Source organism: Emys orbicularis, chromosome 17 (assembly GCF_028017835.1).
Source record: "Emys orbicularis isolate rEmyOrb1 chromosome 17, rEmyOrb1.hap1, whole genome shotgun sequence".
Lineage (NCBI taxonomy): Eukaryota > Metazoa > Chordata > Testudines > Emydidae > Emys > Emys orbicularis.
Window position 1 is genome coordinate 5,619,910 of NC_088699.1, and position 144,179 is coordinate 5,764,088.

Genomic DNA, 144,179 nt, shown 5'->3' on the forward strand with positions numbered 1-144,179 from the left:
TCTCAAAAATACAAGCAAGCTTCACATTGGATAGCAAGAGAGATTTTAATAGAAATTCAGGCATACGTGGACTTTTTAATATAAATTAAAATGATCATACATTTAAAATTTCACTGACTAGCATCATTTTGCAGTGTAACTGCTACCCATGTTTTTCCTATTTAGGTTGAAAAGTTGAAGGAAACTTTCTAACCACAAGGGAGATTAGCTGGTGGAATAGTTTCTCCCAGGGAATTGCTGGATGCCTTATCCCTTGGGTTAGGAGAGTATGACTATATGGCTAAAATTTAAGTATGGGAACCTCGCTTCCTGGCTCTGCAATACATTTGCTGTGTGACTTACATTCTCAATGCTTCTGTTTCCCCATCTATGTAATGGAGATAATTATGTTTGACCATCTTTGGAAAGTGCTTTGCAGTTTGTGAATGAAAAGTGCCATATAAATGCTAATTGTTGTTGTTGCTGTTGTCGCTTCTCAGCTCTCTATGAGCTGAGGGGTGAAAACATTATCTACTTACTGGTAAAGGGTCTTTTGAGACTCTCTGATAGAAGGTGCAATAGCAATGCAAAGGATGGTTATTAAAACTAGTTTGAATAAAAACCTGTTGCATATGCTTTAGAGAACAGCCTGATGGTGATGCACTGAATCTTCCAGTTTGCAGGGTGGCATAACCCTAGATGAAAGGAGATTGGTCCATACAGCCTTGGCATCAATCTACCACCCACTTGAGAATTAGACCATAGTGCCAACTAGACATGGACGATTACACAGTATGAAGCTTAGTCCTTAGCAGGTTCTTCATGTCATCTCTACCAGCGAGAGGTCCCTCGCTCTGTCCCTTATGTTATGTTGTTCTTCTCATGGGCCTGCCTACCTTAACAATGTCCCCAAGGAACTCTGGTGCTGAGCAGGCTGCTCTTCTAAACCTGCTGGCAGATCCTTTCCGGTCCCTAGTCCTATAGCTTTGGTTGGGAGAAAGAGGGGCAGTGCATTATTTCCTTGTCTCAGAGGTGATTACCTCTGCTGTCCCTTGGGTGCTCTGATGCCCCGTGCAAGCAGCTGCCCCTTGCAAGATGACGATGCTGCTCCTGCAGGCCTGTAGCTTTAAGAGAAAACGCAGCTGTTTGTTATCCTCCCTCCCAGCTCCCATGCTGGCAGGGCCAGCATCTTTCCCATTGGCTGCCTGCTCCCCAGCTGTTGTCTGCTCCCTGCAACCTACTACTCCAGGACAGTGCAGGGGAGGGGAGATGGGCCTGGGCCTGCTGCTTGATTGGTCTCCCCAAAATGGGTTGGGCTTGGCCCCAACCAACCGTCTGGATGTTGCTATGTGCTAGCTGGTGAGTATAGGCACAGCCAGATAGCAGTCAGGGCTAGCAGGCTCGACTGAGCAGCTATAAGGGGGAGGGAGCCTGCGGGAAAGGGGACGGAGCTGCCTGGAGAGGAGGATCCTGGTTCGTTCCAGCCGCCCCGCTCCGTCTGCACTGGGGACGCTCAGAGGGCTGCTGCGCTGGGGCTGGTAAGTGCCTGGGGGCGCAGGAGCGTGCTGCGCCAGAGAAAGGGGGGAGTAGGAAGGCTGGGGGAGGGGACAGAGGCGGCGCAGGGGCACTGAGGCAGCGAGCTGCTGAGGACGCTCTGAAAATCTGTCACCTAACCACAGAAACCTGCGCAACAAAAATATGGGCTCCCCGGACGGTGTGTATGGGGGGGGATGTCGGGACAGGGGGCGCCCTCTGGCCAGGGCTGGATCTGTGCCCAGAGGCCGAGGCAGCCTAGGCGGGGAGAGGGAGGGTCGTGACAAACCCAGCTGCTGCGACTGGAGAATGTAGCATTGGGGTGGATGCATTTAGTTATCTCCCTTCACTTTAATCAGATGCTCTTTGTCCCCTGGAATGAGGGGCTCCAGGTAAAAGCATCTCCGTAGGAGCCTCTTGCACTGATTTTGGGGGTGGTGGGGGAGGAGGGAGATGTCTTGCATCCGTTCAGCATTCACCCCCTCTTTGTAATTTGGAGGAGAGGTAGCCCTCTACGTTCTTCTTTCTCAAGGGATCCCAGATTTGGAAACTGCACCTTCCCCATTCCGAGCCACCCTCTCACAAGTGCTCCTACCAAACACCCTCTGCCTGCTGCATTTCGCTGGGGGGTTGATGTCAGGCAATCCAGGCTCTGCAAAGCAGGGGCCCCTGGAGGGATTGGGGGTGTGAAGACAACAGGTATGAGAGCTTGAAAGGGGCAGAAAGTGCCCAGATTAGCTTGCCTGTTTAAAACATGGTTATGGTGGGAGTGTCTTCGCCTTTACCCTCTTCTAACGATTTACTGTTGGGGAAAATCCACTTGTCTGAATGTGATGCAGTTACAAGCGTTGCGGTTGTGTATCTGCGGAGGTCAGATACTGATGATAGGTTGATATAAGTACTTAGGCGGGGAGGGTGGTTCTGAATTAAGCTGATGGCTGTAGCAATTGAATGCATAGCACAAGGCTGGGGAATCTGAAATCCTGAAACTCATTAGAGCTAAGCCTGAAATGGAGAAATGAGTTTTTTTGCGGGGGAGGTAAGGGACATGATTCCAGGGGCAGACACAGTAGTCCCTCTTGGGAGGGTTCTAGACTGGGGCTACCCACTCTGCATGGCTGCCAGGACAGCCAAGAGGGTGAGCTGCTGACCAGCTCTAAATGCCATGTGACTGGGTCTATTTACTAACACTGCCAGTGGGCCCCTGGAGACTGGGCCTTTCCCAGCTCAGGCTGGAGGCAGCGGTTCTGTCTGCTTTGGAGGAGATGAAATCACTGCCTTGTTTGTGGTGCAAAGGGGAAATCACGAGGCAGGAGGAACAGCATGGGAAGAGGGGACTGTCATGTCCACACATGCAGTTTTGTGCACAGGGGAGGTAGTTCTCTATGGCTTGCCGCACAGCAGCACCTAAAACCAACACCCTCAGGTAACTGGGATCAATGGCGCAGTCCTTGACACAGATATCACCCTGTTGAGGTGTGGAGCAGATTTCCCCCACGCCCCAAAGTGTCTTGATGGGGGTCCTGGGGCATGATGCATCGGAGTAGGGCTCCCCTGCCGTGTGGTGCTCTGCACAAGCTTCATTTTTTGATCCAGCAAGATGAGGGGTTTGAGATGATAGAAGAAGCTGTGGACCAAACTGGGCATCCATAATACAGTATGGGATTGTAACTGTTGCATTTATGTTTGTTTGGAGCCACAAAGGATTTCAAATGTTCTAGATTAAAAGATGGTATTGCAGGACAGAGGTAAGAAAAGCAGATTAGAGCTAAAACCAAAAATCTAGCACTTGTGTTTGTGTGTTTTCCCTTTGCCCTCAAGTACAGAAAGCATATTTAGTGTTCCCATCCGGTGGAGAGTAAGTAAATGGGGAGTGGTGGTGGTAATATCACTAGTCTCCTGCTATTGCACTCTTCAGTCATCTGGCAGTTTCTCCAAATGGTAACTTTCTGCCAGTGCATTTTCATGATTATTGTATTTAACATTTATGTTGCAGTTATGCCTAGAGGCCTCAAACAGGTTGCAGCCTGACTGTGCTAGACACCCTGCAAACAGTAGATACCAAGGAACTAATGATCTGAAAGAGGCTTCCACTTATAAGGAGCATCTTAATTTCCCGTGTACAACAGAAGACCCCTGTTTACTTGGCATAGGGTTTTACTGGGATCAGCAGGGCCAAGATCTCTGACTTCCTTAATATAAGTGCCTAGCAACCAAGATATTTGGAGGTAAGTGCAGAAGAGAGTTAAGGCTCCTTTTCCATTTCCATTGGATTAGCTAAAGCATTCCTGTCCCAACAGACAGACCAATAAAGCAAACCTCTAAGTAGCTGGGAAGACCAGATTAAGCTCTGGGGACACCAGGCAGGAAATAAAGGTGAAGTGTTTCACTTCTCTCCCTCAATGAAGATGTCTTGGACACTAGAGTGTGATTCTGTACTATTTTTGGTTTGTCTGTTAGGGCTCACTTCCAGGGGCTAGACTTCAACTACAGGGTGTCAAAATCTGAGTAGCCGTGGCAGAACTAGATGTGTAGTTGAATTGCCTCTTGGATACTTTGGGTCTACAGGTTTGTGTCATTGAGTTTCTCTTTTGTGGTGTGTGTGTGTGAGAGAGAGAGAGGTGCAGGGTGGGAATAAGAGGGGGATGGAACTCAGATGGTGGGTCTCTTGTTGACAAAGGCAGCATCACTACCTGTAAACCTACATTGTCTCAAAGGTGTTGCATCTCACTGAATAACTGAGTACGTGGTACTAAAAGTATTTCATTAAGTTCATTTGTCACACGGATGAAGACCCTGGCAAGCATTTTGGAAAGTGGAGACCATTCCATAGCCCTCTTCTGGTTCTCAACAAGGGTTGGGGAAGAGGAAAAAGCCATTCCTCCCTTTCTGTTGCACTGGGCACTGCCTTCTATCATACTCATGGACGCTTCTCCAGTCACAAAGGAAGTGGTAGAAAATCCATCTGCAGTGAAGAGTTGGCTGCATTGGACATCAGTCACCATCTAAACCACCCATGTGGCATGGAAGATGAATACCACGCCTTGATTACTTGAGCTTAAGTGAGATCTCCATTAGCTGTCAGCAGTGAGGCCCTATAGGCTTTATCTAGGCCAGTGAAGTTATGGCTAGGGTTGTGGGCTCACCCATTGCTCAAAAGCAGTATCAAGATGTCCTTTAAATTATTTTCTTCCTCATGTTGGAGCCCTGCAGATTTGTCCCTTCAGATTTCCCCTTTTTCCCCCTTACCTTTTTTTCTGAGACATAATCACAAAAGATCCCACAATCCAAAGGCTCGGGGTAAAAGTTACCTCTTCCTTCCAAAATCCTCTCTTCTGCCAAGGCTATTCCTTAGCTCAAGTTGAAGAGACTGGAGCACAAAGATGAGATTCTTCTGGCTGTCTTGCATTCATAAGGCCTTTTCACCTCTTTGGGCCAGAGCCGCAGGTGATGTAGAGCCGCAGGTGATGTAAATCCACATGTCTCCATTGACTTCAGTGGAGCTACGATGACTTTTTTACCAGTTGAGGGTCTGGCGCCCTCTCTGTCTCACTAGTGGAATTAAAACTGCAGTCTGCTCTCCTGTGGTGGGGGGGAATAGAGATTACAGAGCTGTTTCCCTGGTGAACTGCTAGATATGACATCTGGGTCTGAAGACCGCTGATGTCCTGGTCCTAGGTCATGCTTACCATTGCACCTCTCAGCTCCTGCCCTTGTTCATCATGGGATGAGTGAGTCTGGCAACTTTCTTCTCTTCTCTCTGCAGTGTCTTGCTTGCCTTTGTGTTCCACACTTGCTGGAGCATGGCTCATAGCCCACGATATCTGCCTCACAGCATATCTGCCTGCCTAGTCCAGGCTTTTTGCTTTGAGACTGTTCACCCAATGTTGACATCAGTCAGTCTCGTTTGAGAGCTTTTTCAATTGTTGGCGCTATATATAGGCTTCTTCCTGAAACTGGGGGTGACTTCACTTCAGGAAGTTCAAGTGTCACCAGACTGGCCATGCCACTTACAGCTGCAGGAAATACCATAATTAATAATACTTAGCCCTCCCACATCTTTCACACAACAATCCTGAGGCACTTCACAAACATTAATTATGTCTTATTGCACTACTGTGATGTAGGTAAATAATATTATCCCCATTGACTCATGAATAAACTAATGCACAGAGCAATGATTTGTTCAAAGCCATGCAGCAAAAGTCACTGGCATATGTGGGTATGGAACCCAGGAGTCCTGGCTTCCAGTCTCCTTTCGTAACTGCACTACACTCTGTACCAGTGCTGGTCTTTGTATAAAATGTCCAGTTTTGTGATAGCAGCACTTGGAGAGGCAGGTCAGCAAAGCTTCCCAAAAATATGTGCAGTTTTTCGATTCTCTTGTGCTGCAATATTAATTTATTTCTATAGGTCCAGCTATTCCTGTCAAACCAAACAGAGATTATTGAAAATACAGAAGCTAAGGATGTCGTCTGCTTTTGCCCTTCGAAGAAGTCTTGACCAGCTGTATACAGTGGGGATAATAATTCTTACTTACGTCAGAGGAGTGTTTGTGAGACTTAATCTATTAATGCTCTTCAGTTAAAGGATTTCTATAGAAGTGTCAAAGTATGCCTGCTGTTGGATTATTATGCTGGTATCCAAACAGTTCCTTAATGTGAACACTCCCTTTGACTTAATGAAAAGTTTTTTTTCTCTCAGCGATCGCCTGAGAGTACAATTTTCAGCAAACATTTTATCTTATTAAAGGTGCAGCTTACAAAACATTAACAGATATGAGATCAGTTCAGTAATTTTTTACTAAATGTAAGATTGACTAGTTTGTCCTGGTAATCTCCAAACATTCCAATTTAGGAGGCGCAGATGACTTACTAGGTAGGATAATGCGGTTTCTTGAAGTGCTATCGTATGCCAACAAAAATAATTAACATAATCAAGGCTCTATATCAATGTGCAAATTGCTCTGTTAAAATAAATGCACACTTGAGTGAATGGTTTAACGTAGACACTCGTATCAAACAAGGATGCATTCTCACCTCTCCTGTTTGATATTGCCATTAATTCATTATGAGAAAAAAGTGTAGGTGGTTACAAAACAGGCATTGTATGGCTTAACAACAATACTCTGCAAGATGTTGATTTTGTTGATGTAGCTCTTCTAAGCAACAGCTCAACAAACATGCAAGCAAAGACAAAAAGACTGTCCACCATTTGCTTAAAAAATAAAGACCGGGTTAATAATTAGTTATGAAAAAAACTAATCTAATGAGAACTCCAGCAACTCCCAACTCAAGCGTTATGTAAGAAGGCAAAGGCATACAAGAGTTGAGTCAATTCACATACCTTGGCAGCAACATGCAAGCCAATGGGGATATTCAGAAGGAAATAATCTCAAGAATTGGCAAAGTGGCAGCTTAAACAAGGTTTGATCATCAAAAAATCTACAATTTAAAGACCAAACTACCAATCTTCAACTCAGATGTTATTTCTACCATAATCTATGGATGTGAAAGCTGGAAATCCACCAAAGGTACAGATGGACGTATAAATGTCTTTGAAAGCAAATGCCTCAGGAAAATACTAGATAGTCAATGGAATGAATTTATAATAAATGCTAAAATAACAGGAGTACTTGTGGCACCTTAGAGACTAACAAATTTATTAGAGCATAAGCTTTCGTGGGCTACAACCCACATCCGAAGAAGTGGGTTGTAGCCCACGAAAGCTTATGCTCTAATAAATTTGTTAGTCTCTAAGGTGCCACAAGTACTCCTGTTATTTTTGCGGATACAGACTAACACGGCTGCTACTCTGAAACCTGTCATAATAAATGCTGAGATTCATCAGAGTGTTCAACAACTCCTTCTCTCTAAAGTTATCGAGAAAAGAAGATGCAGCTCTCTGGTATGTGTGTTAAGAATGAAGCCACGGTATCCGCCATGGCAGGCAAGCCATTGAGTAGCTGGAGGAACATGCAAAAGGGGATGATCAAAAGAATCCCTCCATCAGACAGTACTTCGAGAGGGAAAATGTATGGGACTGCAAAGAGTGGTCCAGGATAGACAGGGATAGTGGAGCCGCATTTATGCCCTAAACAAAAGTTGATGGCATGGGAAGGATTCACATTCAGATAACAGAGTAATGTAAGGAACACAGAAAAAGCTTAATAGGGTAAGACTATTTGAAAAGTGAGGTTATTTCACTATTGAAAGGGAAAGAAAAATTGAGGCTACAAATAAAAAATGTTTCTATGCCTGCAGTAAATGGTCAGTTGTATTGAATGGGAAGAACTCTTCCTTGGTGTCCTTATTTCAAGTCATAACCTAGATTGTAAGATCATTCAGGCAGGGCCTGAGTATTTGTTCACTGGTTCAAATGCCATTTACACCCTATGATGCTACATAATTTTAAATAATAACTTGAGAATGTTCCCATGTCCTGATACTGTGACTCCTGTTTAATTACAGGTTTGAGATGTAGTTTACCTGGGATAGGGATGAGGAATTGCATCTTATTGCTTACTATCTCACTTTAGTCTACTGAAGTTTTGTCAAGTTTAGCCAATTCAGGCTAGCATCACATTACACAAACTGTTAGGTTGTAAGTAAGTGTGTGTATTAGTTCTTCCTGCAGTTCTTATTTATTTATAGCCCAAGCAGGTTTTGCTGGTAGGAGCAAAAGCAAATGCTGATTTGTTTCAAATCCCTTCTCCCTGCCAGGCGTGCACCTTCTCTACATGTTCAGTTTTCTCCTGCAGTTTGGCAGTCCACACTGTTGTCTGTCTTAACTGGTTATTGAATTCTAGGCTCAGCTGTAATGAAACTGACATGAAAAGCAAAGGTGGGCACCCTGCAGCTATAATGCTTGCTCTCCCTGCCATGCGTTAGCAGTAGCTCTGACTTCTCTGCATTGCAAGGTTGCTGCTGTCTGACAGCTCCTCAAAGACTGAAAAGAAGAGATTTAGCTGTTCATTGGCCTTTTGGTAAAGGGATGGGTCTTGCAATCTTTACTCGCACGAGTAAGGCTGCAGAATCAGGCGCCAGGAAGGCAACTAGGTTCTAGGCCAATCCTGTCAGGTGACATTGAAAACAGAAGTTATGTGTCCTTTGTATTGAGCTCAACTTGCAAAAGGGGAATTAAACATAACCAAAGTAACTTTTTTTTGTTTTGTTTTTTCAATTCAGTGGCCATGTGAAAATCAAACTGGATATTTTTTAAACAGTGCATGAGTTCTAGAATACAGAGAGGCAGGGAAGGATGGGCTTGTGATTAAGGCACTGGACTGGGAGATGGGGGTTCAGCTGCTGCTCTTCTGCAGACTTCCTGTGTGATGGAGGGTAAGTCACTTTATCTCTCTGTGCCTTAGGTTCCCCATATATAAAATGGGGGATAACACTGTCACATAAAAATGTTTTGAAGATAAAATAATGTTTGTGAGGCATTCAAGTGCTACACTGATCAGAGGCCATATAAGCACCTAGTTTTTAAAATTAAGCTGTTACCTCAAAATTTGGTTGCTGATTGATGGAAGAACACTGTTAAGTAGGTCAGGCCTAAAATATAGATCTTGTTAAATATCTGTACAAAGCCATATATATGTAAAATGCACACTGTGAATACACACACACACGCGCGCACACACGCATGCATAGTGTGAATGATAAAGTGTACATCCATAGAGGGATAATTAATAATTTACTAAAACTATTAATCATTTTATCAATTGTTATAAAATCCAAAGGTTTGTTATAACCATCTGTAACATCTGCTCAAGGGGTTTTAAAATTTAGCCAAAAATTACACCATTTTCTCATGTCTGTAACATGCATATAATGTATATTAATTCTTTATAACTACTTATAAATGTTCCTTCGATGTAAATTATGAATTGAATTGAAAGGATTTTTTTTATGTAGAGAATGCCTAAACCCAACCCAAATGTTGTGCTAATGCTTGAGAACCGGAAAGTGAAATGGAGTGGAAATGGTCTATAAACAAAAGGGAAACTGACTAATCTATTTTAATCTTCCAAGCTGCTTGAAATGTAGGAAGTAAAGCAACTACATAAATAGATGGAAAAATAAATTAGATTTGTATCAATTATTTGTTTTAACAATCTAAGGCGTTAATAACTGAAGTAACAACTATAAAAACAAAACAATATTTCTAATATGTCAATATCCCATCTCAGTTTTTAAATACCACTTCTAAACTGTCTTCACAGAAGTCTTCTCCTTAGAGAGGATTTGAATGGTTGGAGCTTGCGCTGAGTCTTGTTTTGATGGGAAGACTTGTAATACATCACAGACTGGCATACTGCTGTGTAAAAGATACTTTTAAAACATGATTAATATAATTGCAATGACTGATTTAGTATTGATGGCTCTTCAGCAGAATAATAAACTCTGCTGCTTTTCTGGATAAGCTGGCTATGGTATGTGGAGTGTGGCAGGTGCAGCACACTTGGCATTTTGCCTTTCCCTGATTCACTAGTCTTTAATTGTTGCTTTCCAAAGCCTTTTATAGTACCATCTAGTGGTTGCTGAGCAAAGCTGGTAATTGCTGTAAATAATCTTGTGCACTTTTGATCAGGGGATCTTGAAGAAGTTTACCAAGGGGGGTGGTAATATTCCCATTATACAGCTGGGAGAACTGAGGCCCAGAGAAGTGAAATGGCTTGGTAAGGTGAATCCAGAGAACTAAAGCGGATGCCGTTTGTCTCAAGCAGGAGAGGGGCTGATGCTTATCTGCTGCATGTTTTGACTTTATCATTTGTGTTGAGGTGGTGCCCTTGGAGCTCAGGAGAGGGAGATGAACAGAAAAAAATGCAAACTACCCCCTTGCTGCCAGTCTGTCATGACTTCCATTGTTAGTGTTTCCCTGTCTCTTTGGGCCAGAAGGCCCAGGAGTGCCATATGGCGCTTACACGCTTCCTCTAAGGAAGTGCATGTCCACCTCACAAAGCAGTGATTACTCTGTTTGATTAAGAAACACTATTGACAGGCTGCATGGAATGTCCCATCATCTAGTGTTTAACTGGAATCTTGGTGGATGCATTTCAGAGCTATGAGGGTGAAAGAATTAAAGGGTTTGTTGTCTCTGCCTCGATCCTCTTTAAACCCCTTTTCTGGATTCCCCTGGTTGTTCGTGTCCGAATTTGAGCTAATTACGCTTGATTTCAGGGCCTCCCACAACTTAGCTCTTATCCTCATCTCTTCAAGCATGAGAGACCATTCTAGTTCTGTCTGACACTACAGAATCTTCTCTCCCCCAGGATTTCTGGTTGCCAGTGCTACATCAATAGGATAGACTATCCTTGGCTGACTGTTTCTAGCAAGTGGTCAGACTGAGAAGGGTCGGGGGAAACAGCAACAGATGGTGATATTCTAAGGTTCCACCCAAAAACTAAGAGATTCCAGAATTAAACACCATTTGCAGCAGATTGTGCAGATCTTCATAGGAGCATCCCTCTCTTTCTTGCACGTTTGGATCAGCAGTGAAATAAAAAGGTTGACATTTAACTGATCATTATTAGAATTCATACTAGGGGCAGTTCACTCCTCTTAGAACTATTGTGTCAGTCATCTGCAGACTCAGGCAGATACTGCTGTGTCCAGTTTAAATCTGGTTCATATTTTGAAGGTTTTCTTTGCATCCATAAGACTTAAACCTTAATTTTTTTAAATAAAGATTGAGATTCTTGAGCAAAAGATGGCAGCCTCCAGATCAAACTACCAGTTCATAGAGATGCTGAGATTCAGTCCCGTTTTGACCCATGATTTGGGCAGAATCTAAGTTTACAACTGTCATAGGAATACCATAAAACGTGAATGTCTGGCATTGTTATAGGTTCGTGTTAAATCAGAAGAGTATAGCTGTGCATGAGGTGGGTGTTGGTGGCTTACACTAACTAATGTGAAAGAGATTTGAAATGGAAAGTGCCAGATAATTAAGTTTTATTACAAGAGTAGACTTAAAACTGACCAATTACCACAGTGCTTTCCCCAAAAGGATACAAATCTAGGTAGGGGCCCATTCTTGACTAAACTGCATGCTTGAAAAAAACAAAACAAAAAAACCCACCTGACTTGATGCTGGAGATAACGAATCTCCTAACTATCCACCCTCAGAATAAAATGAGACCACCGTGCTGCACAGTTGCATGTAATCCTGCTTTGTCAATGACAGAACTGTCACTGTACAATCTCTTCCATCACAGGTGGGCACTGGAGAAATCTGAATTGCACGCCTCTTGCTGGCTTGATTCTCATCGTGCTACATTGCCTTGATGGGTGAAATAAACCCAAATATTAGAATCAAGTGGGAAAAACACTCAAGTTGTATGCACAGTGCAGACAATTTGATGACTGATAGTCATGTATAAGACACCGTCTTTCCAAGAAGCAGTGACTGGCTAGCTGTGGTGTAAACAATCATTTGCTACCAAATGTTCTTTGAAGTTCTCTGTATTACAGTGGGCTTGAGATTGGGACCCCATTGGGTTAGGTGCTGTACATACATATGTGAGACATGATCCGGGCTCCAAAGAGCATCTGACTAGACAAGATATGAAAAAAATAGTATTTTTATCCCTGTTTTCCAGGCCGAGGCAGATCAATGGCCTGATTCTCTGAACCTGGGTACTGAACATCTTTAGTTCCCATCGACTTTTTTTTTGCAGTGCTGGGTGCTAAGTGCCTTTGATAATCTGTATTAAGTGGCTTGTCCAAGGTCACAAAGAAAGACAATGGCACAGCTGGGAATTGAACCTAGGTTTTCTGTGTCCCAGACCAGTACATTCACCAGAAGACGTCCTTCCTCTTTTAAGCAGCAGCAGTGCACAAATCAGCACCCAAAATAGCTTCCATCCTGTGGCTGCCCAACCTAAAGCTCCATGACAAGTGAATGAGTGACCTCAAGGAGTTGATAGAACCATAAGTGAGAGCCTGGTGGCTACAGTCCGTGACCTTGATGAAACAAAGAGCTCTTCGAAGTTGGATGCCCTGCACTGGAATTACACCCTGGGAGCAGGTACATCAGTATCTCCTTGATATATTCATGACGAGATACCCAAGAAGGGAGTCTTTGGTTTCCAAACAGACAGGTTTTTTAAGTACTCTGTATCCAAGCGTTCCCTGTCCTATATGGTATTTAACTGATTAGCATTTCTCATCTTCATTCTCTCAAAGTTTCCATGCTGTGTTTTCTTTCTGAAAATGAAATGAAAAAGGCCTGCCCCCTTAACTGCAATAGATGTGAGTTTTAAGAAAAACTAGACATACTTATATTTTCAGCCATTGTGTATGGACTGCTGCAGGCAGCAGCATTACCTAGCATGCATCTATAAGGATGCCAGTGGTTGGGATGGACTAACTGTTGCTTATTTTCCTGTCCAACCATGACTGTATTTCCTTCATGGGTGAGGAGCCTTGTGAGAAAAGCTGCCATGGAGGACTGGGTGTGTGTGTGGAGGTGTGAGTGAATACTTGCCCAAGAAGCTCTTGGATAAACATCAAAGTCTGCTCAGCAAAACACCTGTAATGTTTTAGTTCCTATAGAGAGATGTCATTAACTGATTGATTGATTATTCCTGGAGTATTAGACAGTATGCCCCTAAAAAAGGGACACGGGCCTGTAAAACACACACACATCATGTTCTAGCAATTGATGGTTAGCTGTGGGAAAGGGGTGCTGCAGGATTACACTCCAGGACCCCCAGCACACACTAGTTTTTTTTTTTTTTTAACATGTTGTTTTTTTCCCCTGATTATTTAAATGCCAGGCTCAAACTCCAGCTCCGCGAACTTCAATGGGCCTATCCTAGTAATGAATTTGGCTCTAAGTATTGACTTGTTGGAAGGATGTAGACTCCTATTGCTGTGGTCTCAGCCTGGTAGAGTGGACACTGAGACAGCTGGTGGTGACCATCGTGTGTGCACCTCTCTGCCTGTATTTGTGCTTTTATTGTTAAAATAATAAAGGCTTTTTCTTACAAAAAGGTGTTAATGCAATGGAGACCAGCCAATAGCAGAGAGAGCAAATGCCACCATCACGGAAGATGAGTAATGCTAGATTGTGTGAATGCTAGGCAGCATGGCCTAGGATCATGACTTTGTTGTTGTCCTGTATCTGACTGAGTGAGATTGCCAAGATGCCTTGTTAACTGTATTTGACTCATTACCGCCCAGCTGTGCTTGTCTACTGCAGAAGAAAAGAATGCTAACCCTTGGTGATGGTGGGAGTGGTATATTGAGACCACAGTCTACTATTCCACACATTTTTCAGGTGACACCCTAAGTCCTGCTAAAATATGTCTACATTGCAAAGTAAAACCTGCAGCACTGAGTCTCCGAGCTCGGCCAATTGACTTGGGCTCGCGGGGTTTGGGCTGTGGGGCTAGATATAGCCATGTAGACAGTTCAACTCAGGTTGGAGCCCAGGCTCCAAGATCCTCCACTCCTGCGCTAGATTTCAGAGCCCAGGCTCCAGCCTGAACAGAACATCTACACTGCTATTTTTGGCCCCATAAGCCAGAATCAACTGAGCTAGGCTCTGAGATGCTGCACCAGGGGTTTTTCTTTGCAGTGTAGATGTACCTTGAGGCTCTTAGAACTTTGTGACAGTGCTCTCCTGGGCTGAAAAGACACACACTCTTTTGACTAGCACTTACCTCCATTTTAATGGTGATAGCACAGGGCCATAAGTTGGTAGCAGTGTTGTATTCTGAACCTTTTTGTGCATGTAAAAATAAATAACATGTATAAAATATACATTTAAAGTGAGCCACACCTTGGGAACCTACCTGTTCCCCGTGGTTCCATTCTCCAAACTGAGCTTTCTCAGCCCTCTTGTAAGGCCCAGGTATCCATTAACTATCACCTGACCTGCTTTAATCCAGCCCCGATCAGGGTAGGAAGCAACTAATTAATTATGGCACAGGTGTGTCTGGGCCAATCTCTCCTTAAAGGTGCCTATGATATCTCCCCATTCTAATTGTGGTTCCTATGTGCCATTGCTCAATGACCCTGGGTAGGAAGAGTAGGCAACTAACAGAGGAGATCATCATGACTGTTTCCTCTAGGTTTTGTCTAGACATCGTTTATGCATCCCTTTTGGTTGAGACACTTCACTGGCTGCTTTTTTTCTGACTAATGGTGCAGTACAGAGCCAGTGCTGCTGTGTTAGGGGTCAGTCAGAAATGAGATCTGAATTGGCTTTAGGGTATGGGAGGGAGAAGGACAAAACAGCCCTCCCCTTAGTATATTCCCCACCGTTCCTGCAGAAAAGAAGTAAGAGATAAAGTTACACTGTCTCTTTTACATACATGATTTTAAAAGCAATCAGGATGAGAAGCCAGACGGCTGCTGTATAAACCTTGGAAATAAGGTAAAGCACTTGCCAGTCTTTACCTCTGTCACTTTCCTCCAGCTGGTCTTTTCACTACTCTGTTCCTTTCTGACAGGGTTTGGTTCTTTGCCTTGGAATCCAACTGCATTTGGCCCAAGTAAGAGCACATTTCGTCTCCTGCTTTCCTGCTCTTGGATAGCAAGGTGCATGGCTCACGCATTCTGGGCTCCAAGATCTGTTAGTTAGGTTTTAGTATCAAATACTGAATCAGGAGTTTGGAATTTTGGGGTGGTTCTGTTGTCTTATGACCATGAATGCTGGCGCTCAGTTAATTCAGGACAGTTGGGAACTTGTTGCACTTGCCTACATCAAAGGAATAGGGAGCAAAGAACCGATTCCTCTATATGTTTACCTGTCTTGCTCCTGTCATCATGTAATCTTAATCCTAAATTCAGGTCTGAGCATATAACCCCCTAAGCACTTTTCACTGTAGAGTGAAACCAGTGCTCTCTAACCCAACACAATCTCAGTCTTGAAAGTCCTTGTGTGCGTGGCTCTCATTCCTCTGAATTGTGACAAAAGACAGGCCCTGTTGACTGCTTTAATTCAGAGCTGTGACTCTGTTTACAGCACTGAGAAAGTAGGCAGTTTGCAGAGCCACCATCACTAGAGCCCTGTGCAGATACAAAATTTGGATCCACATCCATCCGCGATCCGCAGACATGCCCTGCAGATATGATGCGGATATCCGTGGAATTGCAGGGCTCTAACTATCGCCTGATCCCACTCCCAGTGAAGCCAAGGGAAAGACTCCCATTGATTTCAGTGAGAGCTGGATCAGGTCTTATGGGATTTCAAAGCTGCGTCTCTGTGTTAGAACAATTCTCACCAGGTTCCCTTTATTTTTAATGTGAAAGGACTAATCTGATTAGTCTGTTTTTGCTGAGTAGTATGATGATGATAGATCTGCCTCATCAGCAGTTTGCAGAGTGGATAAGAATCCTGTCACGCGCACACAGTCACTCAGGGCAGCTCTGTGTGAGGGGCCCGGCGGGGAAGAGAAAAAATGTTTCAGGGAGCACAAGAGGAGGTGACACTATCCAAAGAGACCACATTTCTGATTAGTTTTTGAACTGATTTCTTATCAATAAATATCTACCTCGGGGCACTCCCCAGTCCTATTAAATCATCATTCCTTGGCCCTGCCATGTGTTGCATTTAGCATACATTGGTGAGCTTCTTAGAACTTTCCTTGTGTAGTTATTAGATGCATGTTGTATTTATTTACTATAAGGGTTGCAAGTAAAATGCTTTGCTTTTAGATGTTGGCAATGGCAGGGAAGATATGGTGGATACATTTTTCAGAAGAGCCTAAATGACTTAGGTACTTAAGGCCTGTTTTCAGCAGTTACTTGGGAGCTTAAGTACTTTGAAAAATAGATGTCTAAATCATGTAGGCACTTTTGCAGATTTTACCCATTGTCCTGAATGTGGGCCCGGGGAGGGCTCTCTAGCAATCAGTGGTTATGGTGATTGGCTTTGTGGGTTGTAAACGTTTCCCCTCTAAGGGAATTGCCCCATTGCACTGACCTGCTTTAACTTATCAGCAGTAAGCAGAACTATAGGGAACATAAGAGACCTCCCAAGCTGGGTGCCCCCCTCTGTTTTATATCATTCCTACTGAAGCCTCTACCTCTGCTTTCTGAATAGCTTCGTGATTTCTCTACATGCTGTTCAGACAATTCAGCCTTTTTGCAAGTGTAAGAGAGAGATGCAGCTGCCTAGAATAGTCCAGATCCAGCGACTCTCTATCCCTCCCACCCCTGCCATGTTTTTGGTCATTGATGTAGTACAGCACATCCATCTGAGCACTAGCAAAACTGGCTTAATGTACCGCAGCACTGAGCCATTTTAAATCAATAAATCCAGCCTAGATCACCAAGCTATGCTTCAGGCGAGTTACTACTGCCAGTGTAGAGACCATCTCTTGTGCAGCTTTGTTTGGTTCACTCGGGAATTTCCATTATAAATCAGCTTATTGTGAGAAATAAATAAATCTTGCTGTATTTGTCTGACCCACAAAGAGCAAATTCAGGAGGAGAACAACAAAATCACATGTTTTATGAAAAGGAAAAATCCTCTTGGGAGGAGCAGTCAGAGTCCTCAATTAATTTCTAGAACACACATGTAATTCTTTTGGGGGAGGGAGGGGTATGGAGAGAGCTGCTCCCTTCATAGGGTATGTTCTTTCCACCATCTAAAGATACAAAGAAACCATTTTTATATACTGTATAACATATTGATGTAGGAGTTGCTGAAAGTTCTTGTGCTCTGAGCTGGTTACATTGAATACATTGGATAGTAAAAAGTGTTTTCACAGTGATTGGTCACATGCCTAACAATTCCCCTTTCACCTAGGCGTAGCCACTACTTGATGTTTATGGGGCAAGGCACTAGAATGGTATCTTGCACTTATATAGTGGCTTCCCTCTTTGGAACTTGCAATATGTACAGGGTGGGCATATTTTGTTAATTCTCCATTTACACATGGGGAAACGGGGGTAGGAAGAGAAGAAGGATGATCTAGTGGGTAGAGCACTTGCCTGGGACTTGGGAAACTTTGATTCCGCACTCTCCCACAGGCTTCTGTGTGTGATCTTAGGCAAGTCAATTATTCTCTTGGTGTCTCAGTGCCCCATCTATAAAACATGTATAATAGCCCTTCCATAGCACCAGAGGGGTGTTATGAGGATAAACACATAAGAACGGCCATACTGGGTCAGACCAAAGGTCCATCTGGCCCAGTATCCTGTCTTCGGACAGTGGTTGATGCAGGTGCCCCAGAGGGAATGAACAGAACAGGTAATCATCAAGTGATCCATCCCCTGTCACTCATTTCCCAGCTTCTGGCAAACAGAGGCTAGGGACACCATCCCTGTCCATCCTGGCTAATAGCCATTGATAGACCTATCCTCCATGAATTTATCTAGTTCTTTTTTGAACCCTGTTATAGTCTTGGCCTTCACAACATCCTCTGGCAAGGAGTTCCACATGGTGACTGTGCATTGTATGATAAAATACTTCCTTTTGTTGGTTTTAAACCTGCTGACTATTAATTTCATTTGGTGACCCCAGTTCGTGTTATGAGAAGGAGTAAATAACACTTCCTTATTTACTTTCTCCACAACAGTCATGATTTAATAGACCTCGATCATCCCTCCTTAGTCGTCTTTTCCAAGCTGAAAAGTCCCAGTCTTATTAATCTCTCCTCATATGGCAGCTGTTCTATACCCCTAATCATTTTTGTTGCCCTTTTCTGAATCTTTTCGAATTTCTATATATACATACACACGTTTTTTTGAGATGGGGCAACCACATCTGCACACAGTATTCAAGATGTGGGTGTACCATGGATTTATATAGAGGCAATATGATCTTTTCTGTCTTCTTATCTATCCCTTTCTTAATGATTCCCAACATTCTGTTCGCTTTTTTGACTGCCACTGCACATTGAGTGGATGTTTTCAGAGAATTATCCACAATGCCTCCAAGACATCTTTCTTGAGTGGTAACAGTTAATTTAGACCCCATCATTTTATATGTATAGTTGGGATTATGTTTTTCAGTGTGCATTACTTTGCATTTATCAACATTGAATTTCATCTGCCGTTTTGTTGCTCAGTCACCCCGTTTCGAGAGATCCTTTAGTAGCTCTTCGCAGTCTGCCTGGGACTTAACTGTCTTGAGTAATTTTGTATCATCGGCAAATTTTGCCACCTCACTATTTACCCCTTTTTCCAGATCATTTATGAATATATTGTATAGGACTGGTCCCAGTACAGACTTCTGGGGGACACCACTATTTACCTCTCTATTCTGAAAACTGACCATTTATTCCTTCCCTTTGTTTCCTATCTTTTAATCAGTTACCAATCCATGATAGGACCTTCCCTTTTATCCCATGACATCTTACTTTGCTTAAGAGCCTTTAGTGAGGGACCTTTTCAAAGGCTTTCTGAAAATCTAAGTACACTATATCCACTGGGTCCCCCTTGTTGACCCCCTCAAAGAATTCTAGTAGATTGGTGAGGCATGATTTCCCTCTACAAAAACCATGTTGACTCTTCCCCAACAAATTATGTTCATCTGTGTGTCTGACAGTTTTGTTCTTTACTACATTAGACTGTGAGCTGCTCAGATACTGTGGTAAAGGGGCCAGATAAGTACCTTAGATAGGAATAAATGCAGAAAGAAGCGAGTTGACCAAGATCTGACAGCAGGTCAGTGGTCAGGAATGGAGCCGGGAATAGAACTGAGTCCCTCTTACTGTAGCCTTCTTCTAACTCCTCCATGGACCTTATGCTCTAACAATAGACCATTATCCAAACTCTACCATTGTTGGAAGTTACCTTCCCAGGTAGTGTCTGCGTGTCAAGTCTGTTTGTCTGGTGTGAATTTGAAGCTATTAGCTATATTATTTATTCTTTTGTTTCTAAACTTAGGTCCATGTGAATCCACCCTTTGCCTCTACCAGAATCTCATCCTCTGAAGCCATCACCAGTGTGTGGAGCCTGCCCCACACCCATCACCTACCAAACCACGGCCTTTACCTGTGTCTTCCGCTGTTTCCCGTGCGACCCTTCTTGTGGGAGCGCCTCCTGGGCTACCCCAGAGTTTACGCAGCATTCAGTGGCTCCAATGGTGAAGATGACGAGGTCCAAGACTTTCCAGGCATATCTGCCTTCATGCCACAGAACCTATAGCTGCATTCACTGCAGGGCTCATCTTGCCAATCACGATGAACTCATTTCCAAGGTACGTGCAAGAACCTCACCCTGCAGATGGTCAGGTTGAATCTCCCCAGGGAGGAGACATCCCTAATGTAATCTGAGACATACTAGGATTGCAGCCTGATTAAACTCCTTTCTCGTTGCTTGTGGAGATGTCTGGATTATTGGCATTGCAATTTGGGCTTTGAAAATGGATCTCCCTGTGATGGCTCTTGCAACTTGATCAGTCTTTTTGTTTTCATTTGATCAATAAACTAGCTTCAGGGCATAGGTTCCCAAACTCTGGCCTGTGGAGCACTTGCTGGTGATCTGTGGAGAGCTCATGTCTTATCACATGATACTGGCTCTCTTCCCCTTTGTTTCTTGCTGCAAAACTGGATTAATAGATGGCTAGAAATATATCAAAACTCTTACTGATACTGCTTTTCCATGTAAGTACTTGCTAAAGTAGCCACAGGTATGTCGTGAATTGACAGGGAGGTATCCACAAGACAGTCTGTTAAAATGTGGTCTACACCATGGAAATGTTTGGGTGGCCCCTGCTTTAAGGGAATTCCACTGTAGTTTGTTTTGAAATATAAGGTAGCATCTCAAAGACTTGCTGAATTTGTGCTCAAATTGCTGTAGCTTTGTAGGCCTGTTAGCAAGACACCAAGGGAACGTGGCCATTAGAAGCAGAAGTGGAAAAGCAGTGGGATGACAGGGTGGCTCTAAGCCACTGCTTCTCATACTCTGGTCTGTGAATCACCCTGGGGAAGGGTCCTGATGGTCAGCTGAATTTAAAAAAAAAAAAAAAAAAAAAAAAAGGTTTGAAGAGCCAAGCAATAGGAGATCCGAGTGATGGGGTGGTGGAAATGGACCCATGAGAGATCGCTTTCTAAAGTGTAGAAACTGCTGTTAGCCTTTTGCAGAGTGGCTATCAGCCCATTGTGCATTGCAGGGGTCAAGCATCAAGTTTCCAGGTCTTGGCTGCCTTGGCAGCCAAGCATTCCATAAAGTTTATTCAGCTCATAAAGTTTGGATTCAGGAAAAGCAGACCGCCACAAGATTTATTAGCTGAGACAGGGGAGGAAATTGCACCATGGGTTCTTGACAGGACCTTAAACCAGTTCTCAGCCACTTGGAACAGTGCACCCTTGAGATGGGCAAACCTAGATCTCATGGTATGTGGGTGCTTTGCATACTGTGTTTAGAGTGCCAGAAAGTGCATGGTGCCATCTTTTTTTACCCATGTCCACAGAAAGGCTTTGGATGCATTACCTTGTACAGAGGGAGTCAGTCCCTGGCTTGTTAAAATGCTTGATAGCCGGGAGGGGGGGGAGGGGTCTGTCTGGGTTCTTGTTGATGCTTAAATAGATCACAGCTGTGAAAAATGCTTCCTTCACCTGAGACTGGCTAGATGAGAGTTCCCCTCCCGCATCCCTGCTGGATGCTCAGTGGGCCATGGTGCGCCATGCCTTTGTGACATGACCTCCCTGCCTGACGACTGTAACGCAAAGGACATATGAGTACTCCAGCTGTGACAAAAAGTCTTCCTAGTCCAGAACACCCAGTCTCACCTGAAGCATCAGCCAGCACATGACCCCTGTGCTCTGCTTACTGTGCAGGCTCCCTGTAGAATACCAGCTCTAATTCAAACTCTGTCCTAATTCTCAAGGCCTTCCCTGGGTAATTTGGAGGGTTTCTCTCACTCCATGACCATGATGACTTTCCTCAGCAGTGATAAAGCTGTCGGCCTCAAGTGCAGGAGACTGGGCTTCACAGCCAGTCCCACTAGCGCACCCCCACAGAGAAAAGCATAAAACTTACTTCATCGCTTTAGCCTTCCCAAAGGCACACCTAAATACAGCGAGTAGGAGGAAAGGGGGGTGAAGGCTAAATGCAAAAGTGAAGGGGTAAAATACAAAGCCCTTGTGGCTGCAGAGGAAATAGTGAGGAAAATGTAGGGCTGGCAGCCTGTTGTGACGTGTTGTTTAATCTTGAGGAGAATATTGGATGCTGCAGCAGTGGGCACCGTTATGAAATAAAAGGATAGATCCTGGGGGAGTCCATGGGGAACCCCTGACAACTCACTTCTGAGGGCCATCTTCAAGGCTTTTGAAATATAAATACATGCAACTTGATCTAATGGTTAGAGCACCGGACTTGGAATCAGGATTTCTAGGTTCAAACTCCGGTTCTATTGCTGTGTGACCTGAGGCAAATCACTTATTTTCTTTGTGCTTCAGTTTTCTGTATCTGTAAGATGGGGGTAGTAACTTCATACCACATATGGCTGCTGTGAGGATAAATTAGTGTGTAAAGCTAATTAGAAATGCTAAGTATTATGAATAAGCTTGCTGCAATAAATGTTACTCTGGATTAGCTTCCTTTTCCATGTAAATTTCCCCCCCCCCCCGCCCTGCCCATCCTGCCCAACACTTTTTTTTTTCTTTCTTTTCTTAAAGTAGTGCAGGTTCTCTGTGCTCCCCATTTTCTCTCTCTCTCTGTGCCCAGCTACTTGAGTTTATCTTCACTTAATAAGGCAGCATTTTAAGGCTGTTTGGGAGGTTTAAAATGCATCTCTCAGGAGCAGAGGGTTGAGACTCGTACTGCATTTGTTCTATTTTTTTTTTTTTTTTAAATCTGCAATAAAAAATTGTTTCCAAATATTGAAGTGGCCCTTGGCTGTCAGAGCTGGTGGATTTGCGAATGGAGATCCTGATCCATCAGTTATATCACAAGAACTGGATTTCAGGGTGGGGCTTGCAAAGTTCTCTGCTGTGAAGGGGGTGAGTGCTTGTGCTAATCTTGTGCCAGGAATCCGGGTTTGGGCTCTCCCTTTCTATTGACACAGCAGGTTCCCAATCTTGGAAAAGTATGGTGCTAGATATACCCAGTGTTTTTCACCTGGGGGGCGGGGCTGCTGTTTATTCTCTCATTGCTCTGTCTTTCCCCATCCTAGTCATCTCCATTGTGCAATTCAGCCAGCCAGCTTTACAGGTGAACAGCTTCCAGCAGAGCTGATGCTGGTGCTACTGTGTGAACAGGTCTCATCTGCCTGGGATCAGTGCCTCAAGCCATGAAGGTGTATAACAGCTGCCCAGGAATGCTGACTGCTAAAGTACAGACACATGGAGAGATGGTAGCTGTAATAAGCCTGCCTATATTTAATCATGTGCAAATATATTCATTAAAATTATTTTCTCTTCCCCAATGTTCCCACCGTGGTCTATGGTATAAATTCATATTTAAGGTAATCTTCTTAATCGGGGGCTGTAATGAAATAGCTGTTGGAGCCTTAAAGGGTCAGATGGCTTAGACCCAAAAGGGTTTTATTTATTTAAAAAAAATCATAAATTTATATTAAATGTTGTAATTGTTGTTTGTATTGCAGTAGCACCTCGGAGGTCTAGTCGTGGACCAGGACCCCATTGTGCTAGGTGCAGTACAAACACAGAGAACTTAGAATTGGAGTAGAAACTTTCCGATGAAAATTAAAACTAAGTTGTGACAGATGTGGTAATTTCCTGCAATATCCTGGACAAACCTTATTAAATTAAGTTTAAGTATCTTAGGCACTCCTGGTATTAAAATGTGAATGTTTATGTATTATTGTGGGATTGTATGTATGTTCTCTAAGGGGAAGGTGTGACTGATGTAAATCTGGAAAGTGTTGTTGTTATAAGCATCAAAGGACTCTTTTAAACAATAGTCCAGACCAGAAGGAATTTTTAGTTGAGTGGGTTTCCTAGGAAATACTTGGGTGGAGGGCAATGCAAATGCCCATCTCTGGACTCATCCTTTTGAAGCAAAGAGAGGAACCCCATTGTATATGAATTACCTATTCCCAGGATCAAAGACCCAAGGCGCTCACTCATTCGTGAGGGTGCTTGTTCTGAGCTAACAGCTGTTATGGACTTGTGACCACAGGAAAAAAAACCCTTGATAGGGTTTGAAGGACTGCTCACCTGACACAGTCCTTGTGGGAGCTGGAGTGAACTCTGGTAAGCTTATTGGCAAGTCTGTTTAAGGGTTTTTCATTATATTTAATGTTTTCTGTGTAATGCTTTTACCTTAAGAATAAATGTGCTTGCTTAGAAAGAGCTGTGTGGTAACTTAAATGTAGGTAATCATACTGTTTATAGCCTCTGAGGAAGGAAAGCAAACCAGGCCTGCTGAGGCAATCTCCATTGCTGGGGATATCACGGTGTAGGCAGGGAACTGTGCAGCCTGGAAAAAACTCAGGAGGGGGAGAGACGCATGTCTCCACCCATTAGAGGTGATGGCTGGGGAACTGGAAGCCTGAGAATTGGTGCCCTTACTGAATCACAGAGGGGGAATACATGTGTAGTTGCCCTGAATAGTGACATAAATCACCTTTTTTTTTGTTTGGATTTAAACATACTCCTTTGCAGCCCTGCCATCATTGCATGTGAGAAGCTGATTGTGAAAGTGACCTGCTTGTCTTCCTCATGCAAACCCAGTACAGTGTAAGAAAGAAAGAAAAGCAGCAAAATGAAAAATAAATGTCACTTACATACCCTTTCAGTTCTAAATAATCTGAAATGTTAGGGTCATGGAAGATATGGGTGATTTTGAACCTGGTAGTATCACTTTAACCAAAATGATCCAAATGCACCATCACTGAAAACCTTCCTTACAAAATGGGCTTTTATGTAATGGCTGGGTGCCATTTTTTTTTTGGCTCAGTGGAATTGATTCTTCTGTTCCTCTTTCCCCAAATTACACAGAGATCACATGAGAGCTGTGCTGCTTTGAATGCCACAGGCTTTCAGCTCTTTTGGATATATATAACATTGCAGCATTGGCTGATGCTTTTTGACTGAAGCTCAAACTGGAATTGAATCTCAGTATTTTGTTTCAATCCCTAGTCTCCCCTCTTGCTCCTGCATCACCAGTGTTGACTTAATCTGGTTTTACGGGGGTTTGCCAAAACTGGGGATTGCAAGCACTTTGACAAGTAGGTTTTGGCATGGCGATTATAAAAAGGGAAACCTTGTAAGCTTCAGGTGGGTTGACAGCTTCTTAATCACGATTGCTATTTAAAGAAAAGGAATCAATGCTGATGCTTTAACAAACTCCAAAGCTGTTCCATGAACTAAGTTACCAAAATGTTGCCTGCTTACTTGGCCTTTTCTTCCATAGTCAGATGGAGAAAGTGGTTTAATAAAATGTCTGTTTTATATTAAGATCCAAAAAGTGGATTTGAATGTCTGGCCAAGAAAGTTCTTAGTGACTAAGGAAATATAAGGTAATCAGATGGGTTTGGGTGGAGGGAGTAATTAGTTTCCTTTGCATGTTCTTTGGGTGCCTCAGTTAACATGGAGGTTCTGCATGTCTAATTTTTCTCATTTCCTCATGGCAATTCTTCATTGAAAAATGTCACATTTAGCACATGCTTTAGTTTCATTGCTCTTTCCAATGCTAAGTGTGGTTAAGGCAATGGACTGGGACTCAGGAGAGCTGGGCCCAACGCCTGGCTCTGCAACAAATTCCATGTGTGACTGTGGGGAAGTCCATTGATCTCTGTACATGGCTTCCCCACCTGTAAAGGGAGATCATAATACTTCCGTTGTCTGTCTGGCTTGTCTGCTTAGATTCCAAGCTTTCTCAGGGCAGGGATTTGTACAGTGGGGCCCCAATCTCAGCTGAGGCCTCTGAGTGCTACTGTAATACAAATAATTGTGGCATAGAACTGCAGTTTAGCAACTGCCAGACATTCAACTAGACTTTCTAACGAGTGAGAAAAATGTATATGGTATTATCCAGAGGTTTCTTCATTTTTTTTTCCTCCTCCCCAGACACACAATTATAAAGTTTTCAGATTTTTTTTTTAATGGAAAATATGATCTGTAATTGACAACCAGACATTAGGGAAATCTCTCTAGTCTCCTTGATTGAGGGGGAAATTCATTGCAGAGGGTGGCTTCTGCTTCATACTCGAGTGAGCTGTGGTTTACAAGCTCAGGAATGGACTTTAACAGTGTAAATAATGTAACTTTCCTGCATCTCCAGCTTGCAGCAGTGGTGCTGCTTTCTATTTTGTTTCCAGCACCATCAGTGACATGGGTGGAATCCCAGTGTCGCTTGTGAGCCTTTTCTATTGGAATTAATTTGTACCTGTTGTCTAGTGTAGTGCCAATCAAAACCAAGAGCCAAAAAATCTCAGCCAAGCATAGCAATTCTTGTGTCTGCGACACTACCTTTTGTTGTTGTTGTTGTAGAGACATAATCCACCAGAAATGTGCTTGATTATGGAAGTATTTAGGGAATGTCTTATGGGCTTCCTACAGCTTCTTTTTCATGGAGTTTTGTGATCCAAGTGCTAAATAATATACAGTGAAATATTCTTTGAAATTGGCTTAAGGATTACTTAAGAAGTTTAGTTTCCTCCTTGATATTTACACTGGACTCCTCATGAAGGATTCCTTTTAGGTATAGGCAGCTGCATCCGGAGCAGTGAATTATCCCGAATAAAAGGAAAAAGTAGAGAGGTGCAATATGTGCTGCTTGTTTTTCACATGTGTGATTGGGCTGCAGAAGGGAGCCTTGGTAACAGAATGTACTTGGGACTCTGTATCTTCTTCATCTGTGCACATGCCTGACTGCTGTCATCACTGTAAGAAAGAAGTTTTGGCCTAGACCACTGATGGCTGCAGTCCTGAGATTGCTGATTGAATGGCCCCTTTAATGACCCCTCTCACATGCTATAGATGTCAGAGTTTGTTCCATGTTGCACCTGAAGGATCACAGACATATTTGAAACTTGGTGCCTGTTTCCAGACAAGACTTGGATGAATTCACACATCTCAGACATGCCAGATTTGTGTATGAATAAAATACAAATGATATTCAGCCAGTCCCTGTCTTCACAGGACTGTCCACTCCCAAGTAGGATTGAGGGAAGCCTAAATACACAAGTCTGAAGTACAAGTAGCATTCTGTGTACCAGTGGTTGGAATGTACTGCTTCAGGGATAGGACCTCTGCTATTCACTAGTGGGCCCCATGTTCCGACACATTTCCTGACATGGGTACAGGCAGGAGAGCTGGGCAGGAAACAGTTTCCCCAGCTTGTTTTCTAGATTCCCCCCCGCACCCCCATCCTAAATCAGGATGAAATAATCAAAATGTTGGTGGAGGGCAGTGGAATTCAGATCCGATCAATCAGAACATTTTCTTTCAATTTTGACCATTTACATTTTAAACTTTTATTAGTATCAATTAACTGAAATTTTGAATCAGAAAACAAAACTTTTTTGTTTTCAAAAATGTCAAAACGAGATGTTTCAACAATTTCAGAACTTTTTTCAAATACCTGCAAACACTTCCAGTTTTGACAAATCTGCATTTTTCCGATTGAAGAAATATTTCCTTAGAAAATTCCTGACCAGCTCTAAATTGCCATCTTCTTGCTGGATCCCCTTTTTGCTCAACCATCCAGGATATTTTTCTCATTCCTACAGGAAAATCAAGATGTGGGGTGGGGATACCTGACCAGGCAACATGATTTCTCTTCCAAATCTGTCGTGCAGTATTTTTAACGATGAAAGTGGAGCTCTCAGTGGACCAGAAACCTGGATTTAAGATTACTCACCTCATTCTCTTGTTTTGGGGTGGGGATGGGGAGACCAGTTTCAAAACATCACATAGAAATCCACAAGTATCCTCTACAGAGTTCAGACACATAAAGAAAGGCAGATACTGTTAATGCCGAGTGCACTGTACTAACGCTGCTTAGTGCTACATATGAAATAATAAAGTTGGTGTGTACTCTCGAAAGCTTGAGAGGGAAGTGGGTGTATAAGAGCACGAGGGAAGGTTATGAACATGCTGTGTTGTTCAATGTGTATTGCAGCCTGCAAGATGGAGGATGGAGTTAGCAGCCTCTTGTGCACTGGAAGAGGTTCATAACATTGTGCGTAAGTGCTGGAGTGCGAGAGTTCTGGTCCCAAGCGCAGCGATTTGCACGAGAAGCTCTGTTACTGATTTTATTTTATTTTTCCTTTGGTGAGTTTTTATGCTCTGTATCTCTGGAGTTCTATCCTTCCTTTCTAAATATTCAGGACCATGTGTTGGAGAGTGCTCTGCATCTCAGCAGTAGCATAAGTGCTATATGTGGCAGGCGTTATGTTAAATGAGAATGTATTTATTTTGTCATTGCATACCTGAGTAAGCATGCATGTAACATTCCAACTACTTTGCCTGCCTGGAAATTAGCAGCAGCTGCCGAACGTGTGTGTGTGTGTGTGTGTGTGTGTGTGTGTGTGTGTGTGTGAGAGAGAGAGAGAGAGAGAGAAATATTGTAGTGTGGGATTGACAGTTCTGGTGAATCAAGTCCTCCATTTACCCCCAGAATAGGTGCCTCACAAGCTGCACTAAGGCATGCTTCCTCACCCTGCAAACATCCCTAGAGGTGACATGCTCCAGATCAAGCAAGTTCAGCCTTCAAGATCCAGTCAGTCCTTGGTATCTCTAAGATTACCATGGATGCAATTAATGCCATCTGTGGCTTTTGTGATACAATGACACCAGTGAGCTGGCATCTGCTTTGAGATCAAGGGCTACCCAAATGGCCATCAACTTTCTTCTGGTCAACTCCTGACACTGGCTGGGTGAGAGCTGGTGTCCTCGAGCCATCCAGTCTGACAGCACAGAGAACTGATTTTACCAAAACTGCAGAGCTTACCTAGAGGAGAGCATTACACAGGAATTGCCACACTGGATCAGACACAGGGTGTATCTAGTCTAATACCCTGTTTCTGACAGTGGCCGGCACCAGATGATTCAGAGGGAGGTGCAAGCAAGTCCAGTGTTTATTTCATGGATAAAGTAACCAATGTTGCACCTTTATTATAATGGGGCCTGTTCCAAAGGCCATTGAAGTGAGTGGGAGTCTTTCTATTGGCTTCAGTGGGCTTTGGTTCAAGCCCATAATGTCTGTGCCATCTTCGTTTAAAACAACAATCAATCCTAAAAAGGTTAAGGAATTAAAACCGCATGTTTGATAGTAATGAAAGGTTTAATCTGAAGCACTTGGGGCCCTTGCTGCACTTCTGATCTCGCTGTACTTGGACTTTTCCCTTCACGATGCAGCCCCCTGCGTCAAAACAGTTTGATCCGGGTAGCAGAGGGCATCTAGGAAGTGCCTATGGGTTGCCATGGTATGAAGAAACTGAAAAAATATATTCCTCCTTTTTACCAGGGAAATTCAGATTGTTCAATTGTCATTCTTTTCTTTTTTTTTTATTTGAATTTTAAAGAAAGAAGAAACCTAGTTATTTCTTCCTGGACTCCAGCTTTTATAGGTACCTGGTGCAATGTTAGTATCTGAACTGCTGTATTCGTGTAAGGATGTCAATGCACGTTGCAGGTGCTTAGCACTTGGAAGATCAGACCACCTAATTTAGGTGCCTAATGAATTTAAGTATCTTGTTTTAGAGTCATATATTTTAAGGGGCCATCAGATCATCTAGTTTGACCACCTGTAGGGCCAGAGAATTTCATCATGACTAAAATATGTCTTCCAGAAAGGCATCCGGTCTTGATTTGAAGACTTCTGGAGATGGAGAATTCTCCATTTCCCTTGGTAGTTTGTTGCAATGGATAACTACCTGCACTGTTTACAAATGTATGCATTTGTATCGTATACTTTGAATTTGTCTGGCTTTAATACCAGTCATTGGTATTTGTTATGCCTCTTCTGCCAGATTTAAAGAGCCCTTTAATACCTTGTATTTTTTCTCCAAAACAGTATTCAGACAGTAATCAAGTCACCTCTTGATCTTTTTTGATAAGTTAAACAGTTCGAGCTTTCGGAGTCTCTTACTGTGAGGAATTTATTTTCCATACTACAAATCATATTTTTAGCTCTTCTCTGTTCCCTCTCCAGTTGTTCAACATCCTTTTCAAAATGTGCATGCAGAACTGCACACAGAATTCCAGGATCTGTCTCACCACCCGTAAAATTACCTTCCTCACTGTTCCCCTCTTTATCCATCCAAAGATTGCATTTGCCACAGCATCACCCTGGGAATTCATGTTCGCTTATTTTTCTACTTTGACCTCATTAGGCACCCAGGTGTGACAATTTTGGTAACCGTTTTCAGTTGCCCTCCAGCTAATGCTGTCTCCTTAATTTCATTCAGTTCCTAGCCGTTATTTTCAACAAATGTCTAGTGCTTTGCACTTTATTTGGTAGTCTTACAAGAGCCCAGACTATATAAGCAACGAACAAGGAAACGGTTCTCTAGAAAATAATCCTTTTGGGAGCCTACGTTTGCAGTGACATTAACTAAAAGCTTGTACATTTAAATATACAGTATGTAGTATTTCTTTTCTTTATTTTATATGAAATGAGATTGGTGGATCTCACTTGAATTCATAGCAGAACAGATGTTCACATCACAGCTGCCATTAATTTGGACCCCCTTTATGCACTATCTTGACAGAGAGCCCCAGAGATGGATTTTACCCTCTTAACTCCTCCCCAGGGCATCCCTCTAGGGCAGAGTAGAGTTGTGTTGGTGTGTGCTGCCTATGCTGTTGTAGTTCTGCACCTGAGCAGAGGACATCAGTCTCCGGGGCTATCATTCTGGCATCTCTTGCCCGCACAAAGAATTATTTATTTAAAAAATAAAAAGTGAAGAAAACAAAATGCCTATTCCTGGAAGAGGCAGAATGTGAAATCTGCGCTGTGTAATAAATGTGCGTAATAAGTGTTACGCTGCACAGCCCCCTAAATTAGATGTTCAGGTCCCATAGTGCACTGTGCTGTAATTGCTTCTTTGGGGACTGATCCTGCATGCTGCTGAGCTCCTTCAACTTTCAAGGACCTTGCTGGCTGTTGATGGTGCGCAGGCCTATTATTTACTCAGTTCTTGGATGTTTAATAGGAAGAGCCCAGCGTCGTTTGTATCTCCCTGTGTGATTCTGTTTATATAGCAATGAAATGCTTGGTGATTTAAAACATTTTGTGCTATTCTAAAATAATAATAAATAAAAATCAACATAGTTTAAAATTCTCTGGATGGGGGCAGGGGGGTGAGCATGGACTTTCTGACTGGTCGCTTTCTTTACAGAAATAACTCTCCCGTGATCTGCAGCTTCCTTCACCTTAGTATTGATGATCTGGGCATAAATAAAATATCATTCCCATTTATTATCCACGGAGCCACCAGGGCTGCAGGGTGGTGAATCATCTCTATGGGGTTTTTTTGCTGCAAACTCCTGAAGACTGAAGTTCCTCCGCTCTGAGCCTCTCTGCTGTTTTTTGCTGCTTCTAATACCAAGAGGAGGAATTGCTGACTGGTTTGAGAGTGTGCTAGCAGGGAGAACTGTCCTCCAAATTGATCATGCAGCATTTTTAAAAATCACATAGCTTTTAGACCTCAGCTAGAGCATGGGGACTCTTCTCCTGGCCTCATAAGGAGGCATCGATCGTAGATTGTTATTGTGTTAAGGAAATGCAATGGAGGGCCAGTCCTCCCTCTACCATAAATGTGCCCTCAAGTGGAGATGATCCTGACCCACCAGGAGGCGACTTTTCCACTGCATTCTCCCTTTTGGTAACAGGAAATGCTATAAGGAGAGGGAATTGCATCTGCTCAGGACTGCTCGTTACTTCTGGCCTGCAGTGTGCAAATCTGCTCAGCAGCCTGGCTTCTATTGTTCTGCATATTGTCAATTGGGCATGGGAATAAGTCCATCTGCTGCAGGCTAGGTGAGGACCATCAACTGCTACAGCTCTGAACTAGAATATCATGTCAAACCCCTTAGCCCATGGAGTTGAAACAGACCGAATTGAAACACAACCACAGAGGGGGAAACCCATCCTGTGTCCCCTCTCTTAAAATGAACTGTGGCTTTGCTGCTAAAGCCCAACGGGTAGGCTAGAATACGCAGTTACAAAGGGAGGCTGAGACAGAGCCCATCTTTCCCTGAAAACTGGAATTTCAGATCATCAATGATCTCTCCACGTAACTAACTGGCATGAACGAAGCCATGAAAAACAAATTTGGATAAACCAGTTAGCAGGGATCTGAAGTGAGGACTCCTGGGTTCCAGTCCCAGTTACAGAGTACTGTCTAGAGGTTAGAGTGTGAGGGCTCCTCTACACACACAAGTTATTCCAGAATAAGGTAGGGTGTAAATTTGTAAGTAGAAAAACTGTTCTGTAATAACTCCATGGGCGGAGACACTCCTTTTGGAAGAGCAATTCTGCTCTAAATTCTCACTCTACTTTATTCTGGAATAATTTTCATGTGTTGACAAACGCAGAGTCAAGACTCCTCCATTTTAATCCTAGCTCCACTGTTGTCACGCTGTGGCACCTTGGGGAAACCTGGTGACTTCAGGATCTCAGTTTACCTATCTACAGGATGGGGATATTGCTTCCCTTCTTTATAGGGCTGCTGAGTTTCATTTAATTTGTGCAGCATGCTCTTTGAGCCTCATGCAAGGGCATAATAGTGATATTAAAATGAGGTCGAATACCCTACCCCTGCTTTTAAAATGGGAGGAGCACACAAATCTAGGCATCATGACAGACTGAGTAGGGGGAAATAAATTTTGTTTCCCCCCCCCCCCTGCATTAGGATAAGGCTTCTAATGCCTTAGTTTACTGTCATGATTCTTGTCAGAGGGTCAATCCCCCACTTTACTCCATCCATTGAACAGCTCATTTTTTTGCAGAAAAGACTCTGCCTGCACTTTATATACTAGATACTGCCATACAGTTGCTGTTATGAACCTCCTGGCTGCCTTAACAGAATACAATGTTCCACTAATACCATATGGAGAGTTATTATTAAGGCAATAATTATATAACTGTGTTGCATTTGTAGTTTCCATCTATCATTCCAGCTCAGTTCTGTGTTTATCTTTAAAATCTATAAAGACGCAATAATTAAAATGGAGAGGGGAAAAAGGGCCCTGCCTTCACTAGCAGTCCCTTTACAAGAGACTCAGTTGTTGAACACGCTAAGCTAGCACTAACCTACAGGAAAACAGCAGCATTCAAAATGGGGTGGGGGGGGGGGGAGAAATCAGCAGCTGCTGCAGCAATTGCAGACTTGCCAGAATAAAAGGCATTTTTCATTACTCTTTGTGTCCAGCTAGAAACAGCTGGGCCTTCTGTTGTGTTTTATTTTCCCAGATCCTTCACAATAAATAGTAAAGTGGAAGTGGATCTTTTCAAAGTGCCCTTCTCAGGTCCTGAGGCTTCTGTCATTGCATTTTAGTTCTGACATTGATGACTTGATTATCAGAGGTCCCAAGCAGCTGCTGCGCTCATCAACTGCATGGGGAGCTTAGGATGCTCAGCACCTGTAGAACCTCAAGTCATGGAGGGGGAGGATTAAATGGCAGAATTCTGCAATCTGGCTTAATGGAGGAGGCATTAGGAGATACGGGTTCTGTTCCCAGCTGTCACCTTGTGGGGAGGTCACTTCATCCCTCTGTGTCTTTTTCCCCTCCCACTCTTTGTTTGACTTGTCTGTTCAGACTGTAAGCTCTTTGGGGCAGGGACTGTCTCTCACTGTACTTATACAGCACCCACCACATCCAGGCCTAATAATAATGCCTCTCAACTGTTCGTAATGAGGCAGAGGGTTAACATAGACCTTGTACTCTAACTTTAAGTAGTGAAGCTAGGCAGTAATAAAACCCCTTTTCAATACAGCACTTCCTATGTGAGTATCTCAGTGTGCTTTACAAACATGAAGGGACTGTCTCATAACAGTTCCCATTTCATTGATGGATAAATTGAAGCACAGGACGGTCAACTCATTTGGCCAAGGTGACCCATCAGAGTTGGGTAAAGAGCTGAGTACTAGGTTACACTCCTTTCCATTACCTGTGCTTTGAAACTGATTAACCTTCAGCCTTCCCAGCACAGCCTTGCAACCGGGTCTGAACCATACAGGTTGCAAGGCTACAAATGGCTGGGATGGGTCAGTCTGAAAACAACCTGATCCTCTATGGCTCTGGTCCGGTTGTCTCTGGCCACCACCCACTGCCCTGCCGACTGCTGCCACTTTGCTGCGTTCTCTGTGCTGCGGAGGGAGCATGCCCATAAGTTGCAGCGCCTTTCACGCTGGAGCGCGCAAGTGGGGCATGCAGTTGCTGCCACACTGAGCCCGTGGGCAGTGGGTGATCAGAGCACAGACATGAGACATGGGGAGGAAGAATCCCCTGCCAGGCTAAGCCCAAGAACAAGGCAGGGGCATTGACACAGTTTGGGAGGAAGTTTTGGGTCAGGTTAGAAAACGACTTGATGCTCTTGTGCTCAGGTAGGGTTTGGGTTGACTGTGGTCTAGTTGAGTTTAGGTCGGGCTCTAAAATTAGGCTTAAGCAGGCCTCTACTTCCTAGTGTACAAGGGTATATGCTGCCCGCACTAAACACAGAGCTGTTGGTGTGGCATCGCTTGGCTAATATAACTTAGAACATAGGTATGGAAAGTGAAGCAAGGATTCTAAGCCACATGTCAACTGCCCTACTCTCACATGATCATAAATAGCCTTTGTGCTGCTCTCTTTTATTTGTTGTTTAACTGATTTGTGCCTATACATGAATACTGCCCAGAAGATTGATGGAGCTTGTTAGAAAAACCTGGATTTCCTTTGACTCTCCAAAAAGGATAATTACCATTGAGACAGGAAGAAGTTTTATCTAGGCTAGTCAGCTGTGCAGCAGTAACCATACAGCACGTTGTTCTCCCCCAGCAGGAGAGGTGAATCTGTGAGCATAATAAGAACATACTCAACAGGAATAGAATTGAATCCATTCATAGGACTAAGGTGACTTAGTCCTAAATTCCCATCCCACCTACAGAGCCTGAATATGTATAGCAAGCACAGCTAACATCTTCAAAGGTAGCTCTCTCCTCTGTTTGTGTGTGTGTCATGTGTGAATTGTTATCTCAGAGCGGCTCTGGTGTCATGCCTCTACACAACTTGGCTGCATCATTTTTAAAAATTGCATCTGCTTAATTTCCTTGAGTATTTTCATCCCTTTGGCAGCTAAAACCAGGTTTTGATTACAGTAGTGCCAGCTCGAAGCATTCAAACTTCATGAGTCAGGCTGAGAAAAATCAGGAAAGTTTTACAAAATAATAAATCTGGGGTGTTTTTTTTTTTTAATCTGCTTGATGTTTTTGAGCCTATATAATTTGTGTTTTGAAGCTTTTCTCTGCAAGTGAGGGCTAGAAACTTACTTTTCTGTTTAAAAAAAAAATACTGAGTTTTGAACACATCACATGACTCCAGGGTTTGAGCTTTAATAACAACATGAGATATAAAATCATAAAAACATAAAATCATGAGTGTTAGCAACACTGCATTTGAGTTACATTTAAGGCTTCTGGGAGGGTGGGGAGGTTGGGAATAGGTTGATTTGTATCTACTTTTGTGTTTTGAAACACTGCAGTGAGCCTTCCCCAGCCTTCAGTTCTGCAGAGTAAATGGCTATTAGGAATGTGTATGCATGAAAAACTGCCCGACCTTTAGTATTTCCCCAATTACTGACATTCACTAATCCCATGGACTCTGAAGTGCTCTTCCCCTTACCTCTCTAAAAATTGCTTGGACACTATTTAAAAAAAAAAAAATTGAAAAAGTCCTATCCCTCGTGACAATGGGTGATCAGACTGACATATGAACTGATTTGGTAATGGTGAAATTGTTTCTGGACACTGACTAACTTAAATCCATTGTACAGCCTGGCTGCCTGAAAGCAAAGCAGCCCCAGTATGGCATGGGTGTCGCCTCCTTGTTATGCTGACATGCCTTTCGGGCGCTGCCATCCCAATAAACAGCTTAGGGCAGCCTTTCATGGCTCCTTTCGGATCTGATCAGTACCAGCATGAACCCATTTATTTTCCATCTTTCTTGGAAACAACTGTATACCTCTGGTATGGAAGTTGCACTGTGTACAGTGACCTAAGGGTATTTCCTCTTAGTTAAGGCTACATTTCCCTGGGTGCTCCTGAATATGTATTTCCAACCATTGTTGCCCGCTCCCATTATTTAATCGTGAGTCTTGTGATATTTGGTGGTTGGTTTTTTTGTTTGTTTTTGTTTTGTTTTTTGAAAGACCCAGCTCCTTGAATCAGGGGAATATGAAAAAAAAATCTCAATTTATTTTTTTTAAAGTATGTTTCTAGCCTTCATAATGGCCAGTTTAAGGTGGAAAACGTTAACTCTGAAAGCTCAGATACCAGGAGGCAAGATGATAATAAAAATCCACATTTAAATTTTTTTATGTCATGATTTTTAAAGCCAGTCTGATGTTTTTTGGGGCCAGACCCCGGATTCTTGAATGCTTGGGTTTGGCAATAGTGCAAAGCCTGAAGACAAAGGCTGGCTGAGTCCTAGTAGGCCCTTAGACTGTGATTTACAAAGGGGCCTAAAATGGTTAGGAGCCTGACTTTGACTGCCTTTCAGGGTGAACTGAGGAATTAATGCCCTTAGACCCCTTTGGGAATCCCACTCTTAAGCTTTTAGGTTTCTTCCATTCTGTGACGGAATGAGACGAGGAATAGAGAGCCAGCTGGTGCAAAATTATTCCTCCAGTGAAAGAGAGGCTGTGGATGTGAAGTTACCACTACGTTGTTAATGAAGTGGCTACTGTATGTGTGTACACTGCTGCCCCCTATTGCACAGAATCAGATGCAGCACAGTGACAACCACACAGTTCTTAGGGGGCCATCGATTTGTTATGATGTGCTGGGTAGTGTGCTGTAGCAGTCTCCATTTTAGCATACCTGTCTGAGAGACCTGTCTAAATACTCCACTTGCTGGTAGTGAGCTTTTTCTCAGTCAAAAGTGACATCCCATAAGACTTTGGCTGACGTAGGAGAATTTAGCGCTCTCGGGATGGTGGTAGTGGCACTAATATAGCAGGTGGTAGTTTAGTGTGTGTGTGTGTGTGTGTGTGGATAGACCTTTAGTACCGTCGTTGCCCTCAGTCTCTCCCCACCTATCCTGTGCAGGGAAAGGGCTGAGATGCTTCCTGTTTGGACAAAAGGTGTTTATCAGCAGCATGACTCTAGCCAACTGAGCTTCCAGAGCAAGCCCAGTGCCATTTGGGTGTGGGTGGAAGTGAGGAGTTTAACGGGCACTTGCAGCTGCTGGTTAATGGAATAATAACCAAATAATGTCTCAATTTCTCTACTACCTATTGCCTTTCATTACAAAGAATAACAGAGCAGCACATTGCAAACAGATACCAGCACCACATAAGGCTCACTTACTCCATACCTGAAATGCAGCTCGTTCTGAGGTGAAAGCTGTTTAATGTTGCACAGTAGCAATAAGAGAGGAAACTGAAGAGAATATTGCATTCAATTGAAACTGACGGGAATAATTTACATAGGCCAAACTGAAGTAATTTAATTAACCCAGAGATGAGTTTGGCCAACTCGCTGTAATTCCACTTCTACTTTGGGGCTCAAATAGCATTAAGGGCCAATGCTGAAACTCAGGAACACAGTTAAAATGGAGTTAGGTCACATCTACGCTACAAGGTGGAATAGTGTTGTAACCAGTTCCCCTGATCTGGTTCTATATGTAACGTAGACAAAGCAGAATTGGCTCAAAGTTTCATTTAACCATTCATGGTCCAATGTGCTGGAGGACAAGTGGAATTAATGGAACCTGGAGAGGATTCTGCAGTCAGTCATGATTTAGGGACTAGCTCATTAAACTTGTACTTACTCTGGAAAGACTTGAGAGCAACTAGCACAGATTGGAGAAAGGCAAGCCATTTAATTTCACAGCACAGAATTCCAGAGCTCACAGCACATTTTAGAATTACATTTTCCCATCTTTCTTTCCATTAAAGTTCAAGTTGTTAACTCACAAATAAACTCCTAAATCATCACAAACCTAGCACTATGGCCAAGCATACTGGTTGCTATAAATATACGGAAAGATTGTTTCTTGCCCTCAGATCATTTTTGCCTATTCAGTCAATGGGCCTGAAACATGCTCTTCAAGCTGAGCTTTCTGGTGATGTTGCTTAGTAAGTGGGTTACCAGCAGATAAGAGTTGGGGCTGGAAGAAGAAAAGGGAGGGGGGTAAGGAAAGTAAACAAATCCTTCTGACAGATAGGACTGCATTGCTGATGGAGCATCCCTTTGCTGCATACACTAGTGTTGTAATGACACAAACAAGCCAGAGCTCTGTCCTGCTGCTGATCAACTAGTTGGCTCTGTTTGTTTCTGCAGTACAGGAATCCAATTTGGAACAGGCACAATTTTGCACATAAAATCTGCTTCAGGATAGAAACAGGGAGATGGAAATACTAATGTTTAGAAACAAGGAGCTACTGGGGTGTGGGGGTGGGTGGGAATAGGGAATACCAGCAGGACTGGAGTCAGTCTGTATTCTCTTATATTCTAATCCGGCAAACTAGGCTTGGTCACAGGTTAAACTGCATGAAGATTTTACTCAGTAACTCTTTATCAACTCCAGTACTAGATCTGAGTCAAATCCAGGAATGAGCATTATTGTTTGCTCTCTGAAAATAAGGTGGCCAAAGGTGTTTTTAAAGCCCACATTTGCAAACAATCTGTGCAGAAGTTGCCTAATATAAAGATGAAAGGTCCTTTGCACATGCCTCTTCGATCCCGGTCTTTATTTAACCAGGATACTGCCACAGATTCTTGTTTAGACTGGTGACTTGGCCAAGGTTGTTACCAAACTGCAGCCCAGATTGGTAAAAATAAACCTTTAGTTGCCTCTATACATATATTGTTAGAAAGGCCCTGGTGGCCTTGTGTTCAGGGCACAGAACTGAGACACAGGAGCTCTCCTTGCTCAGCTAAAGACTTCCCATGGGACTTTGGCAAGTCACTTAGGGCCAAATTGTTATAGGTGTTTAGGCACTTAACTCCCACTGAAATCAGTGAGAGTTTGGCATCTAAATACCTTTAAAAATTGGTCCTTAGGCTGAACTGAAATAATTAGAAAGACTTCCATTGAATTCAAGGTGATCAGGCCTCTCTTATCCATCTGCAAAATGGGGATGTTAATACTTCCTTTCTCCTTGTCGTACTACGTGTCCATACAGCACTCAGCACAATGGGGGCCCTGATCTTAGTTATGGCTTCTAGGTGTTACCATTAAGAGTGTTGCCAATTCTTGCAATTTTTTTATAGCGAGTCTCATGGTGCTTGGTGTTTTTCCTTAATGCCCTAAACTGCTAGAATCAAAAGACTGAAGGAGAATCCTAGCTTAAAAGTAAATAAAATAGTAAGTGATGGTTAGAGAGAAAAGCTCCAACACGTGAAGTGAGTGCAGCACCCTGAAAGCAAAGACACTGGAAGGCAAATATAAAGTAGCCCAAATTTTGTTGTTTTAAAAACATCTCATGGTTTTTAAGCCAATCTTATTGTTTGATGTGTTGTCGTCCCCTTTTGGTGTGACTCATGATTTTTGAACACTTTGGCTTGACAGTAGTGTAAATAATAAATATTAGAGCTCATTAAAGCCTACCAGTGGACCAAATTTGGCTCTGATAGACCACCCCTGGCAACCCATTGGCCATGGTGAGTGAGATTGAATATAGTCCACGCTTGCATGTAACTCAGTATGATAAAAATTATCAGACGGATATAAGAGAACTGAACTGAGCTGTAGAGCATTTACAAAACAGGTTGTGTAAAGAAAACTGATGTGATCAGCAGTATTGGAAAAGCAATCTCTGAATGCCTATTGGGAGTCAGAATTGGGGGTTCTGACTAAAAATAGATCTGAATTATTCTCTGTGCCCTGACGGGATCAAATCCTTCAGCTGAGCTGACCTTTCCTATCTGAAAAAATAACAGGAGTACTTGTGGCACCTTAGAGACTAACAAATAGAGACTGAAACCTTTCCTATCTGAATTCAGCTAAATGTTTCTATGGTAATTGAGTTCCTCTCCTAATCAAAGACTTTGTCAGCTGCAAACACCCATTGCTGCCAGGGTTAACAGGGTAATGTGGAAAGCACTGGGGATGAATTTACATTGGAACTCACATTTAGACCCATCTTCTGTGGAGCTAATAACTGGAAACACTCAGGCTCTTCTAACAGCTTCAGTCAGGTTTGCTGCAAAGAGAACTGGCTGGAGTTCTCCATTAAGGAGCCTTCAGCTGGGATAGATATTAACGGCATGTGGATGTGGAAAATAAAATGTCTCTGCAATGCTGTGTATATACGTGTGTGTGTGTGTGTGTGTGTGTGTGTGTGTGGCAAACAGATTCTGCTCCCCATTTATATAACAGAGTCCCCAAAATAAAATATTATCATCAGAGACCAAAGCACGCTGTTTGCTATTGGATTTGTTCACCCTTTGTGATGGGAATAGTTTTACTTTGTTTTTTATCAAGTCCACATCTTCACCAAAGAAACCCCCAAATACAGTGTTTCAAAGGTCTGTCACTCACAAAAATACCACACTGGCGGGCATGGTATAAGAGCCTCAGTGCAGTGTTCATCAGTTCAAAAGGAAATTTTATGACTCAGATGGCTTAACGTGTAACAACGCCCCCTCATCTGCAAGGACTTGCATGCGACCCAGTTGGCTCCCCTTTAAGCCTCGATCACACTCGTGCCCCCTTGAGGGACATTACCATGAAAACAGACTCTCTGCTTAAGAGTTTAAATGCAGAGTCAGGAGCAGAGACTGTCTTCATGCAAATGTCCTTAGTAATTTAAAAAATAAAAGGAGTGTGCATAGGGCAGGGGGAGAGAGATAACAAAGCTCTCTCTGAATAGAATAATTGGATGATTTTTTTCACCTATGAATATAAGGGACCCTTTAAAGCCAGGAGTTCCCAATATGCCTGTCCCTCTCTGTTATTTTCATCAGTCTGTCTTGACAGGAAAATAACAGGGCACAATAAAACTGTTCTCCATATAAGTATCTGATCAGCTGGCGCCTCCCTTCACTGTCCCCTCCCATTACACTCAGACAATGTAGACTTCCCTAGAGCTCCAGCACAAACATTGGTCCTTCTGCTCCTGAACTTGTTCTTGCAATGAGACTTAATTGTAGCTTTCACAGAGCTAACCAACAAGGTGAGGCTGCAGATTCCTCTCTCCTCTTGGATTTCAGTGGGATCAGTTACCTTTTCATCTTTGTTTCACTGGGTTGTGTAGAGGCTGCCTGCTTGGTGTAGGTAGATGTGTTCTTTTCCTGATCTGGTCTGCTGGGATCATGGTGCTGTGTCTGGCAGCTGCTGCTTGGTCTTCCAGCTGGCGCTAATCACATTTTGCGCTATTGTCTAACTCCATCACAAAGACTTTGGGAAATTAATCCTGTCATCTGTTCAATGCATGGGACTGCTGAGTGAGTGCAAGGGAAATCCTTACTACTAGGAAAGGTAGAAGGGGTGTGTGTGTGTTTGGTTCATATTCAGATTTCATAGGTTTCTGCTGCAGTGCTGACTATAAATGAAAGATTCCTTCCATGCATCCAGTGTTCACTGACAGTAAAGGATTGGGTAGGTATAAGCAGGTGATTGAGGTGGTAAGCAAATGGAGCTTTGGACAAGATGGTAGGAAAAGGAAATGAACAGCCTTGTCCCTATTTTAATCTATACTTGTCCCATGCACTATTGCTCCGCTCAAGAAAGTCCTGGAAGAGCAGCACCTGTTTTTCAGAGGGTGGAATATAAATTTAATCAGAATGGCAGAAATTCGGACATTTTAAATCCAGATCAGAATTTAGCAAATGGACCAAAACAAAACCACAGATTGAAATACTTCCAAGCTTGTGGCTGTTTGAAATCTGGATTCAGCTGTTGACTCCATTTCTTCTGGCAAGAAGGTAAGGAATTGAGCACTTAGTGAGAGAAGGGCTGCAGGATAGGGTATTTTGGCATGATCGGAACTTTGCTCTTGATAGTGCCTGAATGCCTATCTCATCGACTCATGATTCTCCATTGGATATTCAAATCCCCTGTTTAGGGCATTACCTGGATACCCATTTTAGATGTCTACATGCTGAATGGAACTCCCAGATGCAGAAGGGGATTTGAATACTGATAGTCAAGATGAAGATTATGTATATTTTCTCATCTATCCCTCCTTACCAAAAAGTCTAGACATTGATGGGGGGTGGGGGAAGAAGGAAGGAAGGGAGGGAAAATTCTGTTGCAAGCGTGGCGAGCTGTGTTTCTAGCCAAACTTCCGAAATTAGCAAAGGAGAGAAAAAAATGGCTTGGCCTTTCAATGGGAAACAAAAAATCCTTTCCATTTCTTTGAGTTGGATTGGAAAGTATGTTCCGGGAACTGTTATTTTAGAGGGGAAGAAGTCTGGATTTTGTGTGTGTATATATATCTATATATATCTATATAGATATAGATATATAATATAAATGTTTTTAATTTTAATTCACATCACAAAATCTGCTTTGAAAAAATGCATGACGTGGAAACTATCCACATTACTGGCTGTCACTACTTGATGCAAAGCAAATGTGTTTGCAGAACAGTTTGGGGGGGACTGTGCAGGGAACGTCTGCTTAGGTTAGGATATGATAGTTTTCCTGTGACTTCAACATGATCACTGCAGCACATCAGTCCTTCTAGAGATGGAACAGAAAGAGGAGGTTCTGGCCCCTCCACTGGGTTTTATTGGATTGTAAAGGGAATGTGTTGAGGATACAAGCCCAAAATATGACATACCTGTTCCCTTTCTATCACTTCCCCTCTATCTGCATTTGCAAAGTCCCCCTGAGGTGGGGGGATGTTTCTTGAAAGACAGCATCAGCAGCACCAAATGCTGAGCGCTGGGATGTGGGAAAGCTCCAGCCTGGCATCCCTGAAGGTGACAGGATTGTGCAGTGGCCACAGACTGATGGTAAAGAGAGTGCGCTTCAGTGACAGCAACGTCCTTAGGCAACAGCTGCTGACTAATATTAGTGTATTTGGGTGGGCAATAAAGGCAGCACACTCAGGTGAGAGTTGCAAGCTTGTGGCTGGAAGTGAAGTAGGAAAACCACGGCTGATAGTTGGTGAAGTTGATCATCCTTTGGTGACCTCTTCAAGCTGGTGGATGCCCTTTGCCATAGGTGCACTATGCATAGTGACTATGTGGAGCATTATTGGCTATACTTCAAACCAGGGGATGAGTGCTTCATTTGGGGCACTATAAGGTAGAGATGCTATTGACAGAAAATAGTGGTTCTCCAGAACAAAAGGCCCAGAGATCTTCAGGATCCTTGAGATCATGTCCTGACCTAAAGTGGAAGGAGGGGGCCCACCAGGAGGACACCACAATCCTCTAGTAATTGGCTGGAGTAATGTTCAGGGAGCCTCTGACGCAAAGCTTAAGGGCTTGGTTTTGTTCTTTATTAAAGACTGACTGATAGCCAGCAATAATGGAAACTGCTATTTCTGTTCCAGTAAAACACTGCTCCCATAGCTGTTGTTATTGGCAAACTCAGTCACTTTGGTGTTTATGGAAAACTATTTACTGGGAGGGAGTGGAAGGTTAGTGAGTTTTAGCTGCTCTCATCCTGCTTTGATTAGTGGCAAGGGCCTCTGTCCCTGAGGATCCCTCCTGCTTGATCTATATCACCCACCCAGGATCCATCCATCCAAATTCATAGAACCTCTATGCAGCCCTTGCAGCCTGGAGAATAAATGCCTTTTGCACGTGTCATTGTAGAGCACAACACAGAGCCAGTCCCAGTTTATTCCTTCCAAAGGGGAGAGACAGCCTTGGCATGAAGGCCATTAGCTTACAGAATCCCATCTTTATTTACCCAACATTGGCATAGTGTTCAGTACACCAAGTATTCTGTAGCACTGTCAGCTCAGATACAGTTAGATTGTGCAGTGTCATACAGATGAGAATAACAATACAGGACTTCAGTGCTGAGGAGAGATTTAAAGAAGCTGCTCTAATAAATACAATTTCACAAACATGCTTGAGCCATGCGTCCTAGTTAATTTGCTTCCTGGGAAATGAGGCATTTCTCACTGCACAGGATCCAGGGCTTATGCCAAGAGAGCGCAGAGGTGCCTCAGGCATCTTCTCCGAGCCCACAAACTTCTTTTCCCCAACATTGGCAGCTAATCTTGGGCTTCTGTCTGAATCATCTTGGCAGGCAGCTCCTCCGTAGCTGGCAGCGCCATCGCTGCCATCTGAGCCCCTCAGGCAGCTCTAGTGCTGGATATGGCGTTTTGTCAGCTTGCCCCACAGCGCTGGTTTCCCCACATGCTCTCCTTCAGTCAGTGACTGGAAGGCTCTTGCTGCATGCTTGCAGGCATAGATCTTTCCGCAGGCCCCATGGTGCTGTGACTGAAAAGTAGCTTAGTGCCAAGAAATACACTGAGCTGCAGCCAGAGGGGGCGGAACGTGTTCTCTTGTCGAGGGGGGTTTAAACCCAGACTTGAATGAATTTAATCTCATACACGGTTCAGTAAATTTCTCCTGCATGTATTTGAAATGAATAGGATGTGTGATGCAGGGGTTCTCTCTGGATAAGATCATTAAAGAGCTGTGTGCCACCAACACTTACAGCTACGCTTTTGCAGAGAAGAAATACCTCTTGGATTAATCTGACATTTCCAATCACTCTGTATTTTCAAACATTAGACCATGTGCTACATTCTCTATGGGAAGATGGAGCCTTCCCTAAACTGAATATAGTGACCTTCGTTGTTGGGGGTCATCTGTAGGTATTGAATTTGGCAACCCTGGATCTGAAAACATCTGCTGCTAGTGCCTAAGCTAAAGGACTGGGACTGTTAGCTTGGATGCATCAACATCGTAAACCTTTATATGTGGCTTATCCACTAGAAGGAGAGAGAGAGATGCATTGTGTTAGCGTAAATTACATGGCATGAAGAGTACAGTGTGGCACAAGGCACTGCGGCTGGGTTGTGGCCTTGCTGTCTGGGGGACCATGGGCACTTTGGCATTTGCCGTGCCCTGTCGTGAATCTTGCTGAGTGAATTCCTGGGAGCAGCTTCACGGAAGAACAGGACCTTGTGTAGGGAAGTCTCTCCATAGAGACTTTCCAAGTGATCCCTTCTGTGTCAGTTGGAGCCAGCCCCTCTGCTGCCAGCTGTTCACATCCCCGTGAATGAAACAAATTGCTAAGGGGATAAAATTCATTTAAATCTTGAAAGCTGTCCTCCTGGCAAAGTAGCCTTTACCCATTCTGACCCAATAGCTCTCCCTTTGTATTGGCTCCACTGACCTGAGCCTGCCTTTTCTCTTTAACCTGCAAATAGAGCAGTCATAAACAAAACAAAACAAAAAAATACTAATGCCTCTACAGGGCACGGTTATGGATGCCACACCTTTATCACTGGGTGTGCATATCATATCATCTATAAACAGAGTAATGTTACCTTGTCATTACCTAGTCCACACCACCTCCCTCACGTTAACGGGTGTGAGGAGGGAGAACTATGGGGAAGTTCAAAATGTTTAATTCAATGGGCACTTGTCAAAGCACATTAAAAACACAGGTTGTATTACTGCTCCACTATTAGCTGCTCCTGTCAGCGAGGCATTGTTGCAGGTAATATTACAGGCCAGACACAAATGGAGCTTGTAGGTGCTTGGAAGCAGTGTTATTGAAGTGTCCCAGTCAGAGGTGGCCGTTGCTTCCAACCTTTCATTGCAAAATACTGTTTTATCATTGTGAATGTTATATGGCCAGGCACTGGGAATGCCACAATTGCTGCTAATGCTACCAAATGTGACAGTTTAACTGCTCCCTTATCCTTCCCTTTCCTTGTTTGTTTCTCTCTACTCAGCTGTCTCTTGTCATATGTTTAGGCCCTGATCCTGAAAAGACTCAGGGCAGGTTTACACTTTAAAAGCTGCAGCGGCACAGCTGCACTACTGTAACGCTTTAGTGAAGATGCTACTACACCAACGGGAGAGCTTCTCCCATCAGTATAGTTAATCCACCTCTGCAAGAGGTGGTTGCTAAATCAACGGGAGAATCTCGGGGGTTAGACTGGTATAACTGAGTTGCTTAGGGCTGTGGATTTTTCACACCCCTGAGCAATGTAATTTTACTGATATAAATTTGTAGTGTAGACCTGGCCTTAGAAAGGCGCTTAACTATGCATTGTAAGTAATCCCATTGGCATCTATGGGGCTGCTTAGAGTGCATACATTTAAGTATCTGCATAAAGCTTTGCAAGACTGGGGTCTTAGCTTGTCAGCTCATTGGACCAGAGATTGTCTTTTTCAATATATACGTGTACAGCACATAGCACAATGCTGCCCTGGTCCCTGATGGGGATACAAATAAATAATAGTAAAATGTATTTCTGCGCCTCCTTCATGGATGGAGGCACTTCAAACTGTCAGAGCCGTGTTCGAAATATTGAAGCGATGCTGTCAGGTAGCTTAGGTCCAAATTTTAGGTTTTGTTTTTAGAAACGGAATTTAAAGTAATAATTTGGGGTAAGGTTTGTTTGAGATTGGAAACCCATAAGCAATGGCATTGAACTGGTGCGAGAGAACCAGGAAGTGAAACTGACCAACTTTTAGTTTTTACCGGAATGCAGAAAACAAACAAACATAGAGTTTAATTTGTGAAAAGTACATTGGATTTTCACAGTGCTGCGAGGGCTGATAATCTCAAGTAATAATTAAGCAGGTAAGGTTCCAAGTAGGCTGCCAGTGTCCCTTTTAAAATGTGCATGCATTAGAATTTGAGACAGGCTGGTTCACTTTTCATTTCCATTTCCAGGACAGACCTTCATTAATCAGCTCTCCTCTTCCACGGATGTTTCATTCTCTGCCTTCTCCATCTTGCATACTGTAATAATGTGCATTTCTCAGAACTCCACTATCAGTGGCTCCAACTTCCCTTTGAAGTCAATAACGTTGCTATCTGGGTACTGTTCATGCACAGGATGGCTTCCTATCAACCGACTGATTTCTGTTTTCTTGCCTTTTAGTCCTTTCAAGGAAGCCAAGGGCGAGCATACCTCTTCAATTCAGTGTGAGTGTTACTTCATAAATGTCATTGCTCCATCTTTTGGGATACAAATATATATCACCCTGAGGTTAAAATAAGGAGAAAGAGTTGCCTTTTTTGTGACTGAAAGGCACTGACTTTTGAGCTTGCATCATTGCTTTAGAGTGACTGAAAGGAAACAGCACTAATTCACACTTGACTTTGCCTTTAGGTTTCAGATAAGGGGCTGGAATAAGAGGTTTTTTTGTCATGGGATTGAGAAATAATCACTTCTCAGGGGATGTAGTGAGGACCAATCAATCAAAGCTTTGTAAATATAAAGAAGTATATAAGTGCTAAATACTAGTGCCTTTTTTTAGAGCTGGCAAATCATTTTTATTGAAAAGAATCTCCTTTAGACAATATGGTTTTCAGGAAATCAGCATTTGCCTTGGGAATACGTGGATTTCAACAAAAATGTCCTGTTTTCCATTCGCGAAAATCAAAATGAAAAATTTCATTTCAAATTCAAAATGAAAATTTCACTCTGAAATGTTGAATTATTTCATTTCAGTAGAAAACATTGAAATTCTCCAGCTCAGTGTTTTTAGGAATTTTTCTTTGAGTGAAAATATTCAATATTTCATCTCTTCATTCTGATATGAACAGAACATAATTTTGAAGTATCAAAATTTCTTGTGAAAGGAAACTTCTATTTTTAGAATAGCTGTAGAATTTATTATTAGAGATTCCAGTTTATATTTTCCAGTACGGTAACAAAATTGCTGCAAAGGTTCTTGCAGTGTGCAAAAAGGAAGCAATACTTTGATAGGAACCATATCTTTCTCTTCCCTTCCCTCTCAGAGTTAATGTGGGTTGCGGCCCCGCAGAGGAGCGGGTGTTACTAACAGGATTACACGCAGTTGCAGACATTTATTGTGAAAACTGCAAAACCACACTGGGCTGGAAATATGTGAGTATCGTTTATTGTTCGTGCGGATGCATTTGTCCCTATCCCTTTTTGAAGGTGTGTGTATAATGAGGCAGACCGCTGAAGTGGGAGTCGGAAACCTGGATTCTATTCCTGGCTCTTCAGCTGATCTACTGAGTCCCCTCTCTGTGCCTCTGTTTTTCCGGACACCTTTTGTCTGTCTTGGATATTTAGACGGTAAGCTCTTTGTGCCAGAGGCCATAAGTTACTATACATAGTCACTGCTCGTGTCCCAGTGTCCACACTGCTGTTTTTAGCACACTAGCTGAAGTGGAGCTAGTACATGTCTGTCTATTTGGGCTGGGAGACACACTCCCAACTGCAGTGACGCTATACTCTAGTTGAACTGAATAGTTCCCAAACTGTGATCCGTGGAGCACTTGCTGGTGGCCTGCAGAGAGGTGGCTGGTCACATGATCCTGATTTCTTCACTGTGTTTCCACTGGTAACTCACATGAAAGACAGCTAAAAATGAATTAGATGCATTCCTAATGTTACTTTTTCATATAAGCAATTATTTGAGCTGCTGTAGGGATGTTACGCATTTGGGACGAGAGGTGTCCACAAGGTAATCTCTTTATAAAGATGTAGTATAGACTATGGAAATAGTTTGAGAACCCTGGTCTAACAGGAGGCAGCGAGAGATTAAGGGACTTACCGAAGTCCAGATACCTGTGAGCCAGTAGTGTGAGTGGGACTAGAGTCTAGGATTCCTGAAAACAAAAAGTTTCCTGAAAGTTAACAGGGTCCCATAATCCTGCGCTCTGTGCCCCAGAGCTGAGAGTGGAATGCATGACTCCTGACTCCCAGACCCCTGCTCTAATCACTAGACTGCACTTTCTTTTCCATACGTCTCAAGTCTCCTGCTAACTCCACCTTCTCTGTGTGTGTTTTTTTTTGTTTTTTGTTTTTTTAGGAACATGCTTTTGAGAGCAGCCAGAAGTATAAAGAAGGCAAATACATCATTGAACTAGCTCACATGATCAAGGATAATGGCTGGGATTGAATGGGAAGAGCCCAGCCAAACCAGCGTGTAAGAGAATGCCATCCAACAGAACATTATATCCAAGAGTGAGAGAGTGACCGAACGCTTGGTTCCATGCATTTAGAGGCTCTGCCATTTGGGAGCATCTTCACACCCTTCTCCATCTTTATTGGTGACTGGCCTCTAAATTTCTGTCTCTCCGTCTCTTTGCTTTTTATCTGTTTGTGAATTGACCCTGGCTGCTTCTCTCTATGTTCTGGCGTTGGCTAAGAGAATGCACCAAATGCCTGACAGCATTCCATGTTTATGAATGTCAAAGTACAAACTGAAGTTGGCTCTTCGTTGGCATTTTATCAGAGGGTCTCAGTGTGGGAGGGAGACCAGAGTTTTGGGCAGGAGGAGAGAAGAAGGGGACGGGGGCAGGAGGGGAAGTAAGCAGGAACGAAACTGCTTTTCCTTTAAGTCCTGGTAACCAAGGCTTGAAACTATGGACAGAAATATACCTCATGACTGCGTTCTCTCTGAATCTCGAACCTGCTGTTCCAGAAGCAGAGCTCCAGATTAAGCTGGCTGAGCACAAGTCGTAACCAAAAGCCCCTTGCTAGCTAATTCCTGAAACTGATGTGCAATTCCATCTTTTGATAGGTTGTTTCATACTATTCACACAGTCGCCTTTTGTGAACTTCTTGTTGTAGAGCTTGATGGCTATAGAGATTCCCCAAGCTCTCTCCTTCTGCTTCTCCCTCCTCCTGTTTCATAGCGGATGGGCAAACCGTCCCATCAGAGCATGGCTACGACCTCAGCACTGCTGGGGAAACAAAATTCTGATCCTGGGCAACTGAGAGAGGAGGAGTCAAATCATGTAATGTAGTGGGGCTGGTGCTGCAGTTTAGAAGATATGACAGACATGCAAGAACACGGGCATGTGCTAGGAAAATATGTAGGGGGAGAGGGCTGTAGGCAAACTCAGAAACATGATGCCATCTTAATTTTCCAATCCTTACTGTGTGCCGTTAGGGCGAATCTGTTTACCATTGGCAATGTTATAGCTTGGGATCCAGTCATCCTAATATGTAATGGGAAAATGGCTTTAATAGGATCTCTAAAACTTCAGACTCCAGCCATCATCTCCACTCTTTGAATCCATCAGAGATGTGATGGAATAGTTAGTGGCTCTGGTGGTTGTTAATATCATGTTTCACAGGTGGCTATTTCAAGCCCTGATGTATCCCTCCCAACCTCGACTCCTGGTGTTTTAAAAAACCTGTTTCATACTCTGGAAGACTGAAACTTAGCATCCCCCAAATGGGGTAGCCTCGGAGTTGTAGGGGGAGAAGAGATTTCGACATCTAACTGCAGCGGACAAGTCCTACTTTAATTTTTGTAAATTAATTTTTATGGACCATCTTTATGTTGTTGGTGTGGGAGAGGGGGAGAATGTGTATAAAAGAAGATAGTGTACACATAAATGACAGTGCAAAGCTTCCTCTACAACAGTTCAGTCAGTATCTGGTGCAGAACACAAGACTGTTTAACTGAATTAGTATTATCCATCGAGTGAATTCTTTTTGTTTGTGGAATTCTTTCGAAGTAGGTTAATTCTCTGGGGGAAATCCCTCTCAATCCAGGGAGTGAAAAATAATGTGCAGGGATTCATAGCTCCTTATGAAATTGAACCTTCTGATGATTAGAACCTAATGCCGCCTTTTTTTCCAATATTCAGGTTAGCAGAGTTGAGAGGATTTCAAAATCACATTTGCTGGTAAGTGGGGAGGTGGGGGGGAGGGAGGAATGCAGAGAGAGAGGCTAGTTAGAAGTGCGATTAGACGTCTATGTTCAGTACCAGTGCTTAAAACCTGAATAGCTTATGTGAAAAGTGGGTGTTTTCTCTCCTGCTCACTAGATGAGTGTGGTGTCCATGGCATCACTGGTAACATTTGGTTATTACCCAGAAGTAGGTGACAAGATGGAGACTGAGTTTTACTTCTGGAAGGGATGTACCGAATGCCCTCTTTGGCCATTGTGTTAGGAGATGGCTTCTGCCTTCACCCTATCTGAGGTGAATAACAAGACCACTTCATCTTTGACTTCTGCTAGACTCTACTTCCATCATCCTCATTCCCCTCCATCACCGCTACCTTCAACAAAAAGAATTCCTCAGTACCCATTAGCTTGTTGACTCTGGCATTGGCCTTCTCTTCATTGCCCTTTCCACTCAACGTTTTGTTGGTTTTGGCCAGTAAGGAGTTATTTGCTTTCTTTGAAAAGCTCTTCTCTTTCCCTGAAAACCGTCTTTAAAGGGATCTAATCTGAAATGGGAGAAATAAGGGATAACCCACAACAGCTTGTGTGCAGATGGGATACAGAGCCATACCTAGACTCTGCTAATCTTCCCTGAATAAGTATAATTTTATGCACTACAGTGATCGTGAATAAAAAGTCAACATGCCTATAATAATCTCCCAGTATTCAGTCTCAAATACTGCAGAGTTACCCCTGTAAATTGTAATTTTTTGCACCATTAGTGTAGGATACACTGTACCTCTTAAAAATAAGGGCACAGAATGGTGTCAGATGCAACAATTTTTATTCTTTGTGTACTAAGAACAAGAAGTAATATCTCAGACGGCAATACGCAGTAACAATTTACATAAATTGCATTTTTTATGGCGACCACTGTAAATTTGAATATTTGTGGCCAGATCCTCAGTTAATGTAAATTGGCTTAGTTTCCTTTACTTCCATGGTGCTATACCGGTTTCAATCAGTTGAGGCCTGGGCCCAGATCCCCAAATCCTGGTATGGAAAATGCACGAACGCACGCACATGTGCACACGCGCGCACACGCAGGCACACACTTGACTGTAGGTTGATTTTTATACACTGTATAAAGAGATAAGTAAAAATGGCCTGCTAGACTCATTTAATATTTGTTCTCCCTCATGTGTCAGCTAAACCTAAAGTGCTTCTTATGATGTAAGGTCCACTGTTAACTCATCTGTGACCTGCTGTATTAAGACATATGATAGTATTGGGAGTTGAAAACAAAACAGAGTGATGAAATTTATAGGCTATAACAATCAGGGCATTCTCAGTTGATTAGTTGCAAAACAATATATTCAGAACATAGCCAAAGAATCACACCACTTGCATCTCATTGGTCGAGTCAGTTAACGGTAGCCAGTTAGTTACATCGAAGGGTGGGCAAGGCATGCCCTTCGTTTCCAAGATGGAGCTGCAGTACAGAGAGCGAGCATGTCCCAGCATTCAATGTCCAGATCACAGTGGAGCACTGCATACTGGGATTTGTAGTCTCCATGGGTGGCAGCCTCAGCGAAGATGAAAACTGCAAGTTTTGCTCCATTTTCTGCCCCCCTCCTTAGTTTCTAGCAAGCTGCCACCAAGGCCCTTGGGCAGTGCAAATTCTGGGCACCCCTGAGTTTACATCAGAGCCAGTGTATCCCAAAGCTAAACTTTGGCAGGTTTTAAATGTTTTGCTCAGGCGGATTATCTTGTGTAGAATCGTGACCCTGTAATAAATATTCAGATGATAATATATACAGAACATAAGCATTATCTTGTGAAATATACTTTTGTAAATAATATTTTAATTTTTTAAAAAAATAATATATTTGGTGCTGTTTTCTCAGAACCCACCCCTGAGAGCACTTTTTGGGGTTTTGTTTTTAAATTATACTGTTTCCTCTGTCTTAGTTGGAAAATATGCTTAAAGGGAAACAACAATCATAAATATATGCTGTTTGTTTTCTTAAGTTGCTACACTTTTCACCTGGACTAGGTAGAAAAAGGGCGAATAACCTCTAGTTCCATCCAGCAGAAATTACCTCCTATACAGGCCATTGCCAGGTTACAAACAGAGGCCCCCCATTCAGGAAGGTACTGAAGCATGTGTGTAACTTTAAGCACATCAAAAAGAACAGGAGTACTTGTGGCACCTTAGAGACTAACAAATTTATTAGAGCATAAGCTTTCGTGGGCTACAGCCCACTTCTTCGGATGCATATAGAGTGGAACATACATTGAGGAGATATATATACACACATACAGAGAGCATGAACAGGTGGGAGTTGTCTTACCAACTCTGAGAGGCCAATTAAGTAAGAGAAAAAAACTTTTGAAGTGATAATCAAGATAGCCCAGTACAGACAGTTTGATAAGAAGTGTGAGAATACAGTATGTATTCTGTATTCTCACACTTCTTATCAAACTGTCTGTACTGGGCTATCTTGATTATCACTTCAAAAGTTTTTTTCTCTTACTTAATTGGCCTCTCAGAGTTGGTAAGACAACTCCCACCTGTTCATGCTCTCTGTATGTGTGTATATATATCTCCTCAATGTATGTTCCACTCTATATGCATCCGAAGAAGTGGGCTGTAGCCCACGAAAGCTTATGCTCTAATAAATTTGTTAGTCTCTAAGGTGCCACAAGTACTCCTGTTCTTTTTGCGGATACAGACTAACACGGCTGCTACTCTGAAACCTGTCTTTAAGCACATCTGAATGCATGTGTGTTTAAAGGTATGCACATGCTTCAGTACCTTCCTCAGTCAGTGCCTGAGGCCCCTGACTTGCAATTGGATCCACATGGGAAGACCTTAATTCCTACATGGTGTCTCTTTAATGTCAGTGGGGCTCCGTGTAAGTGCGTAGATCTGCCTAAGTAGATCTGATTGCAGGATCTGGGCCTGAAATATTCTCTTGCACCAGTATTGGCTAGAATAAAATAAATAATGAAGATTTAGAATGTGGAAGTGAATTTAAGTTGCAACCTCAGAATCTTTATTTCCCATTGCTTGGGGCAATGGGGGCAGGGGACGGAGAATTCTAACTAATCAGGAATTCTAATTTGCTTTGCAAATATTTTTGGATGTGGATCCTGGTTTTAATTTTGTTTTTAATATAAATAAACCAGGCTGCTACATAGTGAATTAAAGTAAAAGTTTACATCTCTGGCAGTAAAGTTCTTTCCCCTCCCCTCTTTGTCTTTTTTTCCCTCCCCTCTCCCCCTTAATTTTTATTTCATTGGTCTTCTTGTTTATCTCAAAGTGGACCAACAGCACAAATCATTAGACTGTGTTTTGTTGAGTAAGGAGCTATTTGCAGTGCTGAGTAACTGTTGCACACACTTTTATTTTCTCTTTTTGGTGCACACATTTTAAAGGCAACAAAACCTGCACATGGAATCTGTGGTTCTTGTGAGGATCAGCTAAGAATTTTCTCTGTATGCGTTTTCCTAATTGATATGTGAGTGTATTAATCATGCATTTCGTTTCTATATGAACCAGTTCTTGGACAAGCATCCTGTTGGGTAAACAGATTTGAAATGCAGAGCTCAGCTAAGTAGTAAGAGCTTTCCTTGCCAGATGAGAGGCCTGAGAAATGGAACGTTCAGAAACAAAAATGTTACGCATTGATTTGGAAGAATCCTGTTTTGAAAGAACAAACAGGAAGGGAAAATAAAATCACACTTAATATAAAAACAAAAAAATTGACATTTAAATGCAAGCAGAATGATGTTGTGTAAGGTACAATCACAAATAAGCTATTCTCGTAGTTACAAACTGTACACATCCTTTGTTTTGTTTTTCATAAAGAAATGGGAATGCTTTCACACTGACAAAATGAAGAGACAATATTTCCAATACCAGCCTGTCTATTGATGCTCTTGTGTTTACAAACTGTGTATACTTTTATTTCTTTGTTTTGATTTAACTATATTTTTGGCATATTCTTTCAGGTCATATTGCTTCGGTAATAAATGCAATTGTTTGTTTTTAGATAATTTGTCTTCACCTCTTTGTGTCTTTGTACATTGTACATAGTTCTTCAGTATTAGAGGGAAGCATACTGTTTGTCAGATTTACAATATGTGTTGGTGCTCATTTGAGAAAATAAAGTTTTCAAATATTAAAAGTGTGGATCTACTTTTCTGTTTTCGTCCCTAGGACCACGAACAAAGTGGAAACTGACCAAAGGGGACGGAATTCAGTTGACCTGTAAGTTTGAAAATACCCAGATCACATTATTGTTATTTGTATTAAAATTGGACCAGTCAAGGTCAGGGCCCTATTGTCCCAGGGGCTGGACAAACATAATCCCTGCCCCAAAGAGTTTACAATCTAATGTGACAGGACAGACGAAGGGTGGGAGGGGAAAAAAGGCACAGATGAAGTGATTTACCCAGGGTCGCACAGCTGGTTACTGGCAGAGCCAGGATTAGAACCTAGGTCTCCTGACTCCCACTGCCTGTCCACTACACCAATCTGCCTCCCATCATCATTATTAATTATTGTTTTTATTCTGTTATTGTGATGGTAGGAACTTACAGGCACTAAGCAGGATCAAGGCCTCTCTACTTGGATTGTACAAACACAGAGGTAGATATAATCCCGGTCTCAAAGAGCATAGGCTGCGGACCCAGAGGGTGGTCTCTCAGGCCATGGCCAAACCACTTTTTGGCTGGGCCAAACCTGAGCAGCACTGCAACCCTATGCACCAGGTCACGATGCCACTCACTCAGATTTGGGGGGTTGGGTGAAGGGGCTCATGGGTCAGTGGGGTCAATCTGTTTCTGGGTCAGGGGGGAGCACCTGAGAGGAGAAGAGGAAGGTGGGGCGGGAGGGGGCAAAACTGTGGCCCCTTCACTTTAAATGGTGCTCCACAGCCCCTGCTGACTAGTTTACGTTATAAGGCCCTGATCCTAGAATCGGATCAACACAGACTTCCATGGGGCTCCGTACAGGTTCAGAGGTTTGCCTCTGTGAATCCAATTCCAGGACCTTTATTTTGTCTCTCACATGGTGTGAGGGAAGGGTTTTAACATCCTCCTCTTATGCTTTCCAATTCAAGGCGTCTTTCCCTCTCAGGAGGCCTGATCCTCCAGTTCTTCCTCACTCCAAACTCCCCTTGAGAGCTGTTCACTTTTTAAAAAATCTGGATGGTGACACCAAGCTGGCCAGCCTCATTTGGTGATTCTCAGTCGCTCGCGGAGGGCTGCTCTCTTCGTTCCTTTTGTTGAAATTAAAAGGGAAAAAAAATACTCTTGAAAGGTTTCTGCTCACATGAGGTTTGTAAAATCTCTCCCCACCCTTCTTTTTGATTAACAAATATCTACGTTTCAAACCTGAACAACTTGGTTGTGTCCCTATCATATATTCAGGTACAGCCAGTTTTAAGTTGTAAGAGCAAATATTTAACAGGTACACAAAGGCATTAATTGCAGCATGTCCTGCCTTTCCCTTTCCACACAGTCAAATGTCAGAAGTTTGTCATAGACATTTAATCTTGTCACTCATCAAGCATTAGTGTAGTTAATGGGATTTGGTGAAACAAATGCCGAGCTTTCAAACAAATGCTGAGCTTTCAGACACCAGGAGGCAAATTCACTTGGGCAGATGCTTAGCCAATGGTTCTCAGCCAGGGGTACATATACCCCTGGGGCACACAGAGATCTTCCAGGGTGTTCATCAACTCATCTAAATACTTGCCTAGTTTTACAACGGGCTACATAAAAAGCACTAGCGGGAAGTCAGTACAAACTAAAAATTCATACAATGACTTGTTTATACTGCTCTATATACTATACACTGAAAGGTAAGTACAATATTTAGATTCCAATTGATTTATTATATAATTGTTAAAAATGAGAAAGGAAGCAATTTTTCAGTAATAGCGTGCTGAGATACTTTTTGTCTGATTTTGTAAGCAAGTAGTTTTTAAGTGAGGTGAAACTTGGGGGTACTCAAGACAAATCAGACTCCTGAAAGGGGTACCGTAGTCTGGAAAGGTTGAGAGCCCATTGGCTTAGAGTGTCACAAATCTCTCTCTCTCTCTCTCTCTCTCTCTTTTTAAATAAAATTATTTTGGCTGAATTGTACGTGAAGGAGGCCCCAATCTGACTTAAATGGGAATTTTGCCTGAGTAAAGACTGCAGAATTGGCATCTCAGAATGATCTGTAATTGGAATTAATTAATTTGATGTCCCCCTACTACCCCTCCCCCCAAAAAAGTGTAGTGTCCTAGAGATTAATTCCTCAATCTGTGTAAACTCTTGTAGTTACACTGAAGTCAATGGAGCTACGACAGTTCACCCCAGCTGCGGCTCTGGCCCCTCCAGATGACATTCCTGGCTCCTGGAACTACAGACAGTCCTCAGACAATCCTTCCCCAGTTCTGCGCTGTGCTGCAGAATTTAGGGAAAGATATTTGAAAGAGCTCAAGGGTGAATTTTCTAATGCTCAGCACCCACAACTAGTGGCCAGATTTTCTGCATCCAGCAGCAAACCAGTTGTGGGTCCTGAGCCCTTCCAAAAATAGCCACACTGGCTGGTATCAGTGCAGTGCTGACATGGTCAAGAAAGCTCTTATGGGCCCAATTCTACCGTTTCTAAGGGTGAAAGCTTCTGTTATAAAGTCATTGATTCATTCCCAAATCATTAGTCAGGTGCTTTGAAAATCTCACCAGCTGGCTGCACCTTTAGGCCCTTAGGTGACTTGCCTAGGGCACGTCTTCACTACCCGCCGAATCGGCGGGTAGCAATCGATCTATTGGGGATCGACTTATCGCGTCTAGTGAAGACGCGATAAAATCGATCCCCGATGGCTCTGCCGTCGACTCCGGAAATCCACCGCGGCAAGAGGCAGAAGCGGAGTCGACGGCGGCGTGGCAGCGGTCGACTCGCCGCCGTCCTCACAGCCAGGTAAGTCGACCTAAAATACGCAACTTCAGCTACACTATTCACGTAGCTGAAGTTACGTATCTTAGGTCGACCCCCCCCCCCTGTAGTGCAGACCTAGCCCTAGTGTCACAGAGAAGTTTGTGGCAGGGCAGGGACTTGAACCCGGGTTTTCTGAGTCCTAAGGCTGGTGCCCTAACCACTGGACAATCCTTCCTCTCCTACAGCGATTTCATATGGAGCACATTTACTCATCTGTAGGATCCACGATGCTCTGTAACTGCAAAATATGCTGGTGCTGCTCCTTAGAGCAGGATTCAAGAAACACAGCTCTCCTTTAAATACATGACCAAAAGGAGGCTGACAGTTTGGTAAATTGCATTCACCATTAGGGAGACCATGACTCACTAAATGATATTTATCCTAAATGCACTTTTTACAAATTAATCATGTTATATGAATTCTTTAATGAGGGGCCCAGATCCCATTGCCTTCAGGTTCTGGTGAAACTCAGATCTGGAGCCAATCTTTGCAGCTTGGACCCATTTCTAGTGTTCTCATCTAGGTCAGCATTGTGACCACACCCTTACCACAATGTGCAGAGAAGTAAGGGGATTAGTTGTACTGCCGATCACAGCAAGGGGAAAGAGCAGCCTCCACGGAGCTGCTGTTACTCAGCCAGGGCCGGGAGACAGGATATGAGCAGGCAGGTCCAAAGCTGTGCCTTTGGCCAGCGCAGCCAAGCTGGCAGCATGGTCTCTGGGCTTGTCTACACATTTAAAGCATGCTAAGGAACTTTTAGTGCACAGCAGTGGCGTTGACATGGACCAAATAGTGCATGACACATTAGTGTGCTTTAGAAATCACACCCCCATGGTGTGCATTGCTGCATCATGTAGCCCTACACTTGGAATAAGGGGGGAACCAGGGAGGGAATTGTGATGTGGTGCAGCTAAGTGCCTGGTTCAGGACAGATTATAATGTGTCAGTCAAGCCCTGAGTAAATATTTGATCATGTTAGAGCTAGGTCTTGTGAGGTGCTGCATTCCCTCAGTTCATAATGATTTGGGCAGGTGCAATGCAATGGGTACAGCAGCCCTTGGAGGCAGAGGCCTTTGGAGGGGCCAGGCTGCAGGGCCTGGTTTGTCTGACTTGTGTCTGTGTTTCAAAGCATCTTTCAGAAAAGAGAGAGAAATACTGGTGCTAGTGAGAACTTAATTGACACTGGTTGGCGAGTTTGCTTGCAGGATGGTGGGTGAACTGAGGCAGGATTTGGGGAGACCCTGTTACAAGCAGGTTCTCAGATACTATAATATATATCTCTTGGGTGTCCCACTAAACACTTTTTTCCCCCAGTTGCACTGATCATCTTTTTTTCCATAAAAAAATGACCTTGTGCAATGCTTTGTGTATTAGCCCTCCTGAGACAGAAAGCTGCGGAGAAAACTGCCAACTAGCAAAAATCATCTAGCACAAGAATGAGAAAGGAATATCCCTGTATTTTGGGGCTGTTGTTTTGCATTTAAGTTATTAAACTGAAGGGCAGTTTCCTAATTGATATAACAGGAATGACAAGCTCTCTAACCAATCTGGCTCTTGGAGCAGAAACAGCTATAAAAACTATTCCAAACACTGTACCATTCTCACACCTTATAGGCAGGGGATAGGACATCTGTTGCTTGTAACTGCTCATTAATTTTCAAGTGTTATTTTAATGGCTCCATAATAACCATCCACACACACACACACTGTTAAAATAAAGTTAATGGTTTAGCTTAAATTGACAAGAGCCAGGAAATTCAGACTTAAAGCTGACATGTTACCCTTAAATTGCTGTGTTTTGTAAGATCACCTGTTGCAGCAGGAGGAAAGCATCTGTGTTTCTGCCTTGGTACGTTTGCAGCAGAGGATGAATTACAGAAGGGGTTACATCCCTTCATGCCTACATCCTGAAGCAGAAGGGTTTATATCTTTTCCAAAATACTTGTGCTCTGTCTATATTAGGTTTTTTCCACCAATGAAGACACAGTGATGCAAGTTCCTAATGCAGACATGTTGTACCGCAGTGTACCAGACAACCCAGGCTAAGTTACAAAAATCAAAGTCCCATTTTGCACGGGCGCTGTGTCTGCATTAGGGGTTTGCACTGATATACCTACATCAATATTTTTACACCAGGGCAAATTTCTGTTGTCTACCACATGCCCAGATGCAGTACCTTTCCACTCTCTCTCTCCTTCCATCTCCAAAGAACCTATATTTTTACTAGGCTGCTTGTAGCTTTGCATTTCCCTGACAACAGGGTGAAAAAACCCTCCCCAGGCACCCAGGCTTAAAGCTGTTTCCATGGAGACAGAAGACACCTGTGTGCTGGTTCTGGTCTCCTTGCCAGCCAGAGAATGTAGGATACTGAGCCCTACGTCATCCCCTGTGGCTGAAAAATGAAAGGGTGGGAACATTAGACCTCACGCCATCCCCTAACAGGCCCTTCTAGCGGCAACCACAATCAGGCAGGGAGTAAACATTCCCCTCAGAGTTAGAGGACCAGCCTGATGAGAATAAGGCCATGTGTCTGGCTTAACCAGTCTCTGTCAGCTGGGGCAGGGATGCTCTGAGGAGGTCACAATGGAGATGGGAGAAGCACAGTGGGAACACGGAGGGAGGTGGGCTAGTCTGGAAGGTTGCTGGGGAAGGGAGGCTGCTGAGGGGGTTCAGGGAATCATGAAGGAAGGAAAGGATGGAGTGGATGGGGGAGGGATACTGGGCTAGGTCAGGATGTGGTTTATATATTTGAGGGGGCTGGGACACCCAAAAGAGCCATGGAGGAAGCTACAGAGTTGTCCAGGGAGGCAGGTGGGAAAGGCTGTTCTGACATGTTGGGGAGACATTGGCAAAAGGAGAGGGAAGGGCACTGGAATACCAGTGGGGAAGAGGCTGATCATGCTGGAACACTATGCAGGAAGCCCTCAGCAAAGGAAGAGAAGCTGCAGGAAGGCTGGGGAAAGAGCAGATGGTGAGGGGTACTTCATAGAATCATCAGGTTGCAGAGGGATTGGGGAGGATGAAAGGCACCGAGGACAAAAGGAAGCAAAGGAGGACCCATTCTCTGCGTGTTACACAGTTACCATTGTTGATATTGTTGTAGCACCTAGGAGCCCAGTAATGGACCAAGGCCCCATGGTATTAGGCACTGTACAAATACAGAACAAAAAGACAGTCCCTCCCCCGAAGAGCTTAGTGCAGGAAGTGACTGTAGTCAAGAATGCTTGGGTTAGGAGAAATGTCTCTTGTCCAGCTCAATAACCAACATCCATCTTAAGCAGAAGTGGATTAAAGTCCAAACACCATCAAACTCTGGGAAGGCTCAAATAATGTCTGGTCTTTGTAGTTCAGGCCCCATCCGTCCCTAACCTTAAGCAGAGCCCCTTGTACCTGTGAATTCCACCTCCTGGAAGAGCTGGACTGGAAGTCAAACAGCACTCTTTACAAGCCGACCCATTCCGCATCTCCCCATGAGCTCCTTTGGAGCAGACTTTTCTCAAGGCCGTTGTGTGTCTGATTAACATAACTGGGACCGAACCAGCTGTGAGAATGAACTATCATAGTAGCAGAATAAAGAGAAGTCCACCAGGAAAGGCGAGGTCAGACGATGAGAGAGAGAGAAATTAAAAGAGAGGGATTTCCCTGCGGTCAGCTCACATGGACCAGAAGCAGAGGTGACAGTGGAAGGAAACCAAGATCAGCACCCGTGGCTGAATACACCAGGCTTGTAATTTAGAGAAAAAGAAGGCACACTGCGAGTTTTTAAAATATTATAATTTAGAGCAATTCCTTTGAATAATGGAAGGACCGTGTTCATCTCAAACGCACATAGTAGCATTTTTATGAGTCATCCCTCTCACTAGGTGATACCACAACCTGCCAACTTTCTCAGCTGATTTAGTGCTGCTAACTTAAAGGCCAAAATTGCTTCTGTGGAGCTAGATGAGCATTATAAAATGTATCTGATTCTTGCTGACCTCAGTTCTAAAATCCATTTGAAACTGTATCTGATTAGATTTAGAACAGCACTTCATTTTAGCTTGTTTTGAAAGTGCTGACGCAACTGTTCCACCCCCACCACTGAAAATGACATGGGATTCTCTCTTGCCCTCTACACAGGTCTTACTGGGCAATAGACTGCCCTAGATATGCTATCCTATCCTTTAACTGGACTCTCCATCTGAATGCATAGGGGCCTGCCTCTAAGTCCTTAGACTTTACCATGAAAGCAAGGGGCCCTCTACGCAGTGAGGGCCTACTCCTGCAGGGTGCTGAATGTCCTGAACTCACAATGAGCTCCAGGAACAGAGAGGGGGCCTGCAGGCTGTGATGTGCAAAGCGACATCTGAAAGCTCACCTGAGCTCAGCCAGCCAAAGAGGAGGATTTGTCTGATACTTGGGAGAGCAGGGTTCAGTGGAGGAGGGCTGAAGAATCTGCTCTGAAAGGCCTGGCCTAGATTAGAAACTGTGCTGCAGCAGGAGGGAGCTGGTGTAGAGACAGCCGCACACACACAGCAGTTATTGTTCAGCCTCGGCAAATGGGCTCATCTAGCAGAGAGGTCAATACGACGTGTCTGCCCAACAAACCCAATGTCATCCAAGTTCTGATTCTGACCAAGCCATGCATTTGGCTCGATAGGACCATCATGAGGGATGCAGTGTATGATATAAATCCCTGAAACCAAATCCATGAGAACTAAGTGTTCGTGACCTCAGTGTACCTCTTAATCCTTTGCCATACACACTGGAGCCTGCAAAGCTTTAAATAAGGTGATATCTTCAATTAATATGATGTCAATCCTTTGGGTGTCAAGCAGTAACCTGTGAACCAACCCTGGATGTATATTAGAAGCTCTATTTCTCAGGCCTGGTCTACAGTTAAAGTTTAGGTTGACATAGCTACAGCACTCAGGGCAGGGGTGTAAAAAAACAAACAAACATGCTGTTGCTACGTTGACCCAACCACTGGTGTAGACACAGCTAGGTTGACAGAAGAATGATTCTGTCAACCTAGCTACCATTGCTTAGGAAGATGGTGTTCCTATAGCAATAGAAAAACCCCTTTTGGGGTTTTGCCGGCCTAGCCATGGCACCATAGTTATGCCACTGTTATCCCCATAGCATAGAGCTGGCCTCAGCCTCCATTCTGTAATTAGACTTGTTGCTACAACCCGCTGAAGACAACTTGTACACACACATGGCTGCTGCTGAGTTACTCCAGAAGCTGAAAAACTCTGTTTGCTTTATCTGTTTCCATCTCCTGTTGTCAAGGCAAGTAATTACTGCATCAAAAGGCCAGCTTGACAACAGTGCCGCTCTCCCATGGATAGTGTGTGTGTGTGGGGGGGGGGGGAAGAGACTGGGTTTCCCCTATACAATCAGCTGGTACTATTTGGTTACGCAATAAATTATGGTTACAAATGAAAGGCTGATACATCCCACCACACTTGGCAGAAGCCTTCTGGTCACACGTCCCTAAGACACCCAATATGACACAAGGAGTCTGATCAGGAATGTTCAGCCTGTAAAATTTATGGGGTATTAACCCAGCTCTGCCACTGACCTGTAGTGTGATCTTGGGAAAATCACTTCACATCTCTATGTCTCTATCTCCCACTGTTTACTTGTCTCATCTATCTAGATTATAATCTCTTTGGGGCAGGGACCATCTCGTATGTTTCTGTACAGTTCCTAGCACAATGGGGCCCTGTCCTCATTTGGGGCCTCTGGGCATTACCACAGTATTAATTAAAGGGGACCTTGTTTAAGTTTGAGGGCTAGCAGGATTTTATGTGTTGCTGCTAATACCAGACATACCACAGTCAAAGAACATAGAAGAGAGACACCAGCAGCAGCCTGGATGGTGACTTAACTTTCATAGTGAAAAGCTACATTCCCATAATCCCTGGTTTCAAAAAGGTTCAGTCTCATTTCACTCACTTCAGTTTTAAAGCAGCTGTAAGAGGGAACAAAAATCTCAAGTTTACTATCCAAAAATCTTTCTTTTTGAAGTTCCCAAAAGCCAAAAATAACCTGTTATAAATGTACTAACACTATCACACCACCCAGTAAGCCTTCAAGGGGGGAGTGGGGGGAGAGACACTGAGCTAAACAGCACCCCACACACAGACACTCCAGATCCCATGTTCTCACCGCATTAATATATCTGCCTGCAGAATACAAAGGGCAGAGACTTGGGATCTGTCTTCACTGCAGAATTAACTCAGGCTCTTAGGCAGACACTATCCCAACCCTGGTACCCTCTACACATGGCACAAACCCTCCCACCTGATGTGTGGTGTTTTAAACCTAGGCTGGCTGGTTCTGCCGGGCGTAGGGGATAGAGGGAGGCTGCTTTCACTCAAGCTGGAACCCACCTCCTTTGCAGTGAGGACGCAGGCTAACCCCCTCTAGTGCTGATAGTCCTCCACTGCCTTCCCACAATTCCCCCCATGCACCCAGAAGGACAGACAAGTTTTCCCACAATCCTCAGGAACGAATCATAGAGCAGCTCAGCACAAAGACCCCTGGGATATCCCTCCTGCCATCCTAGCAACACACACACAGGGAGTAGAGCGCCAGTGAGGCAATGATAACTCAGGTAGGGCTTTGAGTTAGGCAAACCCAGGTGCCAGTCACCCAACTTAACTCTCCAGTGAGGGTGTAGCCTTGGTTGTCTTTGCTTCTACAGAGTCAAAAGCAGGGCTTTGGAGCTGTGCTCCGGCTCCGCTCCAGCTCCAGGCAAAAACCTGCAGCTCCACTGCTCCGCGCTCCCGCTCCGGGCTCTGCTCCAAAGCCCTGGTCAAAAAGAGCTGACCCACCTCAGAGAGAATCCACATTTCAGGTGAGTTCAGAGTTTGTTTTCACCGTATCCCTCCTGGTAGCATTTTCCTCCTTCTAGTAGTTCCTCTAAAGGCTTTCTAGGCCTTACGTGCTGGTTTCAGACCCTGTCCCAAAGTAGTCTCATGTTATTAATGCAGACCTTCCTTCTCAGCCCCTCAGGTATCTGAAAAGTATTTCTTCCTCTCTCTGGCAGCATTTTCCAGAGAGAAGGATTTAAAAAAACAAAATCCCCCCCTCCTCAGTTTCTCTATCATAAAAGCCTTTTCTTTTAGCATTCCCAAAAGCCATCAGTAAAATCAAATCAGACGGTGTATCTGTGCTTCCAAAATGCCTCTAACCCTCTTCCGGGTGGTTTAAAGCAATGGTGTCTCCACTGCAAACTTTGCTTCATCCCTGAAATGAAGGCATGAGGTCTTAGTTTCTGCAAATCTCACTGTTGTTATTCTCTGTCTATTAAGTTGTGGGGTCAGAGGGAAGGGAGTCAATTCACTCCTCTTCAGAGATTCCCCACCACCACCACCACCATTCATTCTTATTTTATGTATATAATAGTAGCGCCCAGAGGCCCCAACTGAGATTGTGCCAGGCCCAGTCACGTAGCAAACACCAGGGCCGGCTCCAGGCACCAGCATTCCAAGCAGGTGCTTTGGGCGACAGTCTGCAAGGGGCGGCAGTCCGTGTGTTTTTGCCGCTCCAAGCAGCGCGCCGAATTGCCGCCGCGGACGGCGGGGGCAGTCCGTGTGCCGTTAGGGTGGCACGCACATTTCCGCAGCGGCGGCAACTTCTATGTTCAGCTGCCCGCGGGGGCAATTCGGCAGCTTCTGTCTTCCGGCTGAAGACAGAAGCTGCCACCAAATTGCCGCTGCCGCGGAAACGCGCATGCCGCCCTAATGGCACACAGACTGCTCCCGCCGTCCGCGGCGGCAATTCGGCGCGCTGCTTGGGGTGGCAAAAACAGTAGAGCCGGCCCTGGCAAACGCATATAGGAAGAGCCAGTCCCTGCCCCAAGGAGCTTGCAATCTAAATAGACAAGGCAGACAAAGGAAGGATTATTGTCATAGGTGCAGACTCCGTGGGTGTTCCGGGTCTGGAGAACCCATGGGGAAAAAAATGGTGGATGCTCTGCAGCCCTCCTATTAATGCCTTTCCCTCCCCCCAGTGCCTCCTGCCTGCCAGTGGGCCCTGCCAATCAGCACCTTCCCCTCCCTCCGAGCGCCTACCGCCGGCTGCGGATCAGCTGTTTTGTGGTGTCAGGAGTCGCTGGGGGGGGAGAGAAGCGAGGGTGCAGCTCGCTTGGGGGAGGAGCAGGGGTGGGAAGAAGCAGGGCAGGGGTGGGGTATTGGGGGACGGGGTGGAGTGGGGCTGGGGCCTGGGTGGAGCTGGCTCCCCCCTCTCTCCCCCCCCGCTGCAGATTAGAAACTGGGTGCCTAGGAGGCTACAATTATGTCACAGAGGTCACGGAATCCATGACTTCCATTGACCTCTGTGACATTTTCTGCCCTGGGGCTGGAGCTCCCAGTCAGCCCCGCCCTCGCAGCTGCCCAGCCCCCAGCCTGGTGGGTGGGCAGGGAGCCCCCCCTCAGCTGCAGCCGTGGCCAGTGGCTCGGGAGACCCTGCAGGTACCAGCAGGGCTAAAGGCTGGGGAATGATGGGGGGTTGGGAGGAGCCCGCTGATGGCTTCAGGCAAGACTGGAACTATACCTGGGAAGGAAACGGTGCAGAATCACCCCAATTAGAGGGGCTGGGATAGAGTGGGCTGAGAGATGCCAGAGCTATACTGGGCAGCTGAGGCATGGTGAGATGCTGGAGCCATTCCAGGCAGCTGGTGCGCAGCGAGAGATGCTGGGCTCTACTTTGTGTGTTGATCGACTATTGGGACTTGAAAGAGAGAATGTGCGGTTTGGATTGTGGATTGTAATAAATTAACCCTGCAAAAGGCTATTTACTCTTGGAATTTTTGGGGATTCTACCAAGAAAGGGGGAAATAAGGCAGGTGCACTGGTCAGCTGCAGGAGGGTGCCCCAGGAAGGAGCTGCCCTATCACAGGCACCCAAAATAACTTGTGGAAAATCTTGGCCAGAGTGTTTTGCACAGAACTGATCTCGGGGTGGGCTGGGGCGGGCGGGCGGGGGGGGAGCCTAGCTGGCTGTCGCTGTCTTGGGTCTCTGACAGCCTGAGAGGAAGACCAGATTCCAGTGTAGCTAGCACACAGCTAGTCCCCCACCCCGCCCCACCTTCTGCTGCTTTAGCATTTGATGTTGGAAAGGAATGATAGCCTAAACAGGAGACTGGGCATCAGGAGACCTGGGTTCTGTTCCCAGCTCATCTCTAAACATAATATCTGACCACAGGAATGTAAGTTAAAGTCTCTGCCTTAGTTTCCCCCAATGATACTGATTTCCCAGGAGATTGGTGTTTAACTCATTTATGTTTGCAGAGCACACTGAGATCTTCCAGTGAAAGCTGCCAAGGAAGTGCTAATTATTATGGCTGTGCAGGCAAAACATTTGATGGCAAAGAATGTGGGCTCTGCTAACTTCCAGTAACTGCGGCAGACTGTGTTGCTTGTTGCTTTGGCTTTTCCCGAAGACTTAGATACTGGCCAGTGGTGCAGATGTTCACAGTGGAAACGTAGCAGTGAGCTTCTAGAACGTCCCAAAATCTGACCCCAGGGAGGCTAATCTCATGGTCCGTGGAGTTCTCAGGATGGCTCGTGGCTATGCTTGTCTTTAAAATGGCCAGTGAAGAGTAGGCTGCTCAGATGCTGGGAGGGTGCTGGATTACGACAGGGATGGGTGGCAGTACAGAACCCCAAGACAGAGAGGCACCTCTGTGTTCAAGATAGGAGCAGCTGTTGTCTGCAGAGTAAACGCTGTACCTTGGCAATGGGCGAGTTGCCACTACAGCCCCTGGCTAGGCAAAGCCTAGACATGCTTTCTTCAGTCCTTTCCGTTCTCCTATAGTGAGAGCATGTGCTGCTCAGTATTTGCTCCCTCTCATGTGCAATGAAACTGGCAGTCTGGCATCTGAATCCAATTCTCATCGCAGCCTAGCGGTGTGCAGAAAAGCAGGAGAGGTTCCTAAAGATGCAGCTGACGAGCTAGTCCCAGAGAGGAGGCAGGAGAACCCGAAATCCCACCTCATCCTTTTGATTCCATTTAGGTGAGAGTGGAAAAGCCCTGGAGCCAAGGGCTTATTGAGCTACAGTTGACGCTAAATTAAAAGGGAGCCCTTTCGCTTGTGATGCCTTTGATGTTACCTGTCTGAAGCGCCAAAGGCCTGGAGCTTAAGAGCAAGGGCTCCTTGAAACCTACACCAGCCTCCCCGTCTGCTCCCGGTTCCTCAGGGTGGGAGAGCCAGGAGGGAGACGTGCTGCAAGCTGCAGGGAATAGTGTACTGTATTTGCAGTACAGTGAGGTTATCTCCCTCTCTCACATTAGATATATTATTAAACTGCAATTATACTGGGAGTGCAGCAGGCTGAAGCAGTCTATTAATAGTGAAGTGCAGACAAGCTAACTGAGACAGATCGGGCTTTGGCGAGAGGCTGCAGCCCTTGCCAAGTTGGCCTACAGTCCAGGAACAGGAGGTGGGGGGGGTGGAGACTGAGGTTGGGGGGAAGAAGCTTCTACGTCCATTCCCCCCCCCCCCCCACCCTTGGAGGAGGGAATAATTGGGTTGGTTTCTTGATAGCCTTGCTGTAACACCTGTATGACGATGAGGATGCTCAACAGAAATCCCTTCCTCTGGTGCCTTTGGAATGAGGGAACCTTTTATCAGTAACCAAGGGGCTGGTAACGGAGAGGAACAGGGCTCAGCAGCAAGGCAGCTCTTCTCTCTGAGCCACAAATGACAATTTAAAAAAAAAAAGGCAATCCCAGGCAATAAATATAGCAGTGCCTGTGGCCCTTAATCCTAGCTTGGGAACAAGCTCATCAACCACAGGCCACTAGTGAGGACTGGCTCTTGCCCAGAGGCTGGGATGTCTTCTTTTATAGATTCATAGATTCTAGGACTGGAAGGGACCTCGAGAGGTCATCGAGTCCAGTTCCCTGCCCTCATGGCAGGACCAAATACTGTCTAGACCATCCCTGATAGACATTTATCTAACCTACTCTTAAATATCTCCAGAGATGGAGATTCCACAACCTCCCTAGGCAATTTATTCCAGTGTTTAACCACCCTGACAGTTAGGAACTTTTTCCTAATGTCCAACCTAGACCTCCCTTGCTGCAGTTTAAGCCCATTGCTTCTTGTTCTATCCTCAGAGGCTAAGGTGAACAAGTTTTCTCCCTCCTCCTTATGACACCCTTTTAGATACCTGAAAACTGCTATCATGTCCCCTCTCAGTCTTCTCTTTTCCAAACTAAACAAACCCAGTTCTTTCAGCCTTCCTTCATAGGTCATGTTCTCAAGACCTTTAATCATTCTTGTTGCTCTTCTCTGGACCCTTTCCAATTTCTCCACATCGTTCTTGAAATGCGGTGCCCAGAACTGGACACAATACTCCAGCTGAGGCCTAACCAGAGCAGAGTAGAGTGGAAGAATGACTTCTCGTGTCTTGCTCACAACACACCTGTTAATACATCCCAGAATCATGTTTGCTTTTTTTGCAACAGCATCACACTGTTGACTCCTATTTAGCTTGTGGTCCACTATAACCCCTAGATCCCGTTCTGCCGTACTCCTTCCTAGACAGTCTCTTCCCATTCTGTATGTGTGAAACTGGACGCAATACTCCAGCTGAGGCCTAACCAGAGCAGAGTAGAGTGGAAGAATGACTTCTTGTGTCTTGCTCACAACACACCTGTTAATACATCCCAGAATCATGTTTGCTTTTTTTGCAACAGCATCACACTGTTGACTCATATTTAGCTTGTGGTCCACTATAACCCCTAGATCCCGTTCTGCCGTACTCCTTCCTAGACAGTCTCTTCCCATTCTGTATGTGTGAAACTGATTTTTTCTTCCTAAGTGGAGCACTTTGCATTTGTCTTTGTTAAACTTCATCCTGTTTAACTCAGACCATTTCTCCAATTTGTCCAGATCATTTTGAATTATGACCCTGTCCTCCAAAGCAGTTGCAATCCCTCCCAGTTTGGTATCATCTGCAAACTTAATAAGCGTACTTTCTATGCCAATATCTAAGTCGTTAATGAAGATATTGAACAGAGCCGGTCCCAAAACAGACCCCTGCGGAACCCCACTCGTTATGCCTTTCCAGCAGGATTGGGAACCATTAATAACAACTCTCTGAGTACGGTTATCCAGCCAGTTATGCACTCACCTTATAGTAGCCCCATCTAAATTGTATTTGCCTAGTTTGTCGATAAGAATATCATGCGAGACCGTATCAAATGCCTTACTAAAGTCTAGGTATACCACATCCACAGCTTCTCCCTTATCCACAAGACTCGTTATCCTATCGAAGAAAGCTATCAGATTGGTTTGACATGATTTGTTCTTTACAAATACATGCTGGCTGTTCCCTATCACCTTACCACCTTCCAAGTGTTTGCAGATGATTTCCTTAATTACTTGCTCCATTATCTTCCCTGGCACAGAAGTTAAACTAACTGGTCTGTAGTTTCCTGGGTTGTTTTTATTTCCCTTTTTATAGATGGGCACTATATTTGCCCTTTTCCAGTCTTCTGGAATCTCTCCCGTCTCCCATGATTTTCCAAAGATAATAGCTAGAGGCTCAGATACCTCCTCTATTAGCTCCTTGAGTATTCTAGGATGCATTTCATCAGGCCCTGGTGACTTGCAGGCATCTAACTTTTCTAAGTGATTTTTAACTTGTTCTTTTTTTATTTTATCTGCTAAACCTACCCCCTTCCCATTAGCATTCACTATGTTAGGCATTCCTTCAGACTTCTCGGTGAAGACCGAAACAAAGAAGTCATTAAGCATCTCCGCCATTTCCAAGTTTCCTGTTACTGTTTCTCCCTCTTCACTAAGCAGTGGGCCTACCCTGTCTTTGGTCTTCCTCTTGCTTCTAATGTATTGATAAAAAGTCAATACACTGCACTGACATGTGTGTTTAAAATAGAGAGGGATCCAAGTTGCTATGCTGAGACCCAGATTGGACCTTTCCTGGAGCTGGGTGATAGTCACATCTGATTCTTTGATCCAGTCTCTGGTTTTGAGACTTCAGGAGTTTGATTCTTCCCTCTCCAACACTGTTTCTCAGTTATTAATCATCATAATCCTATGTCATCCTCTAGCTCCTTCCATCCATGATCTCAAAGTGTTTTATAAACATTCAGGAACTAAGCCTGACAACCTACCCTATCCCCAAAGTAGGCATTATTGGTTTTGTCCCCATTTTACAGATGGGTAAGCTGAGGCACAGGGCGGTTGTAATTTACCCAATGTGTCACCAACTGGTAGCAGAGCTAGAAACAGATTCCAAGAGGCTTGGCTCTCCACTCTCTGTTCACACCACTAGGCAACAGCTCCTGCCCAGTTTCTATAGTCCTGTGTTCTATAGTGTTTATTAACAAAGCAGGTGGGATTTCTTCTTTTCTCCTTCAATGGTCACTGTGGGGCTGGATATCTGTGTGTGTGTGTGGGGGTGTATCTATGTGGGTTGGGCTTCAGCCTTCAGCTGGACCATTTCACAAATAGAATTGGCTTGTAAAGGTTCAGAGGGCAGGGGAGTAGCTGCAGAGGTCCAGGTATCTTAAGGCAGAGAAAGAAATCTGCTTTGTGAAAGGCCCATTTGGAGGGCAGCAATTGGGGTGAGAGAGTCTATTTGCAATTGATCTTACTGTTCCTTCTCTTTAATCACTTCTTTTTTTTTTAACTATCTTGGAAAACAAAGAATGTAATAGCATTAACTTAGGAGGAGATTTCTGAGCCATGCAGCAAGCTGACATCTGTCCCCTTTGTCAGAGTTCATTAACTCTCACTGGACTTTTAATCAGGTCATACGGAGGGCTTGGGGTGGGCCAGACGCTAGTTTTGTGGCTATGGGAGCTTGGCGGTCTCAGTTCGCCTCCACTTGTGTTTCTCATCGACTCCGCAGGGAAGGAAGAATATGTGTAGGCAGAGATGGGAGATTTTCTTACAAAAAGGTTTTACAATGGAATTTTAAGACTGAAAAAATGCCAAAGCTATTTTTACCCAAGTTTCAGCTCAGGGTATAAATAGCAGGCAGGGCTGTTCTTCCCACAGCTGACTGGCATAGCTAGATAAACATCCTGTAGAAAGAGGCGTGTGCATACAGGATATGTAACTTACAAGGCAGCTTGCCATGCAGCTCATGGGGGATAATTCCCATGTCCACTAGGTCAGCGGGCAACTTTACTGATCAGGGTACCTCGGCCCCCTTGGCAAATGCTGGTGACAGGAGAGGGACTCAGGAGTGGGGATGGCTTTTAATAAAGGAGATTAAAAAAAAAAAAGCGTGGCTGTAAATATCTCATTGAGGCGCCTAAGAAAATCCTTCCTTGCAGACCGTAAAACTAGACCCCAGTGAAGGAGTCTCCTTTCAAAAGGCTGAGGGCTGACACAGGACTGACCCGGTCACCAGGCAGTTTCCTGCACCTGTTCTGGTCACATGGAAATAGTTCTCCTGTCGTCATACAGTTTCCGTGCTCACCCAGCCTGGCACAGATCAAGCCACTCATGTATTTCCCAGAGCAAAGCTCCAGACTCAATTGCATCCTGTCCCTCACACGGGACTTCTGTGACATTCCCATATGGCTCTACACTTCTTGGCTGGTCTCGTGGATGTGTAGCCAAACTCAGCAGTTCTGGCCCATCCCTATTTTTACGTACTAGATTTAAAACCATCCCTCATGGCCACACCCTAGAGATGATTTAGCTGGACGGGACAGATGCCCTCAGGGGAAGCTGGGCCTGTCCTGTGAGTACATGCGGCATGTGGCTGCAGCCAAGGCTGGAAGGAATTTGAAACCCAAAACCCGACCAAACATCCCTCAGCTTTGTTACCATCCCAGGATTGTGGCCAGAGTGTTGGAAAAGCTTGCACAGGGATTTTACACAAGGCAAGATCAAGCTTCAGAGGTTTATTTGTATTACAGTAGCACCAGGAGTACCCAGCTGGCATCACTCAGGGCCCCATTGTGCTCTGAACTGTATATCCCGTAGGACACAGTCCTTGCCCAAAGAGCTTATGATCTAAGTAGACAAGACAGGCGAAGGGTCAGAGATGAAGTGACCTCCCCAAGATCCACCCCCCCCCTCCGGTTATTGGAATAGAATCCAGATCTCCTGATTGCCAGTTCAGTGGCTCTAGCCATGAGATTGTGTTGCACCGTGCGCACGCTTCCAGAAAGGGAGAGGATAAATACAGCCACAGGCTCCTGTGGGTTCGATCACAAAACCAAGCCCCAAAAGGTTGGGGGAGGGGAAAAAATGGTATGACCCCTCCCCAAGTGAATTGAAACCATGGAGAATCCTAGCGAGCCAGGCGGGATGCAGCAGGAATCTAGTAGAATTGTGGGCTCTCCCTGGGGAAGGAGACAGCTGATCAGCCTTGGGAAGGAGGGATGGAGCTTTGGGGATGGGGAGGGAGGGAAACAGATGGAAATGATTCCTGACACTTTCTGCTGAGCAGATGCTGTTTGTCGGGAGGAGGCGAGGTGATGGAAGAGACCTGGAGGATATTTATGGCCTGTGTCCCCTCTGAACAGCTCTCTGGGTTATTGGTGCATAAAATAACACTTGAGAGGTTAATGGCAAAAGTAGGACAAGGCAATGAAAAGGGGAATGGCTTTGTACTTGGCAGGGTAAAACAAGTAGAACCCATCTTTACTCTGCTGAGTCCCAGCCCTAAAATATCAGCTGCCCGTGAGCAGCAGTCCCCAGTCGGAGGCCAACCAACTGCTCCCAACTCCCGCAGCAAAAACTAGTCTGCTTGTGTGCTAAACGCACACCAGTGAAACTCGGGGTTTAACTGTCTAGCCATCAGGGCAGGCAGATGAATGCAACACTTAAGGCAGCTGCCTTGCTCGCATTAGGCACATTAATTAAACATTCAATATTTACAAAAAGAGACATTAGTGAAGAGGCGTCTCCCCATGTCTCTTATATTCAGTGAATTGGAGCTGTCTGAGATGGGGACTGTTTACATACACTGCATTGGCTCATAGCTCTCCTTTAAACATCATGTCAACATCGCGTTCCCGCCACGTGCCTCCAAAGCGGGGAACTGTGTGTGGTGGTTTCTCAGTGAAAGGTAGTGTTTGGACCCTGGCAGTCTGCCAGCAACCTCCCCCACGTTTCAGCCATCTCTTTCATTTGGTGGGGGGTGGGTGGCACCTAAGGATTTTGTGACCATGGGAGAATGCTTTGAAAATGCAACATGAAAGGGACACAACTTAATTTAACCGTGGGTGTGAAACTGCATGACAGATGCAAATATTTTACTGATGTTTATAACCAAATCTTCTCATCCCCTCCACCCCAACGTTCGGTTAAGGTTGCTTTTTGACTCTCTATGGGGAAAAAGCATGGTCCAATGCTTGGAGAACAGGAGGTGGGAGTTTGGACTCATTGTCGACTCTCCCATTGGGAGTCATTCTGTCACTGAGGAAGTTGCTTAATCTTTTTCTGCCTCAGTTTCCCTAGCTGTTTAGAGGACAGTGGACACTTTCTGTGAAAACTTTCATGTATTCTAAAATCCAATTTTCCATTGGAAAACTTTCCATCAACACTTTTTTCCAATCTGCCCCATTATTTATGATTAAACATCACTGAAATAAGCTATTGTGTTCTGACTGCAGCAGCTTATTCCAGGGCAAATGGTTTTTCATGCATACTTTATTCTCCCTGTAAAGGAATCGCTGATTGTGGGAAGTAAAATGCTTGGCAAAATAAAATTAAAACTTTAGTGGCCTAACTTTTTTTTCCTAGTGGAAAATGTGTACAGCCTTTTGTAAAGAATTTGTTAGAAATCTTGGCCACGTTACAGAAATAACAAAAAGTATAGGAGTGCTCTTTTATATAACTCGGTGTTTGCTTGTTAAACTCAAATGGGTGTTTTCTTATCCATGTGAAAGGAGATTTTCCCATAATTGTACTGGTTTTATGAGGCTTTAAGTAGAAGTCAAAATGTATCCACCAGTGAGGGCATGGTCTAGACACTAAAGTATACAACTCGTTATTGGAAGATCCAAGTTCTGTTCTAGCCTCTGCTAGAGATTTACTGTGGGACCTGGGCAAGTTACTTCACCTCTCAGTTTCCCCTCTCTTAAAATGGGGATAGTGATGCTGCCTCACCACAAAGGGTCTTTGTGAAGGTTAATTCCTTGATGTGTGAAGCATGTAGGGAGCCTTTGGATAGAAGCACTTTGAAATCATTAGCTGGAAGATACCAGCTGGTTTGTAATGCCCAGTATCTAATACTTGGGAAGGAGAGTCATTACACAGAAAGAATAATACCAAGGCCCAACAAAAGGTGCTTTTATTCCTGATGTACAGAATTAATATAATTAGAATTCATGCTTGGAAGGCAAGATATTCACTTCATTAAGTAAATGTACATTTTAACTGAAGGCTAAGGTGCTTTTATGCATGACTATTCAACTTATTAATATACACCAAATTATCACTGATGGGAAAGTCATAGTGCTATATAGCTGCTGGAAACACAGGTACAGATGAGGATTACTAAGGCCTCTAGGGCTGCTGAAGACTATAGAAATTATTGACTTTCCAGGGGAAGCATTGATAGTGCTCATCAGATGGGTACTGTTTTGTTTTGTTTTGTTCACAATCTGAAGCCTTCATCGAAACAATGGTGCCAGATATTCTTTCCATGTACTAAACTAGTAATTCTCAAGGCAACTTTTCCATGTTGTTTTACCCTTGGAAGGAGCCTTTTCCAGAATGATACTGCTGCTCAAATAGCGTCTTCACTTCACTCTTTAAGAGAATCTATGGAAGAGCTGCCGTCTTCCTAATAATGGTCTAACATAGCTAAGCTTTGATACCGAAGTCTATGTAACTCAACACGGGCCCAGGAGTGCATGCTAGGAGATCCTGAGGCAGGATTTGGAACCTAGAAGGCATAAATCTTTATCAGGAAAGGTAATCAACTACTGGAACAATTTACCAAGGGATGCGGTGGATTCTCCATCACTTGACATCTTTACATTGCGATTGGATGTCTTACTAAGAGATGTGCTTTAGTTCATCCACAAGTTATTGAGTGAAAGTCTCTGGCCTGTGTTATTCAGGAAGTTAGACTAGACACTCCCAATAGTCCCTTCTATCCGTAAAATATATTCATCTAGATTATATGCTCCTTCAAGTAGGAACTATGGACCAGATTCTCAGCTTGGGGACTCTTGGATTTACACTGGTGACCCTGATGTCAGAATCTGATCTTGTGCCTCATTTTCTCTGTAAAGCACCCTGCATATGCACAGTGCTCTTATTTATGCAAATATTAGTAAGTTTATCTGATCTGGAAGCCAATATTCCTCCTCCATAACTTATGAACGTGTAATTTAAGTTTGGATTGTGCATTTTTAAGCCCTGATGGTTAGGCTTTTCAAGCTGTGAATTCCTATCTAGACAGTATGTTAACATATGCTAGTAAATGGCACTGTCATGCTGTGCAAATGAATTATAGAAATATCTCTCTCTCTCTCTCTCTCTCTCTCTCTCTCTCAGTTGTAGGGTGCATGGGTTTGCCACTTCTGTGTTTTACTTCACTGGAGTTTAGGATTTTGTTTTGAGAAGCTGGGATGTTGGAATCATTACCTAGAAACCAAAGAGTCAGCATGGTCATTCTTTTCAATGTTCGTAGGCCAGAAGAGACCATCTGATCTGACCTCCAGCATAACACAGGCCATAGAATTTCACCCAGTGACTTCAGCAGTGGAGGGAGTTATTCTTCAGCATGTAATTTGTTAAAAAATTGTCTGTGGATTCACCTTACTCTTCTTTGTCTCCGCTTGCTAAGGTGCTTCGCTTCCCTTGGCTTCCAAAAACTCCTGACCAATTTCCCCTATACATAATGTACTTGGTACATTGAAGCTAATAAGGGTTGGAAAAGTATTCCATGTGGGAGGTGCGTGAGAACAAGCGGTTAGCAGCTCCAGCAGAGGAGAGATTTTAGTTGTACTTGCTGCTGTTTTGATGGTTGCAGAGTCAGTAAAAAGCTTTGATTCCCAGATCCCCAGATTGCATGGCCAATTAATTTTCTCTTGTATCAGTGACTGCTCCTGTGCTACAAATGACTTTTATATTGTGTTACTTCAAATGATTCTCTTTCTAATGTATTGGGGACATGGATAATGTTATATAATAGGGCTATTAAGAAAAGAATCTCATATGTTAAGCATTGCAGAAACGAACATCCATAACTTTAAATGACAGGCTATGTCCATTCTGGCTCAGCTCCCATGATCTGTGAAATAAACAGCAGGGATGTCCTCTTCTTAACATTTGTTTATATTTATTGGTGACCAGTAGTATATACAGAGATGAGGTTTCTTGCTATTTTAATCTGAAATTATAGAGGTCCACTCTCAATTAGTTTAGGGCCAAAATTGCAACTATTTTGATCTGATGGAGAACATACCTTTGTGGATCTGGGCCATAGTTCTTTGGGGTTTTTCGTACACAATTACTTTGGTGATTTTTAAAAACATCAACAGTAGCTATTTTTTATGTAGGACCTACAATTTTTTTCCTCAGTGGATCATCATGACATCAAATCCACCAGCCCTCAATGTATGGGGACACACCAGCTGCACTGCATTTATGGTTCTAGAGAATGGGGGCCATTATATGTGTGTGGGTGTATGTATTATGGAGTTACCGGTTGAGACTCCATAGTTAAGTCTGAGTTCTGTTTTTCACTTAAGGAATTCAGCCTCTTTTGCTGTTTTGTTTTGTTTTTTAAATAAAAAATACACCATATCCTCTTCAAATTTACAGCATTTACTCTGTGGGCACAGAATTATTTTCTGAAAATTTACAAGTAAATCGGTTAGTTAGTTTCATTTAAAATTAATTATAAACTGGATCCTTTAAGAAATTGAACATCTGTGTCGGTCTTTTTTCTTTATCTAGAATTATCTTAATAACAAAATGAGGCACACTCTTCAAACTTCCCATGTACAATAGTTAAAACTCATTGTGCATAAAATCTTGTGCTTAGGCTACATTTGAAGAAATTAGGCTGTCATTATGTTTTTTTGGATACATTTCCATACCTTAACATGTTTGGATTTCTTTTAAATATAATCTCAGCTCTGAATTTCTTGGGTTTATAATGTTTGGCTTTGGAATAATGCAATATCCTTATAATGTGTTTCACCCTTAAATTACTGATAGGTACTCTCAATCTCAACATAGTTATTTTGTGTGTGTGTGTGAGACAAATGTTACAAGCCTTCAGGATTGATTGAGTCCACTGCTTGTTCCTCCATTAGTCTTTGGCAAGGATACAGGAGCAGAGACATTTATTATATTTTTCATTCTACACATCAGCAATCAAGTAGATGGCCCAGTGAAAGTATATCCACGCAGTCAGGCTCAAGTAACAAGTTTACATAGTGTCTGCTTAATCCTAATGCATCTAAAGAAGGAGCACTTGGAGTGACAGAATCAGCATCTGTCACCAAGAGACAAGGCTCCGCTAATTAACTGTGAATCAGAGCTTCCATTTTGTTTTGTTATTTCAGCATGAAAGATGGCTGAAAGGGGAGAGTGAACAAGGCCTATTAGGTCTGGGTACACTAGGCTCAAGCAGCACTGGGGTCAATTTACCATTATGCTAAGATTTTATATTAGCTTCAGCGATGATTAGAGCACAATGTCAGCAGAGTGCTGTCCTAGCATGATGGCCTCCCGCTGACAGCCACATGTGAGGCAGAGACCATCACTGTGGTGGAGCTGCCTTGGAGACATTTCTCCAATGACCGTACGCTCTTCCAGTGGCTTTACTGCTATTGAACGAGCGTGCTTAACACTGACAAACAGTGCAAGAAATTCCTGGTCCAGACCCACTGAACTCAATGCGAGTCCTTTCACTGACTTCACTGGGCTGTGGATCAAATGAATATTCACACCCAGTACACTTCTTTAATAGCACAGAAATCTTATGATGCCCCCAAATTCGGTACAAAACTGGCACACAGGAAAACACGGGAGGTAAACGTGTGAAGTTTTAGAAGTGGTTTTTATTAAGCACCTCCAGGACTGGATGCTCTGTACCTCTTGTAGTAAGATTACAAGAATTACATTTTGATGGTATTATCATGTAACATAATCAAAAGAGTGAGAATGTGCCTAGATTCCTGGTGGTAACTTTTTTGAATTTTCTTGGTGTGTTTGCTCTTCCAGTACAGCGTATGATGTCTTTGAATTAAGAAATCCATGTAGCTGCCACGGATGGGATGGGTGAAATCAGGCAATTTGAATCATGTTTGATCTTTTATGTGCATCACCTTGCAGGAAAATGTATTTCACCTTTTAAAAATGTATGATTGCGAGTCTCTGCGTGGTGTTGGGAAGACTAATAGACATTGACTTTGGTAGTCAGATAAGCTAGTTCTGTCTTCAGTGTAACGTCTCTGTTGTCGATAGAATTACCACTGCAGAAGGCTCCAGAACTATTACTGAGCCAGCAATGATATAGTTACCGATTTCACCATAACTGCCTCACACTTAGCACTTACGCTCATGACTAAAACATGCTATGAACCTGACTTCCCCTTTTGGCCTTTCTTTCAGTGTTTAACTAATAAATAAGAGTTGGCTGAATTCAGTTCTATGATCCTAAGACTCCAAGGATCCTGCTGTACAGCCATAGTGCTGGAACTAGGGTTGCTGGAAGTGTTGCCGAACCCCCTGGCTTGAAGTGGTTTCCTTCATATGCAGGGTTTGCAGTTTGGTTCAATGACTCTCAGCACCCCCACCATACAAATTATTCCAGCACCCCTGGTACAGCCTCTCCATGTAGTATCCTTGGAGGCTGTGCTCTGTTCTCTCACTGATGTACTGGAGTTTCATCTCAGTAATGACAGGTTTCAGAGTAGCAGCCGTGTTAGTCTGTATCCGCAAAAATAACAGGAGTACTTGTGGCACCTTAGAGACTAACAAATTTATTAGAGCATAAGCTTTCGTGGGCTACAACCCACTTCTTCGGATGCATATAGAGTGAACCATATATTGAGGAGATATATATACACACACATACAGAGAGCATGAACAGGTGGGAGTTGTCTTACCAACTCTGAGAGGCCAATTAAGTAAGAGAAAAAAAAACTTTTGAAGTGATAATCAAGATGGTTCAGTACAGACAGTTTGATAAGAAGCAAGTGTGAAAATACTTACAAGGGGAGATAGATTCAATGTTTGTAATGGCTCAGCCATTCCCAATCCCTATTTAGCCCTGAGTTGATTGTGTCTAGTTTGCATATCAATTCCAGCTCAGCAGTCTCTCTGGCTGACTTAGAACAACGCTTCCTTAGCTCTCGTCCCCTAACGCCCCTACTCTACTTGCGCTACATTGATGACATCTTCATCATCTGGACCCATGGAAAAGAAGCCCTTGAGGAATTCCACCATGATTTCAATAATTTCCATCCCACCATCAACCTCAGCCTAGATCAATCCACACAAGCGGTCCATTTCCTGGACACTACTGTGCTAATAAGCGATGGTCACATAAATACCACCCTGTACCGGAAACCTACTGACCGCTACACTTACCTACATGCCTCCAGCTTCCATCCAGGACACACCACACGATCCATTGTCTACAGCCAAGCTCTAAGATATAACCGCATTTGCTCCAATCCCTCAGATAGAGACAAGCACCTACAAGATCTCTATCAAGCATTCTTAAAACTACAATACCCACCTGCTGAAGTGAAAAAACAGATTGACAGAGCCAGACGAGTACCCAGAAGTCAACTCCTACAAGACAGGGCCAACAAAGAAAATAACAGAACACCACTAGCTGTCACCTTCAGCCCCCAACTAAAACCTCTCCAGCGCATCATCAGAGATCTACAACCTATCCTGAAAGATGATCCTTTACTCTCACAGATCTTGGGAGACAGACCTGTCCTCGCTTACAGACAACCCCCCAACCTAAAGCAAATACTCACCAGCAACCACACATCACTGAACAAAAACACTGACCCAGGAACCTATCCTTGTAACAAAGCCCGATGCCAACTCTGTCCACATATCTATTCAAGTGACACCATCATAGGGCCTAATCACATCAGCTATACCATCAGTGGCTCGTTCACCTGCACATCTACCAATGTGATATATGCCATCATGTGCCAGCAATGCCCCTCTGCCATGTACATTGGCCAAACCGGACAGTCTCTACGCAAAAGAATTAATGGACACAAATCTGACATCAGGAATCATAATACTCAAAAACCAGTGGGAGAACACTTTAACCTGTCTGGCCATTCTTTGACAGACCTGCGGGTGGCTATCTTAAAACAGAAAAACTTCAAAAACAGACTCCAACGAGAGACTGCTGAGCTGGAATTGATATGCAAACTAGACACAATCAACTCAGGGCTAAATAGGGATTGGGAATGGCTGAGCCATTACAAACATTGAATCTATCTCCCCTTGTAAGTATTTTCACACTTGCTTCTTATCAAACTGTCTGTACTGAACCATCTTGATTATCACTTCAAAAGTTTTTTTTCTCTTACTTAATTGGCCTCTCAGAGTTGGTAAGACAACTCCCACCTGTTCATGCTCTCTGTATGTGTGTGTATATATATCTCCTCAATATATGGTTCACTCTATATGCATCCGAAGAAGTGGGTTGTAGCCCACGAAAGCTTATGCTCTAATAAATTTGTTAGTCTCTAAGGTGCCACAAGTACTCCTGTTATTTTTTCATCTCAGTAATGTACGCTGATGCTAATGATGGTTACACATGTAATGAACCCCCCTGTAGGACAAAGGAAGAATGGGATCCCACTGTCCAAGCCTCCTACACAGTGTGTGTTTGTCAGTTTCACAGTTTATTTGTGTTAAGTCAGAATGACTAACTCAGATCCTCAGGCTTGAGGATGTGGCCTAATGATCTTCTAGTTTTCTCAGGCTGCTTACATGTTAATTCTATAGTCTGCCGCTCTTCAGAAACAGAGTGTTGTTTCCCTGTTTTGATCCAGCCCTACTTCCTGTGTTATGCTTATGAACTGTGTGTGAGAGAATAGTTAACCTTTCATTTCACTTACAGTATCTTATCACACAGTAATGATCTCCTGCTGATAGATAAACAACGAAGCAAAGCCAGAGATATTTAAGGAGCCAGATTCTCATTTCACTTACGCTGGTTTTACACCACTGTCTTAATTGGCATTACTCCTCCTTCTCACTGGAATAAGTGAGAGGAGAATCAAGCCCAGTGGTCCTGTAACACCATCCTGTTCTGTTGATCTAATTTCGTTTATAACAAATTATTAATACAGACTGAATCCTTTTGCCTGATGGATAGAGGAGAAACAGCTGTTCACTGTACCATTACTGAATGGCTGCCTTTGAATTGGCTCTGATCATTTTTTGTAATGTACCTAAATCAACAGCTTGTCTTCTATACAAATACCTAGATCTAATGGGATGTCCCTTAATCGTTGCTGGCATGCTCCATTGTGCCTAGGTACTGAAGGGCAGGGGGATCACTGGTTCCACTAATTATGCATGTTGTTGCTCTTGTTGATGTGTTATAGACTTAAACTCTCATTGAATAAGGCTCCTAGCTCACTTAAGCACATTTGAAAATCCCTCTTTAGTGCCTGACAGGACTGGGTCCATAAAATGCTTTCAGGGCAGTTATTTGCTATGCGTCTGTGCAGCACACCCATCTCTAATCTCATTTCTTGAGTTGAAACCCAGTTGTAAAGTATGACACTAGCTCCCAATTTCCTCCAAGTCAGGAATGTTGAGTTGCAGAGTTTTGGTCGGCTCTTGTTGGGAAGTTTGGATCTGATTTCCCCAAAGATGAGGGATGGTTCTGATTCCAGAGCTTTAGTTTGGACCCATCTATTGAATCAGATATCAAGCCCTCAGAATCCCCCTCCCCTCCCTCTGGGAAAGATGCCCCTAAGAACTTACTGTATGTGCAATCCATTGACATTAATTTTCCCTTTTGGCCAATTACTGCATGTGTTCCGCATCCTGCTTTCTTCATTTAAAATAAATCCAGGAACTAGATCAGGTTAATTTCTTTAGAAAAACACTTGCTGTAAGATATTGGCTGGTAGAGAATTAAAGCATTTATGTTAATATATTACTTGTCTTCTAGCAAGAAAAGCTATTTTGAATCCGAGGCTGAAAATGTATTTGAGCTAATCACGTGAAATCTGATTAACCGATTTATGATGGAGATTTGGACCAACGTTCTGGCAGCAAGTGGAATCTGGCAATCGTGGGGGATATGATTGAGAGGGATTCCTACCTGCCCAGATGACTCGGAAGGATTAGTAAATGAGCCTTGACACCATAGTAACATCTTTTGACTATAGCTGTGGGCTCTGGAGGGGTCAGGACTAGTCATCCCTTCAGCCTACATGTGGAGGAATAGCTATGAGGATGATAAGTCACTCACAGGAGTTGTACTGTTTTAATGTCATCTCCCTCTGACTCCACAGTGAGGCCATTGGTGGTGGTACTGGGGCTCAGATGATCTCCAGCTTGGCAAGGCGGTTGCTAGGGCCACACATGCATTGTATCTGCTATAACTACCCACCATTCAGTAGTTTCAGCAGCCCTGGCCTCTAAGTTATTTCACTGCCCCTTACAAGTTAGCATTCAGGGCTATATTTTTAGATTGCACCATAAGGGCCTAATTGCTTAACCCAGTGTTCTGTGTATTTGCTTTCCTCCTGTGTGTTAGCACTGTCCTGTAGAAGAGAGAAGTTTAAATGTTCCTTAAAAGGAAATAATGCATAAACAAAAGCAAAATTGTTAACACTTTAATCCCTGATCAACTGCCTGATCTGCACTGTCAAGTCAAATTTAGGCTGTGTATGGAGAAGCCTGATTCTACAGATTCTTATTCCCACGTATAGTCCTTATGCACATGAGGTGACCAATAAGGAAAAGGCCTTCAACAAACCATCTTCCACTTAGGAGGATTAGGCCCTGAGTTTTCCAAAAGACAGGCAGACAACAAAAACTTTCCAAGTTTTTTTTTTTTTTTTAAATGCCCTTAGAAAATAAACATTCCCCCTTTCAAGGTGCTTGCACTCCAAACTTTACAGCATTGTGCATAGAGCCTGAAAATTATAGGAGGGAAACTATTCCTGAGATCAAAGAAGAAGTCAAGCAGCCCCAGCACAAGACACAATAGAGTCCATGCTGTTATATTTGCTGTGGTGAACCTGCAGATTAATGTTATTTCACTGTTTTCTTGACAAGTATTGTATCTGAGGAAACATGAAAAAGATAACATTTAAAACAAAGTTTTCATAATTGTTTGCAAGGGATTTTGGTCACAGGATGGGGCTTTGGGGTGAGTGTAGGGCATGGTGACTGTCAAGCTGATTTTTCCATTGCCCTGCACCTTGTCTACTCAGTTACACCTGTACAAAATGAGTATAAAATGCTACTAGATCAGAAAGATAGTGTCTTACACTCACTAGTCTTTGCACTGGTGTAAGTGACCGCTGCAGGGCAAAGGAGAACCAGGCCCTCTGTAGATTCATGTAATAATTGAGGCAGCGTAGTGTGGTGGTTAGAGCACTGGCATGCATGTCAGCAGACCTAGGTTCTAATCCTAGCTTTGCTGCAGTCTCACTCTATGACCTTGGGCAAGTCACTTCACCACTCTGTGCCTCAAGACAAGGCTTTGTCTGTTGCAAGGGAAACCAGATGCAGTAAAGCCTTCTAAACTATCCTTCCCGACAAAAGAATTGGGCCTGATTTTCACTTGCACTAAAGCCCTTCACACTCTTTGGCAGAGTAAAAGGGGCCTTACAGTAGATGTAAATGTCATGTATTCATTCTAAGACCCCATTTTGCTCCCAAAGCAGTGTAAAGGGGCTATACTGAAAATGAGAATCAGGCCCATCATTATCAAAGTGCAATGCACAGAAATATCTGTCAAACGAAACGTTTACATTCCTAATAACCAAATATTCTGTACCATGTGGCTGCTTCTTCCTTAGAGTTTAATTGTGGAAGGAAGTTTCCAAGTGGGAGCTAATGTTTTCTCAGGTTAGGATTGGGAATACTGGGCTAGATTGGTTCCCCTTTCATTAAGGAACAGGTGGAACCCAAGTATCTATCCTGCTGTTGAAAGTCTCTCTCCATAGCCAGGTTCCTACTCAGAGCTCCGACAGCTGACACAGCTTTAGAAAAAGGGATTTTCAAGACTGAGATGACGATCCTTTCCTTAGGCAAAATCAATTTGGTGCAGAAATAGTAGCCGTCACAGTGACTACCTTTTAATGATCCGGCTGCAGGATGAAGAAGCGTTCTAATATCTTTTTCCTTAAAGGAAACCTCTTACATGAGTTCATATTTTAGGAAGGTATTCTTGAGCTTTTTTCTCTCCAAATGCAAATGGATGTAATGGCCTAAGAATTGCCGTAGTTTATAAAGCTGTACTCTGATTCAGTTGAGGAAACTGCTCTTCATCTTGACGTGTATTCTTTCCTCAAACAGAGCCGCTAATACAATACCTGATATCTCACCCGGCTCAGTTCTCACGCCAAGGTATTGCAACATTGCTGTGACCTTGTGGACATCAGAGTTTTTTCTTAGCTGGACTCCATGGTCACTCAGAATTTCATGGCAAGAGCAAGGATAGAGCACGGATCATCATGCTCCAAAAGGACTGGCTCTTACCACTTGTGCTGCAGGAGACTCTCCTTTACCTGTCAGTAGTAGAGAGGCTATGACATTCAATTGAACTGTTCTGATTCCATCCAGTAGAGGGCAGTGCTACATAACACAGGCCAGTTCATTACAGTTTTACTCTTCAGCTAGTGGTTATACTGATTTGTCAGTGCTTTTATATTCTCTACTGTTTAGAGAAGGTGTATGATAACTCAGTTACCTTGATGATGATACCTTGTGTCTGTGGGATCGGTTTCATCAAAGTGCTTAATGGGCATTAAAGTTAAGTCCTTAGAAAGAAGGTATTTATTAAGACCATTGGAAACTAAGGCACAGAGAGAAGTGACCTGCTCAAGGGCAGTTGCAGAGTGAGGAATAGAACCTAGGAGCTAACTCCTAGTCCCTTGCTCTGACAAGTAGATGACATTCCCGTTCTGTGATTAAACGAGGTACATACACCTTGGAATTAAATCAGTTCATTCCTTTCTGATATGGGGCAAGGGGGGGATGTGCCCACTGCATTCTGTGGTGGGGGGGGGGTGTTGATATTATCTTTGCTAGTTTCACTGCCGAACTAGCTGCATTTTGAACCATAACAATGCTCCTTCCCAAGTTTTCAGGTAATCTTTTTCCTGTGCAAGGCATAGTAACATCAGTGTACAAAATCCTGGCTAAAGGTCTGTAGTCTTTATGGTGTGTGGGGGGCTGTAATGGTTCCACTCAGATCACCTCAAGATTAAGGAACTTAGGTTTCACATGAAGCAGAAACTCAGCTTGAGGAAAACCACAGAAGAAAATTCAAGTGGAAGGAAGACGTATAGCTAGCAATTTAAAATAGCTAAACATACCCGTCAGCTCACCTATTGCCTCCCCTCCCTGTCCACAGTGCAGCATACACCTGGTCTCCTGAGGCATTGTGCACAACCTGACTGCTAGCACAGCAGGTGCAGCTAGAGATCTAGCAGCTAGCTGCCATAAGAAATGTCGTCCCTCTACCACTACACGCACGTCAGAAGGCTACATGCTACTCGAGGGTCATGCGTTAAAACCTCTGACAGCTGAGCAGAGGAGAGAAGTGTGAGCAGGCTCCAGATCTGAGTTGGCTACATTAGGGAACAGGATTGTAGGTGGTTTTCAAGGCTTTAACTGCTACTTTACCTGTAGCCATGGCAGCGTATTGAGTGGTGCTCTTGAAATTGTGCCACTGCCCATTCTTTGCCCTGACCACCACAGGACTAGTCTGTGTCTGTTCCACCCCTCTCCCAGTTGGAAAATACTGGATTATAGTGTGTCAATTAAGTAGGTATCTGGACACCTTCTGTTGCTTAAGTGTCAATTTCAGACCATGTACTATATACACTTGTGGTTGTGTGAAACTTACCAATGTCATCCCTGCTTCCTCCTCTGTGATTCAGTCTATGTTGGTAAAGGGCTCAGAATTGCTGTACACGTTGATCTTTTAGCTTTTCTGACTCCACTTGCTCTAGAGCCTGAATTTAAGTGGGGGTGGGAGGGGAACCTCATGGCACCATTTTAAATAATGTGTAATGATGCAATTAATGCCTTATGAGGAATGAATGCTGCAGGGATCAGAAGGCTCCAGCTGCCCTGTCTGTCACAATGATACAGTCCATCAATTTCAGAGAGGCAACACGCCTGCTGCAATAAAGACACAAATAACATCTGAGAAAATCAAAGATGCTTTCAACAAACTTCAACCTTCTGAGCTTTTAATGAGGGGATGGAGGGAATATTTTCAAAGCAGGCAGTTTGCACAAAGAGCTAGAAAAATGTTCTGGATGGTAGGTTTATAAATTGTTAGGGATAGTCACAAACCAGCAGCATGTTGTCTGGACAAAGAGTAGACGTCTATTCTTGCTATTAAATTCTGGGATTTGGAGCTAGTGGCTCCAAGATTGCAGAGTTAAATAAATTCGGCATCAATAGCTTGTTTCCGTTAGAATGGACTCTGTTAAAATTGAAGTGCTTTGATAAAGATGTTGATGCCCAGTAACATCCTTGAACAAATTAATAACAAACATCACTTATTCCTAAATTTTTGAAGATTGTGCAGAGGATTTTGCTGCACAACCCCCCTTAGTCAATGGAAGTTGTTCCATTGAATCCATATTCCATGAATCTCTGCAAATTTAGGAGACAAGGTAAGCGAATTCTCTGATTCGCGGGAAGCAGGGGAGGGGGCGGAGTGTTCAGGGGAGAGGAGGAGGGGGAAGTGAGCTGGGGGCGGGGTGGAGAGCTGCAGCGCGGGGCCCTCTTGGCGCGGGGCCCAATTCAGCCGAATCGGCTGAATCGGCCTAAAGCCGGCCCTGCATGCTGGGGCCCTCTTTCTATTCTGAGATTGCATGGCCATCTCTGCTGGAGAGCTCTGCATCGTTGCCAGTGCTGCTGAGCTCGCCACGATGTCCAAACAGGAAATGAGATTCAAACTGCCCAGACAGGAAAAGGAATTCAAATTTTCCCGGGGCTTTTCCTGTGTGGCTGGTCAGAGCATCCGAGCTCGGACTGCTGTCCAGAGCGTCAACAGAGTGGTGCACTGTGGGATAGCTCCCGGAGCTATTACCGTCCATTTCCATCCACACCTAGCCTAATTCGACATGGCCATGTCGAATTTAGCGCTATTCCCCTCGTTGGGGAGGAGTACAGAAGTCGAATTTAAGAGACCTCTATGTCGAACTAAATAGCTTCGTGGTGTGGACGGGTGCAGAGTTAATTCGATGTAACGGTGTGTCATAACTATAAAGGGAAGGGTAACAGCTCTCCTGTGTACAGTACTATAAAATCCCTCCTGGCCAGAGACTCCAAAATCCTTTTACCTGTAAAGGGTTAAGAAGCTCGGGTAACCTGGCTGACACCTGACCCAAAGGACCAATAAGGGGACAAGATACTTTCAAATCTTGGGGGTGGGGGAGAAAGGCTTTTGTGTGTGCTCTTTGTTTAAGGGGTTGTTCGCTCTTGGGACTGAGAGGGACCAGACATCAATCCAGGTTCTCCCCATCTTTCTAAACAAGTCTCTCATATTTCAAACTTGTAAGTAAAAAGCCAGGCAAGGCGTCTTAGTTTTACTTTGTTTTCTCAACTTGTAAATGTACCTTTTACTAGAGTGTTTATCTTTGTTTGCTGTACTTTGAACCTAAGACAGAGGGGGGTCCTCTGAGCTCTTTAAGTTTGATTACCCTGTAAAGTTATTTTCCATACTGATTTTACAGAGATGATTTTTACCTTTTTCTTTAATTAAAAGCCTTCTTTTTAAGAACCTGATTGATTTTTTCCTTGTTTTTAGATCCAAGGAGTTTGGATCTGTATTCACCAGGAGTTGGTGAAAGGAAGGAGGGGGGAAGGGTCAATTTCTCCTTGTTTTAAGATCCAAGGAGTTTGGATCTGTATTCACCAGGGAATTGGTGAAAAGTTTCTCAAAGCTTCCCAGGGAAGGGAATGGTGGCAGCGGACCAGAACTAAGCTGGTAATTAAGCTTAGAAGTCCTCATGCAGGCCCCCACACTTGTACCCTAAAGTTCAAAGTGGGGATACAGCCTTGACACGGTGCTAAATTCGACATAAACTCCTAGTGTAGACCAGGCCCTAGGCAAGTGCTTAAAGTTAAATATGTGGCTAAGGACGTCGCAGAACATTATTAGTATGGTGATTTATTGTTAGTATTGTAGTAGCACTGCTGGGAGCCCCAGTCATAGACGAGGACCCCATTGTGCTAGGTGCTGTACAAACACAGAACAAAAAGACAATATCGGCTCCAAGAAATGGATTTAAGCACTTTGGGTCTGATCCTGTTTCTGTTCAACTAACAGGAGCTTTTCCACTGAGTCCAGTGGCAGCTTGAGCAGGCCCTTGATTAAATGCTTTGCTGAACTTGGGCTCTTGTGCCTTATTAGGCAGGATTACCTACTGCCACAGAGGGTAAAAAGCTTATTTTTCTCTCAACTTGTTTTCCTTTTTTCTGAGGTTTCTGAGCCAAGATGAACCATTGAATCATAGAAGGCCCATCAGGGAAGTCTGCAAAGAAAAAAATTATCATACTACTAAAGATAAATCTTTTTTTTTTTAAAGAGAAATTTCAGTTTAAGCGTAATTGGAGAGCAATTTTCTCATCCTTCTGTCACTGGTTCAGGACCAAATATGGCTTGTCCTGTATTTTAGACAAGTGTCATTTTTGGGAGGGGGTTTCACAGCTGGGAGAAGGAAAGAAGGGATTTTTTCTCCTAGGTATTAGTTTAAAAATAAAATGCATGGTAGCTGGATTTAAGCTGCTCAGGGTTGACTATGTCCCTGTGGAGACAGACTAGTAAGCGGAGTGCAGGTGAAGTGGTCAAAAAAGCAGGATAAATTCAGTTTATCATAGGGGTATCACCACCACATATGTGGTGTGTAGGTATGGCGGGGTGTCTATTATGGTGGCAGTGTGGATCACTTTGATTAAAGAGATTAAAAAAATAAATACCCTAATGCAATAACACACACTCACTCACTCACTCTCTTTCTCTAAAAATCCAGCTGATATACACTGTTACCATAGTACAATAATAGTCATACCCCACCCTGAAGAGCTTGCAGCTTAATGAAAACAATATGCAATAAATATGTTTAACTCCCAGGCCTTACTTCTGCCTTCTCACAGAGGAATTATTGCCAGCTCCAAGTGTTCAAAAATCATGAGTTTGGACCACTTAAATGATATTGACTTTAAAAAATACTGTTTGTTCTTTGTATTCGTCTTCTGGGTGTACTTGGGTCATGTTTTCAAGCTTTCTTTCACAACCATGAGGACTAGACTTACTTTAGGTGAGAAACTCTGGTTTCATTTAATCACATGACTCTAGGAGCTGGACCATTAAGCAAAACGCTAAATGTGGGGGGAGACTCAGTAAAGTCATGAGAGCTGGGAACTCTACAAAGGTGCAACTCCCATTGATTTCATAAGTGAGGGTACCAGTATGTTTCTGGAATATAGATATTTTGAGTAACATTCAAAAGTGAGTCTGAATGTAAAAGGAGTTTGTTCTGGTATAACTTACATCTTCTTCCAGCCCCCATCTTGCCCATTTCTGCCCTCACTTACACATATACAGTTCTGTACCCATGTATGTGAGGGCAGAATTGAGCCCAGTTACATGCGAATATTATAATACCTGGCTTTCATGTAGTGCTTTTCATCTGTAGATCTCCAAACACTTCACAAAAGAGGTTAGTTTTACCCATTTTATAGATGGAGAAACTGAGGCACTGAGCGACATGACTTGTCCAAGGTCACCAGGCATTCCAGTGGCAGAGCCAGAAATAGAACCCAGGTCTCCTGAGTCACACTCACATGATTTGTCCACTGGGTCACACTATTTTCTTGAGCTACAACTTAATCATGCATTGATAAACACCACTGAACCTTGTTCCCCAGCTGGGTAAATATTAGGTAGGGTGGAACTTGATTCCAGTTACTTAGCAAATGGCATTAGATGTAAACACAATATATCTTCCTTCTTATAAAAATATTTGCTTACCTCTCTGGTCACTCTTGGTATTAAAAGCACATTTCAAGCAGACTGGTTCAAAAATCGTTAGTACTTTTTTTTAAGCGTAGAACTCCGATGAGGGAGATGCATGTTGGATCGATATGTAACCATTATAGTTCCACAGAAGCAGCATTATAGTGAAGTCAGATTTGACTTGGCTAAGGGGCATAAATAGCTGAGCAGCGAGACCAAGAGAAGTGGCAATAGATGTGATTGCAATCCATACAGTTATTACAGTGTCACCCTAACAGGAATTAGGCTCTCTACTATATATATAATATATATATATAAAAAATATGAGAGAGAGAGTGTGTGTTCCTATTAAGGTGAGATTGTAATAACCCTATAGATGGCAATCACATCTATTGCCACTTCTCTTGGTCTCACTGCTCACTTATTTATGCCCTTTTAATCAAGTCAAATCTGCACTCCATCCTTTCCTTGCTGGGAATTGCACATTAACTTAAATTCAGCTTTATATACAGTATTTCTTTAACCAACTAACATAAAAATGGGTACAATTTAATGTGTTACTATTTTCATGCTTTAGGGGAGGAAAAAGGCCGCAGCTTTCGGGGAAAATTGTTGTAAAAATATGACCCAATGCTTTTTAACATTTATTTTTATGAAAGAACCTGGGTGGTTGTGGGTTGTTTTTTTGTTGTTTTTTTGGTAGTCTTCAATAAACGCCTTTAAGCTCCTGGGGCAGGTAAGCAGTTACTCACTGTTGCTTTAACAAGGGCTTCTTTGCCCTGGCTGAAGACCGAAATCTAAATTTAGACAACAGAATGTTGTTGCAGATCTCCTTATTAAGACCCCTACTGTTTCAGCAAAGCCTGGACCCAGCAACCCTGGATAATATGAAACAGGAGTCACTTATATGGGAGCAGGCAACAGGAAAGGGAAATGACTTACCTGTGATTAGGGTTCTCTGAAGATGGCATCCTGTATAGGTCCCTTGGGCCTCACGCTTTCCTGTGAGATTCCGGAGCGGTATAGCATGTTGAGATGGCAGTTTTTGGAATCCTTCCACTGTGGAGGTTGGTGTATGTTCCTCGATCATAGAGCTGGGGCAAATACCTGAAAACCAACTTTAAGCAAATATCCACGCAGATTCATTTCTGCAGCGTTCGCTCCCTTTTTGTGTTGGCTTTCTCCTGTGTTCTGCCCAGCAGTAGGAAGAAGGGGAGGCAATGCAGTCAAGTGGACTGGATTGGGAATCAGAAGATGTGAATTGTATTCTTGGCTCTGTGACTGTCCTGGTGTGTGAGCAAGTCACTTCTGTGCCTCTGATTTCCCCTCCCACCTTCTGTCTTGTCTATTTAGACTGTCAGCGCTTTGGGTGTGGGGTGGAGGCTGTCTTACTGTGGGTCTGTGCAGCTCACTGCACAATTAGGGGCCCGCAATCTCCGTTGTGGCCAGTAGGTCCTACAGTAATAAAAATAACCATTGACCATGGAGAAAAAGCTTAGTCATCTTAATAGGATGGAGGCTACCTTCACTAAAACCGTAAGAAGATACAGTGTAGGTAACAGCATGGACAAAATGAATGAGTTTGAGGACTGGTGGTTTTAATGGTAGTGTTTATGCCTAACCTCATAACCTTGGGGCTTTAGAGCTCAGGGAGAGTGATCTCTGTATAGGGAGTAGACACTGAAAGGGGAGGAAAATACCTTTTGGTTGCAACCTCCTCTATGCAATGAAGGAACAGCATTGTCTAAGGGAAAACGCCTCCATCCAGTCCTCCTTGGGTGTTAGGATGCTGCTGCTGAGGCCCGTTGTGGGTGAGTTGAGGGGGCAATCAGCAGGGCTTCGGCAAAAGCTCTGAGAATAATTTAGGAATGAAAAATAAAAGAATGAGTTTAGATGCAAAATGTGCCCCTTCTATAGCCTGGGGATGGGGATGTAGGAAGAAGTGGAGAAAAGAGATATAACTTTGACCTCAGTCTTGTTTCATGGACTTCAGATCAGGCCTAATGCAGCAAAATGCTAGATGTCTGGTGTGCTATCCAGTATCCCAAAGAAATGCCACAAGGCTCAAGAATAAAACAAAATGCCAAAGCAGAACTGTGTAATTGGTGCTTTTAGCCACTTTCATGCAAAGGGCCTGATCCCAGAGCCCATTGAAGTCCATGGAAGGACTCCCATTGATTACATTGGGGTTTAGATCAGGGCTGAAATACAAATGCCAAAAACGGTGTGCCCAAGTCTCCTCTCATTTTCACTGCTGTAAATCATGGGCTTCAGTGGAGTTGCACTGGCTTAGGGAAAGGAGAATCAGGGGATGTGACTCTCCTAAGGGCTGAGGATTCTCAGTAGATTTTGTCTCACTTCTGATATTTGTTTTTGCTGTGACTCTCGGGCATTACATATGCTCACCAAACATGCATAGTCTACTAAGGACCATTGCACCAGCCAGAGTGACCATGATTGATGGCATTGCATCAAGCATTGTGTAATGAAGTTCCCAGATTTGGTTCAATCCTGCAAATCCACGAATCTCAGGGGCGGCCCCATGGGTGGTGGCAGGTAGGGTCTCAAAGGAGAGTTTGAAAGCACGGTGTGCTGGACTATTTATGGCCATCCTGGCGACATGGCCGAAGAGAATGCAACACCGCTTTTGAATATAATTGTAACATTTTGCACAAAGTCAAACCACTTTGTGCTCAGGATTTGGCACTGGCCACATATGGAATACCTCTAGCCTCTTCAAGTCTGCCTGTAAGAGGGTCCAGGTTTCTGACCCATACAAAAAATACAGATAGTACACAGGTGTGATAGATGCTGAACTTTGTCTTAGCACAGAGATATTTTGGCATCCATAAGCAAGACACAAATTTTCATGCAGGAGGCAACGAGGCCTATTCGTCAAAGAACATCTGGTTTGCTGCAACCATTTGAACTCTGCTTGCAGTGTAGGTGGATGAACTCATCAGTGCTCTCCGTGGTACCCACCCCGACCTGCACCAGGGGTTCTGGTGGCCCAGCTCCAAGGTTCTGGACCTTAGTCTTTTGCCATGAGATGTTCAGCCCCAGAGTGAGGACACAGTCTTGGAGACCTTGGAGGGTGGGGCTGAAATTCTCTGACTTTTCCACATACATAAGGTAAAAGCAGCAAGGAGACTGCTCCAACACTGGACACTAGGTAGATCAGGTAGGTGGGTGTTTCACGGGTGAGAGAACTAACTGGCTAGCTCTGCAATCTGCTATTATATGTTCTGGTTCTTTCCCAAAGATGGCAGGCAACTAATCAATGCCTGTATTAAGATGTTTAGGACCATAAACTTATATTGACCCTACGGGAACAGAGCAGTAGGAGAATAGGTGTACTTACAGAACCCTTCTAAAGACTGGCTTAGGAAAACATAGCATTATACTTCATGACCCCTGTTGCTTTTTCTTTGAACAACAGGATTTCCCCAGAGGCTAATGGTGGCTATGCTGTACTGGACAGATGAAGATATAAAGACTGTAATATCAATGCCCTGAGATACTGATGTCTCTCCCTAAGAGGTCATCAGTAGGACTTGAACTCAGGCCTTTTAGCACTAAAGCGTACATCTCTCCCACTTCAGCTAACAGAGTTAGTGTCAGTGGGTAGTAGTAGTAGGCTGTTATACACTATGTGAACCAGTCACTACACAGGGACATACTTCAGAACAGTGCTCCTATTAGTAGGGCCCTACCAAATTCACGGCCCTGAAAAACACATCATGGACTGTGAAATCTGGTCTCCCCCGTGAAATATGGTCTTTTGTGTACTTTTACCCTATACTATACAGATTTCACAGGGGAGACCAGCATTTCTCAAACTGGGAGTTCTGATCCAAAAGAGGGCTTGTTTTTTTTTTAAGCAAGATTATTGTAGGGGGGTTGCGATATTGCCACCCTTACTTCTGTGCTGCTGCCTTCAGAGCTGGGCGGCCGGAGTGGTGGCTGCTGGCTGAGGGCCCAGCTCTGAAGGCAGCAGCACAGAAGTAAGGGTGGCAATACCATACCGTGCATTCGTTACTTCTGCGCTGCCGCTGGCAGCATAGAAGTAAGTGTGGCAATACCACGACCCCCCTACAATAACCTTGCAACACCTCCCCAACAATCCCTTTTTGGGTCATGGCCCCTAGAGTAACAACACTGAGAAATTTCAGATGTAAATATCTGAAATTGTGAAATTTACTATTTTTAACATCCGATGACCGTGAAATTGACCAAAATGGACCATGAATTTGGTAGGGCCCTACTCAGAAAATAATTAATTACAGTTTACTGAATCTCAGAAGTACACAGTTACGTATGACTGATGATTATGATCACATAGAAGTAATAGATTTTTTTTGTATATTGCCCAATATGGTATGCCTTGAGAACATTTTCTGCACCCAAAAAAAAAAAAAAGTGTGGGCAGAGGAGAGGAACTGATACTGTCACTGAGGGCGTGGGCTTTTAATCTCTGTCCCCCTCTCCTTAATGTTTCTCCATGCTCTCAACATAAAGAGGAAAAACAGGACTAGAAATATTTGTTTCCCTGCGACCATTTTCAGAAGCAGTTCTGTAGATCTTATTACTGCTATGGATGTGACAGGTACAGACAGCAATAACTGAGCTGTATCATGCAGGCTTTAGACACTGGTAACTTCTTTGCATTCACCACTAGTTCCCCACTTTGTGTTCTGATGCCTTTTGAGTGATGGGTTTGAGCTGAGCACTGTCATCCTACTGAGTGCACCAGAACATTATCCTTAATTCACCAAACAGCAGTAAGAGAATTGCCAAATTATTCAGAGAATTTAGATTTCCCCCCCCTCCAGGATCATTCTTTTGCACAGTAGCATGTTATTGCAACATCATTTACATAAAGCAACTAGTGACTTGTACTGTCGGTTACTCCGTCCCCACGATCTCCCCTGCACGTGAGATTTCTGTGCCACGTACTATATGAACTCCAGCTCCAGGCAAATAACATAGTTTGTTCCTTTAAATAAATAAATTTGCAGGGATTAGTTTTAACTCTTAGATGATTGTAAACTAAGAGTAACTCATTCTAATCAGTCGTTTTCTTCCCTGTATAGATAAAGGGTAATGTGCTAAATCTTATTAAAAAATGTCCAACTCATAATCCCAGAGACATCTGGTCACCTTTTTCACCCCCTTACGTGAAGACATCGTATGCAACAAAATAATAGCCTCTCTAGGCTGGAAACATCATGATACAGAACAGGGGCCTGATGACACAACTCTTGCAGTGAGTAAGAACAACTGTCCAGAAACCATTACGGGTTTCTAGGCTTGATCCTGCGAGGTACTGCAAGGGGACTACTCATGCTTAAAATTAAACAGTTCTGCTGGATGGGGGCAGGTTGCTTGGCAGCTTGCAGGAACAAGTCCCTCATGGCTGCTTATATGAGTGTTCCAATCACCTGGATTGCACTTCTATTTGGAACATAATCGTAATTCACAACGATCGTAAGCTGTAGCTACTCTTATTTTTAAGTGAATTCAGTTCCTATGGAAATACTGGACAGAGACCCCTGGGAATTGCAGTCCCTGATTTATCACATCAGGTACAGTGAAGGTAGAAACAGTGCAAGCTTTCCCCCAGGCCAACATGCCTTGACCTGGATAATGGAGTTACACCAGTGATAGATTTGGTCCAGTAACTGGAAGGATGGAGTTGGAGGCTATTGTGCTGCAAAAATCTTTTATCTGTGCTAGGGTGAAATTCAAACCTATGTATAGGAGCAAGCCAAAATCCTATGCACCTCTTAAATCCCAATGAATGCCATAGTGCTTTAGTAGGACATAACTAGTGCATAGGCCTTGTGGGCTTAAATTGCACTTCAGTGATGGATTTCACCCATGCTGAATCAGATTATGGAATACAAATCAGCATTGCCACCCTCAATCACTGAAAATCATCAGACCCCAAACAATCATGGGGCTGGCTTAAAAATCACTAGATTAAAAAAACTCATAAATTTGGAGATCTTGTTTGCTTTCTGATTCCTGAGACTTTTGAGTTCGCTTGCATCAGGTTTTCAAGCTTTTCTCTGCAACCACGGAGGTTAGGAATGTACATTTTAAAAATGAAAGCTGATATTCTCAGGAATTCACATGGCTCCAGGAGTTGGGGCTTTACGAAAAACACCATATAACATGAGACTTGCACTTAGATCAAAAGAGTTGGCAACACAGAAAAGCAGACTGCAGCAGCAACCTTTAGATTCTATTCCAGTACAGCATGGTAACAGAACGTTGGTCCTTTGGCACATGCATGTGTCCCAGTGCCCAGGCCACAGCTGAGGTTTGGATTTGGTCCCATCTCTAGTACCAACTGGGCTCTTTTGCATATATTGAGAGAAGATTCACTGATCACTTAGATGCAGGATTGTACCAGATCATCTCCATGGGGCTCATGATTCAACTGCCATGTCAGAGGAATTATCTGACCAAAGGGAGATGCTCCATTCTTCTGTCAGTCTTTAATCTTGAACGTACCCAAGAAACTTATTGCTCTGCCTTTGAAATGCCACATGGGGAGGGGGGTGCGAGTCTGGGTGAAAGGGGTCTGTAGGGGATGTTTGTCAACCTGTGTAGGGAAGCAAAATTCCTAAAGCCCAGCTATACCTTTTGGCAATGAGAAGGCTATTTTTGTCTGGATTCAAGTGAGATGAAAGCTAATCCTCAGGATTTCAGGAAGATCCCTGAGGTTTAGCATTTTACGATCATACTTTATTTTTAGCTGTAGCTTTTTATTTTTAGCTGTTCCTTGTATAAATTTGGCACCTACCCAAAGTCTCCTGCCCCTTCAGCTCCTCTTACCCTTTGTAGGCTGCATAAAGAAATGGTGGATGCTTGCTTAGTGTCTAGTAATATACCCAGATGCTGTACACATGTGAAGAACAGGAGGACAGACTGTAGGGTACTGTGTTGCACTGGCTGAAAGATGGTCAAAATGAATTCTGTTTTGCCAGATGGGCAGGTAATAGGGCTTTCCCATCTCTAATGTCTAGGGTTCTTTCATTTGGTAGTTCTCTCCATTAGCATGGGGAGGTCCCAGTCGTGATGTGAGCCCCATTGTGCTGTGTACTATATAAACACACAGTAAGAGACTGTCCCTATCCCAAAGCACTTGTAGAAAGATGAAGCCCTGAAACATAAGCCTTTATTAAAGGCCCGGTATGAGGCCTAAGGCCTGAACTAAAGTAATGGTCAAGACTTTGCTAACATAAAGCAAAGTTAAGCTGTGAGCCAGAGGCAGGCCCTGCTCACAGAAGCTGGCAACGAAAAGGCTAATGTTGCAAAAATACACATACCTAAAAGGTACCGGACACTAGAGATACCAGAACACTCCGATAGTTGCACATTCCACATAGATAACAAGGACAGGGGCAAAAGGGGAATATGATGGATAGAGTTGTTTTGTTTGAACCAACAAGTACTAGGTGAGAGGCGGCACCTTACTGCATAGAGGGGTTGTACCTTGCTACGTAGAGGGGCTGCACCTCAATACGCCAGGAGTGGTTTGTACCTGTGTATAAGAATGCACCCCTGAATGGATGTCTTTGTCCAGCCTAGGGGGCAGTGGAGAGTCCCGCAACTGACTGAGCTGTGTCCATTGTCAGGGGGCACATATTCGTAGCATGTCCTGTAGAGTCTGCTGGAAACTATTACTGTGCTTTGTTTGACAATAAACCTGGCCGGGTGCCTTCGTACCTTATCGGAGTCTGTGGTCATTGGGGGTTCTCTCAGGGTCTGCTGTGTCAGCGATCTGCGCAGAGCCAGGCAGCGGGAACACACACGCAGCCGACTGTTATCAACGTTGGATAGAGCAGAGCACCATGCCGGTAGCGTCTGACAACAGCACTTACAATCTAAACAGACAAAAGATGGGAGAAAAGAAGTGGTATTATCCCTGTGTTACAGGTGGGGAACGGAGGCACAGAGAAATTAAGTAACTGACTTAAAGTCAAGTGGAACATCTATGGCAGAGCTGGGAATTTAACCCTGATGTGCTGAACTGCAAGCCGGTGCCATCATCCTAAAACCGTCCTCCCTCTAGCCTCAAATGTTTATGTGTGGTATCTGTGTAACTCCAAAAGGTGAGTCAGCTCAGCATTTATTTTCAATCACCCCTAAGAACATCCTCTTTTAATTGCTGTGGAATGCAAAGGAGATATGGACCAAATTCTGTTCACTGGTACCCCAGTTTAAAGCCAGAGTAATTCCACTGAATTCAGTTGTTATTTTGCATTTACACTGGTATAACAGAGATCCAAGGCTGACCCATTGTTCTTTCTTTCTGGTGTTGGAATGCATAAGCCTAGTGGTTCTATAAGTTACATCTTTAAAAGAAATAATTTTGCTGTATCACGTCTTTGCCTCCCTTATTTGCATTTAATTAGAGAGAAAAGCTTTCTATAATCACAAAGGGCTTAATTCTCTCCCCATAGCTGGTGTTGCTTTACTGAAGTTAATGAGAGTTGAACTGATGTAAAGAGAATTAGACCCAAGAGAGTCATAGCTTTGTTGGCCAAACAAACCTATACATGTAGCTGAAATAGTAACTTGCTTTAAGCTACCCATTAAAAGGTTCACATTGATATCATGGAAAGTCAAGTTTACATCTACCATCTGGATCAGCTGTAGAGCACACACAAATCTGTGAAATTAATTGAATAAACAGAGAATTGTCCATGAACAAAATGTGGGAAAAAAGTCAAATGTGTTTATGGCTCAACATTATTTGTGAATTTCCTCACTGAATACTTCATGCCCCGCAGATCAGTGCAGATATTCAGAGTTCACACTGGGCCCACAACAAGTCTGTGGCAGAGATAGTGCTAGAACCAGGCATTCTGTGCATTAGCCACTACATACGATTCCTTTAGTTATGTTGTGGTTTGGGGATAATAGCATTTAGGAGCCCAGAGATTAAGTTGAAAAATAACATCATCTTATTCAAACTACACAAACAGGATAAAGTTAATTCCAGGTCTCAGGGAGTTTCCTTTTTCCGTTACATTTCACCAGCAGGATATTGAGTGACCGCTCAGCCAATGAAACACAAGACAGGAGTATTGCATCATGGGCTGATCATACCCCCTGAGGGCAGCATGGTGTTCACTGGACCTCTGCTCAGGAACCCAGCAGTGTTTGTTGCAAATAGCCCCTGTTGGTAAGTATCACTCTTGCTGCTGACTACCACCATCTTGCTGTCTGCATTTTATCATCCTGCCTCCTTACAGACATTCCATTTCATTACTGAAAACAAAGTACTCCCTTACCACTGTCAGGTTTGTGCTACCCACAGAATTACCTTTATATTTGTTGTTTAACATTTATACTGCAACAGCACCTAGAGGCCCCAGCCAAGACTGGGACCTCAAAATCCCACAGCAGGTTGGTAGCAGAACAAGGAATAAAACCCAGGTCTCCTGATTCAGTCCAATGGCATGCCCACTAGATCACGCTACAGTCCCATTGCAAATCTATAAAGCAGAATCAATCAAACAGTTTCTGGAATCCAAAGCTCTGAGTTATTGATAAGCAATATACCCTACTATACTCCTGGGTTTTATATATTCAATTAATTATAAAATAACTTAGCATAGGGTTAAGATACAAGAAACCTGAGCCTTGGTCTTCTATTTAATTTTTGGATAGCAACGCAGTGTTTAAATTCTATGGGCCAGAGTCTGTTTTCAGCTACACCCATGTAAATGGTAGTAACTCCATTGATTTCAGTGGATTTACTTTGATTTTTATCCCAGGGTAACTGAGAGCAGACTCTGCCTCTGCCGCCACACACACACACTGTTTGGAAATGAAGAGTAAGAAAAATAAAAGGGAAAACATGTTTTTTTTTAAATCAATAGGCAATCAAGGCAACACAGGCTCATTCATCAAAATAACCCGAGCCAGGAGGTGAGGTATTCTAGCTGAAATCATTCTCGCTAGCTCATTAACATTGCTGTCACTACCGCATTCGTGTCAGTTTCAGAATTCTGTAGCTGTTTCAGACAGTAGTGGTTGGTATGATACTGTCTCCTGCCTTTTCCTGCTTTAACCAGGTGGATAGGTTTTATGTGGTTATGTTCAGAATAGCCTTTCCCTTCTTTCTAACCCTCCTTTGATCCCCATACCAAAGCTTAGAAGGGCCTACAGGCACAGATACAACACCATGATCTAAGTGTCCCGACCCTCTGTTTGTCAGAAGCAGGGAATGGATGACAGCAGATGGATCATTCGATGATTGCCTGTTCTGTTCATTCCCTCCGAAGCATCTGGCAGAGGCCATTTTGGAAGACCGGATACTAGGCTAGGTGGACCATTGGTCTGACCCAGAATGGCCGTTCTTATGTCTGAGTGACACCAGCTGGTGGTAATAATTCTTTGTGCTACTTTCTTTTGCACCTTTTTTTCAGGAGTCCTGATGCACTTTCTAAATCACTAGTGAGATAAACCTCACTGCCTGCCATGAGGCAGGGAAATAATACTATCCCCATTGGACAGTTGGGGAAACATTATATAGTTGAGGCACAGAGAGGTGAAGCACTTTCAGAGTCCAAAGAACAGCACGCAGAGCTTCTGCCTCTCACTCCTGTCCTTAACCCCAAGACTACTCTTCCTCCCTGGGCTGGTTGCACACAGGGCCTAAGGACATGATAAAGGGATCCTCCTTCCTTCAATCCACCAGCATGGCGGGACTGAATTCCCACCCATTCTACCTACTTTGCCCTGACCACCATAGTGTCCAAGCACCGCTCAATCCCCTGTGAAGTAGGAGAGCACTATCCCATTTTGCAGCTGAGGAACTGAGGTACAGGGTAGATTAACTGAGATATCCAAGGTCACACAGGAAATCTGTGGCAGCTCCAGGAGTAGAACGCAGATCTCTTGAGTCCCAGTCCAGTGCCTCTGTTAGATAATCCTTCCTACCCCTGCCCTACTAAGGTCTTTAGGTGGGAGTAGCAGCTAGGCCTCCACACTCTCTATGTTGGGCAGGTTAGGCCTATGGCACTAATTTAGCAACAGATCCAGTGGCTGCTCCCCTATCTCTTCCCTAGCCCCTGGAGCTATGGGAAAGGCACCATGAAGCTGAGCTTTGGTGCACAGGAGGGGTAGAGTCTCCCCAGCACGGTTTGGCCCCTCTGCTATGGTTCTCTGAACAGCAGAAGTGCAATTAGGGCCTTTCACATCTCCAGTAGTGGGGTGAAGAAGCCAGCAAAGGGTCCAGAGGAAATAGGGGCTAAAACCGAGTTAACACCACGACACATGATGAAGCCCAACCACAAAATGCCAGAGGAAGGAAGGAAGGAATGGCCATTCGTTTCCATGAAACTAGATGCTTGGGGTTGGATTTTCATTTACACTAAGGCCCCTTTTATGCTGTTCTGGGTTTTATGGCCACTTTAAGGCCACTTTACAGCAGAGCAGCCTAAATGGGCTTTGATATGAACGAGAACTTGTTCCTAAACTCAGTTTTTGTTTCAGGGTGTAAAGTAGGGGGTGCAGATAAGGCACCTTCCCTTTATCTTTACTCTTCAAACACTCCATTCACTGTGGCCCAGAGGAAAACTGACCTTGTCCATCTTGCATGTACTTAGTAGAACATGGATTATGTGAACTCTGCGAACAGATGGTGATGATCAGCAGGAGAGTTCTGTGCCAGGAATGAATTTTTCACACAAAGAGTTCATTAGCAGTGTAATAATAACTCCCAGGTACATTTTCTATTAAATTACTTTATATGGAAACTCTATATGTCCCTGGCACAGAAATGAATAGGTGCTAAGGCATACCCTGTTGACCTGTTAATTGAAACCCTGTTTATTTTACAGGTAATATATAGGAGTTAAATCAAATTTAAAGTCTAAGGATTTATGACTGGAACAATTTAATGCTGAATTAGCCCCTGTTGAATATACCTTCCTAAAATAATAGCATTGGTTCCAAGAACCCACATTTTTAGCCTATGCTGATCACCCCTCGAATGAAAGGAATAGTCTGGCAGTAGCGTAAAACACACCAGGCCAATTCACCCCGGTATAATGCGGCAGAGTTAAGTGATGATCTTGGCCAAGTATTTTACATCCTGTGGCTGCGCTGTGCCATGCGGCCAGTACAGAGCAGCCATAAAGCTGGTGTGTCCGGACACAGGAGGATAACTAAGCCCTGTGCAGTGAGATCTCTCAGCAGCATAGAACTGACACAGTGATTCTTGTACCACCACTGCCGCTGCTGCTGGAATAGGGGACATGGCCAGGAGGAAAGGAGCATGGGTGTTGCTTCCTTATGCCCTCAGCAATCAGCAGCTCAGGAGAGCTGGGTTCTATCCTCGGCTCTTCTGCTGCCCTCCAGCATGGCCTTGGGCTAGTCACTTCCCCTGTTTGTGCCTTGGATTCTGTTCCCGCCTTGTGTTTGCCTTGCTTATTTCAATCATTAGCTCTCTGGGACAGACACTCTCTCTATGTGCTTGTGTAATGCCCAGCACACTCGACCCCAGTGTGGATCAGGTGCTATTGGTTTACCACTACTGAGGTCAGCCCTGTAGACAGCTGGCAAAAGAGACGCCAGGGGACTGACACAGCTGGCCTCGAACTAGGGGAGCACAAATGCTGCTTTTGTGCCCCCCTACTGCACTGCATCGTATTCTCCTTAACAGACACCAAGGATCTGGGCCAATTATTGATACTGTTTTTGTCCTGAATACCAGTCAAGTAGGAAGTGCATCACCACTTCTCCCACTTCTCGCACATAGGAGTGGGTTGCTGTAAAATACACATTATTTACATACAAATACACAAGTCAGCTTAGCCCTTTACGTTGTTGGGATAGTTCTGTTTTCCAGCTATTGCATTTATTCCCATGTTAAGTCTTTCTGTGGTTCTGTGTGATTTTGACAATGGACCTAAACTTTAATAAGATTCCTGAGCATGGGTAGCTTATTAAATTAAACTAGTACATGCAATGACAGTTACAAAAAATATTAATACAGAAAGGAAAATTCATTCAAGACACCTCTCCCAGAGATCAGAACATGATTCCAGCTTCGGAAGATCAAAAGAATGGGTGATAAAATATGAATTTCACACTCTGAGACGGAAGAACTGAGAATTTAGCCTATTTACCTTTTTAATTACAACACAGGTGCAGTCACATCAATAGCAATGGGCTTGTGTGACCTACGTGCATCCTGTCCATGACAGGGCCTCATCCAAAGCTCACTGAAGTTGACAGAAAGGCTCTCTATTGACTTCAACAGGCTTTTTATCAGTCCCACAGATAGCATCAGCCTATACTGTAAGTTTAAAGACGTTGTGCAGTAGGAGAGTTTACACAGATGGAGGTTAAAGGGTACTCATCTGAATTCTATTCCCAAATCTGTCACTGACTGTTGTGTGACTGGGCAAGTCACTATATCTATCCCTCAGTTTCTCCACCTGTAAAATGGGGGTTATGATGCTCGCCCACCTTCTGTAAAGCACTCAGGCCCCGATTTTTAATGGTATTTAGGTATTGCTGTGAAACACCTAACTGGGGATTTAGGCCCCTGAGTGCCTAAATCACTCTTAAAAAATGAGATTTAGGCTTCCAAGCAATGCTGAGCACAGCAATGCCTAAATACCTTTAAAAATCTGGGCCCCAGAGACTTGCAGAGGAGAATCACTACTAGTGCTAAGTACTGTAAGAAGTGGAGGAAGGATTATGGATGTTGCAGAGGTTCCTTTTCTAAAACCTGGGACAAAATGTATATCTACCCCTTCTGGGCACAACCTGTAGAGCCGGCAAATTCAGAGAACATCATGTGCACTCACTGGACGCACCGATCAGAGAACATCCTCTGAGCCCATTGCACATAGTGGGGTAGAGTCTTGTAGTGTCATCTACACCCGTTTCAAGTGGGGCCCAATGCTATCAGATGTACAGTCATAGACTTCTTTGTGCTCCCTTTGCACTGAGGTAAATGACACACAAGGCAGTGGTGAAGGGAGTTGAGAGCACCCAATGGACCCACTGAGCACTGCGTCCCAGGGTTCACAGTGAAGCGTACAGCAGCAATAATGCAGATGTCTGCTGTAGCAGTACTTTTAATATCGGAACACAGTAGCTTCTTGAAGGAGTCTCTCCTGATCAAAAAAAGAAAGAAATTTCTTTTCTCATATGAATGAAGCAAGGAACACTACTGGATGTGGTTAAAGTGTCAAGAAATGTTTACATGAGCCAGCACCCATAGTCAAGGTTCAGTCCCTCCACCTTTTAATATTTGTAAACAGCCGATACTGCATCTCGATCAGTCTTTCTGATACAGAGGGAGAATTTCATGCTAGACACGTGCAATTCCGGTCTGTCTTGCAATGTTTGGCCGTGGAGCAGTGATATTTCTCTGGGAGCAGGAAGGGCTGTGTACACACACACAAGCAACAGGATTTGTTGTGTTTTCTTCTTTGTAAAAATGCTGCAGATCAGCAGTGAGCTGACATCTCCTTTCATCTGCCTTTGGTGTAATGGTTGTTACAGCTCCATAAACTGGGAACAAACAAGAAAGGTTAATATTTAATTAGATATTTTATTCTCACTCTGCTCTTCCTTTTGATTGACAAAAACCTTGCAAGGTGCTTGTTCTAAAAGCAGATGACAGGAAACCAGTGATGAATATATATATATATATATATATATATATATATATATATATATATATATATATATATATATATATATATGAGAGAGAGAGAGAGAGAGAGATACACAAGAGAAATGCAGGTTTACAGAGTCATTAAATGTACCCAGAGCTGCTTTTGTCTATACACAATATTGTCAGTAGGTGAAGTCTCTGTAAGGCTTTGTTGTGGCTGCAACAGCTTGCCTGCAAATGCAAATACTTTCCTTGCATCATAAGATTCTACACAAAGGAATTAAGATTACATATGAGAACTGAATGTTGCCTGGCATAATAGATCAGACAAGTAACAAAATTAAAATTAAGATGTAAGTGCTCAATTGTCTTGGAGCACAGGCACAGAGTTGTACAGAGATCTTAATTAAATCACTTCGACTAGATTCAGTAATGAGCTCTGCATAGGTATTTATAGTTTCCAAATTCCATTTAATTAATTCAATATTGCTCCTTTAAAAAAAAAGAAACAAACAAACAAACATGGCCTAGTCAATGTCAACCACAGCCCAGATTCTGTCGTACATTATATTGATTCCATGGAGTTGCACAGATGCCAGTGAAGGCAGAATTTAGCCCTAGGTGTGTGTTGTGCTGCAGTATAAATCCAAAGAGCTGTGCTTAAAAGAACATTCTTCGAGGCCTAAACTAAACAGGATTCCATTTACACACTGGATTGATATCAATCTTAAATTCAAGAATAAGGAAGAGACCAATCCATTTTTTGGGTATTTGAGTAAATGCCAAATGCTGTCTATCAGCGTTTGTTGAATGCAGAGATTTAAGGCAGGGGGCAGGGTGGGGGAGGTGAGGAGAGATTTTTTGCAAAATGCTGTCAGATTTATTTTAGCTGTGCTCTACAATCAGTTTTGTGTTAAAACAATACTTCATAGTATCCCTTTGGCAACTATTAGTTGTCCAGGTAGAGATCTGTTTTAGAGAAATACACTCCTAGTTTAAGCAGAGTTTGAATAGTTGCAGCCAACCGAATGGGCCCCATTTCAGTGGAATCCACAGAAGTGTGGGTGCATTTGTACGTCTCCATTTACACGTGCCTTTACCAGGTTTGCTCATACACCTGCCGCATGTGTAAATGTGTATCCTGATGCACAAAGTCCTCCTCCAGCAAAGCACTTAGGCATGTGCCGAACTTGAAATATGAGAGTAGTCCCATTCACTTCTCAACCTTCAGTCGCTCTCTGCCCCAAATGGGAAATGGAGCTAGATCTAATAAGAAAGACTTTTCTATCTCTAACATCGGAGTCTATGATTTTAGGTACATGGTTCACTTTTTCAACCCCTGCTCTCCATACAAATTTGAATACCTGAACACTCGATCTATCCATAACCAATTAAAATACTTCTCCAGTTCAGATATTTGCTGCACTGTGGCTCACGGTTCGACTGCTACTTCACATAGCTACGCCACCAAGAGAAGCATGATGGAATAAGGTCCCAGTTCAGCAAAGCAGTTAAGCATATGCTTAAACTCCATTGATGTCAAAGGGGACTTAAAGTTAAGCACACGCTCAAGTTCTTTGCCGAATCTGAGCTACAGGGTTTAAATTCTATCCAGCATTTTATTTTTTTCTCCCAAAGTAAGAAAGACTCCAAATATATAAATCTTCTTTCCTTTGTATTATTGAGAGGGCAAAGTGGGAAGAGATGCAACAGGATAAGAGGAAGGGATGCTTTCCAGGGTAACAGCCCCCAGGGATGAAAGGCTGGGTAGCCATCCCACTCTGCCACCTGTTCTTTCTCTTCCCTTTTTCAGTTTTTTGCTTTGGGGTAGGCTATAAAGGGAAGGAAGATTACTCTTTGTACAAGGGTCTGAGGCTGGCAAGGCCAATACATTCTCCTGCCACCTCCCACACTTTAAATCCCATAAATTATTAGCACTTTGCAGGATCCATGTCTGTTCACTCCCAGCTGTGCAGTCAAGTTGTGACTCCAGTCTCGGCTGCTGCTACCACTAAATACTAATCCTCTGCACTTCACTAATGCCTTCTGTGTAAGGCTCCCAAAGTGCCCCAAGAACGAAGGCTCATGACAACCCGGTGCAGTAAATAAGCATGATCCCCATTTCACAGAAGGAAGAATTAAAATAGAAATGGAATGACTTGTGCAAGTTTGCACAGCCAGTCGGTGGCAGAGCTAGAACTCATCTAGAAATGATCTGCTGCGCTAACCACATGACCACACACTCTTCTTCTGGTGTAAGTTCCTGCCCACATCCATGACCACTTTACCAAGTTCTCATACAGCTCATGTGAACACACCAAATGCAGAACTTGCTGTAACTCTGGAGAGACTAAAGTGGAGAAGTGTCTCTCGCCATAGTTTGTCATGTGGCCCTAGTCCTCTCTCCTCGGGGAAGGACTAGCAAGGTTAGCTCTGTTTTTGGAGGCAGGCTCTGCAGGGAAATCAGAACACATAATTCACAAACCATAATACCGATTGTCTTGTCTGCGATGTCCTTCGTCTCATGACCATTGCATAACGTAGGAACAACGCTGTCGTCAGTATTCGAGATGAGTGGATGCATATTGATCTTAAAACCCAAACAAGTCTAGTTCAGCTGACAATGTAGCAATATGATTGGCACCAATGGAACTTCCCCATCCTGCACTCAGTGTGAAAATGTCTCTCCCATGCCCATGTCAAAGACTGTGGTGAGGCTTATCAACGAGCCTCTGTATTCTGAAGGGAACAGGGCAAAGATGTGCAGTTGCATTGAGAGCAAATCATTGATTGGCACCATGCATGCAAGTCATTTAACCTTTCAGGGATGCGGCTCACTGTTTGGAAGCCACATATGTTCTATCGATATCGATCATAATTCATTTCCAGCCTTTCCCATGTGCAGTGCTCAGCTGAACCATAAGGTGCACCCTGAGCCAGCCCTTTTTGCACAGACTGTTCACAATGCAGCCTTTGCAGTGAATTTTTATCATGAGAGCAGGTGCATGTTGCTAAATGCAACATGTGTGAAACATGTTGAATGCCTGAAGCAAAATCTAAAGAACAAGGGGAGGGGAGGGCAACAGGTCCTGGACATGTGAGCAGCGGGAATGACGGGGATGGTAGGTTAGGCTGGAAGAGGGTACAGACTTTTTTCGGTACTGAAGGGGGAGAAGGCACAGTGGATTCCATCTTGAAGATACTTTGGGGGAATGAGAGGAGTTGATGGGATTAAGCAAAAGCATGACTCTGGCTTCCATAGAAGAAATGGTCATAATATTTTGTCCCTTAATAGAACCTTCCAGGATCTGAAAGTGCCTTTCAAACAGTAATTAACGACAGCCTGTAACCCATACTCTGATGAGATAGCAAAGAACTAGCAACATTTTGCAGGTATCTCCAGTTCGGTTTATCTCTATTTTGTATTGTTTCCAAATTCCTAATGATGATGGAGCTGGTTCGAGGGTGAAATCTCTACACTTTTGAACTTGCAGTTTTTAATTTATATGGCAGTTGTTGGAGCTGCCTTCAGAGACATATAAGTGGGTTAGCAAGCCCACTAATCACCACCCAATAAATCTCTCAGTTGCTCTGTGTGGATTGTTTGTTTGCTTCCTGTGCATCCTGGTTCACGTGTTTTTCTCCCCCTACGTAACAAGCGGCTGTGACCTGCCTCTGGGCCCTAACCCAATGATGTTATGGTGTTGGATACTAATTTTTCCAACTAACAGGGCTGCCAGAGCAGGGCGTAGTCTTTGGAAATAAATAGGAGTCATGTGCTGAGAAGGTTTAGAATGTACAACCGCTTCTGTGGCAGTTATTTCTTCTGTTCTGTATAAGTACCCGGGGTGGGGGGAGGACGGGGGGGCAGGAGATGAGAGGCATTGAGGTGTGTGTGGGTGGAATGGCAGGACTGCTGAGTTAAAGGAATTGGATATCCTGAAAAAGCAGTGATGCAATGGACATTGCCGGTCATTTAATCAATTCTCTATGTGACTGTAATGAAAGAGAAAGAGCTTGAGTCTCAAAATCAGGCAAAGCCTTTCATACTGGGAATCTGTGAGTTAAGTGTGTTGAGAAGGAGGTTTCATAATGTGTTTGTGAGGCACCTACAACACCAGCACACCAGACCTTAATAAAACCAGTACACTTTAGTGTACTGTCTGGCTGGATTGGTAACAGGTAGAGCCTTTCACTTCTGGATCACCAGTTTGATCCAGGGCAAGTTACCAGTAACTAAAAGTTGTTACCATCTGACGGCTATTTGATAGCCTACCTGAAATGAGCTGCTGGTTTAAGTTAAGTTATGTCACTAGTGGGCATGTGTCTGCGTCATAAAGACCATCACTATAATTGCTACCTTTGTTGGCAATCTCAGCAGAAGTGCAGACTGGATTCCCCTTTCTCCGCTGTGGGTGGTCCTGAGACACATTGAGAGGGGGATCTATTGAGAAGCTTGAACTGCTACTGCTCATATTATACTATGGGTAGAGGCCTCCAATCATCAGGGCTCTCAGTCCATCACCTCTCACCAGCATGGATTTCACTGTAAACGAAGGGATGAGGGCAATACAATAACTAATTCTTATTTTGAACTTTTAATGTATAGATCTCCATCTGCTTTCCAGAGCTCATTAAATATCAAATTGGAAAGGGTTCAGAGAACAGCTCTGAGAATGATTAAAGGATTGGAAAACATCCTTTCTAGTGATAGACTCAAGGAGCTCAGTTGATTTCGTTTATCAAAGAGAAGGTTAAGGGGTGACTTGATCACGGCCTATAAGTAACTACGTGGGGAATAGAAGTCTGTTAACTGAGGTTTTTCATCTAGCAGACAAAGTTATAACAAGATCCAGGGCTAGAAAATGAAGCTAGACAAATTCAAAGTAGAAATAAGCTACAGATTTTTAACAGTGAGGGTAGTTAACCAGAAAAACAACGTACCAAGGGTTGTGGTGGCTTTCTCCATCACTAGAATTCCTTAAATCAAGGTTGGCTGCTTTTTTAAAAGACACACACTCTAGTTCAACCTCAGCTATTGGATTTGAAGCAGGAATTAATTCAGGGATGTCCTATGGCCTGTGTTATGGAGGAGGTTGGACTAGCTGATCATAACAGTCCCTTCTGACCATGTTTTACAGGTGGGGAAACTGAGGCACGGAGAAATGCAGTGACTCAGCTAAAGCCACATAGTGTGTTTGTAATGGTGCTGGAAATAGAGCCCTGAGCCCCAGAGGGTATGTCTACACTGTACACTATGCTCAGGCTCTAACTCAAGTTTGAGCCCAAGCCCTTCTTCCATCCACGCACAAATCAGTCTGACTTGGGTCAGCCGGCACTCATGACCCAGGTCCTAGAACCCTGCTAGGAGGGTGGGTCAGAGCCTGAGCCCCACTGTGATTCGGACCCAAGCCCTGTCGTTTTGCAGTGTGGACGCAGCTCAAACCACAGACCTGAGTCAGAAAGGCTGCGTAGTGGAGTATGTCATGTTAATATGGCTGTGAGACCTGAGTCCAGCATTGTAAGCCAAGCTTACAATGCAGCGTATAGGTTCAAGTACAGGCTTGGAAACACCAGGTCCACATGCCCAGGTCCCACTGACCCGGGATTACAATGCAGTGTAGACATATCCAAAGAGACCCAGAACACAAACACCTTTAAAACAGAGTGAATCATGTTCTGCCGGCTTGTTAGATGGATGCTCGGCACCCTTGGGTTTGTAGTGGTATAAAGATTGATTTCTTGATTAAACTGTAATGTGTGGTATAATTAAGGAAATCGTCCAAGTTCAGAAAGTCATTTAGAGACTCTTAATTGGATTGGGGGAGGGCACTTTCTCACAGTGAGAAACGAGCACAGTGGCTGTTGCATTGAATTAAGAGCCTTCTTTCACTCTCAGACCACACGTGCAGTTGCTGCTGATGTCAATGAGAGATACAGGTGCAGATTGCCATCAGCATATAGCCCCTTGAGTACATTGACGTTCACACTGTAGGCATCTAATTTTTAACCTCACTGCAGGCCTAAACAGGTCTGACTCCATTGATGCCAATGGAACTTATTATTATTTGTATTACGATAGTGCCTAGAAACTCCAACTGAGATCAAAACTGTGTTATACTAGGTGCTGTACTAACACACCGTGAGAGACAGTCCCTGCCCCACAGAGATTGCAGTCTTTAGACAACAACAAAGGCCAGGAGGGGAAACAAAGGTACAGAGAGGTGAAGGGGGTAGCCCAAGGTCATTGGCAGTGCTAGGAACAGAACCAAGGTCCCCTGAGTCCTAGTCCAGTGCCCTGATTTAACCATTTACTAGCTCCTTTCATAAAGAAAGATTTTCAGTTTAATGCATTTCCATTACACAAAGCAGTGCTGCTTCAATAGAAAACTCTACATGACATTGTTGCGTTGTTTTTGCTTCCCTTCCATGAGTCGTTCCACTTGTCCGCAGTATTCCACTGGCATCTCAATGTCATGTAGAGTTTAATATTTTTATTTAAAAGCCCCCAACAACTTTTCCCTTGATCAAACGAATTGTTCCATTATTCTTGTTCTCAGCAAAAAGCTCCATTTTCTGCGTTTGTTTTGTTGTTTGTGACATTAAAAGACAAGACGCCAGGCTGCCTTGAGGATCTTCTTTTGTTTGGCAAGGAAATGTCAGAGTGAATATGGAAATCTGAAGTTCACTCCTGGAATTAGTGTCTGCATCGCAAACTGTTTTTATTCAAGAAATGTTAATTGCACAGTAAATTGTAGGGCTGTCAAATAAGATTCGGTGAAAAGATCAATTCACATTAGATAGAGGAAATCACATTTCTAGACAGAAGGAATTAATTTAGGGAAAATCAGTAAGTCAGGCCGAGGCTGTGCTAGTTTGAATCATTAACAAGTTTATCTGATCTGTATGGTGGTAGTGTTTCTTTAAAGGTTAAGCCAGGTAGATGAATAGGTACTCAGTGCATGTATTTTTAAAGTGACATGGCCCCATATTTAGGTTTTGAAGGGGAAAAAGTTTTACAAAACCTAATATTAATTTTGTATGCAAAGAATAAGTGTTGTAATTTTGGGGAGGATACACTATATTCATCCTTGGTGTTAAAAAATCATGAGTCAGTCTTGCCCATAAATGAGATTTTAAACAATAATAATGTTTTAGTTCTTTTTATTTGCCTTCTGGTTTTGAGCTTTTAGGTTTACATTTTCAAGCTTTTCTCTGAAACCTGAGCGTTAGAAGTTTTTTTTTTAAATAAAAGCTGAGATTTTCATGTAATCACATGACTCTGGGAGCTGGAGCTTTAAGAAATACACCAAATATAGTACGACTCATGATCAAATTGGGAGTTGGCAACATTTTTTGTTATGTTTGAATTGCAAAACTGAACTCAACCTTAACTATGTAACAGTGTTTGGTTGCTTACATTATAGATATGTTTCCATGATATTAAAAACAATTAAAAACAGAGATGCTTTTTTGTTGCTGTGGGATTCCAACCCAAATATTGAAATATTTTCCTATGATGGATTCACCTCTTTGCAGAGCAGCCAGCTCATGACCTGTGCAGACTTAGGTCTCACTTAAGCCCCCCCAAAAAGGCTGAAGTGCAAGTTAAATAGAGTGTAGGACTTGTGCAGACCTTTTGCTTTAAGTGGAATTCACCTCAGTGCATTAAAACCAGAAAATGAACCTGACCAATTTGTTTTTGAGTGAAGTTCAAACACTAAACTAACAGCAGAAATGGCAAAGAGCTGTTTAGTTTTATAATCAAAGGTGACATCAGTGAAGGAAGTAAAGACTGTTTTTCTTTGAAGTGCATGAGTGTTTTAAGCTCACAACATTTGTGTAACTACAAAACAGTCTTGGCACAGGCCTCCTAAATGTACAGCGCAAAGCAACAATTCCTTCCCTTGAAGTCCCCTGGTTAGATCTCTCTAGTCTTCCACTGGACCTCCTAGGTCATTGTTAATTTGCTACCTTTTTAAAGGGTTGTGTTGAGCAAAACTTTAAACTGCCATGGATTTGGCCACAGCTTGGTTGTCTGTCTAGTCTTGATTCATGAACCAAAATTATCCCATTGCGTCACCTGTAGCGTGCAAGATACAGACACCAGCTAAGTTTCCCGGGCTGCTGCACAATGTAGACAAACTTGTCTTCACTGATTGGCTAAGATCAAATGTCACTTTAACATCTAATATGTCCTCTATCAAGGGACTGTATCTGTCTGTGCAGCAGAGAGATTGCAACTCATGGCTTAACAGGTCTCCTCCTTATCCAGCCACTATGATCTTTTAATTCTCTCATTCATAGTCATAATCACCTCCATTTATATAGCACCTTCCATCCAGAAGGATCCCAGAGTGTAGGACAAATCCTGCTAAGATTTATATCCTGTGCAAGCCGAATGATTTTAACAGTTGCTTTAACAGGATTAGGAACAGAGATAATTTATGCCACCATTGAAATGCCACTGCCTCTTGCGTGCAGCACGGCAGCCATGGCTATGCACTTTTCACAACATGTTTTTTTTTAAAGGGGAAATGGAGACTAATTTATCCACCTGAACCTGGAGGGGTAACTTTTATATAAAGTTCATGGGAAAGTGGCACTGAAGTTGCATCTAGTTCGGTCAGGCTTAATTTGATTTTTTTAAGATCAGTATGGAATGATGGACCTTGTCAGTGGGCCCTCAAATGAAATGCTGTTACTGCCTGTAATGGGGGACACTCACCTCTTGAGCGCCTCCTGCTGTTGCATCTGGTACTGAAGGACTTTTCCTGCTCCTGGTGCCCCCTGTAGGTTGTTGATGTTGCTTGGTAGGTCTTCAATGGTTCAGCCCTCTGGCCAAGTCACACAGTCAAAAACGGGTGAACCCCTTCCAGGATAGCAAAAGTCCAACAAACTATCTGCCCTCACCAGGGTCTTCAGCCCTGTCTCTGGACCCTTTAAATCCAGCCCTTTGCTCAGGCGTCTTGTCCCCTTCTCGAGGCTTAGGCCACTCGGCCAGTGAGGGAACCCGGACCTGCCCACTACTCTGGGTTCCAACCCAAGGACCCTATAAAGAGCAGCCATGTACTGCTTCCTTCAGTTAGTTGCTGCTTCATTCCCTGGGCCTCTTCCCACATGACCCCTTTCCTTTCACTCGTTACCTTAGGGTTAAAGTTCTCAGGTCGTCTTGTTCCCAGGTCCAGTAAATGCAGCCTGTCGATCGTCTGTGGCCAGAGAGGAGCACCCTTCCTCACCCCTCTGGTCCCAGCAAAGAACTGACCTTCCCAGGCCCTGCAGTTCCTTTACTTCTAAATGGATTAATTGTAGGAGGGCAGGATGTATGTATCAGAACCGGGGTTTTAGTGGGAAACTGAATGTCACAGGGTAGCTGGCCCTTTAATGGAAGTTGATCCCAGCCCTGCCTGTCGCAAATCAGCTGCCTCCCAGCTGATCTTGTGAGGCCAGGGATCCTGTGATAGCTTGAAGATCACCTGGTCCTCATAAAAGCCAGCAGGTAGCTCACTTGAGGGTGAGGCTGGCAGGAAAAAGAACCCAGTTTATGTGTGACTCTTGGAGGGATGGCTGATCAAGTGCAACCCTGAAAGGAGAAGGGAACAGAGAGGCTCACTTTGACTCCCGGGCAGTAGGCCTGTGGAGTGTAATCCTATAGATAGTAGCTAGGCCCCTGCAGAGGACCTGAGTTAGGAGGAAAAAGGCTTGAGTGATCTGTTCGACTTGTGGTAAACAGTTTTGTTTTAAATACATTAAACTGAGTCAAATGGAGACTGGAATCGCATGGCTGGAGAGTGGTCTTTGGTGCACAGGCTGGTGAGTTAAACCACAGGCTTACACTGGGATTAATTTAACAGCCTGACTCTTGCAGAAGTTCTTTAATAAACTCAAATGGTTGGTTTAATGGACATCACTATGTATACCCAAGATCTCCACCAATAGACCCTCTTTCCTTCCACTGACACAAATAGCATCCTAATGACAGACCTGCGGAAGTCCTCTGCAGCCAATATACCTTAAAGGGAAGGATACAAGCTGACTGTAAGTGCTAATATCCCCAGAGTGATGGTTGCATGCATCTTGCTCTATTGATTTACCTCTCCTCATTGTCTGACTGTGGCTTGGAGCAAGGTGACCTGTCTTCTAGGCCCTTTTCCTTGCTTCTGATGATGATGATAATTCTTCAGTGTCAATGAGGAGGAAGAAAGCATTTAATTGTTTAAAGTGCCACAGAGTTAAATTTAGCCTACCATGATAATTTTTTAGTTGCTAACAAACTGTAATTGCAATGAGGTCCTTCGGTTTGTTCTATCCAAAGGCCAATAAATTCCAGATGCTGCTGGCTAAGCCAGTTTACATACTCATTGGGAGTTAGGCACCTAAATACTTTGAGGATCTGGGCCTAAATTCCTATTGCTGGATCAAACTCTTCCCTCAGTGACACCCGAATACACCAACTAGGCAGAGTCTCACTGGAATATAGAGGAGGGGGAAAAACTGAGCGTGTGGGGCTTCTTTCTATTCTGTATAGTTTTTTTATAATGTGCGCCTCACTGTTGTATCTTAGCGCCTTCCAGCAGTGCATTAAGCAATGTGACTATACATCTGGCCCATGTTGTTTGTTCATCCTATCCCCAGAGGGAGAAGTGTGTGCACCGGAGTGTCGTGTTTTGGTAGTTTGTTATACCTGTTGCTATGTGTTTATATTATGAACGGCAAGGTCAAAGAAAGGTGTTTTGCACTTGGAGTGGAAAGTGGTGGTGAGGTTCGTGATGGCCCGTAGTTTCCCAGGCAGTTCATTCTGCAGTCTTGGTCCTCCCCCAGAGGAGCTTCTTCAGAGCAGGGGCTCAATTCCAACCTCCTTCTTCAGGTCCTGATTCTGATCTTATTTACACCGATGTAAATCAGGAGTAGCTCCACTAATGTCGGTGGAGTTGCACCAGCGTAAAAGTGGTGTGAGTCAAGAATCGAGCCCTGGGTGTTTTTCATCACTGTTTAAGTTATGAGTCTGTGCTTAGAGACAATAGCGATGAGGGTTGAACAAGGGCTCAGGACTAGAGGATGGTGAGCACCAAGGCCCTGATGTAAGTAAAGCACTCAAGTAAGTGCTTACCTTTAAGTTGGAACTACTTGTGTGCTTAAAGTTAAGCTAGTGCTTAAGTGCGGTACTCAGGGAGGCTGGAACAATTTGTATAGTGGGGGGGGTACTGAGAGCCATTGAACCAAATGGTAAACCTTGTATATGATGGAAACCACTTCAAGCCAGGGGGTGCGGCAACCCCCCTAGTGCCAGCACCTAGGGCCGTACTGGATCAGGGTCTTGGTGTTCGGCCCCTTGCAAGACTGGGCTTTAAACGCCGAATATAAATAGGCAGATCCTTGGTTAACCATCCTGACTTGTCTTCTCACATCCTAGCAAATGAAGGTTCAGGTCATTTGTTATTAAAAGGGATTGCCCTGAGCCTAAATAAAGAGGGTTAAAATGGTTGTGAATAAGGGCGGGAAGAATGAGCAATGACTGGAGTTTTAAAAGTCGGAAGGGTTAAGGATTCAGAGTGGTGCTGGGAAGGTCTGGGCACAGATCCCATCCTTTGTTAAGGAGATCTGTGTGTGTGTGCAACACCCACATATTGCCTTTGGAAAGTTTACCCCCAAGAGCGCTGGGTTTTACAACTTAGCAAAAAAATGTGCTTGAAGAAACATCTGTTTCCCAGATCAACCCTAAGGTACACAGAGCTATGTCTGCGCCTTGGCACGGCAACCCTCACGCTCCTTGGGATGCATTCTTATTACCTGACATTTGTAATGATTGCAACGGACTCTCAGGGTCATTCCGCTTGGGGGATTTTCCGTTCCCCCCAGCAGGATCTGATTGATGGATTGATTGCGTGTGTGTTGGACTCAGCATGTAAAAATATCCATTTATAAAATAAAACCCTCCTCGCTTCCCAGAACGTTGAGAACATGTTTTAAGTCATGTGTTGAGGTTTTATACCTCAGCCATGCAACCACCATGGCAGCCTGACTTTAGACAATACAATGGTAGAGGGCGTAATGATGGAACATGCTTAGAGAGGAATGTGCACATTCTACACCTTGTACCCAATGAGTGAAAATGTGTCTTGTGTAGTGGGACTAGCTAAACTGTGTCCACACATGAAAGGGACCCCATTAAAATGCATACTGCAGCATATGGCACATTGCCTATTGAACCGGGCTACATAGACTCTCAGAAGTGCATTGATTGTCTGCTTAAGTTCAGTGTGCTTTGAGCTTGGTAACTTCGTGAGAGCTAATACACTGTATGTGGGTGGCTGACAAATGGGTTAATCCTAAAACATGATGGGACAGATTCTGGGGGAAAGCGCCACTTGATTCAGTGGAGTTCCCCCAATTTTCACACCCACAGAGAATTGGGTCCATGGTTTCCAGAGACACAGGGATACAAGATGAGGAAAGGAGGGGAGGAAAAGAGGGGATTTGGAGAACTGCAGTGAAATTGCCTTAAAGCAGTGAAAAAAGGAATTCCAGGTAATCTTTACTTTATTAGAGCAGCTTCTCTAAATTGTGAATGCCACAAGCATTTTCCCTATCAAATTAATGGTGCATATCCTCTGACATAATGCTAGCAGCCAAATTGCTGGGTCCCAGGAAAGGAAATCATCCTGTACATCTATATATGAAAATAATTTACTGCAAATAAAGACTGGGGTAAATTATGCTCATCATATGAGTGCAAAGGCAGAATAACGTCTTTGGCTTCACTGGAGTTAGTGTGGATTTACACTGGTGTAACTGTCAGCAGAATTTGACCCATTGGGCCTGATTCTCCTCTTACACCAGGTAGAACTCAATTGACTTTGATGGAATTACTCCTGATTTGCACCTGTATAAGTGAGAAGAGTTTTGGACCCATTGTCTTTGCAACAGACAAAATACATTAGGAGATCATGGATCAGATAGTGGGCTTGATTCTGATCTCACTTATACTGGTGTAAATCAGAAGCAACTCCATTTAAGTTGATGGAGTTACACTGGTGTAAAACCAGTGCAAGTGGGATCAGAATCAGACCCACTGGTTTTGTGCCTGTAATATGCATTGGGAATGAAATGCTGAATATGTGCCTCTCCTTCCTTACACTTCTCTCCATTCCAACACCCTGTCTCTGTCTGATATCGTATGATTGTATCTAAGATCTGAACTGTGTTCGGGAATGTAGTTAGAGGCCCAATCCTTCAGCCTTTACTCATGGAGAAGATTTAGGCCTTATTGTTTTTAGTACATCAAATTTGTGTCATCTCAAGATCAGTGTCCCAACTAAATCTCCCATTGATTGCAGTGGTGCAGCATTAAGCCCCAAGGTCTTGATCCAAAGTGCATTGAAGTCAATGGGAATCTTTCCATTGTTTTCAATGGGCTTTGGATCAGGCTGCTAATAAGGCAGGAATGCACTTTGACCAGACTGGTCACAGCGATGAGAGAAGGGGGAGAGGGCACTTTTGAAGAGCTCTGATGTGTAAAGAGTAAAAGGAAAAGTACATAGATCAGGTAGAGGAATTAAATTACCGCGTCTGATTGTTTCCATCAATAAGAATTTATAGACTTTTAGTGGCTGTAAACATATAATTATGCCTTTCCAAATTGGAATGAGAGGTATTTTACTGTTTGAGACACGTTGTTTTGTTTGTGTTTGAGACACATTGTTTTGTTTGTTTTTAGACAGCCATAGGCCAGAAAGCTCCTGGCACAGCGCACAGACACTGCTGACATTTAGTATTGGCAGCACTGCTTCACTGAGTCTGCAAACAGCCTGAAACAATAGTTTTGAGAGGCCTGAATTGCCCCCACCTTAGCTCAGCAGAGTGTTTAACTCTGAAGACTAACGATGACAATATAATATTAATATTAGCTCTTTCACGTTAGAAACATCCAGACCTCAGAAACCTTCAATAGTGGATTTCAATAGATATTTATTTTAGAGAAGAAGGGTTAAATGGATACTTCACATCAGTATCACTTAACTAGAAGCCAGTTAGAGAAGTTAAACCAATGAAGGGTCTTCCCATACTGCCTGCCACCAGAGTGTAACAGGGAACGATACATACAGCCATTGGGATTATGAAGGGGAAATGTTCTCATATTGATGAAAGTGGCAGGAGGTGGGCAGAGATATACAGGAGGTCAGACTAAACAATTATAATAGTCCCTTCCAGCCTTTTGTTATTTGCACTGTTTATTGTAGCCATGTTGGTCATAGGATAGGAGAGAGACAAGGTGGGTGAGGTAATATCTTTTATTGGACCAACTTCTGTTGGTGGAAGCTCAAAAGCTTGTCCTTTCCATCAACAGAATTTGGTCCAATAAATGATATTACCTCACCCACTTTGTCTCCTTTTAGCCTTTACATCTATTAATCTGAATGGTTACAAACACAGGGAAAAAATTGTAGTGTAGACAGGCCTAGCTCCAATGGCCCTGATTTCCGGGGAAATTGGGATCTTTGCAGCAGGGCTGGCTCCAGGCACCAGCACAGGAAGCAGGTGCTTGGGGCAGCCAATGGAAAGGGGTGGCATGCCTGGGTCTTCGGCGGCAATTTGGCGGCGGGTCCCTCAGTCCCTCTCGGAGGGAAGGACCGGATGCCGAATTGCTGCCGAAGAATGAAGCGGCGCGGTAGAGCTGCCGCCGAAGTGCTGCCGATCGCGGCTTTTTTTTTTTTTTCTTTGCCACTCGGGGTGGCAAAAAAGCTGGAGCCGGCCCTGCTTTGCAGCTTGGTTCCTTCTCTAGTCTCTTCACAGTTACCAGATGCAGAGCTACATGGGCCTGGCGAGATGCAGTGTAATCCTTCCAGCAGCTCTTTCGATGAGGCTTTTTGTAGGAGCCAGGGAGTCTGCATGCTATCTCCAATTATAAGGGAACCATTTAGGTTAATGTGTAATGGACTTGAAAGGATCTGAGTGGAAACCAGAGTGAAATCAGCTTGGAACGACGGCAAAATCATAACACAGGGGAGAAAGCCCTGCACTTTCCCAATCTCTCCTCATGATGTATACAGACTTGTTGGCTCCTACTGTACAAGGTTTGTAAACTACTCAACTCTGCTAGTGAAAGGTACAAGAGTGACAGGTTCCTCACTTGATTCACACAGAAGATACAGCACAGGCAGGTGCAATTCAAGCTTCTCCTATGACACACCTCCAGCACTGATCCCCTGGTGTGATCTGGAGGGACTAGGTCGAGTGGAGAGAGGGGAGTTAATTCCTTGGCCTTTTTCCTGAGCCTGCTAGTGAAGGTGACAATTACGATGGAGGTTTTAGTCATGAGGACACTTATCCACTGGGAACGTAACTGCCATCCTTCACCCTTCCTGCCTCCCTCCCCCAAACCTCTACTCATGTCACATCTGCTACTGAACAGGTGTGAGATGGCAACAACTGCCATTCCCACCAACTAGGGCCTCAATCAAACCAATGACTGAGAAGCGAAAGGCTCTGTATCCTGTTACCTCAACCATCCAACTTCCTCCCCTTGCCCTCCCAAGCTGCTACACCTAAAGCATTTCAGATCGTCTGCCGCAAGCATCTACTACTCAAGTCTTCGGTATGTCAGAGGGAAATGTGAAAAATGCATTAAAAGCATCATGCTTTATCAATCGCTACATTGTCTGGGGGTTGCATTATACATTTCAAGGGTCATTGTAGAAAACAATAGATTAAATGTATTTAGTACTCTGGCTTCAATTATCTGGATTTTAAATATAAAAGAGAGTCACCTCTGTTTGTAAATAAATATGCTGCCTGCCTGGTTATATACTCCCAGTATCACAGATTACATACCTGTCACACTGCTGTGGGTTGAAACCCAGAGGTTTTTTGCTCCTGTTACCTAGGATCATCCTGCTGTCATATGGATGTTGTAGCCAGGGCCGGCTCCAGGGTTTTGGATGCCCCAAGCAGCCAAACAAAACAAAACAAAACAAAAAGCCGAGATCGCGATCTGCGGCAGCAATTCGGCGGGAGGTCCTTCGCTCTGAGCAGGAGTGAGGGACCGTCCGAATTGCCGCCGAACAGCTGGACGTGCTGTCCCGCTCCAAAGTGGCCACCCCAAGCACCTGCTTGGTAAGCTGGTGCCTGGAGCCGGCCCTGGTTGTAGCTCACTACTCCCCCATTGTATTTCATCACTGAGCACAAAACTTCATGGACAATATGATCTGCAGTGCCAACCTAGTTCTAGAAACAAAGAACATTATCAGTAAGGCCTTGATTCTGCAAGGAGGTGAGCACCATCACGTGGAGACACTCCTGATTTATATCGCTGTAAGTGAGAACCTAGTAGGACTTTCTGGCTACTGTACTTCTCAGCCTAATTAAGAAAGGGAGGAAGTCCTGATAATCACATGTCAGTATTGTCAGAAATAAAGTAGGCATGCAAATTCCTTGAGGGGAGGGACTGTCCCTTTTTATTATCTGTGTATGTGTGTATTGTGACCAGCACAATGGGGCCCTGATCTCTGATGGGAGCCTGTGGTCGCTATCATAGTTCAAAAAATAATCCGCAAAATAGCACTCAAGTGTAATAAATGTGATGGATAGATTTGTATGATGACCTGTGATGGAAAGATAAAAGTAGCTGGCTGAACAGCTGCACAGAAGTTACACACAATTAACTAAGTTTGGTATTAAATGAGCTAGGACCTTTAAGATACAAGTAATGTTGCCTGTAGGGGGATAGGACTAGCTGGCTCAAGGGGTTGCTAATTGTTGTGATTTATATTGCAGTAGCACCAAGAGGCCCCAATCATAGACCAGGGTTCCAGTGTGCTAGGCGCTGCACAAATGCAGAACAATAAGAAAGTCCCTGCCTTGAGGAGCTTACAATCTAAGTACTTAGATATGAAGTCCCTCACTCATGGATCACTCTTCAATTCCTAATGGACAAACATCTGCATCCCAAAAACCACCATTGCAGGTGACAACCACATGGTAGCGTTGGCAGAGGGCCATAGAAACTGAACTCCCATCTCAATAGCTAGCTGTGGACCCTTTAGCTCAGGGTTGAGGGTTCCTTGTCAAGGCACCGTGGAGGGGCACTGGTACTGCTCTTTTCTGTGCTCTCTCTGTTCTGAAGACTTCACGTTAAACTTACTTTTTAAATAATAAATTCTAATCCAAATTGAAATGGGATACCTTTTTCCTTTGGTCAGACGAGGACCCAAGAAGCTGCATTTTGACCTAGTATTGTGACTAAAGGATAGGTTGGAAGGAGAGACCAGAAAGTAATTAGAGTAATCACTGTGAGAAATGATGAAAGGAGGGCTCTACTGCAAAAAGCCTGGTTAAAAATCCCATGAATTGTCCACAGGCCAGTGGTAGCTGAAGAAAAGAAAACCGGATGATAAATGTTTTGTTATGCTTTTGAACAGAATATAAAACAGAATGCTATTGAATCCCCAGTGTGTGAGCTAGTGATTTCAAAAACTCGGCACACCCTGTACTGAACAAAAGGAAAAGTACCACTCCAAAAGGGATGGAATACTGGCAATCAATAACTTCATTTTAAGACATTATGAATCAATTTACTGGAGCGTATCCACTACTGCATCTAAATTAAACATCTCGAAGTGCAGGGAAAGGGGGGGAAAAGGTTTCAGACAATTGTCAACAAAGCAATTCATCTTGGTGTTGTCTCCATAACAAAGATATTTAAAGCCCATATTGAGTGATATCATTAGGCAAAGATAGAAAAATCCAAATACCCAGTCTTGGAGGGTATCTGCTATACCAGAGGAGGAGGACTTGAAGGAGATTTCTTATAGTAAATAGCATTGTCACAGTTGGGAGAAAATATGGTTTGAGCCTATGCATTTCAAAGAGACCTACATCAGGGGCATTTGATCTTTGTCTAAACGAGGGCTTTGTTTGCAGTTTGCTGGGAACCTAAGGGTCACACCGAGGACCTGACCTTGACAGGCGTTAGGTGCCTCCTGTAGGACCCTATAGGCATATAATAGTGGTGAGGCACATATCAGAACTAGGTACAAATTGTTTCATTTCCCACAGTTATGGTTAATGTTAATCAATAGCTCTGTAACTTGTGATAGTTTTAACCATGTGTCATTGGGTTCAAGGTGCCTTGTGCCAAACACAGAACAGGCTACTTAGTTATTCTCTAACTTGGATTGACACAGAAATCATTCTAACAAAGGCTAATGTTATCCCAAGTACACTTGTCTTGGTGGTGAAAGACCTGAGTCATGTCAAGTTATTCAAACACTCAGGCGTGCGCAAACTTTAACTTCAATCAGCACCTTTCAGGATTGGATACCAAATAGAGCAGACTACAGTCACTGTCATTTGAATATGGAAGTTCAGTCATTGGGCCCTGATTCACCAGCGTGTTTAAAGGCTTTGCTGAACTGGGGCTTTGGAACACTGGATGCTAGGACCTGTAGGGCTTGTCTACACAATCCGCTGGATCGGCGGGCAGCGATCGATCCAGTGGGGGTTGATTTATCGCGTCTAGTATAGACGCGATAAATTGACCACTGAACGCTCTCCTGTCGACTCCAGTACTCCACCAGAACAAGGAGCGCAAGCGGAGTTGACAGGAGAGCATCAGCTGTTAACTTACCACAGTGAAGACACCGCGGTAAGTAGATCTAAGAACGTCGACTTTAGCGACGCTATTCACGTGGCTGAAGTTGCGTATCTTAGACTGACCGTGTGGTAGTGTAGACAAGCCCGTAGTTTCTATGTTAATCCCTTATGAAACCTGTGAGTTGCATCTCAGTTCTAAAAATTTGGCTCATCACAACCTGCATTATAGAGCACAGGTCTCTGTCAGATCAAATACAATGCCTAGGAGGCTACCTTGGTTTAAATAAAGACATGAGCCTCTTGAATAATACTCATTCATCGGACACAACGTTGGAAAGCCAAGGAAATCTCTTGTGCTTACTACAGAAAAGTGTATTTGTCAGAATAATTCAGAAATATTGTTCACAGTACAGATGAACCAGACCATGGCCTTCTAAATCCAGACTGGGATGTCAAGAGACAGAAGTTCAGTCAATAGTAAACTATGAGAGAGAATGTAAGGGCCTAAGACTCCAACAGCAAATTAAATATATGCAGCAACCACCAAACTGGGAAAACTAAATGTAATTTTAAAAAGACTCATTATTAACAATCAGCTCAGATTCTGCCATACGGAATAGTATAATTAAACTGCACATGATCAATTACCTTAATGCACTTTACCACTGGTATAATACTCTCTACTGGATCACTCTCTGATTAGGTTGCTGTAATTTTGTTCCCCAATTACTTTAGGCTGCATTCTAGAATAAGGGACTGATCCTTATTTGGGGGATCAGTCTCTAGAGGCAAAGATTTCAGTGTGGCTGTTTAACTGGGCAGATCTAGATGTGCATATGGGAGCCCCAAAGAGCCACAACTCAAACAAATGACTAGTGTTCATCCAACCACTAGCTTAATATCTAGGGCGAAAAAGAAGCACCCACTGTTGGATCAAGATACTTCCTACGAGAATATTTTGGACTATAATAATAATATATTGGACTATTAAAAAAATTAAAATAGCCAGCTATTAAAAGAGGGGAAATATTCTTCAAATACTTAAAAGCCCTCTTCAAATATCAGGCAATTTTACAGGCCTATCATTAGCAAAATCCCAAAGCAATTTAGGATCTAGCCTGAAATCCTTATCTCCCTTGGGAGCCATTGAAAAACATGCAAGAGACAAATCCTCAAGACAATGATAATTGATAAGGAAATAATAATTAATTATTCTTATGGGATATGTGTACATGGAGCTGTGCAATAGCTCACTTGTGCCACATACCAGGATCCTGACCCGAAAGAGCCTACAATCTAAGGGCTCAATCCATGATGTGAAAAGCACCTCCCAGCTCCTGTACACTTGAGAGCGAGATAGGCACAGAGTACCCTGTGAGAGTGGATGCTATACAGACCAAACACAATGTGACATATGGTCCTTATAGTGGGAATAATGAAATATCTGGCTAAGCTAAAGAGTTGGAGCTGAGTGAATAATGTGTTTTTAATATAGTCAGGAGATTATCCACACTGAAAGACCATAAGAGCCCTTAAGAATGAATGGAAGGCAACTCCTCTCTAAACAAAGGCAGCACATTAACTAAATGTGCTGTTATAACAGGTTCCATTAAAAAAATCATTAGCTTATGTGGGATCTGGGGAAACATTGTAAACTTGCTTTTTAACATAAAGGCTTTGGGTGGGGACCTTTACAGTTCCCCACTTAATTTTCTATTTCACATTGCACAAAATTTATTAAATATTTAATGGGTATGTTCTGTGCTAATGGGAACTGTCCTGCCAAATCCCATTCACACTAAGTGGAAGAGAATAGATCTGCCTATATCCTCTTTATGTTCTTTCAAGTTAAAGGGATAGGTACAATGCTTTTCTGATAAGACCAACTTTTGCTTCCCAGGGAAGTTTAAAAATCTGCTTAGTTTACAGTCGAGATATTTTGTTTTACTTGGAATTCTGATTCTTCTAGAACCCTCCCCTGGAGTAAGATCTGTGTCTTTGTATAATTGTTTGCATATAAGGATATTTCAGACTTATATGTAGTTCCTTACATTGGAGGATCTCAAAGTGCTTCCCAAACATTAGTTAACCCTCCGTTCTTGGGATGCAGTCTCAGTAAACATCCACAAAGCTAATTCATTCTCTACCTTCAAATCCCTCCTCAAAACTCCTTTGCCATACTGCTCACTAAAACTTGACAACTGTCAAACCAATCTGATAGCTTTCTTCGATAGGATAACGAGTCTTGTGGATAAGGGAGAAGCTGTGGATGTGGTATACCTAGACTTTAGTAAGGCATTTGATACGGTCTCGCATGATATTCTTATCGATAAACTAGGCAAATACAATTTAGATGGGGCTACTATAAGGTGGGTGCATAACTGGCTGGATAACCGTACTCAGAGAGTTGTTATTAATGGTTCCCAATCCTGCTGGAAAGGCATAACGAGTGGGGTTCCGCAGGGGTCTGTTTTGGGACCGGCTCTGTTCAATATCTTCATTAACGACTTAGATATTGGCATAGAAAGTATGCTTATTAAGTTTGCGGATGATACCAAACTGGGAGGGATTGCAACTGCTTTGGAGGACAGGGTCATAATTCAAAATGATCTGGACAAATTGGAGAAATGGTCTGAGTTAAACAGGATGAAGTTTAACAAAGACAAATGCAAAGTGTTCCACTTAGGAAGAAAAAATCAGTTTCACACATACAGAATGGGAAGAGACTGTCTAGGAAGGAGTACGGCAGAAAGGGATCTAGGGGTTATAGTGGACCACAAGCTAAATATGAGTCAACAGTGTGATGCTGTTGCAAAAAAAGCAAACATGATTCTGGGATGTATTAACAGGTGTGTTGTGAGCAAGACACGAGAAGTCATTCTTCCGCTCTACTCTGCTCTGGTTAGGCCTCAGCTGGAGTATTGTGTCCAGTTCTGGGCACCGCATTTCAAGAAAGATGTGGAGAAATTGGAAAGGGTCCAGAGAAGAGCAACAAGAATGATTAAAGGTCTTGAGAACATGACCTATGAAGGAAGGCTGAAAGAATTGGGTTTGTTTAGTTTGGAAAAGAGAAGACTGAGAGGGGACATGATAGCAGTTTTCAGGTATCTAAAAGGGTGTCATAAGGAGGAGGGAGAAAACTTGTTCACCATAGCCTCTAAGGATAGAACAAGAAGCAATGGGCTTAAACTGCAGCAAGGGAGGTCTAGGTTGGACATTAGGAAAAAGTTCCTAACTGTCAGGGTGGTTAAACACTGGAATAAATTGCCTAGGGAGGTTGTGGAATCTCCATCTCTGGAGATATTTAAGAGTAGGTTAGATAAATGTCTATCAGGGATGGTCTAGACAGTATTTGGTCCTGCCATGTGGGCAGGGGACTGGACTCGATGACCTCTCGAGGTCCCTTCCAGTCCTAGAATCTATGAATCTATGAAAAACAGTTCGGCTGCTTGGGAGCTGCCTATCATGCTGACCAATATTCTCTCATTGTTTACTTTTACTCCCCCATCTGTCTGTATCCATCTAGTATCTCTTGTTTTTATACTAAGATTGTAAACTCCTTGGGACAGGGGCCATCTTTTTGGTTCTGTGTTTGTGCAGCACCTAACACAATGGGGTCTTGGTCCATGACAGGGGCTCCTAGGTATACAGTAATACAAATAGTAAATAATAATGAAACTCAAAACACCCTTGTGTATTGTATCCATTTTATTGATAGGGAAACTGAAGTATAAAGCAGTGGATTGATTTGTCTAGGGCATGAGTAGCCAATTATTTTTTGTCACGGTACAAATGTCTTGGTCAACGTATAATCAAGGATAGACTCCAGAGAACATAATAATAACAAAACAACAATAATGATAATAAGTAAATGAAAAGATTGCGGGGTCTGTTCAAAAGTGTCTGGTGGTCCAGATTTGGCCCGCGGTCCGCCTATTGACTACCCCAGTCTAGGGCCTCACAGTGAGTGGCAGAGCTGGGAATAGGACTCAGCAGTCTTCCTTGCTCTAATCATTAAGCAACTAGCACTATGTGTCCTATTAATTGAACATTGTACTATAAATCTCAGGATTCATCATGTATAAGGCTGGCATCTTAAGAAACAAGGGTGTGTTGGTCTGAATTCTCTAGCAGAATGGCTTTGGTAGAGATGGGCCTCAGGGTAGAGATGGGTGATTAACCACTGGAATAAACTACCAAGGGAGGTGGCGGATTCTCCATCTCTTGATATTTGCAAATCAAGTCTGGATGCCTTTGGGGGACATATGCTCTCGTCAGACAAAAGTTATTGGCTCAATACAGGGATAACTGCATGACAGTCTCTGGCCTGTGATATACAGGAGGTCAGACTAGATGACAGAACAATCCTTCTGGCCTTAAACTTTAAGAATGTATCATCTAAAATACTTGGCTGTAGTGCACCGAGCACATCTATGTCAGTGTACAAATAACAGTAATACTTTGCTTGCATACAGAACTTCTCCTTTATTAACTAATAGTAGTAATACTAATGTGGAGATTCTACAAGCTCAGTCGAAGAGGAATTATTTGAAGGCTTTCTGCCTCTCTGACAAGACCTAATCTTTTCTGTGGATCCCTTTAAATGGTAAAAGAAACTTGTAAAACTATAGGATTATATTATAGACCCACCGACACGTACTGTACCAAACATTATGCTGCTTATCCCCAGGGATGCTGAAGGGGTGATGCACAAGGAAAAGAAGGAACGAGATACAACTGTTTGTTTGGCAAATCATGGACAAAATGAATGAGCTGCTATTCAGAGGGGGCCCACTAGACAGGCCTATTTCTTTTTACAAGGATGCACAAAGCCACCAATCTCTTGTGACAAAGTCCTGTAAGGCACTTTAATCTCAGCTGTCTAGCTGTCAGACCAGCCCTGAACACGGAGGACAACATCTCAAAACACAGTAGCTTGAGGGACAGCAGCTAAGATGCTGAAGGAAAGAAAGAGCTCAAGAGGGCAATCCGTACGTGAAAGTTCCCAGTGTAATGCAGGATTAGTGGAAAGAAAATGGACTGCCCATTAAAATTCATGAAGACACACAAATTAAGACTTGTGAATAACAGGGCTGCAATTATGTAGGGTCAGGGTTTTTTTCAGTGCCACAGAGAGAAATTAAGTCATTAACATGATGTGTGTGTGGCTGCCATGTGCTCCCCTTTTGTTGCTGGATGCTCAGACAGACCTATTAAGTGTTCAGGGTAACCCTGGGGAATTGGTCATGATGGCGCATAATGGCAGTAAAGAGGAAGGGGGTGATGGGCTTTGTGACCTGGCTACACAGTGTGTCTGATGAAAAGTTGAAAATTAAGAGCAAAAATGTTGCTGAGAGTGAGGATTTATTTTAAATGTATTTTATTGGAGAAAAAGCCAAGTCCATAATATTATTATCAGTCACTGGCAATACTGGTTGTCCAGAGTAGAGTGTATTACTTAGACCTTCCTCTTAAGATGCTGCAGGTATGACTTGTGATTAAGACCCTGGACTAGCACTCAGGAAATCTTGGTTCAGTTCCCCGCTCTGCCAAAATTTTTCTCTGTGACCTTGCGAAAGTCACTTAATTGCTCTGTGCCTCAGTTCCCCATCTGTAAAATGTAGGTAACAACTAAATATTTCACAAGGGTGATGAGGATGCAATAATTAATGGCCTTGAGGTGCTCACACATTATGGTGATAGGTGACATATGTATTCTTATATTAGATTAACAGATCCTATATTAGCTATCTTCTTAATTAAGATACATCTAGCAATTCCTTCAAAACGAAGGCAAGGGAAGGAGGTGGCAGAAAAGAGGTAAGTGATCCTTTAATCACAATGTGCAACAAGGGCTGTGGGATTCACAGAATTTTGAACACCCATTCAGGTCTGTTGAAAGAAAGTTGCAATATCTGTCATACTGTCCTTTCCGAAAGTGATTCTGAAGCTCCTCTTGCATCTGTTGAATGAAAGGATGCCAGGGTTCTGACTTGTCCTTTGTGCTGCCAAAAAAGTTACTGTGTGAAGAGAATATCCTACTTAATAGGCTGCAGAAATGCTCACATAAAAATGTCCACTGCAGGGAATTGGACAGTCCATTTCTAGTTTGTCTGTCACAGGGCTATATCTCAGGGAGAATCACTGATTTTTTTTCCATCTCAGAGTGCTGTCATTTAGGAGGGATCATGTACTAAAGGCAGACTATCAACCTTATTATAAGATATGAATGGATCAGTACAGATTTTTGTCAAAAACTTGGCAACATCTAGACTGTTCTAAACACAATGATAGAGTATGTGTCAGGCCGTTTTGAAGCATTTGCGGAGAGTTCTATTTAGCAATATGTATTGGGTCTGATAAGACGGAAAGACAGGGACCAAGGAACTCAGATACCATGGTGACAAGGGAGGTATAAATGTCTAATGAGAAATGTTGCCGTCATTTACACTGGTGTGACTCTACAATGACTCCACAGACTTCAATGGACTTTTATCAGATTTACATCAATATAACTGAAAGTAGAATTTGTCCCACTTTTAGTGAGACAAGTGTGTCCTGCTGGTTTTCTAGGGAGATTTCTTTACCAGTGTCTTGCTGCCAGATACTCTTAAGTTCTTCCCACTGTGGGGTGGTAGGTGTAGCAGAAAGGGGCCCAATTTATGCCACTCAGACAAACTAAATAAGCCCTAAAAGGGGCATAAGTAGCCTCTTGAATAAATCCATGGTCAGGTAGTCTCCCTCGCTCATGTGTAGCCAACATAAGGGCTCATGCCAGCCCTGCTCCATGTGCCCGGCTAACTGTGTGTGGCCAGACCACACTGCCCTACAACTGTTCATTGCTTTTCAGAGCCCACAGGGGGCAGTGGGAAATAACATAGTAGACCTGAGGGTCCTCTGATTTGCACCAGTGACCAAGCAGGCCTCTGGCTCCCCAGAATATTGGCAGCACAAAGATTGATTAGGGCCACTTTTGTGCGTCCCCTCATCCCTGCACCAACCTCAGGACTGGAATAACTGAGAACCGGGTCCAAGGATTTTGTATAGGCCAAAAATAAGAGTCTTTTGTGAGGAGCGTTTCTTATCTAGTTATTTTCCTGTTAGCGGATATATGGTGTGACAGGGTCAGGCCAGATGGCTACAGGAGAGTGACAGAAGGCAGATATATTAGCCCCAAGTTAAGTAGGTCCCCTTTCCCTGGGTAAGGTAACAGGGAAGGTTCCAGAACAATAAGGAACTTTCTGGGAACAATTAAAGCAGACAGGCTGATTAGAACACCTGCAGCCAATCAAGAAGCTGCTAGAATCAATTAAGGCAGGCTAATCAGGGCACCTGGGTTTAAAAAGGAGTTCACTTCAGTTTGTGATGCGCGTGTGAGGAGCTGGGAGCAAAAGGCGCAAGGAGCTGAGAGTGAGAGGGTGTGCTGCTGGAGGACTGAGGAGTACAAGCGTTATCAGACACCAGGAGGAAGGTCCTGTGGTGAGGATAAAGAAGGTGTTTGGAGGAGGCCATGGGGAAGTAGCCCAGGGAGTTGTAGCTGTCATGCAGCTGTTACAGGAGGCACTATAGAGAGCTGCAATCCACAGGGCCCTGGGCTGGAACCCAGAGTAGAGGGCGGGTCCGGGTTCCCCCAAAACCTCCCAACTCCTGATTAGACACAGGAGTTGACCCAGACGGTGGGTTCCACCAGAGGGGAAGATCTCTGAGGCGAGCAAATCCGCCAATAAGCGCAGGACCCACCAAGGTAGAGGAGGAACTTTGTCACAATGGTTAAGTCACAGCTCTGGTGCAGTCTATTGGGAATTGGAAGCCTAAGTAAATTATTGGATTACTCTCCTTGAAACTCCCCTCCGCATCCCAATCGAGAAAGGTGTAAAGCAAGGAGAAACGATTTCACCAAAACTATTTACCGCCTGCCTTGAAATGGTTATGAACAAGATCAATTGGAGGAGTGGTGTTAATATAAATGGAGAACGATTATCTCATCTCAAATTCGCGGATGACATCGTACTAATTGCCAAAAGCACCAACCAACTGCAGAGCATGCTACGAAGACTCGACAAGAAAAGCAGTCAGGTCGGTCTGAAAATGAACCGTTGCAAGACGAAATACATGCGATCAGACGTCTTACGAAAAGTCCGAATAACAGTAACAGGAGAAGAAATTGAAGAAGTGGAATAGTACATATATTTGGGCCAAGAAGTTAATATGCGCCAAGACATGAACGGAGAACTCTTGCGAAGGCTTCGGGCAGGATGGTGTGCGTTTAATTCCATCAAGGACATCCTCAAAGGAAAAATCGACAAGACCACATGTACAAATATCTTCAATTCAACAGTGCTGCCAGCCATGCTGTGTAGCAGTGAAATGTGGGCACTGACGAAGAGAGAAGAACAGCGGCTGTCGGTAGCTGAAAGGGCAATGGAACGAGCTATGTTGGGAATTTCCCTTCTGGATCGTATCCCAAATGAAACGATTAGAGAGCGCAGTGGTGTGAAAGATATTGTTGTGGAAAGCAGATATAATAAGATATGATGGGCGGGCCACATAGCACGGTTCACGGACAATAGGTGGACCGCAATCATTACTGAGTGTTACCCGCGCGAACAGAAAAGACCACCTGGTCGGCCTCCAAGAAGGTGGGAAGATGACATTGTAAAACATTTCGGACGAACGTGGAGAAGAAAGGCAAGAATGCGAGAAGAATGGCAGACGTGTTGTGATCGGCGCAGTCTTAACGACAGCTGAAGACTGATCGATCCAGGTGATCCAGGTGAAGTAAATTATTGATTCTTTTGCTCATTTGATAAGGAAATCAGAAAAGGGATGAGATCTGACATGCAAGGATATCTTCAAAGCTTATGACTAGTTGAGGTGCAGGCCTGAAAAGTCCCTAATACCTTTCATTACTGCAGGTATAAAAAACCTAGGATTTGAAGAGAACATACTGTGCAGTGCTTAAGGTGGACTTCCTGAAGGATGGTACAGTTCTGAAATTATGCAACTAGGGACTCTATGGCTGGGCAAGCACTGTAGTGGAGAGAAGGGAACAGTCTATCTGGCTTCTCTTTCCAGGAAAACTATAGAGGAACTGTGGCTACTGATATTAACAAAGGCTTTAGGTTTTGAATCCACTGTACAAAATGTGTCCCTAATCTAAACATACGCAAGTTATGAGGGTTTAAAAAAGAAGACCCTATTAAATGCCTTTTCAGCATCTAAAAAGGCTAATACTATGCATTTTTCTGCCCAGACAACCTCCAGTACTCTGTGTACATTTATATAACAAGCACCCATTTCTAACTAACCGTGCCTGATCTTCTGAGAGGAGACTGGGAAGGAAATGTTTTAATCTTAAGGACAGAATCTTTGGTAAGATTTTAAGATCTAGACTGTTCTAAAGTCTACACTGCTGTGGTCTGTAAGAACACTGCTTTGGACCCTGGCCTTATGTAGCTGTATATAAAATGTTACAGAGATCAAGAATGTTTTAAGGGTTGCAGGAAACGTGTTTGTTTCCCCCCCCCCCCTAAAGACTGCACTGCATGATACATCTTAGGCAGTGGCTTCAAAAGAGTGTCATAGAGTTGTTTATAATACTCAGCATCCAAACCATCTGTGCATTACTAGATTTCTGTAATTGAGAGAGAGATTGCAAACAGCTGAGTCCAAGTATTAACCCCAGTGATCTTTTTATTCATAACTTGCACCTGACATCTCCAACAAGCACAGCAATAATTGGTGTATGCTGTGTGTCTGAGTCTGTAGTTAAAATTAAAAAGGGCGATCTGGCCAGGCATGTAAGGGTGGTATAGTACCATAGTGAAATGATAACCTGGGCAGAAATACCATAGCCAAGGTTTAATATGCAAAGGAATAACTTATAGTTTGATTAAAAACAACTTAGCCCTATCATTATTGATATATATGGGACTATGCAATTGCATAAAATTAAAGACTTGCATAAGTCTTTGCAGGATTGGGGCATGAGGGCCTGATTCTATAACCATTACTCATTCTGAGAAGCACTCATAGCTGCTAAGGCCAGAAGGAACCATTATGATCATCTCGTCTGACCACTGACTCAGTCTCTTTGCCTTTAATGGGTCTCAACACATGAACACAGTCTACTCAATATGAAGACTGAAGAATAAGCCCCATGTCCCCATCTGTAAAAGGAGACAATATTTAGTAACTTCATAATGGGGTTTGGAGGCAAAAATTGTCTGTCTGTAAAGCACTTTAAATTCCTCATTTGAAAGTGCTATAGAACTGCAAAATATTGTAAGAGAAAATCAGTGAAAAATTAGAGTATAGGAGGCATCTTCTTCCAACTGTGATGCTCCTGGAAAAATTCTACAAATAATACTGTGTCTGGAGCAACCATCCTCCAGGTAGGGATATAGATCTTCTTTTTGAGTAATGTTGCTGACTTGTAGCTAGTGACACAAAGGATGGGCATTAACATAATGGACATCAGAAAAAGGAAAACTATTGACTATCTGAAATGAGGTTGGGCTATGTAAAACACCGGCTTATGTTACGTTTGTCTGCAACCAAATTAAAGCTCAGGGATCTCTCTTCTTGTCAGCTCCCACATATGGAGATTCCGGGCTCATGATTATCTGTCTCTACTTGTTCAGTGTAATTAATAGATGTGGTTTTCTCTCCAGCCATTAAGGGATGCTGTGTTCATCATGGAACAGACCATCTCTTCCAGAACAGGGAAAGAGAAATTCCCCAAGGAATTCAGAGTTCACCTCTTGGAAGGTTGGTGATAAAACAGGTTTGTACAACTAAGGACTGAAATATTTCCTGTATTCTACTATTTCTCTACTCAGCAGAAAGCAAAACACATTCACTGCTGTGTGTCCAGCACAATTTGGCTAGGGTAGGTGGCAGAGTAGCATTGTCCTCTTTCAGTGAACAAATTTGCAGTGGTGTCTAAACCTAATCCCTAGGCCAAGAGCAATTTTTTCTAGCAAACCTGAAAGGAAAGTGCAACCCCACATAGCACATTTATTAGCATAGCAGCTATAAGGATGGGGATGCCATGTTATTAGTGGTTGGGGCAGGGAATTGTAGCTAGGATTCCTGGATTTTTTCCCCAGCTCTGCCAAATTGCTGTTAGTGCAAACCTCTTAATCTGTGTCTGTTTTCCCCATCTGCAAAACTGAGATAATATCTCAAGGGGGTGTGGGGTGTAATTCATTAATGTTTAAGCAGCATGAGATTCTTGGTTGAAAGGCATGATATACTACAAAGACAAAGTTCAAAACTGCCAAAGAGCTTGATTAAAACCAAACATGCCATCCCTACCCTAAGAGGGGAAAAAAATTATCTCACCTGGCTCCATAAACTGTTACAGTATAAAACTGCCTACGCATAAAGTGTGAGTCATGTCTGATTAAAATAAAACCTGTTAGGAAGATAACCCATGTACATATGAATATCACTTAATAAATTACCATCTCTAAAAATGTGCCAAGAAAATGCAATGATGGGATATTTGCAGTCCTCACTGGGGAATAGTAAAACAGTTAATTTGAATGCTATTAGCTGAGTGAGTTACTAGTAGCAACATAACACTACCACATTTTAAGGTAATAAATCAGGTACATATTTATAAAATGAAGTCATAGCATATTGTATATTATCACATCCCATACTATATCCTGAGTGAAGAGAACTATATATTGATTATACTAATATAGATGTAAAACTGAATGTTTTTCATGCTCTGAGATAAACATTAATGTCATGTTGGGTAATTTCTGTAGAAGTTTTCAGGTAGATATGGAGGATTTATGGCTCCTGAGTGTCTGAATATCTTGTAATCAAACATGGGAATATGAAAGCTGCAAGACAGAATAGTATGTGAACGATTGGTCAAAAGCTGATGAGCAATTTTGTGCTATTGGCTAATAGATGAGTTTTTGTCCTTGGATACTAATGGTTCACTGCACTGTTGAACGGATCATAACAAGTGTGTATCTATGTTTGGAGGTGTCTAATGATGATGATATTTGGCAGTGATATATCTTCAAAGAGCTTTGCAAATATTAACTAATCAGTATTTGCAACTTCCTGTGAGCTACGTAGGTCATATATTTAAATATTATCCCGATTTTTTCAGTTGGAGATGCTGAAGTATAGAGGTTAAATGCCTTGCCCATGATGGCGACGGGAGTCAGTGGTGGGTGTAGGATTAGAACCCAGGAGGTTCTGGCTCCTAGTTCTGTGCTTACGTGATAAGAGAAATTTACCATGTGGTACTCATCACTTATTTATCCCAGTGAGAGGTGAAACATTCTTAATGCACATCAACAGGGTTCTTAAAGACAGACTAAATCTTAGGATGTACATACAATTTCTGCATATCCTTTCTAACAATAGTGGATAGATGACTACCTTGATGAAAGGAAGTGCCATCCAAACCCTTCTCTTCACCATGTTTAATCCTTTGATTACTGATTTTACTGTTTAAATAACATAGAAATCTTACTTTCAGTGGAAGCAGTAATACTGCATTTACCTTTTACTTGGCGATGTGTTTTTTTCCTATAATCTTTAAGTATACCTAGCTTGCCACCTTCTGGGCATATTGGGATTTACACACCAGAGTATCAAAACCAGAAAACATTCAGCAGAGGTTCTTCAATCAAAATGAAAATATCACAGGTGTGTATTAAATTGTATTAAGCGAAAGGAGGCTTTTGATTTTGTTCAGATGGTCTTTGTTTCATCATATACTTAATGCCACTTTACAATATAGTTAAGTTTGAAACTATACTGTAATATTTCCAAATATGTTGTGACAATTTATTGTTTTTAGGGAAAGATTTTCCTATTAATGGGTCATTTGCAGGTAGTTTAAACACTCCCTGAACCTTTTTTATTTAATCAACAAATGTTTTTGTTATTATTTAAGTTGTTCCATATAGGATTTACAGCAAACATTGCAGCCTTTGGGCTAGTGCATGAGAACCAGAAAATGAAACCAATTAGGAAGCATGTATAAACAAACTAAAACAGGCTGCTGTATTCACATTCTCCAAGCTAAGTGAAATGCAAAAACCAGTGTCAACAGTGACAATGACAGTCTTTTGGTTTGAATAACCAACTCTGTTGCTATTTAGTGACCGAGATAAGGGTTTGAGCAAAAGGGGGGATCTTATTCACCCCCACCTTGCACCCTCCTTTTCACCTGTGACAAGTGGGGGTAAAGTGTTACCCTCTCAGCCCAGTGGGGTCTCACATTCACTTGGTATTGGGGTGGACGACTGGTGCAGGGCCCAGACGGGTCAGGGCCCAACTACATTTAATAGTATCAAAGGGGTAGCCGTGTTAGTCTGGATCTGTAAAAGCAGCAAAGAGTCCTGTGGCACCTTATAGACTAACAGATGTATAGGAGCATGAGCTTTCGTGGGTGAATATCCACTTCTTCGGATGCATGTAGTGGGAATTTCCAGGGGCAGGTATAAATATGCAAGCAAGAGTGAGTAAGGCTAGAGATAACGAAGCTTCGTTATCTCTAGCCTTACTCACTCTTGCTTGCATATTTATACCTGCCCCTGGAAATTCCCACTACATGCATCCGAAGAAGTGGATATTCACCCACGAAAGCTCATGCTCCTATACGTCCGCGGCTCAAAGGGCTGCTGTGCGCCCCAGTGCCCCTCTCCATGCTTTATGGCACCTATCCCCATACTGCCAGGGCGAGCTGTGGGGTTCACACAGGGCCCATGGGGAGTCCTGGGTAGAAGCTGCCCCACTGGGCTGCGAGAGAGCGGGGCCCCTCGGGGCAGGGCCCGTGTACCCTACCTTGTAGGGAGTGGAGACACTGGCGGGGGAAGAACGGGGCCCAGGGCAGAGCTGGCAGGACTGGAGCACTGAGCAGACCCTTAGCAGGGCGCAGGGGCTATGTGGAGACCAGTGCAGGGGGAGGGGCGGGGCTAGGTGATGAGGATGGACGGGAGGGGCGTGGCCTGGGTAGGAGGGGGCGGGGTTATAAGTTCCCCGAGCCTGTCCCGTCTCCCCGGCGGCTGCAGCGCCCCCAAGTAAACACGATACGTCATCAGAGCGCGCCGGGTTCCAACTTCCGAGTAGAGACCGGCTGGAGTCACGTGGCAGGTACCTGTGGAAGGGTAGGGGAAGCTCCGCCCACTGGGGTGTGGGGGGGCCCCCACTCCTCATGGATACGGCGGCGTCGGGTGGTCCTGTCCCTACTGTGGGCCTTGTGGGGAGTAATGGGGCCCCGCCCCGCGTTACTGGGGCTTTGACGGGGGTGTGTGTAATGGTTTCTGTTCGCCCCCTTCCGTCCCCGGAGGAGTTGGTGTTGTGTGTGTCATGGCTGCTGCCCGGCCCCCTCCCCTCCCTTCCCTGCCCTGGTTACTGGTGTGTGGGGGTGTCATGGCTCCGGCCCGGCCCCCTCCCTTCCCTGGTTACTGGTGTGTGGGGGTGTCATGGCTCCGGCCCCCTCCCCTAGGGTGACCAGACAGGAAGTGTGAAAAATCAGGACGGGGGTGGGGGGTAATAGGCGTCTATATAAGACAAAGTCCCAAATATCGGGACATCTGGTCACCCTCCCCTCCCCGGTTACTGGTGTGTGTGGGTGTCATGGCTGCTGCCCGGCCCCCTCCCCTCCCTGGTTACTGGTGTGTGGGGGTGTCATGGCTCCGGCGCGGCCCCTTCCCTGGTTACTGGTGTGTGTGGCATGGCTCTGGCACCCTCCCTTCCCTGGTTACTGGTGTGTGGGGGTGTCACGGTTCCGGCCCGGCCCCCTCTCTTCCCTGGTTACGGGTGTGTCACGGTTCCTGCCCGGCCCCTCCCTTCCCTGGTTACGGGTGTGTCATGGTTCTTGCCCGGCCCTGGTTACTGGGGGGTGTCATGGTTCCTGCCCCAACTCCTTCCCCTCCCTAGTTACTGGGGCTGGAGGAGGTGTCATGGATCCTGCCCAGCTCTCTTCTTTCCCTGGTTACTGTCTGTGTTTTGGGGATGAGTGAAATGGCACCTGCCTGCCCCCCCCCCCGGTTAATGGGGAATATGGGATGGTGGGGTACATGTACGCAGTGTAAAAGTGTAGCAGTGTTCTCCAGTACACTGCTAGGTTTTGGGCAGGGGCCATTTCATCCCCACAAACCCATTATTGTGGAGTTCAGTATTTGCACTAGCCATCCTAACTGAAGAGTTGTGTTCTCTCTCCGGTGAGGCTCCCAGGTTTGTGCTTTAGCGGGGTTGAATTCTGCTGTTGGGAAGCTGTCTGGAAAATAGCCTGAGCTGACTCCACCTTCTGCCAGCTCCTGAATTTCATCTTATTAGGATTAGTCTGAGAGAGGACCTGTTTTCCCTGTGTAATGCTAATGTGAAATATAGAACACTTACTGTATACTGTGATATAATTACATGCATGTTTGATATTTGTAACTTTGGGAGGTGTATTCATCTATCTGTGCACCACAGGAGAGCACTCAAATTGTCGCCCGAATGGAAAGAAAAGGCAGTTGCCGAAAGGAAAAAGACAAAGGAAACTCAGACTTCAGAGCCCTCCCTATTCACAGATACAGGAAGAAGCTAGTTGAGGCTGTGAGAGACAATTCATTTCTTATTGTGACTGGGGAGACAGGAAGTGGCAAAACTACCCAGCTCCCTAAGTATCTATTTGAAGAAGGTAACTATTTATTTTCTCCTTAAGATGCTATTGGTGAAGTGTAAAAACCCTTCAGTTAGACAATACTCTTAATATACTCTTTAAAAAATTAAGTAATTTTCATGTTTCTTGCCCCCTCCTTTTTCCAGGAGGCCCACAAATGCTAGTCACACCCTTCTCCAAAAATTGTTAGCAAAATAGATCAGAGAAATATATATATATATTTTTTTAAATCTTAGAACAAAGATAATCTGTGTTGGACTTCACTGGTTTGTGAGAGGTGGGGGAGATATTAGTCAGTGAAATCAGTCAGTGAAGCCTTTAAAAATATATTAGCAACAGTTAACATACCACGAAGGTAATTCATTGATGAAGCAATTTCCTTGCCTTTTGTAGGCTTTGCAAAGCATGGAGTGATTGGTGTGACTCAGCCACGCCGAGTAGCTACCATGTCTGTGGCTGAGAGAGTGGCTGAGGAGATGAACTCTTCACTGGGAAGCATAGTGGGATATCAGGTTCGCTTTGATGACTGCACCTCTGAGGTACGAGTTGAAGATTCTTTATTAATGTTGTTTAAAAAAATAATCTCTCTTAATGGAGCAAGATAAATCATTGCATTCTGGGCCCTGTTGTCTCTGTGTGGCACATCTCCATTTTAAAAGAGGTGACTGCAAGTGGTTCCATTTAATACAAATCAGGTGCAGCCCTTGAGTTCCTGGCAATTTGTCAATATGACCTATGTAAAATAAAGCTGTGTGTCATTCCTTTCAGTGAGGTTGTCCTTGAGCTACATGCACATTACATAAAGGTGCTTGCTTCAAAGTTTGGATGCTCATCATGATCTGTTTTGTGGATTAGTTTAAATCTAAAATTGCTTTCTGCCATCCAGGAAGTCTGTTTGAATTGCATTCTGTATGTGCATTGTTGTGAATCTCTGGTGGAGATGCTATTTTAGCAGTCTGAAATGTGGCTCAAACCAGTTTTATATGCTGTACATGTTTTCATAGCATATAACTGAAGCATTGCCACAGAATCCACAAATTCTCATCAAGAAGGTTGTTTTTTAAACAGTCTGAATGTGCATGGTAGGTGAATACTTGACTGTGATTTTGTAATTAGAATTATTGGATTGTCATTAGGAGGTGATGCTGAGATTCCCTCAATTTAGAAAAGAAGAAAAGAATTGCACAGATTAGAAATATAGCACTTAAGAAATGTTTTAAATAATGGATTTTGTGTATTTGTAAAGTATTTCAGAAAACCTAGCAAATGTCTTTTGGAGCTGTGGCTTAGCACGTTAATTATAGCATGCAAAGTCTCTCACTGAACCTTGATAAGTCTAAATGATCAACTTCAGTCCGTAGTCACTCCTGATATGTGACTGTATGTAATGAAATCCATATCCAGGGCAATAACTGAATGGATGGTTAAACTATTCAGGGTACTGCAATCAAGTATATGACTGATGGCTGCTTACTGAGACAGGTACTGGCAGACCTCCATCTTACCAAATACAGTGTCATTATACTGGATGAAGCCCATGAGCGGAGCTTAAGCACAGTGAGTGTTGCTTTATTTTACACACATAATTCAGTATAACTAAAAAGAAACTTGCAGTTCTGTTCTCTATAGGGTCTTGTGCTGCACTCATTCCCTTAGTGTGTGAAATGATGTGACTAACATCTGTCATGAATTTGTTCTCCCATTCCTTCTCCAAGGGGAGAAGTGTTTGCAGTGGAGTGTCTTGTTTTCGTAGGTTGGTTAGGTGTGTGGGTTTTTTTTTTTTTAATGAAAGTACGTGTTGCTATGTATTTGAGAGAGAAGGCCAGGTCAAAGAAACACACCTCGGCGTGGAAAGTGGTGAGGTTTGTGATGGTCCTTAGGTTCCTGGAGGTGTTAATTCTGTTTAGTTCAGTTATAAGAGACTAAAAAGATGATACTCTGCCCCTTGATAGCATCTTTCATTTAAGGATCTCAAAGTGCTTTACATGCTAACTAAAGCTCATGACCTTCCTGTGTGACTTATCACCATTTTACAGGAGCAATTGGAAGGTTTTAACTGATCCATAGAACAGTTAAGTGATTTATCTAGAATCTCCTACAGTGAATTGGTGTCAGAGGTTAGACTAGAACCCAGGGGTCCTGACTCCTTGCCTACTCTTCTAATAATTAAACATGTTTTCCCCCTTATCTGCACCATCCAGATAGAGAAGGTCCATGTAGCGTAGGCTTTTTCTTTTTGAATGCCTTGAGGTTTACAGTTTGTCTATGTAAGGTTGTAGTGCTTCTGTTTGCCTGTTCAGTTTGGGTCACTTTCTCTACTGTTGTGATCTACTTATTCCTTCCTTTGGCTGTTGCACAATCCCCAGGGCCTTCTGGCTGGGTGTTGCAAAAAATATAACTATGTTCTATTACTGTAAGTCCCAGTGTTCTATTAAACTTTGGCATTAAGTCAAAGGGATTAAACCAAAGCACATTTACACTTTACAAGTCTCTCCTGAGATGGGAGTGTGAGGGGGGGAAAGGGTTACACTCTTCTGACAGTTAGCCTATGGATCTGATTTCAGTTATTCTGCATTTTTTGATTTTTTGCATAATAACTGAGGAAAGAGAGACCACCTCTGAGTGCAGCACAACCACCAGGAAGGGCCATTTTTCTGTGGGGGAACTACAGTACTAACAAAACATTGGCACTGCTTTAAAAACAGTTTCCTTTTTGCAGCTGAGAGAAGAATTAGGAATGAGAAACAAGGTCTTTTAGCTGTGTTGATTCAGCTTGCTGTTGCAGAGCTGTGGAAAAAACTTGGGTTTCTTTTAGCAACAAAATGCTTAGTAGGCTTAGCTTTAGAGAGCAACCAGAATATTTACAAGAAGGAAAAAACCTTTTAAAGCACTTGTGCCCCCAAAGCACATTGCTTAATTTTGTCCCATTTACCAGTGGTTCTGTATTTCAGTGGGCATTTGTACTCAGAAGAGTTGAGTTGTGAAGCTAAGGTGACTCTTTCTTTCAGGACATTTTATTTGGCTTGCTGAAGAAACTGTTCCAACAAAAGAAGCCTCCCAAGAGAAGGAAAGCCCTGAAGGTGGTGGTGATGTCAGCCACCCTGGAGGTAGACAAGCTCTCAGAGTTCTTTGGAGGCTGCGCAGTGGTGGACATTCCAGGAAGGAATTATCCCGTCAAGGAGATATTCTGCAGCCTGCTTGGCCCAAAGGATGCAGAAAGCTCTGCCTATGTTACAGAGGTATTGCTTATTTTCCTTTGCCTGTTTGCCATGTTCTCTCTGTTAGCTGTATGATAATGAGCTCTCAGAGCATTGGAGCTCATGCAAGGCTGGTTTCTCAAGCTTCCTAGTTTTTGTGGTGGAAAGGGGGAGGAGGGAGTTGATTTACACTGTCAGTTACAACTAGTGACGAGAAAAGCTCTAATTCCAGTAGATAATCCTGTTAGTGCTGCTTGTTTCAGGCTGTAAAAGTGACCCTGGATATCCACTTGAATGAGTCAGCAGGAGACATCTTGGTTTTTCTAACTGGTGAGAATTCCTTTTTACTTGAAAAACTCTATCCTGTGCCAAATGGTGGCATTGCCAACAGAAAGAATTATCTTGCTGCTGAATGCCCAGATCATCCTAGAACAATGGGCACTGGCGGCATTAGAGTTGTGTCTAGGTGCATCACTGCAGCAGTTCACAACTGAACTAGGGCATGGAAGGCAAATGTAGAGAAAGTGGCTGTGGCAAACATGTAATGATTTTAAAGATTGTGGGTGGGATTTTCAAAAGGGCCTAAGTGGCTTAGGACCACAAGTCCCATTGAAAGTCAATAGAACTTTGTTTCTAAGTCACTTAGGCACTTCCAAAAATCCTACCCTAAAGCTGTTTGGATAGCTTTTCCCAACAGTGGTTATTATGTACCTCTAACATTGCCTCTATTCCTGATGTTTCTGTCCTATCCTAATGTGTCAGGAGAAAGATGCCCTAACTACTCCCTACTCCTTTATAAACCCAGCCAAGAGTCTTTCAGGATTTCGATTGTGTGATGGCATTAGTCACTAGTGGTTATAGAAGTACAAAACAGCAAGATCAGAGTCCAGCCTCCTACCAGGGCAGGATATAGTCCCTTGAGAGAGGTGATGTTAGATAGTAAAGACTAAGCCAAAAAGTTGAAAATAAACCACATCTAGTTCTACATCTGCTCTTCTGCTCTTTGGAAAAAAAAGATTCTATACAGAAAGTTACACAGCTCGCCTTAGTAGGAAGCAGGAGTATGGAATCTTGTTTTATGGGATGTGAGAAGAGGAAAGAAAATGACTGGTGTGTCACTTTTCTTTTAAGGACCTGTTCTTATATTCCTTGCGCACCAGAAGCTCTCCCTGATTTCATAGGGGCTTTAAACAAACAAAATAATCATGTTGATCAACTCTTTCCAATGTGGGAGAGAACATAAACTCCAGGTTGGTTTTTCTGTGTTCATGTAGAAGAATGAAGCAATGCATTGTATATTTGTACAGTATAAGTGTTCCCTGCTGTCTTCCGGAAAAGAGAAGCTCCTTAAATAATCCCCCTGGCAAAAACTCAGTTAATTTATAATTCAAGTTGCTGAAATAATTAATAAAACCTGATACAAAATACATATCTAAACCATCACTGTTGCACAGAAAAACCCTAAGCATAAAACCAAGTTTGAAAAGACTGCAAATGACCAGTTAATTTTCCTTTACCCTTGCAGTTGTACTGGCATCTCCATAGTATGTGTAAAAGACCAGATTGTGTAGAGCTGTTGCAAGCTAACAAGGTAAAGTCCTCACTACATAGTTTAT

General features: G+C 43.5%; 2 protein-coding genes across 4 annotated transcripts in view; both read left to right on the forward strand.

The window, feature by feature from the left end:
* Window positions 1-1,352: 1,352 nt before the first annotated feature.
* YPEL2 (yippee like 2) lies at window positions 1,353-98,478 on the forward strand. 2 transcript variants are annotated; one of them, XM_065418119.1, is made up of 11 exons: window positions 1,353-1,517; window positions 3,509-3,740; window positions 8,700-8,852; window positions 19,365-19,677; window positions 46,581-46,624; window positions 47,444-47,552; window positions 48,487-48,727; window positions 50,279-50,317; window positions 54,524-54,574; window positions 63,987-64,139; window positions 98,412-98,478. In XM_065418119.1, exons 4-7 carry the CDS (start codon window positions 19,561-19,563, stop codon window positions 48,574-48,576), a joined length of 360 nt encoding a protein of 119 aa, XP_065274191.1. In that variant the 5' UTR covers window positions 1,353-1,517; window positions 3,509-3,740; window positions 8,700-8,852; window positions 19,365-19,560; the 3' UTR covers window positions 48,577-48,727; window positions 50,279-50,317; window positions 54,524-54,574; window positions 63,987-64,139; window positions 98,412-98,478. The 2 variants fall into 2 exon arrangements, with proteins under 2 accessions (XP_065274191.1, XP_065274192.1); XM_065418120.1 differs by lacking the exons at window positions 3,509-3,740; window positions 54,524-54,574; window positions 63,987-64,139; window positions 98,412-98,478 and adding an exon at window positions 53,864-53,988.
* Window positions 98,479-137,803: 39,325 nt separating this feature from the next.
* Window positions 137,804-144,179, forward strand: part of DHX40 (DEAH-box helicase 40) — a 19,391-nt gene continuing 13,015 nt past the window's right edge. The window contains exons 1-6 of one of the 2 annotated variants that reach the window (XM_065418159.1): window positions 137,804-137,847; window positions 139,177-139,384; window positions 139,760-139,905; window positions 140,804-140,923; window positions 142,375-142,605; window positions 142,827-142,893. In XM_065418159.1, coding sequence (XP_065274231.1) covers window positions 139,201-139,384; window positions 139,760-139,905; window positions 140,804-140,923; window positions 142,375-142,605; window positions 142,827-142,893 — 748 coding nt within the window. In that variant the 5' untranslated portion in view covers window positions 137,804-137,847; window positions 139,177-139,200. Of the gene's footprint in view, window positions 137,848-137,935; window positions 138,002-139,176; window positions 139,385-139,759; window positions 139,906-140,803; window positions 140,924-142,374; window positions 142,606-142,826; window positions 142,894-144,179 lie in introns of those variants that run through there. The other variant, XM_065418158.1, reaches the window with a different exon arrangement.

What these genes read in the sequence shown, in the direction of transcription:
- YPEL2 (XM_065418119.1), top strand. Translation starts at nt 19,561, where the DNA reads ATGGTGAAGATGACGAGGTCCAAGACTTTCCAGGCATATCTGCCTTCA. An exon ending in GCATACCTCTTCAATTCAGT is followed by an intron (nt 46,625 to 47,443) that starts GTGAGTGTTACT and finishes CTTCCCTCTCAG; the next exon opens with AGTTAATGTGGGTTGCGGCC. An exon ending in CCACACTGGGCTGGAAATAT is followed by an intron (nt 47,553 to 48,486) that starts GTGAGTATCGTT and finishes TTGTTTTTTTAG; the next exon opens with GAACATGCTTTTGAGAGCAG.